Genomic DNA, 144,179 nt, shown 5'->3' with positions numbered 1-144,179 from the left:
TATTATATTATATTATAATAATATTGTTAGATGGAACCGTAACGAAAAGCACAGTGTGGCATATTACGTATTTTATACGATTCCTCCCCTCACATTAATTCTGTTAAATCGTTTCAATCTATTTTGTATGACTGTTAGATCATCAATTGTTTAAGTTCATTAAATAAATATTCTTCACCAAATGGTAAGTTAGATGAACGAGAGTAACCCGTATATAATCTACAAAACACATTTAACTGTTTAATATTAACCGTCCATAATATACATGATAACCTTTAGAAATATTTTAGATGATGTCAGCGTAACAGGTATATTTTGTTTTCTCTGGGTCTACCACGCATAACATGGATAAGAAGTATACACTTTATGATTTTAGAGTAATCTTTGAGTAAAATAACCTATTAACCTACTACAAAAATTAAAATAGATAATATTTAACATATTAGTTTTATATTTTATTAATATTTGACTTTATATTAAACTTTAAAATTAAATAATATTTTTGTAAATTGAAATGGATATTTAATATTAAATTATTTTGAAACAATATTTAGACAAATCAATATGTCTAAAAACCATGATTCTTTATAATTTTTGTAATGGATAATTTTACTCTAAGATTACTCCAAAACATAAAAAATAAACTATTATACATGAATGCATTTTGTTTGTGTTTCATGTGGGTCAGATAGCGAAAACAAACATCATGTATGAAATGTATATTCCCCAAAAGTTTGATGCACCTAAACATTTGATATACTAGAAATATGATATTAAATTAAAACCACTCCCATATTATATGAAAGTATATAAGCTAAAAATGTTTACTTTGGGGCTAAACTCTGTGGAACAGTTAGACGTTAGTTCATTTGTAATATCGATAATTAAACAATAAAATCTAATTCATATTATAAAAAAAAAAAACCTTTTTAAAAAATTAAACTTACTTTATAGAAAAACAGGATATTATATAATAATATGCAAGAGGTTCGTTATATATTTGCCTCCTCCCAAATGAACAAATACAATATTAAATAATATAAATATATATAAATAAATAAAATAAAAATATATAATCGCAAAATAAATATTCCAAAAATATTGTAATCATTTTTAATTACAATCGAAAATAAAAAACGGGTAATCTATAAGGGGGGGGGAGTCAATCCATAGATCAATATATATATATATATATATTTCGTTAAAATAGATGTCAAGTTGTTTTCTATCTTAATATTGTATAGTATTATTTATACAATAGCGTATTTTATGTAATTTTATATGGTTTTGTTTTAACTATTTAATAAACAAAAGGATGAGTTTTGATAAAATTTAAAACAAATATGGTACATATTAATTAAGCTATTAATATAAATGCTCCAAAAAGGACATAAACACCATATTATAATCTTAATTTGTTACTTTATTCCTCTGTCCTCAATTAAAAATGTTCAAAATGCAATAGCTGGTACATTTATATTTTTGTCAGTAAAATATGCAATCTTAGAATTCCTAACAGAAATTGTATATTCTGAATAAATGGAGGAATGTTATTATTTTACAGGGATTTTTCTGTATAGATATACTTTACTAAAATGTGCTGTAAATAAAAAAGGCTTTATACAAGAACTTTTTAAAATAAAATCTCATCTTGTGGGTCCTTAAAAATAGGTCTCATTTTGATTCTGGGCGTAAACTATCAACAAAATTTAAAAAATATGGTTATTATTATTACATACTTTATTTTAAGAATAACATGTTTAGTTTCTTTTTGTCAGTGTGTCACTGTCGGTGTAACTATCAAAAAAAAAAAAAGATTAAATATTAATATATTATACAACTGCACATAAATTTCAATATTGGTTAACCATTTTTTTAATACCTAAAAAGTAAAATATTAACACCGCCCATTGTAAACTGAGCTCTGTGCAGAACAATCTTCGAGCAAAATGTATTATCTATCATTTTCATATTTTAAATTTAATTTTATCGATGTAAATCATATAAAAATTAAGTGTTATTTTAATTTTATATTTTACCAACAATAACTTCAAATAATAATTATGTTATGTATAATATATTTTTTCAAACATGTTCTTAAAAAGTATAATTTTACGCCTGTAAACTGAAAAATTCATAGACTTGAATGTTGATATCTTAAGTATTTACTTATACAAATACTATATAACTGTCCATATATTACACTCTTTACAAAATAAAAATTAATTAATTTGTATTATTTTCGTTAATTCCAAAGTACAAACAAGGTTCGTTAGCATTCACGATAAAAAACAGTATAACAATATATTGTTCATTATAAGTGTTCTAATATTAATATTTTAATAAAAATTCTTGCATTTTTGGTTATAAAACGTCATAAGATATTAAGATGTGTACAAGTGAGATGAATATTATGATATAAATTAGTGTACTTTATAATAATATGCTCATGATACTAATTATTGCAAACGTATATAATATTATGACAACCCAAGATATTTATACAATCACCGGGCTTATTAAATCTAGGATTTTTTTTTAGGAATTGTTCGTGGTATTGTACAAAAAGTAAAATGTAGACGTCTCATAGTGTTAACATTCGTTGTTTTGTATTTGTCGTTTTTCATCGTTATAAATTATAATATTATATTAAGAACCTATTCACCTTATACGCACGTTGACAGACATATCGATCAATAATCTATCGAACATGATACTACGTCCTAATAACAATTGAGAGGAGTTTAATCGAATTATTTTTAAGATATTATAATATAGTTTTTTTTATTATTATTATTAACTAACCCGTGGCAACTTAGGCCATAGGGTGGTTTTTAACTGTGGGGAAGGGTACTGTAGGTTTTTGTAAACACGTGTGTTTTTAGTTTGGAAGAATTTTCAAGTGGGCACCCGTATAGGTATCTGCCATGCCCGGGTGGGAGATGTCGGCCTCTTTCTTCAGATACCGTGACTGCCCGAAGAGAAGTGCCGCGCGAGACTGAGGTTCGAACCGACGATGGTGGCCTTAGTCCACTCGACCACGCCGTCCCCCTAATATAGTTATTACTTACGTGAATGGCATAAAAAACAAATAATTGAAAAATAAGCGTGCTTTCGCGTCGCGTATTTATATTTCACCCTGTTATTGTGAAAACACATCTCAGGTAACATTAAGAAGTTTTAACTACTAATACTAAAGAACAGCAACTTGCGTTCAAATATGATAAACTGAGCGAAAATATAATACATAATGGTATGTAGGTACACTTGTACCCATTTCGTCAGCAAACATTTTAATATGGTTTCCACGATGCAAGAAAAAATAATTGATTTTAGATTGCACCGATGTTGGTGAATTATAAATGTACTTATATTTGAGAGTACAGTAGAATATTTTGCTCAGTGTGTGCAACAAACTACAATACGGTTTTGAATATGAAACGTTATACGCAGTGCTTGACACAAACATTTAACATTTCAACATGCATCACAATTGAGAATTACATATGTTGTCATACATTATAATATTATCAAATAGGTACCTAAAGGTCAGTCATAGGCGCTAAAACAAAGGCACAACTAATAGGTATTAATAAAAATGAATGTTATTATACTCTCGTTAGTTATATCACCCGTCATTCGCCAATTGCGATATTACCTATGCGTGAAGTTATCCGTCTGGGTATTTAATTTATAACATAATTATTATTTATAGACTTATAGAACAAGTCAGTATATAAACCTCATTATATAAAATATTAAAATGTATAATATAATCATGATTTAATTTTAGAACTAGATTTTATACGATAAACTCTTTATTTAAAGTTAAATTTACTTTTCAAGAGCCCAATGTTTTAACAGGATTATTTGCTTTTTAATCCTTTGATGATATAAAATAGTTTACAATTTTAGTTATCCTAAAAATGCCCGAAGGAAAATCGGTGTTTATAATAATTTCAAAATATTAATTAATTTTTCCAATGCGTAACTATCTAATTTTTATACTCAAACACAAACATAAGATTCTTTGTCTTGAACAAAAATTTAAACCATAAATATTTAATACCGAAAACGTAATTTTAAAAATCTATTTTAAGTTTCTAACATTTGAAAAAACTTTGATTTTTCAGTTAGGTACTATAACTTTAAAAAAAATCACTGTATCGTGTATTTCCTAATAATTCAATGAAAATGAAAAATTAAACTTTTTGTAAATTATGTCTGAAATAAAAAAAAAACTGTAAAATTCGTAAACATTATTTCATATTATCTCATAACCAATAATTTATCAATAAGTCAATAGGTGAACAATCAATTTAAATAAACTGCATGTCGCATGTATTTCCAAGATATTATAATACCTATACTGTTTGATTATTTTTAATAGTTAGTAATTTAGTAAGAATAGTATAGTTTAATATAGTTAGTATAGTTAATTGGTAAGTGTTTATATAGTAGTTACCTCCAAACCCAAGCGTGTACAATATCGTTTTATAATAATTATTTTTACAACTAAAATAATATCTATCAAACGAATCCCGGACGTTTCGCTCTCGCCGTTTCAGCCCTGTAAAAAAATAAGCCCACGGACGTTTCTTCCTCTTCTATTATTAAGATAAGACATTTAGCCCTCGGGAGTTAATATTTGTCGTCTTTGTCGCCGAACAACTAAAACAAAATTGGTAACTTCACATGTTAGGAAATTCCCAAAAATAATATTTTGAATAAAGTTATTAGTATTAATAATAATAATAATATAATATTTAGAAATAAATAAATAAATAAATATATGTATGTAAGACCCCAAAGGGTAAGAGTACAGTATTGAAAGACTAAAATTATCGTTAATTTAACACACGAAGACAATAGTTGAAATAAATGTGAATAAATTAAACATCAATATTCAAATTATAAATACAAGTTTTTAGCTTAGAGCAGGAATCGAAAAAAAAAATCAAAATTAGGAATTTTATTACAAGTTGTTGGTTAGGTAGGCCATCCCCACATATCAATATAAATTATATAGAAATTGTAAATTTTTTAAAAATAATTGAAATTTTAAATTAAGAAAAGCAATTTAATTGTAGTGATTTAAAATACCGGAGACCAAACGTCCTATGGGTAGGTAAATAACATCACATAACTCCTGGGGGCCAAATGTCCTATCTTAATTATAGACCGGGACGAAACGTCCGTGAACTCGCTTTTTGACGGGGTGAAACGTCCTTTTACCCTAACAAACACCGTAAAAACGATCGCCCGATTGTAGTCCTGAAATAATGAATAATCTATTTGGTGCCTATACATTTTATGATTTTATTTATTCGTATAATAAAATACTGAGTAGTGTATAGGTATTAGGTCATTAGGTAAACCACGCGATTGCATATTAAAATAATATTTTACTATTTATACTTACTTAAAAGGGGAAAATAATTGTCTGCTTGAATCCGGCAGCCAAAGGAAATCGAAGCGCTTGGTGGTCTCAGCACTTCCAAATTATTACAATCACTCTAAAAAAAAATACTAATAATGAATAGCAAAGATTTTTTTATAGTTTAAATATCTATAAAATATATTATATTATGTCATAAAATGTATATAATTTGGTTAGTAGATTTACACAAATATATCAATAGCAATTTACATTTTACAAATACATAATTTACGTTGATTAATCATTGACAACAAACGAATTTATCTAACTTAATTTAATATTTAATAAACAAACATTGTTATAGTTAATTAATAAAGGTGTGTGAAAAAAATATGTGGATATATTATATTGCAGAACTATGATAAGTAGGTACTTTAAATAAATAAAAATCAGGAGACTTGATTCCTATTCCAGGGCGTTTTTCTTGTTTGTACCCTGGCTGGGAAAATAATATATTATGTTATTATATAATGAGGACTTTAAGACATTACAATATATATATATTATAAAAACATCGTGTTTTACTAATTTTAACAGCGCCTCAGCTCAAACGATTAGAATGACTGTGTGGGGAGCGAATCCAGTGGCATCTCAACGTATCAGTAGGCAGGATTATGAAAATCAAGTAATGCGGCAAATTCAATACCAGCGGTACTTTGAGCGGCAACGTCTGCTTAGGTATCCGACTTCAGTGATTTCCGCGGTGAGTCCACAAACTCCGGGAACCCAGAGAATCCGGCATGCCGTGATACCTAACCGATGGTACCCATCTGACCCAGTTGGAGCTCAAATTCCTGAACGACAATAGGTGGTCGAAAACTGTTTCGGTCCCACTCATCGCATTATGCCGTCGTCGGACCGTGTCGCGTGTTAAATCCATAATTAAATCTCATAAACTTCACAGATATATACATGTATGTGATTAAGTCCGAGTTTTTATTAAATGTGTAAACTGATTATAATAAATTATGTTTGTTCACATAATATTGCTAAATAAATCATGTGGGTACAATTATGAAAATTCAATTACTAATCTCAAATAGTAAATGACCATCGTCCCCCTGTCAATTTTCGGTGTAACAGGACATCCTCCCATATTTTTAATTTATTCTGTCTGAAGACAAAATTATACATTACACAAAAAAAAATGTTATATTCATATAAATGTTTAAAAAATATGGGGAAGAAATGGCCGAGTTATAAAATATATCCATGGAAAATGTCCTACTACACCGAAAATAATTAGGGGGAAATCTCTAAGGGGAAATTGTCCACGATTCATATAATTTACCTACATTTTACACAGTTTATCGTAATACTGTATATTTGTAAGTATTTAAAAAAAAAGCCCAATCTAATCTACCCATGCATTTGTTGTCTCCGTCTTACACACGTATGATATAGCAAATAATTTTTGTTCACTAGTTGCAATAGTGTGCTGTTAGTTATGTCGTACGTTTGTGACGCATGGGTAGCATTCTCTTAATATTTCAAGATTATGATTTATTAAAATAATATTATTCACGATAAGTTATTGATTTGATCACAGATTTTAATTGTTATAAATACTTTTTAAACTTAGATATATTTGTGTGTTTGTTTCTTTACATTATTTACAAAATATTATTATTTATACATACTTATACAACATTTTTATAATGTCCATATTTATAAGCCAATTGTGTGTTCAAATGTGGCTCAAAAAAACTTTGGGTTTATAGTTTTAAAATAAAGTTATTAATTTTAATCTAGAACAATATATAATCTGAATGCTATTGCTGGTTGACTTCTCTCATCACGTCTCCACATCTTGTATGTATATTTATTTTTCTCACACATATGCTTATTGTAAATACTAAATACCATTACAGATTGTATATAATCCAATAAATTAACATTTATATACATACTTTTGTTTTGTTTAACTTTCAGAATGTTGTTAACATAATATCAATATTCCATTATTTACGTATTTAATTAACCAGACGAGTGCAGAGGACGCAAATAGATTATTTAAAAATGAAAAGAGAAAACTGTGTTATTTAATTTGTTATTACTTTAAACCTATTTTCTTTGTTTTTGTGCTGTACATAGGCGCAACTAGGGAGTGCTTAGAAGTGATTTAGCTTTAGCACCCTCAATTCAGCACTTCCTAGCCACTGTTATAAAACACCACAAATAATGAGATAAAAGAGCAATTTCCTTGTTTTAAATAAATACAATTCAAAAAGAGTGTCATTTCCTAACATAATTAAGTTATTTCAAATTTCAGTTCCAATTCAAATAAGTTCTGTTTTCTGTAACATGTGAACGTAGTACTTCGAGTATGCAATGAATTAAAAATTGGTTAAGGACAAGTATTTTACAGCAATGGTATACCATTACCACCTTGTCCATTTTAAATATTCAGCGGGATCTTTCAAAAAATATAAAAACAGAATCAGTTTTTACAGATTACTTACAGCACAAAAACAAAGAAAATAGGTTTAAAGTAATACATTACCTATATTCTTATAAACCAATATCAAAGTCTGTTATTTGGTTTCGTTATATGGTTGTAACTTGTAAAATATTATATTGTTAATTGTTATAATAACTATAAACAAGACAATATTATTTACTTTGTAAGTGTAATATACAATTAAATAGGTAATTATGTTAAAGTTAGTGCCCAGTGGCGTAGACATGATTTCTGATAGGGGGTATCAAAAAAAGAAAACGACATAGCTAAATGGAGGGGAAAATTGGAAAATCCCCAACCCCCTCAAGTTCTATATAAAATATTTAACAAGACGAAACAATGAATATAATTTGAATTGATTCAAAATTCGCATCAAACACAATTTGAAAGATTACCCACTCCAAAGCCTCGGAGGGGGGATCTGGCCCCCATGTCACTCCTTGAACACGCCACCGGTTAAAATTATGATAAGACTTAATTATTAATGATTTTGAAATTTATGATGGGCAAAGCCCCAACACATGAGTTTTTGAGTAAGTATTCATAATTCCACCCTTATTTCACCCCTTAAAATGTAACTCTAGTTGCGCCTATACGTGTTAAGTACCTATTAATATTTATTTTTTAAACGAATCTTAATAACTAATAAGAAATATAAAGATATTTGATGCGTACAGAAACAGAAAACAAATAATTTATAATAAAATTGCTTGGAATGATTACTTATTACTTATACTTACCTGTAATAAGAAACCATTGATTTATAAATAAATATTACGCGGATATAAATCATAAAGGTATAATATTATATTATTGTGTATAATATAATATATAGACAGGCCTTGGATAATAATATAGAAATGGACTAGTCAGTACTGCTTATCAACAGTATCCTTCACCTATACTTTATAAGTCATAATAAATTGGGACATGGGAGTAGGTCCGATTTCCGAACACGCAAAAACAGATGGGGTGTGTTCCGGTTAGGTATTTTCAGCTTTATTATTTTTACACACGTTTTTCAATAATTGGAGTGGCTGCGATAATATTTCTATAATATTATATTATTATCTAAGTAATTGGCTACAGTGCTACAACTATACCATGCAGTTGGACACAGTTATATAGTTCCATACTACCGCACTTTTCTCACTTAGTATAACTATGGTAGTTCCCCGCTGTTGATTGCGTCAAAAAAAATATTATACAATTACCAATTTTTGCGAGGTTACGAAGGTTACTCTGAAATCGATACACATCACAATACCATTTCCACATTACTCTTTTTATCAAACTAATAAGTAAATGGTATAAAATATGAAAAATAATTTCAATAAGAAATATTATTTTTATGGAAGTTATAAAATTGCGATATTGTGTTATTATCATCATATTTTTGTTATACCTACATAATATACGCTAACACAAACAGACGGTAGCGAAAAATCAATATAAATGATTGAATTATCTTACCAATAATTATATTGGACCCTATTTAGATTCGGAACGGAGCAAATAATGTATTAATCTTATAGGTGGTTTTATACATTGCCCCCCCCCCCCTCCCAACCGTCTGTATATGGTCTAATAGGACATTCCCTCCCCCATCTGTATTTGGTCTAGTAGGATATTTCCTCCCCGATATATTTTTGATGCGGACATTTTTACTCCATTTTTTAATCCAAGTTTATTATTGACTAATAATATTGAATTTAATAACATTATATTATTTAATATAAAATTATTTTTTTTTAATAAAATATATACTTAAATTTGTTTTTATTTTCATAAATATAATAGTTTATAAATGTATATGGATATGGTTGATCAACTGAAGTACTAGAAACAATAAAAATTAAAAAAAAATAAGTACAAAATAAAAGATAATTAGGTAATAATTAATAAAAATGGCTAAAAATTCAGACATAAAAATGATACATTTTGTAAAAAACATTCGATTTCTGATTCTTTTGTTATTTCTATACACATATTTATTACCCTTTGTTCGTATTTATTTTAATTTTTTTTAAAAGTGTACCAATTTTGATATTTAACAATTTTATAATTGCTTGTGAATTTGATTCAAGTAGCTCAGATGATCAAATACATACATCTATAATTTATTATGTTTATGAAAATATTTGAAAATATTAGACAGACAAACAAATAATTTCTTATTAAATAATAATATAATATTAATAAATAGTTAACTTTAAAAAAATGGGGGGGGGTGTTCGCATCAAAAATATATCGGGATGGAAATGTGCTACTACACTAAAAACATTCGGGGGGAAATGTCCGCTATTCCTTATAGATAATATCCAAAATCTTATCCAAAATTTCAACTTTTTTTGTGTTATTTAAAGACATTTATATTTTTAAATTTTTTTCAAGTTATGAATTATAACGTTTTTGTTTGAAAGTAAAAGTCTTGAAAATGTAATACAATATTCCTCACAAGTTGTTTTTACAACAATTAAAAAATTTCAAAAATACTTAGTCATGTCTTTTTTAAAAATATGTTTTTAGTTAAAGTGTTCACAAAATCACAAAAATATGTAAGTAGTTTCGTAGTTATAAATGCATACAATTTTTTTTCAACTTAAGTTTGAAGTTTAAATAAAAAGTTCCTCAGTGTGTTATACTGGAATCAGAAAAAAATTTAACGTAAAGCCACAATCATTTGTTATGAGTGATTGATTTTAAAATTTTGATGATATTTGAACGTAAAATATCTAGGTAACTAATTCTACTCAAACAGTTCTTAATAAATTGTCGTAGGTAATTCAAAAAATATTAATTGTAGAAATATGAAACATTCCACTATTAAATTCATATCTAGAATATTTTTTTTTTGTAACATAATTTTTTTAGGCAATCTGTAACAAAAGTTGAACAATAAGCTTAATTGATAATTTTTTTTTTGTACACACAGGAAACAGAGTGAAGAGACCTACCAGTGGTGGAGGTACTTCGTAATATCTAAAATATAGAGTAATATTTTTCATTTAAAGAATAAGTTGTCGTATTTTTTTTTATCTTAGGTACCTGTATACATAAATTATTATTTATTATTCCACGTCAATTTCGAATCTTATTTGTTTCTCGTGTCTTCCTTAATTTAGTATATTTTAGAATTCTTCTATTCAGATTTTAATAAAATTCTACATTAAATATTATGTTAGATTATAGTATATTACTAAAAATAATTAATTCTTATCTTCTGTTATTTGTTTATTGAGTAATATATAACTAACTATAATAAATAATACTGAAATGTCTTGATGAATTTATTTATTAACATAAGTATTAAAGGGTAAACGTTTCGAATTATCTGTAGTATAAAATAGGTCTGATGTTCCGTAATCTACAGAATACCTAGTGGAAGAATTTTTGAAGGTGACCTTCGCACATGAAAATACACATGTATGTAACGAGAAACACTTAGGTAGACGTTAAGAAACGTTGAAGTTCTATCTAAATGTAAAATCGAAAATAATATTATATAGTACAATAAACACACCCAAAAATACATAAATAACACAATGGGGATCTTTTGAAAGAGAAACATCTGCTTGATTGAATTAACTAACCGTACAAACAAGAATATAATATAAGGTTTATATATACCTACTATTATGTTGTCAAAGTAATTTATAATTATTAGAATGAATATTTTCCAGGTAAAAAGGTCATGGCGACTCTTTCAAAAACTGTCTGCCTACCTACCTGACAAAATAGGTATGTGAATACAATTTACAGCACATATAAAAATATCAGATAAATATTACTAAATATATTACTGTGCGGTCCCTTCAACAATTAAAGTACTCAGGTTTAACTGGGTGCATTCATCAACCACATGTTAAGCAGGACCCGGGGATTAACGCGTCTTAAGTGCTAAAATGTGTAGTAAACTCATATAACTACGAATTCCATTATAGAATAGATCCCATGTCATTTAGATAAATTACAACCAGAAAAATGATATCTATATATCAGACTATTTAATATTATGGTACATGAAATATTGACACGAGGTCCGATACACACGTGTGGTTTTTCGCCGCTGCTACACCACAATTCGGCGTAGGTAATAAACTAAATAATATTATGTGATCAAATCGTGCAGGGCACATGTCTTGCGCTCTCTCGGCACTGCACTCATCGTTTGCTATCAACCACTTGCAGCACAGCTGTAGTGGCAAAAACCGGACGTGTGCACCGGGCCTTTAGTATAACGTTATGATGATAATTCCTGAGAAATAATGACCATTAAACATAATAATGGAATGACATTTTATCATTACCTAACGATATCAAGCAATTGTACACATTACACAGTAAAATTATATATTTAGGGAAAGCAAGTAAATTATTTAAATATAATATGAAAAAAGCGGGCCAGTGGGTGTTGCTCTGCTGTACAGTAGGTTACAAGGGTGTGGCTGTTGATGGATGATGTTACATTTGAATTTTAATGATATGGCCAATTTTTTGGTTACAAAATAACCAATTTACGTGGAACCTTGTTTTATATTTTCAATCCTTAACTATAAAAGTTGAACATTTTATACATTTTTAACTACAAAATCATTCTTAAATTTTAAATTTGATAAATATTGTCAAATTTGAACTTTAAATGCTTATCAAAAAACTTGATTTTTAATACTTTTTAACTGATATTAAAACTATATATTAGGCCTTAGGGGTCTTGAATTCAATTTTCACGCTTTTTGTGCCAAAAAAAAAAATTTTAAAATTTAAAATGTCAAAATTCGTTTTGAATTTCAACGAAATAAGAAAATCACTACCTTTATAAGAAATCAAGCGAATATCCAATGTTGTAAACATTTGAACTTCAAATGCTTATAAAAATATAATTTTCCGGTGGACATTTTATTTTTTATATAGGTAGACAAATTTACTACATTGTTACTTGCAGAGTGATCTTTATTTGTATTGATTATTTTTGTAAAAGCTGCTTATGATATTTGTAATAGCCAAAAAGTTTATATTTTTTCATATACATTTATTTTTGAACTTACTTTTATATTGACCATTATTTAAAATTTTTATATGAAACTATAATATTAATTGTAAACTGTAGGTAAGTATAATTTGAAAAGTAAGCAAATATAATATTTATTAATATTGTATAAGAAAATTAATTAAATATTTTTAAAAATCATAAACATTTTATGTTGGTACCTACATAATATATTATATTATTGTTAAAATATTTCGCGGGACTATAGATAATAATTCCATAATATTATCATTGTCCAATGTCCATATATTATATATATAGTTTGTAGGTACCTACAATTATGTCAATAGTCATCAGTCAGTTGTCACTATTTTCTAATACATGTATAATTATATAGGTCTGAAATGGTAATCGCAATATTTTAACGTCAGCTGAAATCAATTAAAACAAATTCCGAATTTATCTCGTGTTCATTCGAATGGTTATTTCACTTATTAGGTTTAATGATATTTTGAAATTCATTAAGGCCCGACAGCTTATCTCACTCGAATACCATTTTATATATAGGTACAACACATTTTCTCAGTTTCACCCCGGTACAGACGTACAGTGGATATTAATTTCTGGAAACGCACACTGCACGTCTTTAAAGACTATCTAACTTGAATAAGCCAGACGGAAGTAAACAAGTCCTAAGGGAAAGTACAGTCGTGACTGACCACCGACCACCGACCACCAACGTCGTCGTCGTGGTGCATTGTAGTTTTAGATCACAGAGTGACCTTTATGAGCTATTGGTCGCCTGATCCCAAAATAAATAAACATGTAAAATGTATAAACGAAGAGATTAGGGTATTTTTGTATTACAGCGTATATAATATAGGTACGATAAAATGGTAATCGGTCAAAAAGTCCGGTATGAAAAAAGTTTGACAAAAAGTCCGGGTTCATTTTTTGATTGCCGGACAAAAAGTCAGAGTACATTTTTATTGTCGGACAAAATGTCCAAAAATACAAAATTGTCTATTAAATTTGCATTTATAATTATAATATACCTAATTTATTATTATATATAGTCAGTATATGTATTTTATAATTTCTTACTATTTCTTATACCTAACAAAAATGGTAAAAGGACGTTTCGTCCCAGTCTATTATTAAGATAGGACATTTGGCCATCGAGATTTATGTGATGTTATTTACCTACCCATAGGACGTTTTGTCCCCGGTATTTTAAATCACTACATTTAAATGGCGTTTTTAATTTAAAATTTTAATTATTTTTAAAAAACGTACAATTTTTATATAATTTATATTAATATGTGGGGATGGCCTATCAACAACTTGTAATAAAATTCCTAATTTAGATTTTTTTTTTCGATTCCTGCTCTAAGCTAAAAACTTATTATAACGTATTTATAATTTGAATATTGATGTTTAATTTATTCTCATTTATTTCAATTATTGTCTTCATTATTAATAATAATTTTACATACATTACGTTTTCCTAAGAAATGATTGTCGATGTCAATACAATATTAATATTTTTAAAAAAAGTTATTCGTTTTAAAAAATCTAGTCTACAGTTATAATAACAATAATAATTTGATATACCTACATTACGTTTTCCTAAGAAATGATTGTCGATGTCAATACAAAAATAATATTTTTAAAAAAAATTACGTTTTCTTAAGCAATGACCTATCTTATTTAATAATTCTAACTAAAATACATTTAATAGACAATTTTGTATTTTCAGACTTTTTGTCCGGCAATCAAAAAATGAATCCGGACTTTTTGTCCAGCTTTTGTCATTTTGGACTTTTTGTCCCCGGACTTTTCGTCCGGGATTCCGATAAAATGACTATAATATATGTGAAATTGTGATAATCAAACAACGGCGCAACGATGATACCCGCCTACACGACGCCATGACCTGTTATATGCCGTCTATATAGAGACAATAACCGCAGGAGGCCAAGAAGATCCCTTTATAGATATTGGGTGAAGGTCGATACCAGTCCTGGTGACAATTTATACTTCATTATATTGCTCTTCGTCCCCTGTCTGTATATAATAAAATACAATAATATATAATATATACTGATGTGATCTGACACACCGGTTTTGCGCCCCGACCCTCTTACACGGTTTAACTACACACCGTATACCACCATAAATTACTACCTATTCGTACCCCGTGTATTGTTATATACTTGGTCCTTGAAAAACACCGAAACGAATTGCCATGAAGAATACAAATGTACATTTCAACCGAGGGGTGTTTTTTTCTAACGAAGATATTGTATATAGATAGGAAATATTAAGAAAAAAAATAAAATTAAGTGAAGGCTGAAGAGTTTTAAAATATGGTTTAGAATTTATATGAACGGACACCACACGTGGTTAAGATGGGGATAAAAGACACTATTTTCTTATAATAATCCCTTATTGTATCTTACGGTATTATACATCTACATTCTACCTACAAGGCTACATCGTATAGTATTATTTTTGGTGTTGAAATGTGGCCATCATTTGTATATTATTTTCTGGATTAGGAGAAAAGATCAATGTACATCTAAACCTAGTATAAGAAAAAATTGCGTGACAAGGTGCCTATTGGTTTTTAGTTACTGTGTAGGTAAAGATACATTTTTTTATTTAGAACAAACAATCAGTGAACTATGGGCACCCAATATAAAATATTCCTATAATATGACCATCATCATATAGAATGCCGTATAGTGTAGTCTGAGAAACATATTTCGTTAATTATTCAATAATATAATATACTAATGTTGTATATGAGCTATATGACACCAAGTACATATAGGTTATTAGGTTAATATATACAATCAGAGGCAGAGGCCAGAGAGACTGCACTGTGCTATTGCATATTGGACCGATGTTACATTATGGTCCCAGGCCTGGTACAAAATAATCTACTTGTATAATATTATTATTTTTGACGATTTTTTAAAACATTTATTCAGAACATTATATTTTGGGTTCAAATCCCGTACCATATGTATTTTTTCATTTAAGGGGGCTGGAGTGTGATTCGTTTTCGGTCGAAAACATAGTTATCAATAGTTATACAATTTGTTTAACTCGTTTAAGTTACTATATAATAAGTAAGTTAAGTTAAAAGTAAACTTCTATTTAGGTATATTTAAAACTTCATTAAGTTAAAAATGTATGTATAAAAATTAACTATGTAAGGTAATATACTTAAGGGGGCTGGAGCGTGATTTATTTTCGGTCGAAAACATAGCTCACGACTTCAATCACTACGCCCAATATAATGTTCTGATATTAATTTTTAAAGCAGATTTGAATTCATTACTAAATTATCTATGCTTTGACAATTTCATTTATCTAATTTTTATTTTTTTTTTACTTCGAAATTTACTAACAAAAAGAGTAAAAATAGATCATATTCATATAATTTTAATTTAAATACATTGATATAGAATATGAAAAATGTACGACAATTAAAGCATAGTAAATTTAGAGGAGAATTCAAGTCTGCTTTCAAAGTCACTGGCAGTATTTTTTGAAAAAAATGTTTGTAATTTTATAAACCAATATAATATGGTGACTTGTGCATGCGCATAGGTAAAATGACAGACGTACATACTGATCACTATGATGCCCCTGTAAAAGGTGATCGGTACTACGAATTACACACACTAATGTTCATTAATTACTTTCAACACATTCACAAGACACGTATAAACTGAAATATAAAATGCCTAGTTTTTACTCCTTAAAAATGATAACGCTCCAGCCCCCTTAACTCTCGATATCTCTCCTAAGACCGGCTTCAGCACTTGTGGCCGCTTCAAGTTATAGCCCAAGAATGGGGGAGGGGAGATTGGTTTAACTGAATAACTGAAGTAAGATTTGGTTTTCTTCCATGGGAGCAGTTGGATGTAGTGAGAGCTTCGACAAAAGGTTATAGGAGTCATTTTTATGTTTACGAATTGTAAATCGTACATGGCAGCGCTATCTAGCTACGAAATTAACCAGCTGTGAGGGCCTGCAGTTCTTCACGCACGCGTTACAATTTAGCGGCAATAGACGGCGCTGCCAATATTGAATTAATTTAATAGTATATATATATATATATATATATATATAGCCCTTAAAGCCGCCCCCATTTTGCGCTTTTGTATACCTATCTATAGTATGTTAACACGTCTTATATTAAGCAACTAGCAAGTAGATACTGCACCGAATATTTTATTTTATTCTCTAGTAATTTCAATTAACAATTTGTAATTTAATTTCAATTGTTTGCAATTATTTTAAATAATTACCTACCGCATGGTATTCAATACTTTTTGTAGGATCCATTAGTCTTAAGACTAATATAATTAAAAATGTGTAGATTTTTTGTTAGATTTCTCTGTTGAGGGGATCGGGGCAGACAGTTTTTAAGGAGTTTAAAACAGGTAATTTTCAAATTGTAAATGTCTGAGTAGTAAGTGAGCATTAGTGTGTGTGACTGCGTATAAAATAAATAGCGAAGCGCTCGACGTTGCACGGGTGGATGGTAAACAATTTATGCTTAAATTGTATGCACTTTTGTCCCACCCTACAAATCGACCTAATAATGCAATAATATTTGAGAAAATTGATCTGAATTTTTATAATGTCTACCGGTTAGTCCACATTTTAAGATTTCTGATTTAAATTTCAATTTATCAACGTTTAAAAATTCCGAAATTTCCAAATATTCAAAATAAATTTATAGTTGTTTGGAGGAGGGAGGGGTAAAATTGGGGAAAGTGGACCGGCTGATCTCAAGTAGACATAATAAATCAGTTTTAAAAACTATTATCGCATTACTATTTCGATCAGTATAATGGAAGAAATATTGGTATGTTTTGGCTAAAATAAATGTCCACCACCTATCTCCTTAAGTAGGTCATCGCCGCGTCGGAGCCGATTCGTTTTTAGTACAAAAACATGTCAAGTACAAAAACTCTCACCCCTTGCAGAATAGTGAAATATCGTTAATTTTTTTTTATTTAAAACAAAAGGACATTTTGCATGTTGGATCAAACCCGATTTTCAAATTTATAATTATTGAAGCTAAAATATGCATTTTAATAATGCACAATATCTGTTATTTTTCAAACGTATTTTTCTAGTACTATTTCAAGTAAAATGAAAGTATGGTCTAAACTCTAAAGTCTTTGATCTAACCTAAACAAAGTTCTCATATTTCAGATGAAAAAAAAATTATAAAAATTCGACATACTTATCAATGAAGCGTGAGAGTGGTTCCTGTGAAGTCATTTTTGTTGATTTAATACACCGTATCAACTGCCTCTCCTAAATAGGTATCGTGAAGTAGATTAGTAAAAAAGTATTATAACTAAGGTAGCAACTAAAATATAAGATATAATAGTTTTCAAATTGTATAGAATTTCGGAAAAATGGAAAACCCGGCCTCCCGTGGATCCCCCTCCTTAAATACGCCTCTGAATAATATTAGGTAAGTATGCTCAGATACATATTTTATTTGCATTGATAATATATTAGGTACGCCCTGCAAGAGTTGACTACAATTCAATATTAGGCAACGATTTATATCGTCTGTGCGCCTGCAAGCTGTCGAGATCACAACAGATTCCAAGGCTTTTGGGCAATTTGTCCAGTGATCGACAAAAACCGGGATCATATTAATTTCGGTCGCGAACATCGACATCTTGACGTAGATCGAATTTTTTAGTACTGCGATATTCGACGTAATATTGATCTGATATAGGTACAAAAAATATGTAGGTATACGATATTATAATTTGTGTACACTGCAAATATTATAAATATCCGTTGTAACAATTAACAGGTGTTGACAACTGACCACTGAATAATGTGATACAGATACAAATTATACATATTTAAGACACAAAATAATACGACAACAAGATTTTTATAGTTTTTGTATATCGGGAATTTATATATTTTTTACTCTAAACTCGCCTTCTACTATACGTTGCGTTTACATAGGCTCATAACTGCCAACCGTAACGAGAAGCTGTGCCAAATGTTTTATTGTATGATGTTGATTCTTTTTATTTTTTTTGTGTGTTAAGTAAATTCATATTTTAGTGATTTCAATACAATACGTGGTTATTTGGATTCCTATTTTATATTCTGTTGATCTCACCAATCTTCTTTTATGAGGTTGCCAACGACTCGTTGGTATAAAGTCATGTATTTTGTATTTTGTATTATATGCGTGGCTTATGTGAATAGAAATTGTTTTCTATTTTTATTATTGGTGCAACGACTTTTAAACATTTGAATAATTTTCTACTCGATTGCATTGATTTATTGACACATTGGTCATATATAGGTTATATACAAGCATGAAGAATCTAGAACAAAATATTCAAGTCAAAATACCCAACAGATATCCAGGAATAAAATAACCAATGTATATGAAAAAATATCAAAATACATTTTTTTTTTTTAAATAACCAGCTGTTTAAAAAGGAAAAACTAATAAAAAATTAATAATTTTTTTTATTTTTTGGTACATATTGTTCATATATTTAAATCACATTTTAAAAACATTTAATAATAACACTTAGGTTATGTTTCCCACGAATAATATTTTTAAATTACAATAAAATAACTAAAATCGCTATTCTTAATTATTTACCTATAGTATGTAATTTAGTCCAAATTTGAACTTAAAAAAACTATAAAAAATATTATTTTGTATATTTTTTAGATTTTTGGTTATAGAATTAACTAGGTACTTACGTGGAACCTTGTTATACATTTTTAGCAACTAAATAACTTGTATATTTTCAATTTGATAAATTTCGTCAGCATTTGGAATTTAAGCTTCTTACAACATAATATATTTATTATAGCTAAGATAATTATAGAATGTACCTACTTGTTACATAATATTAATAACAATACAAGCGAATGAACGCCACTGAGCAAGATTGACGAGAACTTAAATGAAAAAGTTATATTCTAAAATAGAACAAACTAGATAAAAATATAAATTTAATAATTTATTATTAAGCAATTTAGAGAAATGCAAATCCACGAAGATCGATATCACACATATCATTCTTTCCATGAAATCGCGGGGTTTTTAGTTTTTTTCGATGTAGGTACCCTACTGATAAAATTTTTTCCTTTAGTCAGAAAGCTTGATAATTTAATACAAAGTTTCTCGTGAGATTTTACACAAGTTAAAAAAACCCGTAAGTATATACCTGAACAAAATACATAGAATTTCCACAAGCCACATTAATTAATTTTACACAATAGCGTGTTGACATATATATTTATTAAAAAAAAAAATATGAACCTTCAAAAATGTAAAAGCTATAAAGCATTATTAAGAAATTACTAAAATATTTAGAATAGGACGAATGGGTAAATAGGTATACAAAAATAAACACTATTTGTAAAAAAAATAGGTTTTTTTTTTTTTTATTAGAACTTCCAGTATATAACTATTATAGTTCGACAATTATTACAAAATATAATGTTAAAAAGCTTAAATGCATTTAAAAAGGGCCTATGTATTTTTAACTGCTGTTATAATAATATATCAGGAGCCTTATATTAAGTTTTCAAGCTTTTTGACCAAACAAATAATATTTTATTGACATTTACACAAAAAAAAAAAAATAATAAAAAAATGTAAAAATTAATACGTTCGTAAACATGAAATGAGCATTATAAAATGTTTTGAACATTTCATCAAGTATAAGAAATGATAAAATAAACGTTTGCTGTAAATTTCAAGTATCTACTGTTATTAGTTTTTGAATAACAACAAAATAAGAAAATCTTTGTCTGCAAAATCGAGTGAATATCGTTGTAAAAATATGAACTTCAAACGCTCATAAAAATATAATTTGATTTGCTTGTAGACTTTTTTTTTTTTTTATAAAGGAAGACATACTTATGAAGAATCTTGTATTATACATTTTCAAATCTTACATTTAAATAGAAACATTTTTATGAATTACTAACTAAAAATTTTTTGCTAATTTTCGTGATTTTCCGTATTTTGTGAAGATTTAAACTTTAAATGCTTATAAAAAAAAATGTGCCAATGTATTTTTAATATTTTTTAAATATCATTGTACTAATATATAGTAGGAGCCTTGTAATAATTTTTCAAGCTGTTTTACTAACATTTTACCTAACAAATAAAGTTTTATTGACATCCATAGAAAAAAAACTAATAAAATTGGAAACTGAAAATGTCCCTAAACAGTTCAAAACAAATCAAAATATTTTGAAAATTTGATCGTGTATAGAAAATGTGAATAAAAAACAACCAGTTAGGTTAATTTACGCGTGAGTAGGTATTCAATGTATAACTTCAAACACTCGTAAAAATTTTATTTGACATCGTGTAAAGTCAACATCAAATGTTTCTTGTATTACAGTTTCAAAGCTTAAATATAAATAGATGTTTTTATGAATTTCTAACTCCAAATAATACATTAACAGCAACTTATGAGAAACATTGTATTACATTTTCAAGTCATTTGACCAAGCATAAAATATTTTATCGACAGTAATTTAAAAAAACTAATAAAACTCGAAATTGTCTTATGCACCTATAGATAACTAGCTCAAACAGAGACTCAATGTTTTGAAAATGCTATGGTGCATAGGAATTTCTAATATAATCAATCAGTGAAAACTACTATGATTGATCGTTGGATTTTAATTCATCACTTATTACAGTGACCTATTAATGAGGAGGTGACATGTGCACAAGGTGCACTTTCTATACAGCAGAATAGGACATCTGCTTTTCCTTGCGAGGCCCAGAGGAAAAATAATTATGAAGCATAATGTCAATTTTTAATTACAAGTGTCTTTAAAATACTCACTTTTTTACTGTTTATAGTAATTGTTTCAAAGTTAACAAACAGAAATCAGAACGATTGTTCTGTCTTTTGGTTTAAGCAGAAAAAATAATATAGTTTTTAAATTACACAAAAAAAGTCATAACAACTGGTATGGTCGATACCATATCTCCAAGAAACAAATTATAGTATGAGCAGGGAATGGTGGTGCAATGGGTGTAACCCTAGGGCCACCGTTGAATCATAACAACAAACAACAGTTATACATTTTTTTCTGAATTATTATGTTTAATATCTAATACACAATATTGAATACAGCATCTCGTTTGAATGAAAAATAAATATAATCGTTCCTTTTAAGCCATAGCAGCATTAACTATTATTCAATAAAGCTGCTTAATAAAGATCAATAATAAATCTAAACATTAAGAAATTAACTTATATATTTTTATTTAAAAATAGAAGGTTTTTGACTTTTATATATATATATTATTCCGTGATATGAAAGGGGCTGGACCGTAATGCACATTGCACATGTCACCACTTACTTTATAAAATTACAAACATTTTTTTTTCAAAAAATACTGCCAGTGACTTCAATCACTACGCTTAGTAGGATGTTCCGATTTTAATTTTGAAAGCAAATTTGAATTCTTCTCTAAATTGGCTAGCTTTAACAAACATAAATTTTTCATATTCTATATCAATGTATTTAAATTTGAATTATGAATATGATCTATTTTTACTTTTTTCGTTAGTAAATTTCTAAGTAAAAAAAAATAAAAATGAAAGAAATGAAATGGTCAAAGCATAGATAATTTAGTGACAAATTCAAATCTGCTTTCAAAATTAATATCAGAACATGATATTAGGCGTAGTGGTTGAAGTCGTGATCTATGTTTTTGACCGAAAATGAATCACGCTCCAGCCCCCTTGGTATAGGTAGTAGGTACTCTTTTATGTTTATCGCACCACGTAATCCGCACGCCAACATCGACACTATAGTAATAACTAATAAGTAATAAAACCTACTAATAACTAATAAGTTGTCTAATAGAATAGATTCTAAACGGAGGAATGAATGTATTGATTTTACAATGATGTGTTTTTTTGTGTCTGAAGTCTGGTATCACATTTTGGGTTAATTAAAATGTTTCAAATTTCAACTGTCTAGTATCTTCTATGGTGAATCTAGTTCATGTATTCGAGAGGTAAAAAATTAAAATTCCCAGTAATGATCAAAAGCATCGGTAATAGCAAAAAAAAAAATTTAAGGAAAAATGAGAATCGTAACGCGAATCCAATTTTTGACAAAATCGATTTTTTTTGTTGCTATAATAGGTGTAACTCAAAGACAAATATCCATATGCGATACTTGACATTTTTATCGTATGTTTATAATAGCATAAAAAACATTTTTCAAAATAATTTAGCACATTTTGAAAAAATTAATAAAAAAGGTTAAAATCAGTCTTTAAAAATTTAATACAAAATTCCTCAATAAGTTTTTCATATACCAATAAATTAACAAATATCGATAATAAACTGTCACAATATATTTTATAAGCGTTTAAAGTTAAAATGTTGACATATTTCATCAAAACCGTAAAATCAATCAATTTTGAAAATATTTTGACTCGTTTTGAGCTGTTTACGAACAATTTTTTAGTTTTTTTTTCTAATTATAATTTTCTGTAATTGTCAATAACATTTCATTTGTGGAGTAAAAATGCTTGAAAATGTAATGCAAGGCTCTTGATATATTGCTATAATAGCAGTTGAAAAATATTAAAAATACATAGACACAATTTTTTTTATAAGCATTTAAGATCGAATTTGGACAAAATGTATCAAATTTAAAATGTAATAACTATTTTGTAGTTAAAATTTATGAAATGTTTAACTTTTATACCTAAGGATTGAAAATTTAAAACAAGGTTCCACGTAAATAGGTTATAGGTTATAAGTTATATAAATTACTTTATTCACAATAATATTATCAAATATACTTAGTATTTAGTAATATCATAGGCTGACTGACCATCTTCGCTCAGAATCATTTGTCGTATACAATGATATTATATCATTGAATTCTAATTTAACACTATCCATTACAATGACCCACTTGTAACCTACTGTATAGCAGAGCCACACCCACTTGCTCACCTTTTAGTTATACTTTTATGGGAATTCAATGATCATAATAAATGTAATAAAAAGTTTTTATTGAAAATTATAGTCATTGTTTAAAGAAATGTAGATATTTAAATTTAGTAAACCTATAGTGTATTTTTTCTCCCTACTTATATTGTAGTTATATTTTTAATATTGAATGAACAGCTAGCTATGTATAATAATATTATGCATACCATACTTCTTAAAAACCAATATAATTAAAAAAATAAACAAGATAATACAAATGGTTTATTTTTGGATTATTCATTATAGATCAGTTGTATTAATTTGTCTGCCATAAACCAGAGACCCTTGTTTGAAGACCCCCTGTAATATAAGTACTGCTATGTTTGTGTTTTTTAGCAAGTAATGTTGAACATACAAAAATCTAATTCCATAATGCAATCACAAGTAATAGTGTTTTCATTTTCACTTTTTAGTCATGATTACATGAATATCAATGTAAAATAAATTATATTTAACATTTTAAATGTCAATTTTGACATCAAACAGAAATATTTTATACCTATTTAAATATAATGCATCACACAAGACAATTCATTGTTATTGTTTTGAATAGATTCAAAGGAATCTAAAAAGATTAAGGTTTATTAGGGAGATAATATCCTATAAGGGATAGTTATAGCATTGATTATAAATAGTATTTATAATCAATGGTTATAGTTTACATTTTCAAATGATATTTAAACTGGTAAGATTAGTCAATATTATTTGAATCCATAAACATGATATAACATTTTTAAATAAAAATTTATTTTATTAATACATATTCAGAAAATAAAAATTAAATATTAAATATTTGAACAAAATATTAAAATTTTACATTTATTAACATTATTTGTGAAATTGATTTATTTATTTTAATACATAATTATTAAAACCACAACAAATTATACTTAATTATCACATTATTGCGTTGTTTGAGAATCATTTGCATTTTTAAGTCTTCTGAATGGCACTATATGAGGTTCTGCAACAAAATAATAAGGTCATATAAAATATGCATATACCTAGTAATAATATTTAATTTTTGTAAAACATGGTCAACATCAGTAATCTTGCAAAGTCTATTAGATATTTAAATGTAGGTAGGTAATAAAATAAACAAACATATTGTAAGTATTTTTCATTCAATATTTGGATTTTTTGGAGTCCAGATTTTATTGTTTAAAACGACGTTGTACCCGCATGTGTTGTCACTGTCTTACACATGTACGACATAAAAAATGTTCGTTCACTAGTTCCAATAATGTGCTGTTAGTTTAGATATTAGACTAAATATTGACCTATTATTAAACTTTTAGGTAAGATAATTATCTGTGTTCTCACTTAGGTTTTTTATGATAATTTAATTTTAAGTGAAGTATGAGTATTTTCAAATATTACATTCTACAAATTCATAATTCACTTAAAAATTTAAATATCGTAAAAATCTATGCAAAAACACAGATTATGTTCAAACCAAATGTTAAAAGTTTGATAATAGGTTCACTCTAATATCAAAACTAACAACACAACATTGAAACTGGTGAACAAAAATTGTCTATGTCGTACACTCGTAAGTATGTAAGACGGATACAATACATGTAGGTGTGACTTCCTCTTAAGAGTAAACTATGTAGTTTGATGGTAGTAAGAAATGTCCACAATTTGTTTAACTGAGAAAACATAAAGGAAAATTTAAATAACATAATGCATAATAGGTATTATTTTAGTGGTAAAGTCATATTAGAAGAGATTTTTTTTTTATTCCACTTCGATTTTTTTACCAAAAAAATTTAAACTTGTTTTTTAATATTTCAAAATGAAAGACTGATTTAACATAAATATAATTAATATAATTATTATATTTTAATATTAATTAACATATCAAAATAATTAGGCTTACTTTTTGAATATTTATAAAAAAAACAATAACCAGTTGATGATATCAATTCACCAAAGAAATTTAGTACAATACATGATAATATATTTATTTTAATTTGTTAAATAAATAATGCTATTTTTTTTGTTAACCAAGCAATTTATTTTTATTTTATTTAACTGAATTATGTTTTACAACGAAAAACTACTTTAACGTATATAAATGTATATTTTTTTAATTACACTTTAATTGTCGAGCTGATATCTATGATCAACAATTCAGTTTATCTCTTTAAATTATAACCAAAATGCAATGTTTTTAATATTAATCAAAGAATAGGTATGTGATATTAAGGATGAGAGCATATTATTACTTAATAATTTTAAGAGCATACGCCTTTATTAGATGTATACCAATTTCAAGGTTTTTTTTTATACAAAATGCATATTATTATTTATATTTTTTGTAATCTTTTGAAATACATGAACAATTATTTAATTTATTTTCAACGATTCTGTAGGATTCTAAACCTTTTTTTTTAGGGGTAAAAATTAGAAAGTATAATATATATCTAGTTATATATTTTAGTAAGCCTATTAGGTAATTATTTTAAAAGAGTTCATACTACATACAATTTTTTTTTTAAAAAAAGATGAAAATAAAATATATTTGGTACCTATATTGTTATCATATTATATACAATTTTGAATTATATTATTGTACATTTATGTCTTATTTATTAAAAACAAATAAAATCAATAATCATGCATACCTGGATCATATCTCATGTAATGCATCCAGCCAGATGTCATTTGAATTCCAAGATTTCGCCACTCAGTTTCAGTCATTAAATGAGTCTTAGGTACGTGTTTGGCCATGTCTTCTGGTAAGATTACGTGCCTATCATAAATGTTGTCAAAGTCAATGGTTATTCAAACACGAATTGATACAAAAATAGTTAAAGATTATGTTACATTAATTGCACATACCTGTAAATATACATATTGTCTTCATATTTTGTTGAATATTGTATGTCTCCTCTAGACATGTTGACTGACAATTATTGAAATGTAGTTGAGACTTGAGAGTCACAAAGGCGTTGAGAAATTAGAATATATTTTATATTATGATAACTCCTATATAAATATATAATAGATCAGAATACATTTAAAAAAAAAAAAAATTTTAATGCAACCTGTTATTGAGTATTATGGCACTAAAAAAACTATCACAACAATTATTTTAAGTATACAACATAACAAACATTTTGGCGGCAAAATCAATAATGAAAAATTAAACACACCCCCGGAACTGATAATAACTGAACACGTGTTGTTATTATGGTATCACACATATAAAAATTGATAGTATTATCAGGTATTTGAAAAATGGACAATTTATTTATTTATGGATTAAGATTTATGATCTAAGAATTAAGATTATGTTGAAGGTATGAAGCTGAAGTTCAAACTTCAACCTTACCACAGAACAATTTGACCTTACTAATATTATATTAATTATTAAAAATCAAGGTGTCGTTTAGGTTGGTTAATTTTTAATCTCTATCAATAATATTGTCATGTTACGTTTATTTTGTACTAAACCGATCAATTTGTCAACACTACGTTCCTTCATTACTAGGTAAGTAAGTTACAATTTGAAAGTTTCAACAAGAGTTGGGGTTTATATCTATACAATATTAATAAATAATTGAGTCAATTGTTTTACTAATAAAAATGTGTTCATTAAAGACGTTTTTACAAAATTAATATTAACTATTAAGTCTATTATATAAGTAGTACTAATAAGTAATAAATTAAATACTGATAGATAATTAAATTAATCTTGTATTATTAATTTACAAATTACAATTTATACTAAAATTGTTGGCCAAACTAATTGTACATTTTATGTTTTGGTTCAGGTAAAATAAGACACACATCATGTATAAAATATTGGGACTTATCCTGTAACTGAACAAATTACTAATCCATCGCTTCAAAGCCAATCAACTGTTAATTATTTTTTAATTTAATAAGTTCTTAAATTTAATTTTATTTGACTTGGCATTCTAATATTACAAGGGTATTCTCGGTATATAATTACTTAATTTATTAAAATATTTAATTTTATGTTATGTTGTGTCATAGACAACCAACTAGGAGTTATTCATCCCTCACCAAAAATGCAGCAAGTAAAAAACCAATTCCAGTATCGTCAATCAATCTAAATAAATTGAACCCAAAATGGATGCTTGTTGGATCTGTAGGATATATTGGATGTAGATATTTACTTAACGGAAGTAACATAGTCCATTGTCAACATATAGAACTAGAATCAAAATCTGACAACCACTTTGATTGGAATAAGTTATTGTCTTATTTGTCACCAGATGTATTTAATTTAATAGCGGCTATTGCTGTAAGTATATTAATTAGTTAGTAATTACCATGGCTATTTAATAAAAGAGACTGTTGCAACATTTGTATGCTTAGTTATATTTCTTGTATAAAGTGTTATAAATTATAATAGCCACGTACTTAAGGATCCTTAAGTTTTTTAATGATTTATTCATTTTCAGACTGCATTTATTGTAGCTCTGTGCAATTTAAGTATTCCAATCAACTTACAACATATTATAAATACTATACTTCAGTTTGCTAGAGATGGAGTACCATTTGATTTTAAAAAACTTAGCGACCCATTATTCAAACTGTTAGCGCTTTACATAATGCAGGTAAATTTTTAGCTGAATATTTTAGTTTAAAACTAGTCATTAACAATCTTTTTCCTAGGGTCTATCAACATTTATATGTATAAGCATGCTGTCAAAAGTTGGAGAAAATGTTGCTATACGTATGAAATATAATCTTTTTTCATCTATACTTCAACAGGAGCTAGAATTTTTTGATAAAACTCGTACAGGAGATATTTTGCAAAGGTAAATTAAACTACTTGATGAAAATAATTACATAGTGTGTTGAATTTAAACATTTTTTGTTCACCGATAAAAAAAAACCAAAATATTTTTTTTCACAATGGGTAAGTTACTTTATTAAATTGGTTAGAGAATTCATGATAGTATTGTATTATTAAAATATATTTTGAATTTTTTAAGATATTTTGAACTCAATCTTAATATTTATGGTGAACAGATTTTGTATTTATTATTAATTCTAAACTAGTATTATAGGTAAATGTTTTAAATATTTTTTCATAGGTTAACAACTGATGTACAAGATTTTAAAAGTTCATTTAAACTTGTAATAATACAAGGTCTTAAAAATGCTACCCAAGTACGTAGGTTAGAAACAAGTTTCTTTCAAAGATTTTTTTTTTAAATGTTTTTGTTATATAGTCAATATATTTTTGGATATTAATTATTGTTTGTAATTTAGTTAATTGGCGGAGTATATGCGCTATACAACACATCACCAGAAATGACTGGAGCTGTAGCTATTATTTTACCAACTATTATTGTTATAGGCACATTTCTTGGCTCTATTTTGAGAAAACTTAGCAAACTGGCTCAAGAACAAGTATTTAAATTTAATTAAAACTAAATTATATAGGTAATATGTATATTATGTTTATTTATTATGTACACAGGGTACTAAATCAACAATTATAGCTGAAGAAGTGATTGGAAATATGAGAACTGTTCGTGCCTTTGCATCTGAATCTACAGAATGTGAAAGATTTTTGACAGAAATTGAAAATAACGGATTATTGCATAGGAAATTAGGTTATGGTATTGGGCTCTTTCAAGTATGTACATCTATTTAATAAACTCTTAAAACATTTAAACTGTTGTTCAAAAATACTATTTTTATTTTTAGGCTAGTAGTAATGTGTTCCTAAATGGCATTGTTTTGGGAACAATATTCCTCGGCGGACAACTTATGACGACCAGCAGTCTTGATCCTGGACAGCTTATGTCTTTTCTCATGGTTACCCAAATGCTTCAACATTCTTTAGGACAATTTTCATTATTATTTGGTCATTATGTAAAAGGTGTTGCTGCAGGGTCCAGAATATTTGAAGTAAACTATAGACATTTTTCATTTTTTTGCTATTAAACATCATAATCTATACTCTATTCAGGATAAAAATGCCCATTTAACTGGAAAAAACCTGTAATGTCCATGCATGTCTATTGCCACAATATGCACTATTAGCACCACTGTCCATTAGCCCACCAACAACCAGCGCCCCTAAATCTTGCAAAACAATCAATCTTGCTCTGTATGCTTGCCCGAATTTAGGTATAATTAAACTAAATAGAGTATAACTATCAGTTGAAATTTTTAAAACTATGTATAATATTTTTTTTTTTCAAACTGGATTAATTGTATGTATTTATTTTTTTCAGTATATTAACAAGAGTCCTAAAACACTGATTAATGAGGGTATTCAGATTCCACATCATTCTTTTAAACCAGAAATTGAATTTAAAGATATTACATTTTCATATCCAACCAGACCTGAACAAGTAATGTTGACATTGTTGTAAACAGAATAATGAATATTAATATTTTGACATGAATAGGGTCCACTATGTATGTTATAAAAATGTATTGAAAGTTAAAGAATAAAAATACATGATTTATAGCTGGAGTGGCCACTAATCTTAATTTTGTGAGTCACAAATTTATGAAGCTAATTAGAAGCGAGCCACATTTTTAAGAGATGGAGACACATTTTTAATTTTATAACAAATGAAGGAACATTTATCTAACATTTATTTATTTATTTATTTAAAGAAATATCTTAGAGACTCGTTGTGGCCACTTCTGATTATAGGATTTGATTCCATCATTCTGAACGCCAAACATGATCATTGAGCCGCCCAGGCACAAATAGCACACATTTTTTGAGGGAACTAAGTCGTAATATTATCTAAAAATGATTGCTTAGTACTAAGAATTAAATTTTTAATCGAGGGACCAAGTTCATTCCATCCAGCCCTATCCCCCTATTTGTGCCAATGGAGCCACCTAATTCTTATTATCTCAACTTCAATACACTCTTATCTCAAGGCACAGTTCAATTTAGAAGATAACTTATATTGTTTAAATATGATTTTGATAGGTTATATTAAAAGATTTCAATCTTACTCTCCCTCCTGGTAAAGTGGTTGCTGTTGTTGGATCTTCTGGCAATGGTAAATCTACTATTGCTGCGCTTCTCATGAGGTACATATTTTTGTTGTTTTTAATTTTTTCTTTTTAATGAATTATCACTATTTTTTCCTGTATTGTTCATAGATTTTATGATGTTAATTCAGGAAGTATAATAATAGATGGTGTAGACATTAAAAAGCTTGATCAGACTTGGTTACGTAAGAGAGTAATTGGATTAATTAATCAAGAACCAATACTGTTTGCTATGTCTATCTTAGAAAACATACGTTATGGAAAGCCTGAGGCAACAGACATTGAGGTGAAAAAAAAATATATTGATTAAGTTGACTATTTAAGTCTGAATTGCAATTTGAAAAATTATAGGTTATTGAAGCTGCAAAAATAGCCAATGCTGATTCTTTTATCACTTCTTTTCCCAATGGCTATAATACAATAGTTGGAGAACGAGGTGTAACAGTTTCGGGAGGACAAAAACAAAGAATTGCCATTGCAAGAGCTATTTTGAAAAACCCAGCAATACTTATATTAGATGAAGCCACAAGGTCTGTTAAGAGGACGTAACACCGGTATTTGTTGTCTCCGTCTTACCAGTGTGCAACATAGCAAATTTACGCTCAGCAGAACACTCACAGCCTTGTTAGTTTAAACATTAGAGGAATTGACCTATTATGAAACTTGATGATAAGAACATTATCTGTGTTTGCACGTTGGTTTTTAAGGGACATATGAGTATTTTAATTTACAGTATAATATTATATACGCATAACTTGCTAAAAAATTGAACTATCGTAAATAATCAACATATAAACACAGATAACATTCTTACCATCAAGTTTCATAATAGATCAATTTACTCTAATTTTTAAACTAACGAAGCTACACGTGTTCTGCTGAGCGTAAATTTGCTATGTTACGCACTTGTAATACGAAGACAACAAATACCAGTATTACGTCCTCTTAAAATACCAGTTCTCTATTTCTGTATGTCATATAAATATGAAATGTAAAATTCACAAACTTTTAGTCTGGTCAAAATGAGATCGGTCTTCTCTGTCAATCATTGTGTAGTGGTCAGGCCGCAACTGGTTAGAGTCTGCACTATTGCTGGCAATACTGTACATTTTGAATTTAAACTTTTGTGTAATTAGACATATAATTAAATGCTCCCATTGATAGTGGCAAATGCCAAATACTCCATATGTGATTGTATGGTCATAACATCAGCCAATACATACTATGTGCTATCAAAGATCAACCTGATTTTGAACAGACTAATTTACTAAGAGTACTTTTATTCATATTAGGTAACTATTAATTACTGATTCAACACAAAACAACTAACTACAGGTTACAAAAGTAATTAATATTATTAGTATAAATATAAATCTAAATGAAAATGATAAAAATGAATTGTACAATATTTTTACTAGTGATAGTAAAGAGTTTCCTATTAAACTTTAAACTTTCCTATTATATTAATGCTCTTAGTTAAATGTTATGAATTTGAAACTTCATTTTTATATTTTATATTATTAGAGTAGTAGTTCTCACCTACTATATTTCAAAACAAATACATTATAATTATTACAAATATTTATATTTTTACTTATAGTGCACTTGATACAGAGTCTGAAATGCATGTGCAATCAGCATTAGAGTCTGTATCAAATGGAAAAACAGTTTTAGTAATTGCTCATCGATTGAGCACTGTAAAGAATGCAGATGTAATTGTAGTTTTGAATAAAGGTGAAATTGTTGAAGTAAGTAGTTCAAATTTATAAATATGGCAAATTATTTTAATGATAATCCGCTAGGTTAATTACATAAAATTAAATTTTATTTGTTGCTGAAACAAATGCAGTTACTAATTTAATGACAGCTTTGATTTCTATTAATTTTCTATTAATCTGTATTATATAATTTGCTTTAATGTTGTTTCCTGTTTTAAAGATATAACCAATTATAACTTCATGTTAGATGTTGAGTAATATATATTTGATAAAAACTTATATTTATCAAAAAATTATTATAAATAAAAATCGGTACTGGTTTAGTTGACACTCACCCAGAATGTATTCCCTTGTGACTCAGATTTAGTTGACACCCGCCACTCAATTGTCTCATATTTTTTATGTTTTATCATATATTTTTATTTTGTTCGTATTAAGCACATACTATAACATAGGTAGGCAAATAATTTAAAAGGGGTGAAATAAAAATGAAAATAAAGGTGCAACCTACATAATTTTTCATTATGTATTATTAAATTTATGCTATGTGTGTACCACTGGTAAAAGAGGTGCAAAATACTTGAATCATGGTTGCATAGTATAATTTATGCTATATAAATTTAAAACTCATTTGGTTAATTCCTTGTATTTTACATGATGAATGCTATAAATAGATTATTTCAGTATTTTTTTGATTGCAAAATCACCAATAAGAAGAAGATTTAAAAAAAGATTCTAAACATAAGTCAATTTTCAGCACAATTAAATGTTACTATCAAATTCTAGAACTTGATTGTATTATGAAGATTATTAGAGGAAACCAAAATTTTATTTCATACAGATATTTACACCTTTAATAATTTAATTTTCTAAAAAAAAAAGCTAAAAACCTAGTTGTTCTCTATTGTATTTATATTTTATTATTTTACTAAACTTATTCCTTGATAAATAAATGTTTTTGTTAAACTAATTTATAATAATATTCATATTTTTAGGTTGGGGATCATAATACCTTATTGAAAAAGAAAGGTTTTTATTGGAATCTGATGAATCAGCAGACATCTGACAAAGCAAATGCTGCATAAATTATTTTACACATCAAAGTGAAACTATTGAAAAGAAACTTTGTTTAGGTAATATTGTTAGTTAATAATGGTTGTTCTAAATATTTTACTAAATTTAAATAACCTAACCTAAATTTGTTATAGTGTTATACAACTTGAAGTATATAGAATCTCAAATTATAATTATAGCATAGTAAATAGTTTAAGAATAACTGTTAGCAGAGGCTGTTTGACTGTACAATTTTTGGTGCCGGAATATTAGGACGGTGGGTGGTATATTGGACATTTGCAGACAGCAATGTATAATTTTAATTTATAATAAAGTAATCAATGATAATTGTAGTTAAAAATCATTAAATTATCAGTTAATAGTTACTTTTATAACACTTAACTACTCAAAAGATTTGGTGGATACATCGATAATTATAATACTTTCAAACCTTCTCTGTTTATTATTTCCTATAAATCGTTGTTTTTAATTTTAACCACTGCTCTACATTTTAAAGAAACAAACAAAAGTTATAATTTATGTAAAATTTCAATTATTTTAAAAACAGTTGATAATCTATTTACTGTGCATCACTCTACCATTCTATGAACTTGTGGCCGGCCATAGAGATGTATTGACATTTGAAGACGGTTTTTATAGTAAATTAAGAAAAAGTAACACATTATTTATATTTTTATATTTTTATCTCGATAATCTTTATAATAATCTAAATTAAAATATTAAATATATTTTTCTCCACTTTTTTGATAATTCAAGTATTCCAGTACTTATTCTGAGTTCTGGGGTAATTTCAATATGCCAATAATAACTTAAAAGCACTAATCCATTTAAACGATCCTATTTAGAGAAGAGTTTACTTAAAAAAAATTAAATAATTATAATATACTTCTTTCGTGCTATTTCTGAGATAGATCTTTACTCTTTTTAAACTTGAAAAAGTTCTTTCCGGCATGGCATTGTGCACAACATTTTTAAGAAAATAAATATATTTGGAAAAATTATAGGGTCACAATGCTTAATAACATCTAATGCATTTGATTTCAACACTTCATCAGTACCAACTGCTACACACTTGCCCTTTTGTTTCCAAATTTGTAGCTCGCAGATTATCATAGTAATATCAATTTTTTGTAGATAAAAACAAACCAGTCTCAAAATCTGTATCATCTGAATTTGTGTCATCAGTTACATCAGTTGTCAAAAAAATAGTTTGATTAAATTATTACATTTCTAACTAAAAAATTTTTGAAAATAGTTGACAACTATATTTTGTTCCGTGTGCTCTGGTGTCATTTGTACAACGGTCAGTTAAAATGTTTTTATATGTGCTAATTTATATTATTTACGCCACTGCAACAAAAAATATCGAACATCTACAAAAAATAATCGATATATTCTCTAACATTCTTTATTATACAAAATATTCTTTTATCTTGAAATATTCCCAAATGTGCAAAAACAAACTTTTGCCATAACTCACCTGTTTCATGATTTGTAAAGATTTCAAACCCTCATTTGACTGCATAGACTCAAAAAAAATATGCAAAAGAATATAATTCCCCTACATATCACACACTCTATTATTGTTATATTACCTAAATTTATTACACGACTGTTAATGAGCTGCAATTTCTTATTTTAGGTAGGAAATATTGTTAATTATAAAACCAATGATCTAATTGAAAAGGTAAAAAGTTAATATTAATAAATAATATTTAAAAAACTATGTTAATAATATTTTTTATTGTTTATTTACTTATTAGTTATTAGGTACTTAAAATTATATTAAACTGATTTTGTTTTATACATTTGTATTTATTGTTAAATAACTATGCTGTACTATTTGGGTACTATGGTTGATAAATGCATAAAAAAATTCATTCAACAATTTCATGTCATACCTACTTTATAGACGAATCAATATATTAATATAATATTGTTAATTTAATATATAAATTATATATTTTTGTTAATAAACCTTACAACTTATACAGCAATTTTTTACCACAGAAACCTACCTGAAGTCCTGTAATGTATTATAGGTATATAAAATAATTTGACGTGAACAAATATTAAAATATCATAATTCATAGTAATACCCAAGGCTGGGCAAGTTAACGATTTTTTTTAACTTGTCAACTTAGTGTAAAGTTAAAATTTGCTAATTTGTAAAATTAAAAAATTCCAGAAACATAATATGGTTTATTAGATAGTTTTTCTTTACGCTCGAAAAAATTACTGGGGAAATTTAAAATGATACATCAAAGCAAAAACCCATTTAAAAATTTGCATTATTCTTCGGACGAAAATTAACTTAATTTAGATACTTTTAAAATAGAATTAACTTGAAGTTAACACGTTAATCTTGAAAAAAAAGTAACGATTTAATTAACTTAATTTTAACTTTTAACTCGTTAATGCCCAGCCTTACCAAATACCTATGTTTTGTTTTACAAAATTATTTGTTGATGTTAATTGTATTTTTGTACTGATAAGCATAATACCTATAGGACGTATTCCGTGTTCGTGTGATGTGATGTGAAGAAGTTTTTTCAAAGAACTTGAACTTTGTTACGGTCAAAAGGTCAAAATGAGACAGCATTATACTAAGAATATTATTCAGTATTCTCATCAAATTAAACAGCGAATTTTTTCATTTTTAACAATTAAAATATTATTTATTCCCATATATTTAGATAACATATTACAATATAGCGTACTATATTATGTTTAATGTTGTTTGCATTTAAATATCACTATCGGAGTATGAAAATGGGTAGGTATAGGTAGGTATTGTAAATTCATAATATTAAAGTAATTTTCAGTCGTAATATTTGTTTTTTATTTAAAAAAACGACACGATGAATTCAGACTAACATTAACAAATATGAAAAGTTGTGACAGTACAAAACATTAACAAGTAGACAAGTAGTATACATATATTATATAATATATAAAACGAAGTATTCAATTATTACGAACAACTAACTAGTGCAGTTCCGTGCGACATGACGCAAATCGATGGTAGTAATCGATTCAATATTTCTTGTATTCGCTGCTGCCTGAATAGCTTGACGACGGTGGTCCATACGAGGAACTGATGCCGGATGACGAGCTGTATCCGCTACCGGACTGGACACCGGAGTAATCGGACGAACTCAGGGAAGCCGAAGAGTATGATTGAGCGGGTGCGCTGTAAGACGCGGAAGAGTAAGATGGTGCGGGCGCGCTGTACGATGCGGAAGAGTAAGATGGTGCGGGCGCGCTGTACGAAGCTGAAGAGTAAGATGGTGCGGGTGCGCTGTACGATGCAGAAGAGTAAGATGGTGCGGGTGCGCTGTACGAAGCTGAAGAGTAAGATGGTGCGGCGGCGCTGTACGATGCGGAAGAGTAAGATGGTGCGGCGGCGCTGTACGATGCGGAGGAGTAAGATGGTGCGGCGGCGCTGTACGATGCTGAAGCGTAAGATGGTGCGGCATAAGATTCCGACGCGTAAGCTGGTGCGGATGCGTAGCTGACGGCTGGGGCTGGAGCGGCGACGGCATACGAGACAGGTGCTGGAGCGGCGACGGCATACGAGACAGGGGCTGGAGCGGCGACGGCATACGAGACAGGAGCTGGAGCGACGACTGGGGTCGGGACGGAGTATGGGACAGCTTGTTGGATTTCTACTGGGTACGGCTGTGGCACTGGGTATGGCACTGGTCTGCTAACGGAGACTGGAACTGGGTGGGGCACGCTGACTGGGACAGCCCTGGGAACATCGACTGGGTATGGCCTGTTCACAGTGACGGGCACTGGGTGAGGTACGCTGACTGGGACGGCTCTGGGTACGGACACCGGCACGGGTTGTGCGACTGGTACGGGGACGTGACGGGTCACTGGAACGGCATATGGCTGTGGTACGGACACGGACACGATCTGGTTGGAAGTGCTGACTCTAGTTGGCACGGCAGACGCAGCTGAGATACCATAACCGTAAGACGGTGCAGCTACTCCATAACCGGAAGAGGCGGCGTAACCAAGACCAGCCAAGGAAGAGTATCCGAGTCCAGCGGAGGAAGCGTACCCGAGTCCAGCTGAGGAAGCGTACCCGAGACCGATCGGGGCGGAGTAACCGTGACCAGCGAAGGAAGAGTAACCAAGACTAGCCGGGGCGGCGTATCCGTAACTTGAGGGAGCGGCGTATGCGTGACTGATGGGGGCGGCGAGGCCGATGCCCGGTGAGTATGAAGGCAGGCCGGAGCCGTATCCGTATGATGACGAGCCGGAGTATCCGGACAGGCCGGAGAGTCCGTACGACGATCCTGAAAGGCCTACGCTTCTCTTGTCGGTCTGTTTGTTATCGGTCTTTGCATCCTCAGCGGCGACACAGTGAGCTATTAAAGCCAAACCGACAACACAAGCCTGGAAAAAAAATTTTGTTTAATGAATTTGTAGGCGATACCTAGCGATGATTCACAAAAACCAAACGTATTACGAATCGATATCAAAAACAAATTATATTAAACTAGTTATCAACTGCGAAATATTTGTAATTGTAAATGTAATACGATTCTATTTTACTAAGTTATTTTGCGTGGTGCACAACTTACCTTGAAGAATTTCATGATGATGATGGTTATGATGGTATCGGTATGATTGTCACTGATACAACTGATGCCAAACACTTGCTCGCTGGGCTTTTTATAATCCTGCCAAGATACCGGTATTGTTTTTTTTTTGCTTTACACTCCCCTCTGACTTAGTTATCGACCGTAATCATCCAAATGACACTTTCTCCGCGACAAGAATTATACGCGCTCTTAGTTACGTCATGGCGGGGTGGTCAGTTTAGAACAGGACCAGTTTTCGCGTTTATAGTCATCGCATCTCGAAGATGTCACCCGGCTGTATCCGAAATTGTGTAACCGATTTATTTCAATGTAGATATTCGTATAATGTATACGTACTCAGTACGTTGTCCGACGAGTTTGGCAACAATTTCACATTTTTTTTTCAAACCTAAATCGGAAATCCGTTTATATTTATATTATCTTAACTTGAATATGAAATTACTATGATCACTGTTCAGACGTTTTAATGTTATAAGCCGAGTAAAACATTATATGTTATTATTGATACAATACAATGATTTTAGAAACAAATAACTAAATTCGAATCACCTAATAAATGCCTATACAAAGATTTTAGTTTTATTTTTAACACTACCAAATGGCAAATTCGTATATATTCACCTATATTAACACTTTTTGAGAAATGAGTGTTGAGCTTTAAAAGAATCACTCTTTATATATACTAAATAAGACAATTATAATATTTTTTTGAACTTGTATTCGCTATTCATAAACAGTAATTAAACTAAAGTATATTATTTATCATTGAATAAAAAGACAATCTAATCATATTTTCGATTAATCGATTTTCTTATGGATTTAAAGTTTTAAAAAAATAGTTTTGTTCATAATATATAAACTAAAATTAAATGTTAATTAAAACAAAATGTTCTTTAGAATTCTTTTGAGGTTGACTAGCATATTGTACAGCTCATTTTATATAATTATTATAAATTATAATATGCCTATATAATATTTAATAAAAAACTCATAAACTCCTTTAATTTTTTTAAGATATGTAGTATATTAATACGTATTATAATAATACTTCAAATAAATGTACATAGGTACTAAATACATCAGCGTATAAACATATCAATGTTATAGATATAAAATTAAATATGGTATAATATATTATAGAGATATACCTTCTTAGTTGAAAGATTAATCTACAGTATATCTTAAGGCGATTGGAGCACACCGTATTTTTTGTAGTTTTAGACCAATAAGCGGAAGATTATTTTATGTACTAACCGATATCCGATTATTATTTTAAAAATACTTATCAACTCATCATCCCCTTTTCTAGGTTATGTAGAAAAAAGATTTTTGATTTTTGTATTCAATAAGGCTTAAAAAATATGTTAACTTTCTAAAAAATTATGAAAGTACTTTTATTTTATATAGGTATATACACTTACATTCAGTTTTAAAACATCAATATTATTTTTCCTATATAACCTAGTAAAAAATTTATCGAATATAGACATATTTTCAAAATTTACATCGAGTCATAGGAAGTAACTAAATAAATCTTTGTCTTATAGCTATTTTGTACCGATTTTAAAAACGGAAAAATGTAAAAACTTAATTTGGTGACCTGTGCATGCGTGTGCTTGTGTGGGACTGTTCTTAGAATCGTAGACGACATGCTACCATTGTCATTATGCATTATAGCCTAATGATCGATAAGGACACACCAATGTTCATTCCCTACTCACACAATGACACCGTTCAAATATACATGTAATATAAACTGCCTAAATATTACTCCTTAAAATATGCTATGCTAAAATTAATTTATTTTATGGCGAAAAATCTGAAAAGAAAATTCTGTAATTAAAATAACACATTCCAAATAGGTACACCTACTTCTAAGTTGAATCTTTTAAATATTAAGTCCTTATAGTTAAAAATATGAATAGCCGATAGGTAGGTATATATTATAATTTATAACTTAGGTAACATTTTAATATCGTACTTAATTATTTAACATTTATGTAAGCACGAAAATAAAATAAAAATTTCTTATTATAATATATATATTAAATATATCATAATTTACATAATTTATATAATACTTACGACATCTACTCATCTCATATACCTCACTATATATATAGATGTAACTATGTAAGAACATATCACATAGGTTATTTGTCTACAAATAATTGTCCAGGAACTAGGTACGTAAAATATAAAATTGTCACACAAGACGTCAAGACGTACTTATGCAACTTGTATGAATTGAAACACAATTTCAAATTTATTCTACTGTATAAATTGTAATAACTTCATAATTATTAATAATTATGATACAATAATGCATAAACTTCATTTTAAGTATTCACCAAATATATTGATGGATAATTTATTATTAGGCATGTACCTACATATTATACGGTTTTAATACAAGTATTTTATACCTAAATTTTAACCTATTTTGTACCTATGTGTTAGTACCTATACGTATCCAAAACATTTATATAACCATAGTTCCTAATTCAATCATTTGAATTGTTATTATTGTTATTACTTTTTAGTATAATATATTATTATTTTATTACACATAATATATATCGTAATAGTCGACGATTTCTATGGCATTGCTATAGTCGAAACAATCAAGTTCTAGTGATTCCAGTCAGAAAGATCCAGTAGGTATACAAACAGCAAAAGTATTTTTAATTTGTATTTCCTGTCTGTTGACTTAGACATAAAATAATATTTTATAAAAACTAGAGAGTGGACTCGCATAAACTGATACGACGTGATATAAGTTATAATGATATACATGCGCACAACTATTTACAAATATGTAGCAAAATTAACACAAGTTCAACAGATTGTAACCAAAAAAATCTGAAAAAAATACTCATAACATTTGTTTTATAGATGTTATAAATTAATATTGGACGCAATTAGATATTTTAAAGAAAAATAACGATTACCTATTGCGTTACTATAATAGCATTGAGTAGGGCTGACGGTATTGAAGATAATTTTCGGTATTACGGTATTGATTTCAATACTGGTTTGAAACGGTATACCGAAAAACCGAAATGATTCGGTATACCTAAATACCGATATGTTACGGTATACCGAAATAATAAATAAAATCTAACTAGTATCGATATTTTTTACATTTATCGTTTCACATTATGTACTTTATTATATACTATAATATATAATATTATAATCTATATAATCATTGCCATTGAAAACAGCACTAAAACCGTTCATTCGGTTTTTACGGTATAGGTACCGTTTACCAAAATAATTTTACCGGTATACCGAAAATACTATCAGCCCTAGCATTGAGTATATATCGTACAATATAGCTAATAGTAAAATAAATTACTTTTATAGCAATATCAAAATTATACAATTATAAACTTAGTGATATATGTTATAGCCTATATATATATTATGACCTAAATGCTGCACATTGGCCGTCTTCGTTCAGAATTGTTTTTCGTATGCAATGATTTATCATTGAACTCAAATTTAATACATACCTTACACTATTACAGTGACTTACTTCTCAATGATGAGGTACACTCGACACCTACTGTATAGCAGAACGATTACCTACTTTCCCCCATTTTAAAATGTAATATATATGTTTTAATCTTAAGGTCGGTAGGTAGGTATAGCTAGGTTGTTTTTACTTTTCTTCCAATGCCTGAATGCTGTTACAGTTGCCATGTTCGATGGATGTATATAAAGTGCCTACTTAGCGTACTTAATATATTTTAATATTTTTTTTAATTGGACGCGTATAATCCCGCGGGCATGCAAGCTGTTACGACTTATTTTGGCTAATATTATTCCTAAGCTGGTGAGGCACGCAAAACTTATAAATATACTTATACTTAGTCCATAATATGCCACCATATTCCTCATTAGGAACACCGAGTGAAATAGAGTTAGTAACAAAATATCTACGTTTTCGATTTGTAACAAGACCTTATGTATATCAATATTTTTTAGTCAGAAGTAGTAGTTATACTCCAACTGAGTAGATTCATGTTTCGTCAGAAACTCATAACTGCAGTCTTTGCCAAATGCCTCGCCACCTAGGTATACCTATATATTAGTATATTATATCAGCTTATACTTACCTAAATAAATATTGCAAATTATAATTTATTACATATATTTATGTTATATGCAATCTTATTCAAAATATGATAATTTTTATTTATAGAAAGATATAATACAGATGGGTTATTGTATATTTTCTTCATGAAAGAAACACATATTTTTTTTTCAAATTGTATTAATAAATTGCTTCAATAAATATTAATAGGTGTAAGTCACTGACCACTGTCGTGTATATGAATGGGTATTTCGTATATACTGTATGCTATATCCCATCTCTTAAAAAAATCTAGATATAGGTAATCAAACGTATTTGTAGATTAAACAATATATTTTTAGCATTATTTATTCATATTTTCTCATATCTATACCGTATTCAACATGTTTAGGAAGTTATACACCAGTATGGTATCACAGCTCAAATAATTTTTCAAGTGTAATAATTTATCTTTGATTTTGTATTTTTAAAAAACTTCGTTCATGCTGTAACCCATTGGGCATTCACGAGTCGTATATCTTTTTAAAATACAAAACAAAACAAAATATACAATATATAATATTATGATGTTTATGATCTAAAGAAGAACTGTGCCTAAAGCCCTAAAACCACTTCATACCTAGTTGTTTCATTTGCACTGACAGCATTCGGAGTGTTTCATAATAGTATTTCGTTTTACATTATGTGATAAAGCAGTTTATATGAAATTCCTACCTAATGTTCGAATATTGGCGAGTCTTAAAAAAATTATCAATACGGTGGACACTGAACGATGGTATTCACATTACACATAGCCACATAGGTGCCTACCTATTATAACTTAAAAGCTATCGATAGTCCACATTATATTATTTCATTTTATAGGCACCTACCTAATCCTATAATGTGCTCATCAGTCATCATTAAGCACTATATATACGACTGTCGGAGCGTCCATAACTGTCGTTATCGTAATACCTATGTATTGGGTTTTAGCATTATAGTTTATTACAATTTATAATATTGGTATTTACTATTTAATATCATCAATGTTATGAGGTGTTTGCAGGTAGTACCGAATGGGCAATGGTGAATTTATTATATTTTAGCATTTTACAATCATACTAGTTTGCGGTGCAGGTTGTCGTCTTATGCGCTTCTGCTCGGTACGGATGTCGGCGAAGTTGTTTCCACATTATGATGTAATCTCAAGGATTCCCAAGAATATGTTACATATGATATTAGATTTTGCTTCTATTTTAGCACTGTATTTTAATTTATAATAAATTATGTAATATTATATCGATTCGTTCTGTTGTAATTTCTAAAACCACTCTAACTCAATTCCATTTCATCTCCAAACACGTGACTACTGGGACCCGTCACGTTTTTTGTCTAACCGCAGTGAATCGTATATAAACACAGTTTTATTTTGAAAGTTTCGTGTTTGTTATTAATTCCCAGAAAATATTGATTTTTCATAAAAAATAAATAAATAAACAAAATCAAGTAAAAATAATTTTTTGTAGTTAAATTATTTCATACTTTTTAAAACCATTCAAATTAATTAAATTATTTTTTTTTAATAACGTTGGTGGAAACTTAATTACTTATTACTTTATTAAAATATACTATTTTCAAAGAATTTTTAAATAACTGATATGTGCGATGCGCCTCGCTGTGTCAGCTATTTTGCCTGTCTACATAATGCACTACTGTTTTTCTTAGTAATTAATTACATCTAATACAAATCTTATACAAATATATTATGTGAAATTAAAATGTAAACTAAATAATTATTCAATATTTTCCGTCTTACGAGGGACGAGAAACAAAATCTGGATACATTTTGTGTGTATGTCATACATTATATTGTATAGTCTGATTTCCCTTTAATATTTAATTTATTAAAATTCTGATTTATGGAATTTTTAAATTAATTAAATTACCATATTTTCAATTATTTAGATTTTTATATCACTTAAGGATTGTACTACCGTCCTGTGGTGATACAATTATACAAACTTCTTTTTTTCTAATGAGAACCAACATTATAAACTGTAAATTGCTAAGTAAATGATTTCTTTTAAACATTTGATGTTTTCATGTGATGTTACTAAAGTCTAAAACTAAATTCGAACTAGTAGTTTCTGATTTATTTAAATCTACCTATATAAGTACTATAAATAACAGTCCAAAAATGGGTTTATACAAATATAAAAAAGATTTAATCTTAGATCTATTTCTTAATTATTCATGAACAATTTTCACTAATTTATTGTAAAATATACAAACCATTATATAGCCCTAATATCTTCCTAAATCATTACCATAGACATATTAAAAAGTAAAAACTAAGAAACTACTAGTTCGAATTAAATTTAGATAGACACGTCAACATTTTCAAAAAAGCCATTCTGGTTAAAAATATAAAGTAAAAATGAGAAATTCTCATTTGAAACACACCTTGGTTTAAAAAATCTATTTATTTTTAAGTAGATTTAGAATTTAAAAATCAGAATTTGAATAAATTCATTATTCAAATTTAAAGGAAAGTTTTAAAATATAGGGGTGAGCATGCTTGGTTAATCATGCATTGGTTAATCGTCCTGTATATCAATATAATATAATTTTCAAACAAAGTTTATAAACTTCTTGAATATTAAACATTTAAAGCAACGATACACCATACACCTATACAACTATACACGTCTATGCATTGTGTAAAAAATAATTTATAGAAAATGATTTGGGTAATAAATTAGTTCGATACTATTTTTGACAAATTTATTTTGTACATCAATCAATTCATAAATTCATCTGGTTATAATTTTCTTATCCTTTATATGTTGAGTATTATAATATTTTAAGGTAAATAATAGTCATTAGTAAATAAATTTGATAATTCAGACGACTTTTTTACTATTGCCACAGAGGCATTATCGTTTTAAAGTATGCGTTTAGTGAAAGCGTAACTGTTAATGAGATGTATTGAAAAAATTCACAGAATTAAAGTAGCAAAAAGTGATGCCCTTCACAATTTATTATATTTTAAGATTATTAATATAATAATAGTTTACAGTGTATTACAACTTATTTTCTTCTTAACTTTAAAGGTAATAATAAGTGTAGGTACCTACCTACTTGGATATAATAGGTACCTATATTTTATTATTATATACTGAAATTAACGTCTAAGTAAATTTAAATATCACTTTCTATATTATTAAAAAAGAAAGATTTTTGTTTATTTATGAAAACCTAATTTGATTATACATATATTAACAGAACTGAATTCAAATATTCAATATACCTAGATATGCTCAATATGTGTGTACACTGTTCGATAATATATTATAATATTAATATTGCTACCTATACCATAAGAACATCGTATTAAAAATAAATTTATTAAAACAATTTTCTATTTATAAGTTAATATTTTAGATATATATTTTAATACATAGAATACATAAAATATAAATTAGATATTGCAGTATTGAAATAAAAACGATTAACTAAATAATTTATCAATATTTAAATCTGGAAAGTAAAGACTAATAATTCTACTTAATATTAATCTGCAATAGCGGCTGTGAAATTAGTCATTTTGAATACCGATCGATTTTACTAAAAAATAAGTGAAATCAAGCTATGGATTTACATATACCAAATAATTGAATAATTTATTATATTTTATTTTGAAAATTTTTAGGTAGGTATCTATTTTTTAGACATTATAGTTTTGTGTTTATTATTTCATGCGTTGGTATAGGTATATAATATATATTATGTGCGTATATCATAATTATAATATTATATGCATGTTTTTCAAATAGACATTTTAAATAAACTATGCAATAATGTTCTGTTTAATATTAAATTATATCAATAATAGGTAAACTACGATTGATATTTACCTGATATTTATTATTTTTGCACATATGTACATTTTTTTAAGTACCTACTCGTTAATTTTTTTTTTAATAGGTATATATGAATATTAAAGGGATTGTATATTTATATAATTTTAAAATTCTATTACATTTTGAGTAAATCATTATTTTATCTATTTATTTATAAACGCCAATTTTATGATCACATTTGAAATTTAATATATTAATATGTAGTAAATGTTTATAACACACGGTAAAACAGAACATAATATAGAAAATACAACTCAATATAAACATAATAGTAACATAGTGATATAGTACAGCAAACTTATAAGTTATAACTAATACATTTATTAAATATTAAAATTAAAATTAACATTGTTTAGTTTACGGAGCATTCTATATGTAAGGGGTGATTGTATCCATAGAATGTGACGGATGTGTTGTGGGTTGGTATTATATTCATATATTAATTATAAACATTAAAATAAGCGGTGGAATCCAGTATTTATATAGATTACAGGTATACTTACAATGTAATTGTATTTAGTCAGAAAAGAACCTACCTATTTCTACAAACAATGTTGGATACCAATGAAATTGATATTTTGTATGTTAAATACTTAAATGTCTTGTGTATCAAGACGTATTATCAACCGAAAGTATAGTTTACACAGCCTGATAGAAGATTATCATTTATAATATTATTATACTTACTTTCATCGCATCATAATTATACTTATAGATAATATTAATATTAAATATTTGCGTAAGAATAAACAGTTAACATATCTCAGAAATAAAATATCTGACAGTAGTCCTTGTATTCCGGTCGTTGGCTGCTTCTATGTAGGTACTAATTTCCAAGGCTGGGCAAGTTAATGGGGTTTTTTAACTTAGTTAAGTTAAGTTAATATGCACCAATAACAAAAAGTTAAAAGTTAAAAGTTAATTTAACTATAGGTTAACTCAGTTAAGTTAAAAGTTAGTACACACTTTTTGTTAAATTTTTATTAAGTTAAAAAAAAGTTAATTTGTTTATACAACGCTAGCGGACTTAATTTTTTTCCAACCCAAGACTAAATTATAGGATATAATGTTAATACTTCATACAGTATTTCCATATTTCCAAGTTAGATTCAAATGATATACATTTTGAACTTTAAACAGTTTACGATACATATTTTTGACATGAAAACGAAATAGACTGAAATAGTGAAATATTATAAAATTAAAAACAAAATAAATTAACTTGACTTACTTCTTAAAATGAAAAATTAACTCGTTAATTTCACGTTAATTAAGAAAGAAATTTAGTAAGTTAACAGTTAAGTTAATGAAAAGCCAAAAGTACTGTTACGTCTGTTGTAACGTCTGTTCACCGTGAGTCAATTTATCACAAGTCAATTCATTGTTTAGGCCAATAAATAAATATTCACAACGTTATTTATATTAAATTTGGTACAAATTCGTCGATTTATCACGTATTATCGTGATATTATATTATTGTCTTAGACTATAAATTATAGGTCGTATAGGAACAATCGGGGTTGAATGTATGGGGACCTAGAATTATGTCTACTGAAGTGGCCCGTGTAAGGCTTTTCCCATTCAAGTTTCTGGAAGCAGAATTAAAAGGATTCAAAGATGCTATTCGTATCTAAACTGTTAAACAAGCACAAAAAATAGATAAACTGCGTATACATTGTACTAAAGTTATAAATACCGTATACTTAAGCGCTAAAATAATACATGCATTTTTACAGTAAATTTGTAAGTTTGACTCGTGTGTCTTTTTTATTTTGTGCGTGCGTAAACGACAAGTACCTACTTATTTGAAATAATCCTTTGATTTTCAACGTCAGTAACTTTTCTGGTGGGAAAGTGAATCTATAGTTGGTTAGGTTAGGTTAGGTAGAGGTCAAATATGAAAATTCCCAGTAGTTTTTAAAAACATCGTGGAAAACAAAAAAAAAAACGAGGAAAACCGAGAATTTTTATGCAATACTATGTGAGCCACACATACTATTTTTTGTCACGCATCCGCGTTTATTGATCACGCCATCACGGCAAAGGTAATATTCGGGCTAGGATCTATGCAACAACCAGACTATTCTACGTAAACAATATTTCATGAAAGAAACGACTTGGTTTTATTTATTTAAAGCGTCGTGCATGTAGGTTATAATATGCAGTAATCTGGGATCTATGCAACAACCAAATTATTATATGAAAACAATTTCACGAAAGAAAAATGTTTACGCGTCGTGCAAGGAGGTTATAATAATATTATGAATATAAGATATAACCAAAAGTGTATGTTTTATGAGGACCGTAGTTTAGATTTTAGTGTCTGTTTGTTCAGAGAATACGCGTGATACAGAGCTCAGTACTCTTGGGGAATTCCACTTTACCGCCCGGTACTTTTGGGGATTCCCACTAAACCGCCCGCTGGACGGAAAAACGTCGCTTTTCAACGCTTCAACCGTCATCGAAAACTGAACTTTCGGTGCAGGCGTGACAAAAAATTAGCTTTATACAAAATATATTTTTGTTTTTAGTGTGTTATATTTCCAAATATAAATGTCCACCGGATGTTTATATTAGCATTTTCTGTACAATATAAAATGTTTAACATATTTTGACTCGTTTTGAGCTATTTATAGGTTTGTATAAGTTTTTTTTTTTAATTATGTTCGATAAAAATTTTTTCCCTCAGTCAAAAAATTGAAAATTCAATACAAGGTTCCACAAGTTTTTGCTAGTGGAAATTAAAAAAAATTGATCGTAAATTTTTTTGAGCGTCAGAAGTTCAAATTTTTACAACATTGGATATTGCTTAGATTTCTCATCCAACAATTTTCTTATTTTCTTATAACTCAAAAACGAATGACCACCATATAGTAACTTGAAATTTCCACCGTATATTATTACCACCGTCCACCGTATACTAGCATTTTTTATACACAGTCTAATTTTCAAAATATTTTCACTAATTTTGAGCTATTTATATAGACATAAAAAATTAATAAAATTAAAAAAAAATTTTTCTGTAAATATTAATGCATTTTTTTCTATTCAGATCTAAGTTTTGAAAATTTAATACAAGATTTCATATAATTTTTTATAATAGTGGTTAAAAAATATTTAGGAGATGCATAACCATTATTTTTTTTATAAGCATTTTAAGTTAAAATGTTGACAAAATTCATCAGTCACGAGAATTCGTCAATTTTTTAGTAGAGACAATCTGAAAACACCGAAAGATATTACAGGGATGGTTCAAAGAAAATATTAATATCCACAATATTTTTCTTTCTGGCGAAAACTTTATTCAAATTTTACAAATAAAAATCAATCTTTCTGAAGCCATTCGTGGTGTTTATAAAATAACATTATAGTATTAAAATTATAATTTATTACTTATAATGTATTATATTATAATATAAGATATAACCTATATACATATTAAAATTGGTATAAAAGGCGATTAATTACAAACGGTTATTGATACACGACGACGGAGAGTCGTGGATGGTTGAACTTATATAATATAAAATATAAATTATAATAATAATATTGTGCAGCGTACAAAAACGCTATCAATGGTGGATTGCGTAGCTGCTGCTGTAACCGAAACCATGGTCGTGACCGAAGTCGTATGTACCGTATCCATGCCCGTGGTGTTCTTTGACGTAGACGGGCACGTGCTGTTGCACGTACACTGGGTAGGGCACATGGTGAGCGACCGGGATCTTGACCGGCACCTTGACCGGGTATGGCACTGGGCGGTCGACGGGCACCGGGACGTGTTTCTCGATGTGCACGGGGTATGGCACTGGTTTCTCAACGGTCACTGGGTACGGCACGTGTTTCTCGACCGGAACGATGATCGGCCGGTCAACGATGACCGGCACCTCTTTGGTGACGTGCACAGCACTGACGTGTCCGTAGCTGTGGTCGGCGCCCAGCAGACCGTAGTTGGACAGACCGTCCCACTCACTGTGTCCACCGTATCCATAGCCCAAGCCCCAGAGGCCTCGTTTGCCCTGCTTCTTTTCCGCAGGCTTCTCATCGGCGGCGGGGGCGGTGGCCTTCACGGCGTCGGCGCAGACTAAGGCCGCGCCAACACTCACCAACAACAACATCGACATCTGTGACAGAATAATCAACACAAACAATCCATCACAACATTTTTCACGAATTTATACAATATAATAATATATTAATATTATTCGCATAGTTATACCACCCCACTGCAGTATAAAATACTAACATTGTCTAACCTATATGAGGCACAGTAGTTCATACCCCGCCTCCCCCCCCCAAAATACAAACAACTTTATGATAAAATTGAACTATTAAAGTTGAGGCTGTTATGGAATTCGATAAAAAAAAAAAATGTGGGCAAGTGGGTACCGCACTGTTGTACAGTATATAATATATGTGCCTAAAGAGGGTCACTATAATGGATGTGCCAAATTTGAATTCAATGATAGGTAATATAAAATCATTGTATACGATAAAAACGATTCTGAGCGAAGACGGAATATTATGTAAGCCTATATAACTGAGTACATTTTATGATATTGTTATTCAAGTAGATTATTTTACTATTAGACATCATTAGTCATACAGTAGGTTGAATTAATTTTTAACAAAACAATTGCATTTGAAAATGTTATTGTGTGTATATAATATAATGATATAATTTAAAAATGTCAAGTAAGTATACCGACAAATAACATTTTTAAATTATACCAAAATAACTAATCCATTGTTCTTGTTAAATATCTGATTTCATCTAAATTTGAAATTGAAAAAAAATGTGAAAAAATAATATGCATAATAATATGTATCTTTAATATTTTTCAACTACTGCTATTATAACAATTTACACAAAATAAAATTTCAAACTTTTTGACGCAATAAAAACATTTTTTTGACAGACAAAAAACTAAAAAGATTTCAAATGCCTATAAATAGCTCAAAAACAGTGAAAGTATATTTAAAATTATACCATGTATAGAAAAATCTAAAATAAATATTTTGTGAAAATTTAAATTATCTATGGTTATTTGTTTATGAATTAAAACAAAATAAGAAAATCGTTCGATTTAATTTAATTTAAATTACGGGTTAATATCCAGTATCGAACAAATTTGGATTTCAAATGCTCATCAAAATTAATTTAACTTTCGGTAAACTTTATTTTTTTCTTGTTAAATGTATAGGAAATCTTGTGAGAAATATTTTATTCAATTTTAAAATAATATAAAATATATGGTAAATTTACGCTCAACTTTTTCTTACATTACACTAAGAACAAGTTATAAAGAACCTTGCATTCGATTTCCAAGTATTTTAACCGAGTGAAATAATTTTAAAAAAACTAATAAAAATCTTAATTTTTATGCCTATATAAATAGTTCAAAAAGAATCAAAATATATTGAAAATTTTTGAAAATTTTATAACGTTTAGAAAATAATAAAATAAACATTCGAAGAAACTTTCAAGCATAGAAACGATATAATTATACAAAAATATATCTCACGAATATTTTGTACAGTATACAGAATTATTGACATTTTTGTCTAAGTGCGTGTTTGGTATTATTTACGAAGTTCCTGAGCCTACGGTTATGATATTATCACATTGTAACAGCTCTAGTCTTAACTCGTACATTTTTTTTTTACGTATAATGTAACGTATTCTGTTTTTCTTGGTTAAAAAAAAAAAAAAAAACTTATAATAATATAACACGAGCAACCGCGGTAAAGCAGGAGACGCGTATATAGATACTCACCCAGAACTGCTGCATGTTCGCGCCTTGTGGGTCTACACACGAAACCACCGTGGACACAATTATTGCAATGTCGTGTGCTTCAGGTGTACCTCGCACTGGCCGCGGTCGGACTTGTGTGGTCCAGATCGGTCGGGCAATATCCATTTTATACGGACACGCCGAGGCCTCGAAAACGGCAAACGGCGCGGCCGGGTGGGGGGGGATGCGACGTGGTGCGCATGATATTATACACCGTGCTCCGTGTGCCCACGACATGTTGTGTACACCTCCGGCCGTGGCGGTGCTGCGCACAGTCCAAGGGACATTTCCCAACACGCGCGCGGGGCCGTTCACCGCCCGCTCCCGCGGGTTGACCTCTGCCGCGGCGCTTCGGTCTCTTCCAGCGCGCGGCCCCGGCTGTGTTACTAATTCACGGTTCGCCCGGATTGCATCACCGCCCTCAGACGCACACGATATCACGCCCGTGCTATTATTGTCGTTACCGTCCTATTATACGTTATCATAATATATATATATAGGTATATAGGTGGGTTACACACTGCAAGCTGCAACACGTTACTATATGGAAAAATATACATGCGCACGCATTCCAGTATATGGTCCGACACCGCTGCTGCATGTACCTACATTATGAATGTATAGAGATACCCGTATACGGCGATCAGACATTGAGCGTGGCTGGTAGTAACATCATTTTTCTTAGCGGCGATATCGACTGTTCGGCGTTGGCCCGCGGTGCATCCGTCGACGGAAAATTAATACTGACCGAAACAAAACACTGCAATGGTTTTGGCCACGTCTTCGGGACTCCATGTTTTGATGGTATTTTCGAAACCTACGACCATTTTTATTAAGACGTTATCATGATATTATACACGTCTCGTGTGCGTCATAATAAATAACAATGCATAAGTACCTATATCGTGACACATATTACATTGTATTCAGCCAAATCCCCACAATTATACCCGCGTGTCCATAGACATCTTGACCACGATTTCTGCACGGTGCACGATATGAAAAATATCAAACATTTAGAAAAACTGTAATTTAAAATTGACTCAATTGTTCGTCGACAAGTAGTGTGACATGATATTACGTACCTATTTCATAAAACCCATTAAAACAGCACACGCATGCGCAAAACGCAATCATATAGATGTTAAACATATCATATTACAATTTTTTTTTTTGTATAAACACTATGCTAAAAGAATATATATATGTTATTTAACTTCCTCTCATACTGGTAAATCTGATAATAGTCAATTGACTTAATAATTGCCAGATCGCCACGATCAGATACTATAAGTCATCAGCTTATTGCAGTTATTATCTGGGCTATATTATGCGCAACTATACCAATATTTTTGAGGGTATACAAATCGTAAAGAATTCCTAAATCCCCAAACGCTTTACATTGTATATATATTAACAATAATTTCAAATGTATATTTATGTAATGTATTTTAATATGAGTGAAACAGTTTAGTACAGCTTTATAAGAATATATATTAATTAATATAATATTATTTTAACATGATTTTTCTGTCTATTAAATTACATTAATTTAAATTAGATACTGCTAGTTCAGGACGACGTGGTTAGATCACCCAAATCAATAATGCCATTACAATTATTTTGTAATCAGTTGAAGGACTTTTTAAATCGAGCTGTTTTGAACTAGAAACAGAACAACTTTAAACTGGAAGACCTAGATCGTCAATTTCTGAAGTATTTTTTTGTTTTTAAAAATACTATACCTAGGTACTGTACTACTGTATAGGACATAGGTTTTATTATTTGTTTAATACTATCAATTACTATAAAATATATAGGTAATAGATGATATTGGTAGTACCTATCTAATATAAACGCGGAAATATTACATTTTCATTAAAAACTATTACAATATTTTTGAGCTGCACAATTAACTGTTTACTTGTGTTATAATAAATTGTATTATATAAATTGTAAGAACAAGGAAACAATGTTAACTCGCTTGCCTGTCAAAGTTATTTCGTCAATATATAATACAATATTATTATGGTTATTTTGCCACAAATAACTACGCATCTGTGACAGTGTGAGTTTGACCTGTTCTATACAACATTAAATAAGCTAAAGATTATTTCATAATAATATGTTATAGCTGGGTTCATATAATTACTATAGCGAGGTATACCTATTATATTCCTTAATATACAGTATACAGATATAGTGATATGATTTATTTCAAAACATAATTGAAAAAGGCTTTAATTTTTAGGGGTGAACGTTTTAAACTTGGGCGTAACAAGTCCTCTGTGCAACCCCCTATTCGCACCAATAATTATCACGCATATACATTATACATAACAATGTATCGATTATCAATCGATGTTCGTCTATCTTCAATCACAAATATCCATCGATCGCCATTGGGCACCACCTGCTGGCTGCTCGCATACCGCAGTTTACCATCTATGGATCGATATTTGATATTATAGTCGCATACACACCATCCCGTATTCCCGTATACTGTTGACGAACCTATGCACCGTGGGAGACATTGTCATGACTCTCGATTATAATAACGACCGCCGATGCCCGACGACAACGGCTAATACGAATTGTGTACCTATATGCATTAAATTAATATATTGGCACGATATGCATACTCGTCCGTCAACCATATTTGACAGGCATACACTATGCCTACACTATAATATTGTGCCTAAAACCATATTTGTATTTTAGGATCAGTGTATACCAATGGCGCTTCTTATATTATTTTACCAATTATTGCGCTCACCCTTTAGTCTTACCTTCAGTTATAAAAATATATATTTTGTCCTATCGAATTCCATGAACATTAAATAAAATTTAAATAATTAAAAACTCACATACTATTGATAAACTGATAATGAATGACTGGTTAAATATGTTTTGTTTTTGAAAAAAAGTAATATACTTGCGTTTAAAATAGGTGAATACCTATAGCTGATTTGCAACCAATGTCCAAAAAAGCTATAAAACAGTATCGGGGCTCTAATGAAACGTCATTACATTGATTGAGTATACTTAATGATGGTCATCATTACCTATTCATTATATTCAACATACACAAGTATTAATTTGACTATTTGAGTGATATAAATGCTCTGTAAACAAAAATATCAATTGTTCACTATCGTTATCTATCCATATATTTATCGGCATAATGGATTCGTTGCACTTTTTGCACTCCTCAATACTGTTTGATATGATAATATGGTTAAATGGTTTATGGGGTAACAGTGTAATACAATAATGATACTATTAAGATACTTTTATACTATGTACAATATTCTCATTTATTTTTGTTAAATTAAATATATTTAATAATTTAATACTTATTTTATAATAAGTTTTCATAATAAATTGTATGTTGGTTTTTTAAAATTTTATTTCAATAAAGTAACTAAAGTTGGTATACTTAGATAACATAATATAAAAGATGACCAACTGAAATCTCTGTTGTCTGTCTTCAGAAGTTCAAACCATATACGGACGATATGGTACCTATAACTTATTATTATTTTAATATTTCATAATATATTATTTCTGTATTATATTATTAAAATTTATTAGCCTATACTAAAATTTATCATAGATAATAATAGCATGTTAATCATGAATTGAACCACTGGGCCTTATCTATAGTGACTGGTGTAGTCCGTCTTTGTTACTTCTATATTGAAACCAATATATCGCCTACTGTGTTGAGAGTCCAGAGGATTTAGTTGTACCGAATATGATAAATGTTATTTTTACATATTTGAAATTTGTTTTTTGGTTGTTATTTAGCGCAATTAGTCAATCAACCCAGAAAATGATCAAGTGCAACAACCCCTTAGATGTTTTGAGCACAAGTGCCAAGTGGTATATGATAACGTAATTTTAACGCGATTGACAAACTCCCTATTGAGCGACTAAATGGTAGTAAGAAAATCATCAAACTTTCAGTTTTTGTTCGAAAAAATCATTCTCAATACCTGTGAACGCGCAACCCAAAGAATACCTACAGGTAGGTACATATTATTATAGCCAACGCTAAACTACTAAAAATATCGGAGATGTTCGTCAATTACCAAAATATTTTTTAAATCAAACCATGTACATTAAATGTAATATAAACATTTGGTGAACATTTCAAGTATCTACGGCTATTCGTTATTGAATTACACACAAAAAAAAAAAACAAAACAGATTATGTAAAAAACTGAGTTTGCGTGAAAATTGCAGTGTTTTTTATTTATTTTCTTATTGTTTTTATCGATAATTTTAAAAAGTATTATTAGAATATTAGGTACTACGTACGTAGCTCTATGTATGTATGTTGTTTTTTCGTTATGATAAACAAACATGGTGCACCATATTTATAAGCAATACATTATACATAAGTAGTTATTAATTATTACATTACTAACTAAAATAAGTTTTATATTAATATTGCTATAAGTTAGCTAAAGATAATGTTGACATTGGTATATGTGTGGTAATGTGATAATGTGACGTGGCGTCTAAAACGTGCCAATCTAATTAAACGTCAAAAAGAGAGTCTATGAAATAATAATAATAAAAAAAAATACCAAAGTACTTTAGCGAATTATTGATATTTGTCACTACAGTTTTAACCTACATAATTCATATTATTTATTTAATATTGAATTAATCGAAACAATAAAAAGTTATTTCGACCATTTTAATTTGCATTTAAAAATATTTTATTACCGTGTGTATTTGCTACCGTCTAATATTAAAACGCTTAAAGCAGCGGCACACAGTTCGTTTAACCTTCATTGTCTACACGACAGTGGAGTAATGATTGCAGCTCACATGGAAACCCAACGGAATTTTCTGGGCAAATGATTAGGTACCGTGTTGCTAAATCAATGTGTGTTTGTGTGAATTATCGTGGACCAATTTCCCACAGCACGCGATGGGAAAAATATTGCAATTGTGATTGTACGCAGATACGCAAAAAGTAACCGACGATGTATAATATTATAGGTCGTGTACAGTTGGGCAATACGGTAGGTAGTAGGCACATATGTGTGTGTGTGGTGTGTGTGTGTGTGTGTGGCGTGTGCGTGTATTAAAATTCCATTCGGAACGATCGTATACGATATAGGTATGAAGGTGATGCACCATAGTTTTTATTAAATAATGATAGACTTCAAGTTTGACAAAAGTGTGAAGAAACTGTTGATTGTTGAAAACCTCCAAAGCCCCGTACGCAAATATATTATATACTGTATTGTATGGGTAAATATAGTTGATGTTTTACCGCCGCTAGAAGTATAATGAGTAAATTAATTATAGATACGTTTTATTTTGATATTATTATTACGTTGAAACCAGAGTCGTATTAAAATATATACCTCGTCTAACTAATATTACATTTTACCATTCCCGATACATGATCTGTATGGTCCAGGATTTTACCATACTTATATTATACCTACTATACTCGAGTAGGTACACGCCATTATTGTCTAGGAAAAATGCATTTTGTATGTACGCACCGTATATATTACGATTTTCTAGCTAAAAATGTTTGTATTTTTAAACGCTACAAGAAAAATATATAATACATGTACACGCACCCAACTCGAAATAGTGTCAGTCATCGCATATAATAATGCACCAAATAGGTAGATTCGTTTCGTTCAAGTGCGACAAACAATGGATATTTCGAGTGGTCCGCTTACACGTGCAGCGGTTAACCGCGTAGGCCTAAACAGGTCGTCTCTCGTTTTATCTTCGCGCGTGGTACCTACCGAGGAATGTGCATTAATGCGATTAAAAAAATGTTAAGTGTACAAAAATCGTGATGCCGTATAATACTGTAGAGCCGTGAAGGCACTCATGACCGCCGAATTCGAGAGTGATTTTTAAAACGCACCGTGATACAGCAATAGTTATTATGTAACGAGTATAATAATACTACCTATATAATATGATATTATAATACCTATGGGCTATGACCCCCGTAAGCGCGAGCAGATCGATCGACGAATGCCACGAATCGTATCGATATTCTGAGGTCTCCGACCACGCATATATTTTAAATGCACCGACCATGCGGTGAAGGACGTACGGTTTTTGTGCGATATATCATGCGCGTGGATTGTCGATTGATAAATGTATTTTCAATATAATGTGTAACATTATATGTACCGATATCGTATACCTACTTGGGGAAAAAGGAGAAATACAAAATAATCAAAAATGTCTGTGTATTGTTTTATTTCATAATACTATAATAAATTGGTATTGAAATAGAGCAACGGGGAGACGTAGTATGCACCACCTCGTCCTTGTGCCACTCGTTTTCTATACATCCGGTGCGTATTGTTCATTTGCTGATGACGGTCGTGAATCCTGTGGTCTTGGGACCCAGATAGTCGTTGTGTCCGGTCGCGTAACCAGTGATGCTGCCACCAGGCGACATCAACCCCTGCATCACGTTGTACGCCGCCCCTAACAGACTGCCTGCCGCTCCACTGATGACGCCGGTCGTGCCTATTCCGCCTGTTCCACCTGTCCCGTCTGTGCCGCCTGTGCCGCCTGACCCACCCAGGCCCCGACCGCCCACGCCAAGCCCGATAAGAGCGTGGTTCACGCCGATACTATAGCCGGATGGGTACTGACCACGCTGGTAACCGGGCTGGTTACCTCCATTGTACACGGGCATGCCGATGTAGTTTTTGCTGTTGTCCACGCTTGAGTAATAAGAAGGCTGCTTCTGCCACTGCATCGGCGGCTGGTTCGTCGAGTATACCGGGTATGGCTGTGGCACCGAAACCTTCTGCCAGAGAACGGGTTGCTGTTGCACCATCACCGCAGCGGGCTGCTGCACCAGTACGGGATAAGGCCGGGACACCTCGACTGGTACCTGCTGCACCACCGGAACCTTGACGGCCACCTGCACGGGATACGGAACCGGCCTGTCGACCGGGTACGGCGTGGGCACTTTCACCGGGTATGGCCGGTCCACCGGTACAGACACTTTATAGGGAACGTGCACTGGATATGGCACCGGCCGGTCCACGTGCACTGGGTACGGTTGAGGTCTGTCCACCTGCACAGGATACGGAACTGGCCGATCCACCGGATACGGCAGCGGCTTCTCTACCTGCACTGGATATGGAACCGGACGGTCCACGTGCACTGGGTAAGGGAGTGGTTTCTCCACCTGCACCGGGTACGGCAGCGGCCTGTCAACTTGTACTGGATATGGGTACGGCCGGTCCACCTGCACAGGGTACGGTACAGGCCGATCGTATGACACCGGATACGGAACTGGTCGGTCATACGTCACCGGATACGGAACCGGGTACGGTACTGGCCGTTCAGATTGCTGCACCACCGCGTATCCCTGCACCGGCATAGCAGACACTCCATATCCTTGCACCGGCGTCATAGATACTCCGTATCCCTGCACTGGCGTGGTAGGCACTCCATACGAACCAACTCCGTGGGCACCCCATCCCATCGGGTTGTAATGACCGACACCCCGTTTTCTCGTGTTTGATTCTCTGGTTGTGGTGGTGTGGTTACCATTTTTAACGTGAACTTCGTTGTGGCACCAAACGTTGCTGGCAAATGCCAACAGGCACATATACAATATCTGTTAAAAAATTATGTTTTTGTTTTATATAATATTTTAAAGATAAGTTCTAAAGTAAATATTTGTTTATTTAGTTATTACCTATTAGGTACCTATTATTAGGTACGTTATATACAGGGTTGGGCAGTATCAAAAATACAATTGTATCAAGTATCATGTATCATGATACATTTTAAACTAGTATTATGAATCTTTTTTTGCTAAAAGATACAAGATACTATATTATTGTAAAAATTTGTACTGAATAGTACCAAAACATTTCGATTTTCGATATTAGATAATTTCGTCGCGGATTGTATTTTTACGAAAAATTGTCCAAGTGCAATCGAGCCAAAATTAACAATAACGAAAAAATGTACCATACAATCTTATAATTTTTGTAAACTTTTGATAAACATAAAATTAAATTAAGGTGCCCGTATGGCTGTACACGGTATGCGTATCTACACGCAGTCAACAGTCATACAGAAAAGCACTAAACCGAAATTTCCGTTCTCGTAAAATATGAATATATGTGATGTATTAGTTGAATGTATGATGTGTACCTAATGACTTATTCTATTATTTAATAATATAATTATGACTTTATAAGTATTTATAAATACTATTATTATGTATAGTAATAATATTATGGGGGACGGAGTGGCCGAGCGGACTAAGGCAACTAAGCCGACCCGGGTTCGATCCTCGGCCATGGACGGCATTTTTCTTCGGGCAAGTCACGGTGTCAAGCGCCGCCATCCCCCACACAGGCATAGAAGATACCTACGGGTGCCCAAATCAAAAATTCTGCCAAAAAAAACACACACGTGTTCCTCCCCTACCAACAAAAAACCTACAAACAATAAACAAAAATAGCTAATGGCCTTAGTTGCCGGGCTCAAGCTGAATTAAAAAAAAATAATAATAATAATATTATGTATAGACAGTATAGTGAATTGTGTATAGACGTCTTACGTTCAATAGTTATTAAAATTCGGTTGGAAATATAAAAGTATCATGTATCTTGTATCTTGTATCTTTTCTACATTCACAATGTATCTTGTATCAGTTATCTTGATACACTAAATGCGCATGTACCATGTACAATGATACTTTTTTTTGAGTATCTTGCCCAACCCTGGTCATATAATTTAATATAAATTTGTATTATAAACATTATACGTATATAAATTATTAACACGATAGGTAATTGGTAAAGTGTTACACTGGTACTTAGGTACCTACCCTATTGTGATATTTTTATTGTGTTCTTTCTTAATAGTTGAAAATTGCTTGCAATTGAACGTAGTTACAATAGGTAAACATGAGTATTGAACATTGAATTTCTTGTATCTGTCTGAATTAAAAACAATATCTGTTTGACGGTTCCGTTTCAAGTATAAACAACTGCCGTATATCGGTTTATTTTTTATTTGTATATATCAGGACAATAATATTGATTTGTATTTACATTTTTATCGTGAGGCATTCAACGTAATATACACTTCAATTTTATTCAATGCCATCGGTATATTAAAGTTGCAGGCATCCGGTCAGACAATTTTTTACTGGTAGTTTTACGTTTGCCGTTGATCTACAACCGTTTTCGTACGCTCAAAACGAATTGTGGCTGTTTAGTGTTTATGTAATGACAGGTACGGTATTGAACACGAGGAAGAACAATTAATAAAAGTGGGTAAATAAAAAATCGAAGGTCAATCGATAATCTGGGTGACTCTAGTAATTTTTATTCACTTATTCACTGACAGTATTACACGCCTAATAATATTATACTTAACGGATTAATTGACCACGCGCAGCAAAGCTAATCATTCAAACGAAAACAAAAACCATTATACCATATTTTCAAAATGTATTACTTTATATACTTAATTTACTGTTTCTGTTATTAAGCCAAACATAAGCTGCACACCACCGTTATAAAATATAAATTTTATGTTAACATTAAATTTTGAAACAAATATAAAAACTTCTATAATCCTTAAATTGATTACACAAATTAATAACTGAGGATTTTTTTTTCAAAACTATTACATTTAAAAAATATATATATTTTCTTTATTTTCAAAACAATAGTATAGTATACATACATATTTGGTAAAAATTGCATTATTCGCTGTTTTTATCGTTATCATATTATAAGTTTTTACTTTTTTTTAATGACAATATATATTATACATATATTTTAGATTCTTAGCGGAGCGATGAATGTATTTATATTACAATGATATGTGTTTTTGTTATTTTCATTTTTTTATTATTTGTGTACACGATTAGTTGTCAAAATAATGATTCGATTTTAAAATTCAGTATCTTGTTCGATGGGAAGTGAATCTAATTGGTGCATTTGGTAGGTAAAAATGATAACTATTATTATGAAGTACTTTTCAAAAGCGCCGGGAAAACAAAAAAAAATTAAAGAAAAACGGGAATTTTTACGAAAACCCGAATTTTGCTCGGATTTTTGGAAAAATCGATAATATATAACTCTAGAACAAATGACTGTAGATACATGACATTTTCACTAAATGTAGATATTAGCATAAACTATACACCATAAAATGCTGAGCTGTTTACGGACATTTTCAATTTTCAATTTTTTTAGTTTTTTCTATAAATTTCAATAAAATGTTATTCGTTGGGTCAAAAAGCTTGAAAATATAATACAAGGCTTCTAATATATTGTTACAATGACAGTTGAAATATATTCAAATATATGGTCACAATATATTTTATAAGCATTTAAAGTTCAAATTTTAACAAAAGGCGTAAAAATCACGAAATGTGTAAATTATTTTGAGTAATTTTGATTTGATTTTTAAATGTGAGGTTCGAAAATTCAATACAAGATTCCTCATAAGTTTTTCTACCTTTACTTAAAAAACAATGTCTACCGGAAAGTCATATTAAATTGAGCGTTCAGAGTTAAAATTGTCTTATGTTGTTGTAAATCGCACACAAATAACTGTAGGTACTTGAAATTTACACCATATGTTTATTTTATCAATTTCCATACTTTATAATATATTCAAAATATTTTTACTCGTTTTGAACTGTTTACGGACATTTTCAATTTTCAATTTTTTACATGGATCTGTAAGATATTGGGACTATAGTATCACCCTGTGGCATGTATAAATAATAAAACAAATTGTCCATATTCCTTAATTTTTTTAAATAAAAAATATGTTTAACATAGATTATCGGAATGCTGTGGCACATTCGTTCCTTGTAAAATATTGGTCCACTACTTCGCCCATTAAAAACTTTAAATACTTATAATGTTATAAGTTATAACTAATGAACTACTCGCCAAAATTAAATTTTTTTATATTGAAATACTCCAAATATTATTATGCTTCAGAATATGAAATTAATAATACATGTTGTTATTCAAAAATTATAACGAAAAAAAAATTGTAAAATGTTTGTAGTTTTTAAAAATAGGGAGGGTTTTATGTTAGTTGAATCAGTTGTTAATTGGTAAGCATACTCAAGAAAAGTTTTAATTTTAAAATTATATTAGATTAACTAAAATGACTTATTTCTCGATATTTTTTAACCATTAAAATCATAATTATTGGATAAATTATACATGTGTCATGTGAATTTTCCATTAAATTAATCAAAAAAAATTATAATGAACGTTATAGTATTTATTGCAATTTTAACAGTACAAAATTAATTTTACTAAGTACGACGAAATTCGTTATAAATACTACAAAATAAAAAAAATCGTTTACTTACCTGTAACTTCATAGTGTACCTTCCCCGATGATGTCTATCGGAAAACTACAGTTCTGTGGTTTTTACCGTGGGCATTATAAACAGACACGGAATAAAGCTTTATGAAACCGTGGAAATTTCGATTTCCCGGCGGTTATGTCACCACGAGGTCCTTTTTTGTTCTTATCGGATTACACTTGAAGGGTAAACGAATTGTGTTCTAATGCAAACAAGACGTCTATAGCCATTCAGTTTTAAGTGTCACCAAGGGTACCTATAATCCCACAAAAGTATCCCGCTTGATTCGTTACTGATGATCTAATATATGAATTTAATATATTTAATTTTATAACTTTTTATTCATCAAACATTTAAGATACATATACCTATAGTTTGATTTATCGTATGGATCAATGAACGTCACTGTTAATTTACAAGACTCGAGTAAACATTAAAATATTGAGAATTATATAAAATGATTAAGAATAAGTGAATACCTAACTATATTATCAAGGTGGGTTTTGTTTTTTTCTAAAATATTAATATAGTATTCAATAATACATTCAACGATGTTTTATTATTTTAGATTCTGAGCGAAGCAATGAATGTATTGATTTTACAATGATGTGAGTTTTTTATTTTTTATTTTTTTTTTTTTGTGTCTGTCATCACCTTTTAGGACAGTAAAAGTGCTTGGATTTTCTTCAACAGTAACTATTCTGATAGGAAAGTGAATATAGTTGGTACTTTGGGGGGTCAATAGTAAAAATTTCTCAGTAGTCTTCAAAAGCGACGTGAAAAACAAAAGAAAAATTAAGGAAAAACGGGAATTTTTACGCAAAATCTGTTTTTGAGAAAATCGATTTTGGTTTTTGGTGTAACTCTAAAACAAATGACTGTAGGGACATGAAATTTTGACTGAATGTTCATATTAGAATTTTCTATACACCATAAAATTTTGAAAATATTTTGACTCTTTTTGAGCTGTTTACGGACATTGTCAGTTTTCAATATTTTTAGTTTTTTTTTCTATAAATATCAATAAAATTTTATCTGTTGAGTAAAAAAGCTTGAAAATTTAATAAAAGGCTCCTAGGTTATTGTTTCAAAGGCAGATGAAAAAAATTAAAAATCCTTAGTCACAGTTTTTATTAAAAAGCATTTAAAGTTCAAATTTTGACAAAATACGGAAAAATCACGAACATTAGCAAATTATTTTGAGTTGAGAATTCACAAAAATTTTTCTTTTTAAATCTAAGATTTAAAATGTAATATAAGATTACTCATAAGTTTGTCTACCTTTATCAAAAAAAAAATGTCTACAAGAAACTTAAATTAAATTTTTATGAGCGTCTGAAATTAATATTTTTACAACATTTGATATTCACTCGATTTCTCATGTAACAATTTTCTTATTTTATTGTAATTAAAAAACGAATGACTGTAGATACTTGAAAATTTCACTGAATGTTTATATTAGCATTTTCTATACACCATAAAATGTTGAAAATATTTTGACTCTTTTTGAGCGGTTTACGGACATTGTCAGTTTTCAATTTTTTTAGTTTTTTTTTCTATAAATATCAATAAATTTTTATTTGTTGGGTAAAAAAGCGTGAAAATTTAATATAAGGCTCCTGATATATCGTTCTAATAGCAGTTGAAAAATATTAAAAATACATAGGCACAATTTTTTTATATAAGCATTTAAAGTTCAAATTTTGACAACATTTATCAAATTTATAATTTATTAATTATTTTGTAGTTAAAAATGTATAAAATGTTTAACTTTTATGGCTAAGGATTGAAAATTTAAAACAAGGCTCCACATAAATAGGTTATATATAAATTACTTTATTCACAATAATATCATCAAATATACTTGGTAATATCATAGGCTGACTGACCGTTTTCGCTCAGAATCGTTTTTCTTATACAATGATATTATATCATTGAATTCAAATTTAACACCATCCATTACAGTGACCCACTTGTAACCTACTGTACAGCAGAGCGACATCCACTTATCCACCTTTTTTTATTCTGGCTTTGCTAAATGGGTATGTTATAACTTATAAGTTGATAAGACTTGTCCTAAAAATGATGGTATTTATAACTGCATAATTAATTATTATTTATTACTTATAATTAAATTTATATATCAATAGGTATATATATATATAGTTTATTTTTGAACTTTCTATGTATAAAGAATGGTGTGTAAAAAACGTAATATGAGTTATGTGACAATGTGACATATTATTGTATCTAAAAGTTGACGTTCATTATATAGTATGTTCCGGTTTGTAAGCCTTATAAGCCGCTATTATAAGATTCAAGTTTTGAACTACTTTTACGAATTAAATCCTGCTATCTTTTGATAGTGTAAGAAGTAGGAACATGTAATAGATAAAAAAAAATTGTACAAACTATATGCCTGGTATAGAGAACTTACATATCCAGATATCCTTATATATGATTTCTGCCCAAAGTATTATTAATTTAAAATATAAATTCACCTAAATTTTACTAAGTAGCTAGAAATTGATATACTTTGTATATTTTTATTAACTTTTATAGAGAAATTATATACAAACATTTTTAAATATGGGTTTTTTCAGTTTTTTGTATTAATACCCACACGTAAGTTGAAGCGCTCTTATACGGTTTTTTATTTTTCTTAAAGTGATTTTCCTAAACATAAGGAAAACTCACGAAGTTGTGAAGATATTTTGAAGAAATATGCTCAGAGTAATTTTTTGAACGAGATAATTTATTATTAGATACTTTAAAAGTAAAATAATTAAATTACACTATATTAAACCGAACGAGAATGGATGATTGTATACTATCTTGCTGTTTTGATTTTATTATTACCTAGTTTATGATTAACATATCATTTAAAACCGTAAAGGGCAGGATACGCATAATAAATATTGAATAGTACCACCAATACGCAAATTAATATCCTATATTATTTTAACATTATTTATTATTTAAAATATATTGACATTTAACAAATATCAAAATCTAACATTAAAAAAAAAAAAGTGATTTTTATGGGCTGTGTAAATATTAAAATATTTAATACTATAACATTTTAATTCCATGTAAATAATATACAAAGATTATCTTTATTATGTGTAGGTATATTATTTTATGATTATAAAAAAAGCCTCAACCTAATTATTCAATGTCAAAATAATTTCATAGTTAATTATCAAGATTTTAATTAATTAGCTTAAGACAAAGAAAAAAACGGACTATGCAACGGATTTTTACCTATTGTACCTATATCTTTTACCTTTTTTATACTTAGTAACAATAGTATACAATTACTGTTATTTTGGTATAATTGGTACAATATTTAAAATTGTTATTAGATACTGAGCGGAGCTATAAGAGTACACTAAGAGTTTACTAATTATACCTATACAATGTATATTTTTTTTGTGTTTGAACTCTGGAGACACTTTTTAGTAGGTAGAAAAAATGTTTCAATTTTCAACTTTGATTTTTATGATATCCAAATATAACACAATGTTTATATTAGCATTTTGTATACATGGGTAAAAAAAGTTGTCTCTTTTTGAAATATCTATAGGCATATACCTACATATTTTTATTTTTTTTTATCGACAGTAAGTAGTTTTGTTTTCCCTGTTTGAAAATATTAAACATACATAAATACGATTTTTTTTTTACAAACATTTCAAGTTCAACATTTTAAAATTATTACTATTATTACAATATATAAATATATCATAAATTATATACTATTAGTGATAATACGCTGATTGCTGACATACCGTCTTCGAACTGTTTTCGTATACAATGAATTTTTATCATTGAATTAAATTTTAACACATGCATTACCATGACTTACTCAATGATGAGGTACCTGCTCGACACCAGCTACACAGCAGCGCGGTTACCTACTTTTTCTTTTTTATATCAAAGTACATCAAGTTTTAATTTATTTTTAACAAAATGAATATTATGATTAATGATTTTAAATGGAGTTTGTTTTAATCTTATATGTATAATATTATATAGTCTTAATAATTTATTATTCCAAGTATAATTTATAATTTATAAATAATTTTATTATCAAATAAGAAAAGCTTTGAATTTATTTAAGTTCCTATTCTGGCTATACAGTTTTTTTAATTTTTTTTTATTCGTTTAGTCAATTATTCAATCCATAATATTTAAATATTTTGCATTCAAATTTCTCTGCGTAATTTGCATCTATAATATTATTTTCTATTTATTGGAACCTTAAAGTTATGTAGGATGTGTGTTGTATACTTTGTTTCATAGAATTGTTTCTCTTTTGAATTATACACAGTAACTCCATTAAACAGGTTCCTGGTTCAGACATCGGCGTTAAATAACTGTAAGGTCTACAGTTGTAGTGGTACCTATTATGATGGATTAAATTTACTCGTAGCTTATACAAAAAGAATCGGATCTAAACCTGATTATTAATAACTTTTATTTTAATGTACCTGTGATGACTGATGAGTAATGATAATCATATAGTAATTATAATCATAGATATACTTGTATATAATTAATTTTAACTAAACATTTTATTATTTGATATTAAAATCCATAACAATAATAATAATACATTAATATAATGCCACTAATGAAGTATGTAACTGCACTTTAAAAGGATGCTACACCAGCATATTAATATGTTAACTCTGTCTTACAAAGGTAAACATGAAAAATGTTATGCTCACAATAATCTATTTTATTCTGTTATTTTAAATAGTATAGAGTGAATTTATATATACCTATCATAAAAATGTAAAGGTAAGATATATTATCGAAGTTATCTTAATAATATATGAAGGCTTTTATTGATATTTTGATTTTGAACCAAGTTATGATCATTTTAATATTTACAAAAAATTTATAATTTTTAAATACCCAAAATTTGATCCAAAATAAAATATCAATAAAAGCCTCCAAGATGAACGTAAAATTTGCTCTGTTGTAGGTACGATTAAAACGGAGACAACACAATATGCGGGTGTTTGCCAAAACAAATTTATATGCTAACGGAATACGCGTAGCTTACATTAAAAATGTAAATAATATTTTAATTCAATCCTATCACCGGGCTATACTTACACCGGGCTACACAAATACACACACACACACACATACATACATATTAACATATAAATTATTATCTAGTGCATTTTTATAATAAAATCAATCGGAACATAGTAACAAAAGTACATTAACCAATAGTCAAAACAATTTAAGCTACAATAAAATACAATAAATAATTAAATATTTAAATTAATAATACCTATACCTATAGAATATATATTTAGCAAACCATATAGGTACCTACTCGTTTTTTAGTAGGCTTAACCGAAGGAGTAGAAGAGTGGAACATTTATAAAATGTTCAACTTTTATAGTTAAGGAGTGAAAACTTACAACAAGGTTCCACGTAAGTATAAGTTATTCTGTAACCAAAAAAGCTCAACAATATAAAAACACAGTTTTTTTTTTAGTTATTTTATGTTCAAATTTGGAGGAAATTACATATTAAATAACCAAGAATAACGATTTTAGTTATTTTGTTGTAGTTTTATAATATTAATTCAACTTAATGACTATTGCATTAATAATCATAAGTAATAACAATATAAATATCCACACTGACAAACCGTCACAGCTCACAATCGTTTTTCGTATACAATGATATAATTATTTCATTGAATTCAAATTTAATACCATCCATTATACAGTGACCCACTTGTAACCTATTACAAGTACAGCAGAGCGACAACCACTTACCCATCTTTTTTTACATTGAACTTCCATTTCATAATATAGGTACCGGATGAGTATAGTACAAGTTATAACACGCCGACTTATGAGTTCTATGAGCGCATATACCTACTTTATAATATACATTATGCAAACAAAAATATAATAACAATGTTTTTCTGCACATTAGGTATACATTGTACATGATGACATAATGTAGTATAGTGGTGATGTGTATATCATAGAATTTTAATTCACTTTTACGTCAAGGTCTTTTTGGTGCTGAATATCTAGGCAAAATCAAAAATAAATTACTCACAGCTATGTGTCGCAATGGAGAAAAGGCTAACAAGCTGGCCCAATTTTTCCTTGCATTCTGACCAATCAGAAGTTATTAGCACGTAATACTAAGTTAGGCTTCGTTATTTAACTTCATTTGAGCATGAACGCTGACCCGGGCGGATGTCCCACAAGGACTGTATACAATTATTACGTGTTATTATTATTAGGTACTTGCATTAATTTCAGACAAACACATGGAATTTATTTTTTAACAAAACATTTTATTCGAACTGCATTGTACAATTGACATTTATTTTTTCAAGTATAAAAACGTTAATCTAAGTATAAAAACATAATAATAATCAACTATAATATAGTAACTTGACAAGTTCTGACTTGAGAGTTGAGCAATGCCAGGACTCGGGAGAGTAGTCTCTTAATTAATTAGAGTTACGTTTTACGATTGGAGTCCATCCACCGCTTTCGTATTTTGAGTGGCTTTCGTGTCCGTACGAGGATAGATCTGATCCGTAAGATCCATATGAAGAAGAAGCCTGAGCTGGTCCATAAGAACCGTGTGAGGAAGATGAAAGTGCTGGCCCGTAAGATCCGTACGAAGAAGAAGATAGAGCTGGTCCATAAGATCCGTATGAAGAAGAAGGCAGGGCTGATCCGTAAGATCCATACGAGGAAGCGGACAGTGCTGGTCCATAAGAGCCATATGAGGAAACGGATGGTGCTGATCCGTAAGATCCGTACGAAGACAGAGAAGCGGATCCGTAGCTGGCGTCGTAAGCTGAAGCTCCTAGACCATATCCTCCGTATGCAGGTGCTGAGACAGCAACAGCGATTGGCTGTGGTGCTTGGACAACGACTGGTGTGGCAACCGGCACTGGAACTCTCCTGACAACCGGAACTGGTACTGGACGGGAAACTGGTACAGGTACGTTCTGGACGACTGGGACTGGGTAGGGAGCGGGCACTGCATGTGGCACTGGTCTGTCTACTGGGTATGGAACAGGCCTCTCAACTGGCACTGGGTACGGGGCGGCAACACGGACCGGATATGGACGTTCTACCGGGTAAGGGACAGGGTGTGGCACTGGGATGGCGACGGTCCTCTGCACTGGCACTGGGTACGGGGCAGAAACTTGTTGGGCATGACGGTTGATGATGTGTATATCCTTGGAGATCGGGATCAATGGGCCGACGGTCGGTGCTGGGGCGGCGGAGTATGAGGCTCCGCTGTATGCAGGTGCGGCTGCGATTGCGACTCCGCTGTATGCAGGTGCGGCTGCGACTGCGACCCCACTGTATGCGGGTGCGGGTGCGACTGCGACCCCACTGTATGCGGGTGCGGCTGCGACTGCGACCCCACTGTATGCGGGTGCGGCGGCAATTGCGACACCACCGTAAGCTGGAGCGTATGAGGACCCATAAGCTGATCCACCGTGAGCGGCGTAACCAGAAGCTAATCCGGTCGATAAGCCAATGCTGGAGCCCAATCCCAGACCGGAACCGTAGCTCAGACTGGAACTGTGTCCCAACCCGCTTTCGTAATCGTGTTCAGCGACGATACCGCGTTTTTCCGGTTTGTGCGTCTTGCTGTCTGCGCTGTCCGCCCTGACGAGGGCTACGGCCACCAAAACGACGACTAAAGCTGATGTCTGCAAAAAAAAAACAAAATAAAAAAATAACTTTTAGACAGGTGTTTACATTTCTCAACAGCTAGTGCACTCCACCGCCGGCGTCATTCCGACCGAGTGACGGCTCCACGGTGTATATATTTTATACTTGTGAGCTGAGCTGATCGTATATTATAATATGTATATAGCAGTAAATATCGGTATAAAATACAAATGTATGATTACAGGTAAATATGGTACTGTTTGATTTTTGTTATCCAAATACTTACGAATTTCATGTTGACTGTTCTACGTTGCTCGGTTGAATGATGATGTTTTGAAAACCAAATTGGCTATATATAGGTAAAGTCGCCGATGGGCGATGGTGCTCGTTATGACGTACGGGACTCGGTAACACGAGCATTTGGCTGTTACAATATAGGTATGGGTGGTAGGATACGTTGCGTTTGTGGGTATAGGAAAAAAAATATCGCGAAAATAACCAGTTTTTAAGTGTCAATAGGCGTAATAACTGCAAAACTACTTCCTCTGTATATAGGTAGCGCCGGTGTGTTGTGTCATCGTCGTCTCGGCCGTAGACGACAAAAAAAAATGTGGAACTATAAATATTAGGTATGATAATATAATGTTGTGGGTACTCTCGCTAAGTGAATCATCTTGACGATCACGTAACATCTGCGACACGGTATTAGATATTATACGGGAACTTGCTCCTAAAGTATTTACGCGATGCAGACGTGTTACGTAAGTACGTAACAAAATGCATGTGACTTACTCTTCGAATAATAGAATTATTATTAATAGTAAAAATATTATTGTAGTTTTGTGAATAACGTATTGATTTCGACAGTTGCATAGTTGTGCAAGGTTTTCTTTGCTATAAAGCTAATAATATGCGATAAAAAAAACGTGTCGCGCTATACTTGATATTTTCTCCGCTACATAGAAAAAAATCAATCAATTATAGTGAATCATAGATATATTATTTTCTGTTTTTATTGTTTTAGTAAGGGCCAAGGGGTAAGGGTAACGTAATAATATTATATTTATCGGTTGCTAAAGGCGACCTGGGTGGGTATACTGGGTATACGCAAAATTATAAAATTTTAACGAAAAATTCATCATGATTACGAAAAAAATGCTGTATCCAGCCCAAAAATATCTATGTTTAAATAAATAATTTTCGATCATATTCGTATTAGATTTATACTTTTATCACGTGTCATAAAATAAAATAAATGTTTTCAAATTACAAAGTGATTTACAATAGCTGAAATAGGACAAGCAATAAGGATTTGAGTATTGAAAAAAATATAAGAAAAAATTGTATTATTATTAAATTACACAATATGTATTAAGCTTACAATAAGTGTAAGTGAAGTGCGTTGCGGTGAAATAATTAGTGCCTATTGATGACGAATACATCCATCCACTGTTAGAACTTCAGGCAGTGGAAACTGGGAAGTTAAATTTGTATTCAACTAATAAATCACGACGACAACAATATTGCGATTTATACTCATTAGAAGTGCTCAGATGATTTCGATGATTTAGTAGACTGGAGTGAAATCGTTTAAAAAGCACTTTATGTAATATAGGATAATGATATAGTATTTTCATAGTTGGTCTCTGTGGACTGTGATTCAATCAGAAAATAATATTATATAGTTTGAATATTATACCAATACACTTACTTGTCAATATATCTAATAATGTGACATTTAAGTTAAATTATTAACTATACAGTATCTGAAACAATTTTTTTTTTTATGGATTATAATTTCTTCTTATATTGTTAACAATATGAAAAAATATGTATATCATCGCCAAACTCCAAACACAGAGTACGCATACGACACAAAATCAAATCAATTTTAAGAATATACCTAATATAAATTTAAAATATCATTTTTATAAACACATAATTATTACATAGTTCATTATTGCTTGTATTCTGTTATTCTACATTTGTCTTCCTTTCTTTTCTTTTCTATTCTTTCTACGCACAAATTTAATTCCATGGCTCAGTGAGTCACGCTTATATCCTGTGTCAATATGATATACGTTTATACGAATGCGGAATGAGGGAAGCTGATGAATATCTAAAAAGCGTAAAAACTGGTCTATGGACTCCAACCTTTGTATATTATATTGTAATCCAACATTTTTCTATTTATATTATTAGTAAATAATATTATTAGGTACTAATATATTTTGTAAGAATATACTTGTCTTCTAACCATATAGGCATAACCTATTTTGTTTAATTATGATCCAAAACACACGAGTTTAACTACTTTTATACCAATATTACATAATCTACGAGATGGTGATGAAATATACCAAATAGTATATTATTAGTGATTTATAAGTCATAAACTCTGTTCAATATAATTTGTCATTATATAAATAATATATAGATAATACGATAATAACGTATACCGTATATATTATTATGTCTATTATAAACACACAAAGAATCAGTATTGTTATGGTAATTATCATTATCATTTAAACATATACCTTGATTTATATTATATTAATATATTTTAATTTGATTAGATAAAAATGAGTTGTGTTTATTTTTTTATATCATTTTAAAAATCCCAAAGATTTTCTTAAGATCGTGCGTTTTGTAGACGAATTCAATGTTTACAATAAATTACGCATTATTGTTACTCGTTTTAATATCTATTTATTTTAACCTGAACCGTTTCAATCAGATAATAATATAATATGTCTGTTGAGACTGCAATCTCATCGCTAAACCGATATTAGTACATTACCAGTGACCCCTGCTGAGGCTTTGATTATATTATCAGTATATCCTAACACATAAAATATTTATAACAGTGTTTATCAACCTTTTTAACGTCGCTACCCCCGAAATAGGTGAAAAATTAAATCAGTCACTTCACGACTCCCCCCCCCCCCTTTATTCCATCTTATAATAAGAACTATTGAGTATAAACCAATATCAAATATCACATTAATTTATACTATTTACTTAATTATTCATAGTTTATTATACTTATAATGATATGGCCCTTGGACAATAAATTTGAATATTGGCAATTCGTTATACATGAAATGTGGTATGTGTGAAATACAGTGTTGGAAATTATCTAGATAAGATTTTTTTAAATAAATTATCTTTTAAGTATCTAGATAATTATATTACGATTTTTCTAATGTTTAGCTTAGATAAAAAATGGACTTATCTAGATAAATATTATAGTGCCCCTACAAAATTATAAAACCAATGTTACTAAAATTCTAATATAATATAAATTACTTATAAAATTAGAAGAGTATATTTCTTGTTATTATTACCAACGACAATATTACGACAATACGAGAACCTGCATGCGGACTTGCGCTATACATCGTTTTTTACTATAGCCATAATTAGCATATCAAAATTAGTTAGGTATAGGTTTATTTCCCCATCCATTATAAAAATAAATTAAAATTAACTTCATAGAACTGTATTCCAAAGGATCAATTCGTTGTTATTATAAATATTATTTATATAAATCTAATATTACAAAAATACTAAAAAACAATAAAAATAAGTGTAAAAAAATGATATTTATCTAGATATTTATATAGATAAATGTATTGTTGTATTTATCTTTATCTAGATAAATGTATTGTTGTATTTATCTTTATCTAGATAAATTACATTTATGTTATCTTTATTTTTATCTAGAAAATATTTGGTTAAAATTATCTTATCTTATCTAGATAATTTTTTAGTTATCTATTCCCAACACTGGTGAAATGTCTACGTTGTACATTAATACGTTAATACTAAACGTTGGTATGAGTGTGCTCATCCTTAAAATTCTCAAAAATTTTAGACTGTGTCATCCTATCATACTTGTATAAATAATCTAATTTAATCGTTTAAAGAAAAATTAATAAAAATCAAAAATGTCTCATAGCTATAACTAGCGTAACTTGTTAGTTGTTAACATTTTTTTTGTTTGTTAAAGGTAGAAAAATGTTTGGGGAATATTTTATTAAAATTTCTTATGATAGCTATAAAAAATTTTTTTTATTAATTTCTATCTGAAAAATAATTTACAAGTTATCATAAATTTCAAAAAAGGTAGGATTTTCAATTTTTAATTCCCGACTTATGCACCAACTGCATTCATTTTCCTATTAGAAAAGATGCTGAAGTCGTAAATCGGAGCAATTTTACTACCACAAAATTTGATGAAATGGACAGAAAAAAAATACAGTAGCCGTTCAGAGTTTGATGAATCTGTCTCCAGTTTTTTTTGTTTTTATCAAAAATAATATTTCCAGAATATTAAGAAGTGGAAATCATAAAACTAATCATTGTGATTGTATTTGTATTATATACTTAAACTGAAGCCAAACGGAAAACGATAAATTGATTTATTTTAACCCACGTTAAGTTGGATAAAACAGCTATAATTAATTAATAATAATTTTTTTTATCAACATTAAAAAACGTTATGGTCATTGAAAAAGCTTGAAAATATTAAACATATTTTCTCATAAGTTGTACTTAAAGCAATTTAAAAGTTTCAAAAATACATTAGCACTAGGTATTTTTTTTTATGAGCGATTATGGTTCAAACTTTAACAAAATTCGTTAGAATAACAAAAATTAGCATATTATTTAGTAGCTAAAAATTATGCGATTATTGTTTTTGACAAAAATTAGTTCACCCTATACGGCACGTATAAAAATAAATAACAAAAAGACTGCAAATAGCATTATAAATATATAATAAAATATCCTAAGAAATATAGACTGACTCCACTCACAATTCTTTTCGTATGATTTGTCATTGAATTTAATTTAACATATCCATTATACAGTGACCAGTGACCACTACAGCAGAGCGACTCCAGTGTTTTGTTATAGTAGATCAGAAATTTCAAAAAATGTCGGAGATGCTTTTTTTTATTAATAGGTATATCAGTAGGTACGCATAAGCTTATGTCCGTGATCAATTATTAATTTATAAGTAATAAATAAATTATAAAACGGGTAATATTTTATAAAACAAGTTGAACTGTTGAAGAGCTATTTATTTTATTTATTCATATTTGGATTTAGGTACTCCATTAACATATACATTCTTTAACATACTTTCGTTTTTCTAAGACTACGCGTTACAATTTGCCTTAATACATTAAAGTGTAGATATGGATGGTGTATTTCATTGTATAATATTGTATGCGTTATTCAAATTTGGTTACTATACGAATTTAATTTAAATTTTTTATTTTCACTTTATATTATGGTTTAAATTTTAAAAAAACGTTATTTAAATTACTATACTTAAACAGCCATATTATAGCTATTAGGTATATCGTATTAAATTTAAATAAGAAAAAACATTACCTTTATTTGGCACACTATTACACTAATGAGTAGTGACTAATCAGTATTCAGTAATCAATAATCATACATTAATTATTTGGCAGTAGCCATTTTCCTCCAAAAACGAGATACCGTTTTCCTCCAATAAATAATAAATAAAATAATAAAATAGTTAATACAAATAATTTACGCATGGTAAAAAAAAAATTTTTGTCAGGTTATTATGTTTAATACAAATAAAATAATAAACTAGTTAATACCTGTAAATAATTAATACATAGCAAAAAAATAAATAAATTGACTATAATATTATATTTTTTTATAATTATTTGACATTTCAGCAACGAGTGAATACCTGTTTAAAGAAATGTATGTTATATGACCGTATCTTTATTAGGCTTAATCGATAGCTGATATAGATAGCCGATACCTGAATGTAATCATCAATCGATAAGCGCAAAATGTGACCCTAGCTTTATAAAACGGAACGTAATACTACAAAAATATTTCCTAAAATAGATATAACTTTAGTCGAAAATAATTTGGAGGAAAATGGACAGTGGAGGAAAACGATATCTGGTTTTTGGAGGAAAATGGAACCGCCCAATTATTTAATTTCATAAAATTAATTATTACAAGAATACAATTTGACCGACCGAAGTTTATATTAACATGGACAATGAACATACCAATCAAATACATTCCAATTGGCAATTAGTGCTGAAAAAGTAATTGATGAATTGTTTATAAAAAAATTTAATTTAATTTTCTACCTACTATATAATTCTCTGTGGATTTGAAAAAAAATTTAAATATTTATGTTTTGTCATTTATCATTTTAATGTTCCTTTACATTTTAATGTAAACTTTTTTTTTAATTGTTAGGTTCTTATTAAATGTATTTAATTTATAAGTATAATATTTTGTAATTTACATATAAAAAAAATACTTTGTTGCATTTATTAATTTCATAAAAACTTTACGCGTTGCTCAAAAAAAATCGTAAAGAAATTATTTTACTTTTGTATCTACATAATAGTACCTATGTTATTTCAACATACCACAAAAAAAGATGACGGATATTTTTTAATTTTTTGAACAATCTGCATCGTCCGACATACCATCAACGTATAACGCAACATAATTTAGTTTGAAAAATTGAAAAACTAATAAATAGTTAATATACATAACGATAACAAACACTATTAAAATAGATTTGTGTTATTAAACAAGTAACAAATAAGTGTAACAGCACCAGTCCACGTGATCTATATATTCATAGAAAACGTACTGTGTATTTCGAGAAGAGTTAATTAAATAAGTTATTTGATTATTTTTTCTCGTAATTTACATGACATGTGTGACATGTGTCAAACCATTATAAGAACTGGATTATGATGATTTAAAATTAAATATATTTTTATATTAATTTTACCCAATAAATGCATTATAAACATTTACAACTATAATGGTGCAGCATATATTTGCGGATTCAATTATTTTATTTTTTAATTCGCAATACTCGGTCTAAGTGGAGATGGTAAATAATAAATATCAAGTTAACTACGAAACGAGTTATATAATTGGAATTACTTCTCAACATTAATTTCTATTACATTTTCACTACTTATATAGAAACAATTCCAACACGCATTACCTATGTATATTATGTTGTATGGTGCCTTTTATTTTCACAGTAAGTTAATATGTAAATGTTGAGTACATTTTGTAGGTATATTCCAGTGATTATTGTTATATTAAGTGGACGAAATAGAAAATTAGAATTAAGATTTATTAAAATTAAAATTAGATATTTTCATTAGTGTGCCGTTAGAGTGAATTTATTGATAATAATCAAACTTTTAGGTAAGAGAACGGACAAGGGCGCATAGTCATTATAACATAATATTATTATAATTTACAATGTTTGAATATTTTCGTCGGATTCTGCATATTAAGTATTTCTTTTTTCTTTTCCTAGAGAAATCGTTAAATTAATTGTATAATATTATATAATATATTATTGTGATATTGCAAGCGGATGGACTGTAACTCGTTGACATTTGGTCAGACATAAACTATTAGCAAAATACCCGGCAGGCGCTTATCTTGCGCGCGCGTAGACATAATAATATTATAATTTTTAAATGTCACACGGTACAGAACATATAGGTAGGTACAACCGATGCACCTGACATAGGCTAACATTCGAATATTCGACTGCTGATTATGATTATTATTATTAATAGGAATAATAGAATACTTCAACATCGTACCCCCCCGTCTCCCGAGATTTACTTCGTCGTCCAGCGCGAAACATATTATATTATATAGGTAATATAATATTCAATATTTCAGAGATAAATTTATTTACATACTTTTGTCCGTTAATGTTACCGGTTTGTGGCGTCCTTTCGTTTCGTCATCACCGCCGTCGCGCGTCGTAGGTATATAGGTACGAATATATTTTATTTTTTTTAAATTTTTTTTTATTGATCAAATCGCTTAACAACAAACGTTATTAGCGTGAATATTTATTTATATTTCGTAATATTGCATAACAAACGCACGTCCGCCTCTTGTAGGGCACCAGCCAGTGTTGATGATCTTTTTAGATATTCGAGTCTAGACTGAGTCGTGTGTGTACCTAACCTACAGAAGGACGGGGAAAAATCTACAGACGGTCAAGCACTCAAGCATGCAAAATTGTCATACAAACACACAGTTTGACACACAGCAAAAGCAAAAATAACCGATGAGCTCCACTCGAATCGCTTTATCATTGCTTTCAAATCTAAAACCCCAGTATACGGCTGCACACCACCATCCTACGTCGATATCGTTATATTCTGTTCGGCTTTTTTTATTTTTGAAATACAGGACACGAATTATAGATTCTGAGCAGATCAATAAATGTATACTGGTATTGCAGTCATGCATATTTTATTTTTTATTTTTATAAAGTTTTCCTGACAAAGTCGTCTAAACTAAGTGTTGCATTTTTAACAATTGATAATATAATAAAATTATTTACAACAATTTACAAAGAGTAATGATACGTCATAGACTAACACATCACCGCAACGCCTGTATAAATTGTAGTATTGTACTATTGAGTGCCTAAAGCAACGAATCGAGACAACATCTATATATGTACAGTCACTATTGACGAGTGTTCAACGCCAAATATCTGTATTTAACGAACATTTTATTCTTAATTATATAATTTAGGTAGGTATAACGGCTGATACAATATACAAAATATTAAGAATTATATCATCACAGCTATAAAGGTTATCAAGTAAATATACCATATTAAAACGTAAATAGTAGTAATGCCGTAATTATGTCACGTATATTATGTTTATAATTTGTGCCTATTTTGATGTTTATCACTAGGTTGGAATTTATCAGATTAGGTAGCTGGTCTATGTATGCAGAATTTCCACAACACGTTTTATATTATTTTCTAACGAAAAATAACGTTCAAGAAGTTATACACTCACATGCCACAATATTATACAATATAATATATTAATACATGAATGTATAATATATATGAGTGTGGACACTGGCCAGCTAGTGGACGCTCATCTAATAAATATAAATATAATAGGTATAGATATCAGGTATACATACTAATATATAAGAACGTCGGATTCGAGAAAGTTTGACAGGTGAATATTATAATGTGCAGGACAAAACAGTGTGCGACATTAAATCGTAGCGCATTACATAACGTTTTCAATTTTAAAATATTATATATAACTATATATATGTATGATGATATTATTATCATTTATCGTTTACGCACATAATATAATATAATATATATCAATATATGGTTGTATAAATATTGTGCGTATTTCGCAGGTACGGCGATGATGCTGAATGCGATACACAGTAATAAAATATAATGGCATGTATACTGTAATACTGTATACATAAATATGATAATACATTGGTCCACGCATGCACACATAATAATATAGAAATAATCCGTAACAGGTGGTCTGAGTCGGCGACAGACGGTTGCATAATAATTTATCATAAAACGCGTGCCTTACCTAAACCGTAAAAAACGTTCGTATTATTATAATGTATTAATGTATAGTTTAACATAATAAGTAGGTAGGGCTCTGATTTAAATGTTCTAAAAACTATAAACATAAAATGTGCAAAGAATATCAAAAAATAACTTTTTACTGCAATAATGGCCTTAAAATAATAACCCAATAATAGTTTTTAATTTCAATTTTTATTTTATTACAAAAAATCAGTTACCTAAATGCATATTTTAATACTCAAGAAAGTTTATAATAATTCTAATATAAAAAAAGTGGATAAGTGGATGTCGTTCTGCTGTACAGTAGGTTACAAGTGGGTCACTGTAATGGATGGTGTTAAATTTGAATTCAATGATATAATATCATTGTATAAGAAAAACGATTCTGAGCGCAAACGGTCAGTCAGCCTATGATTTTACCAAGTATATTTGATGATATTATTGTGAATAAAGTAATTTATATATAACCTATTTACGTGGAGCCTTGTTTTAAATTTTCAATCCTTAGCCATAAAAGTTAAAAATTTATAAATTTTTAACTACAAAATAATTAATAAATTATAAATTTGATAAATGTTGTCAAAATTTGAACTTTAAATGCTTATAAATAAAAACTGTGACTAAGGATATTTAATTTTTTTCATCTGCCTTTGAAACAATAACCTAGGAGCCTTCTATTAAACTTTCAAGCTTTTTTACTCAACAGATAAAATTTTATTGATATTTATAGAAAAAAAAACTAAAAAAATTGAAAACTGACAATAGCCGTAAACAGCTCAAAAAGAGTCAAAATATTTTGTAAATTTTATGGTGTATAGAAAATGCTAATATAAACATTCAGTGAAATTTTCAAGTATCTACAGTCATTCGTTTTTTAATAACAATAAAATAAGAAAATTGTTACATGAGAAATCGAGTAAATATCAAATGTTGTAAAAATATAAATTTCAGACGCTCATAAAAATTTAATTTAAGTTTCTTCTAGACATTTTTTTTTTGATAAAGGTAGACAAACTTATGAGTAATCTTATATTACATTTTCAAATCTTAGATTTAAAAAGAAAAATTTTTATGAATTCTCATCAAAATAATTTGCTATTTTTCGTGATTTTTCCGTATTTTGTCAAAATTTGAACTTTAAATGCTTATAAATAAAAACTGTGACTAAGGATATTTAATTTTTTTCATCTGCCTTTGAAACAATAACCTAGGAGCCTTCTATTAAACTTTCAAGCTTTTTTACTCAACAGATAAAATTTTATTGATATTTATAGAAAAAAAAACTAAAAAAATTGAAAACTGACAATAGCCGTAAACAGCTCAAAAAGAGTCAAAATATTTTGTAAATTTTATGGTGTATAGAAAATGCTAATATAAACATTCAGTCAAAATTTCATGTCCCTACCGTCATTTTTTTTAGAGTTACACCAAAAACCAAAATCGATTTTCTCAAAAACAGATTTTGCGTAAAAATTCCCGTTTTTCCTTAATTTTTCTTTTGTTTTTCACGTCGCTTGTGAAAACTACTGGGAAATTTTTACTTTTGACCCCCCAAAGTACCAACTAGATTCAATTTCCTATCAGAAAAGTTACTGTTGAAGAAACCCAAGCACTTTTACTGTCCTAAAAGGTAATGACAGACACAAAAATAAAAAAAGTAAAAATAAACAAAAAAATAAAAAAAAAACAAAAAAAAAAACACACATCATTGTAAAATCAATACATTCATCGCTTCGCTCAGAATCTAAAAAATCTGAAAATAAATTTGAATTGTTACAGGTTTATTTCTTGATAATAAGCATCTTGAGGTATTTCCTATTTAGGTATTTAGAATTATAATTAGTCATTAGTCATTAATCATTATATAGTGATTAGTGATTACCTACTTAATTGTACACTAAAAACTTGCATGCAATAAAAATTAATAAAATAACCAAAATATGCCTACAAATTCATAATAAAAGTTTTGCTTTTTTAAGTAATTATTTTTTACATAGATCGAATTAAGGGGATTCGAAACCATGATTTTTTGTTTTTGTCTAACAGATGCACAACAAAATATTTTAGACGTGTTTTATGCCAAACATTTCAATTGGTCTATTGAAACGATTTAAAAGATTTCTGAAAACAAATTTGAAGTCTAACTGCTTAAAATTGACTTTCCTACATTTTTGATTTTTTGGTTTTAACTTCTCCAAAAATTGAAATACCAGAATTTTGAATAATCTTTTTGAATAGGTATGACATTTTTAAGAATTTGGGGGATAATATAAAAAATGTGGGAAAGTCGATTTCAAGTAAACGACAAATTTTAAATCTGTTTTCAGAATTCTTATTGTTTATTAGATCAATTGCATACCAATTCTGGTATTTCAATTTTTGGAGAAGTTAAAACCAAAATATCAAAAATGTAGGAAAGTCAATTTTAATTAGTTAGACTTTAAATTTGTTTTCAGAAATCTTATCGCTTCATTAGACCAATTGAAATGTTTGGCAAAAAAACACGTCTAAAATATTATGTTGCGCGTGCGTTAGACAAAAACAGAAAACCACGGTGTCGAATTTCCTTAACTCGATCCTTGTAAAAAATAATTACTTAAAAAAGCGAAACTTTTATTATGAATTTGTAGTCATATTTTGGTTATTATATTAATTGTTATTGCATGCAAGTTTTTAGTGTACAATTAAGTAGGTAATCACTAATCACTATATAATGATTAGGCACTGACTAATAATAATTCTAAATACTTAAATAGGAAATAAATGCTTATTATCAAGAAATAAACCTTTAACATTTCAAATTTATTTGGAATTTTTTTATATTAGTATTATTATAAACTTTCTTGAGTATTAAAATATGTAATATATGTAACTGACTTTTGTAATAATTTAAGTAGCTCCTAAAGATTACACTAAAAATTAAAATTCTCCTTGAAATCCAGCCCCTGAAATATTACAGAACGGAGTTTAACGTAAACCATAATATTGTATTATATATGTAAGTCTAATAAATATGTGTACCCTGACGGACGAGTGGGGGTAACGGAATCACAACTAACACAATCTGACAAAATATTACATAGGTACCTGCCCAAGTACCTATTCATACAATCATACATACAACGTGGTCAGCATAATATATATTATTGTACATCAGTACATGAGTATATGAGGTTATATATAATAATTAATAACGAAAGTGTATTGCCGAGAAAGATTTCAGAGAAAACCCAGTCTCTCTAGTCAAGTCTACTAATTAAATTGCAGTATAATAACAAATATAATACAAGATAGGTACCTAGATAATATTAATATTGTCTATACGCTACGAAATGTCCTAGACCCGCAACGGCTAGTCAGAAACTACTAACCAGTAACCACTAACCAGCCTATAGGCTACATAGCCATATAGGTATCTTGTAATAATATAATAGGTAACGGAAGTTTCTCAGCCAGACACGTTTCCGTAAGCGTAAAACAATATAAATACAATTAGGTATGAATTATTATTATAATTCTTATTTATTATTAAACGATATTTTGAAGGACGTACGTGCGTTACAACTTTAAAATTATTAATTAGGTACCAGTTTTCTAAATAATCTGTGTTATGCTTCTTTAGGTTTTATGCAATTTATTAAGTCTGAATGAGAGTAATTGAGTGCAACGTAGTACTAAAACAAGTAACGAAAAATAATAATTATATTGTTACTCTACTAGCTACAATGAAGTATTAAAGGTGGGTGTATTCACCTACAAATGTTTGATTGGGGAGGGGGGAGGGTTCAACCACTATTCTAAGCTTCCCTTAAATTTGGCAGGTGGGTTGGTAAAAAAAAATCCTATTTTCAGAGTTCATACATATAGGCTATAACATCGTCACTCTGTAGTACCTACCAGCGGTACCATGTCTTTAATAGGTACTCACCTGTTTTTTCTTACAAAAACAGAACATAACATGCGGGATGTACGTTAGGTTGCTGGTAAGTGGTAAGTATATATTACATCCACTAATATGATAATTGATAATATAATATGTAATAAACTCCCTGCGAGTATTAGGTGCAGCTGTTAAGTGTTATTTTTTATAAACCAGAAATTCTTGATCAAGATTAATTAATTTCACATTAAATATTTAAATACTAATATTCTATAATATGAGGTTATCCTGATATAATATTCTGTCATCGACAACTTTTTGTTTGTTTTGTTAAAACATTATAAAAAAAATTAGAGTAGGACTTACTATTGTTGGTATTTATAAGGGGTCCAACCAGATGTAATACCGATTCCACTTACTACAAGCAAATTACCATTCTACATTTCTATGGTCGAAGAATCGGTTCCAATCGAGAATTCGTTATTACTTGTAACATTGTGGCATCGTGTATTGATCTTTTAATATTGACCGGAAAGTCATGCCAAGGCTCTGTAAACTAGGTGGAATCCCACTCAGCTGCAATTTGATTTTTGATAATCATACATTAATTTTATTTAGAATAATATTAATATTTCTGCACTGAATAAGGTAACTGATGCAGTTTGAATTATATCAGATTTCTGGAAGAGCTATACACGCCTATAATTCTTTAAAAAATAATAACGCACCCATGTCGCATATGCAGATAAATCACAAACTTTCAAATATAATTAAATAGATCCGGTTAATAGACCGCAGGAACAAAAACTCAAAATATTGAACGTTATTACATTAATGAATTAGTTTAAAAAAAAAAAAAAAAAACATTAAGAAAATAGGAACTTATTTACTTATTGGCTAGGTACCTATGTTACATTCCTACAAAAAATGTGAATTTCTTAGGCTATAAAAAAACAAAAGTAAATAGGTAGTTATTTACTCATAATAAATTACATTGTTTTAATCATGCCTCATTTATAAATAAATGTGTAGGTACATACAAGTTTTATATTCATATATAAAACTTTTATATAATTTTGCCCTTTTTAATAGAATTTCATTTAACAGTAATTCTGATTTCTTATTTGATCCACCAAGCAAATTGAAAACTTATTGTATATTTCATACAATAAAGTTATAATAATTATTATATTTCATTTTTAGATTCTAAGATTTATTAGAGTGTTACTTACTAATTGGTTTTACTATGGTGCTTATCTCTTGTTTTGATCTGTGAACAACTTTTAAAACAGAAGACTCAATCTAATATGAACCATGTGTTCTCATTTTCCAGTATTACATTTTAAAGGAACTTTATCTAATATTAATTTTATTGTAAGGAAATATTGTAAATACAATACAAATTAAAAATTTAGTATAAGTATAACTTGAAAATTGTTACCATTTAAATAAAAACAAAGTTAGTTTAGGGTTATATTATAGTTTTTAATGTTTATAATGTATATTATATAATGATAATGTGTTTAACATAAAACAAATCTTATAATGATAATTTTGTCATGAAATAGTTTTTTGATTTAGATAACTATTAAAAATATATCGGTTAGGTAGCTAGATACTAACATTCACATTCACATTCAAATTCACCGTCTTCATCATCATCGGCACATTCAAATATATCTTCTTTATCAAAGGGATAAGGAGGTGGAAATGCATTAAAAAATATAGATGATTTGTTTAGCTGGAAAAAAATTAAATATGGTTAACAGCACACAATTTGATAATTATCTACTTTTATTAAAATACTAATTAAGTAGGTACTAGGTATTTATTAATTTGTTGATGATCCAAAATTAAAATAGTAAATGTTGATGTCTAAATATTATTAGTATCACTAGTATGACATAGTACCTATTTAATTGAATAAGATGGATACATTTTATAATATTTATATCATAATTAAATTAAAATTGAACAAACCTTACATGCCTTCAAAAAGAAACTTGGATAACCTACCTACCCCTAACAAACCTAATATTTTATAAGGCTCTACCACGGGATCTACCAATGTAAAAAGAAAGTATGGTCAAAAGTATTCGCTTTCCTCTTAGAATCTAATAATATAGTATTAGGATAGTACCTAGTGAATAAATGTTGCAATAGATTTTGTAATATGATATTTGCATATTATAGATCATATAAGTAGGTAGGTGAACTAGGTCAGGTAAAAATAGGGCTCATAGCATACGCAGACGATATTGCTCTCTTAGGAGATAATATTGAGGTGATAAAAAGTCAGGGAAAGAGACTGCGGAGAAAGTAGGCTTAACTATTAATGATGATAAGACAGAATATTTGGTTGTCAGTCGAAGTAACAGAAATTATAGACTAGAACAACATATTGAGCTAGAAGGACATAAATTTAAGAAAGTATCACAATTCAAATATCTAGGATCGATTATCACCCAAGATAATGAACTTAAGACAGAGGTGTCGTCAAGAATACAATTAGCTAACAAGGGATATTATGGATTAGAAAAAATACTAAAATCGAGGACACTCTCTAAAAATTTAAAAATAAGAATGTATATGACATTATTACGACCTATTGTCCTGTATGGCTCTGAGACGTGGGCATTGAGGAAAGCTGAAGAACAGAGACTAGGGGTTTTCGAGAGGAAAGTTTTAAGAAAAATTTATGGACCGGTCTTTGACAGTGGAACAAATGAATGGAGAAAGTTACATAATGATGAACTCAATAGACAGTTTCAGAGACCTGACATAGTTAAGGAGATCACAAAAAGAAGACTCAGTTGGGGGGGCCATGCCTGGCGTAAACAAGGATCCCTAGTTAGACAGGTAATAGAGAATGAACCAATAGGTAAAAGACCTCTAGGAAGACCCAGACTGAGGTGGGAAGACTGTGTTAAAAAGGACTTAAAAATGATAGATCCAGGAATCAGATGGAGAGAAACTGCAGAGGATAGGGACAGATGGCAAGATTTGTATTTAGCGGTATGGTCTTAAAGGCCGAAACCAGGAAAAAAGATAAGTAGGTAGGTTAGTGAAATTATAATGCCTTTGTGTATTGCATAACATCTTCAAAAACAAAAATCATCTAAATTTTAGTTTCTTATTTTAGTAGGCTTCATTGTTTGTAATAGCTGTGATGATCTTTTTATCAATAACATTTAAAAATATATTTATATTTATTAAAGTACTTTTAATAATAATAATATGTATACAGTACTGCAACTAGAATTTTAAGGTCCCAGGCAACAGATTACAATTCTTAAATCATGACCAAAGTTAGTAAGCTACAAGTATTAGTGCTAATTGTTATGTATATTTTATAGCGTTCATTTGGCAGGGTTTCACTCTATTTAACCAACTTCCTGATAATTATGATTTGTGGCATTGCATATTGGTAGGTAATACATATTATATATAGGTATAATTTACTAAATAGTTTTTTGGTACTATATTATAGTAATATAGTCTGTAATCTGTACTATAGTCTATATGTGTCTTATTATTGTCTTTGTCCTACTTCTATTGTTATAAGGTATCAATAAATAAAACACTTCAGCACCAATAAACCATGTTTTAAAGTTTTGAACCTATTAGGTAACCATATAGCCGATTAAGAAGAAGAATTCGTCTAAATTATTGAAGTTTGACTTACAACTATAATAGAACCAATCAATGAAATCAAACCAAACAAGAATATTGTATTGTATTTTCTGTTTCTCTTTTGATATTGGTCTTTCCAATTACCATACGGCAATTGCATATCGTCCATAGTAAGTATTTTGTAATGTGGAGGGCATATACAAGGGCACTCTGGTTTTTTCTGTTTTGATTTGTCTTGTTTTCCATCCTTTTTACCACGTATATGCAGAACTGTGTAAACGAAAAACATCATTATGAATATAAATTATAATATAATATTAATGACTATCTTTTCTTATTATACCTATCTGTACCACGGATAAAAAGTTCTTTTTATCCGTGATCTGTACATAATATTTTAATAATATATTTGCTTATAGATGATGAATCACAGAATTTTTTTTCTATCCAAATCTAAAAGATTAATCCCTTACCTTGATTCTGTAACATACTTGGACGGAATTTGCGGAACATGATTTAAAATGTTGTACTTAAACAGAGGTACCTACTATTTTATTGGAAATAAAGTGGCCGTTGAGTGTTGACGCGTTAAAAACACAGAAATTATGGTAGGTACGTAAAAATATACAAAATGATTCTATTGGCCCTCTTGTAATGACAGTACGATTAATGACTTTGCAAATAAAATTGACAGGGATATTACTAAAATAGATATCTGGTATAGTTGTATCTACCACGGTTAAAAATATATATCGTGCATACTCTATGGTATCGTGGTATAAGCATAGAACAATATTACAGTATAAGGGCTATGCTAACGCGGAACAGGCGCTACCTTGTGGAAGTCATCAGAACTATTATAACGTGGAAGATCCGAAGATGTGTATAGTACTATAGTACAGTACTACAGGTCTTCACTCTTCAGTACCATGACTAAATTTAGTTGTGAGGATCCTTATTGTGAAACATTTTTAAGCTTTTTGACTGTACGAATAAATTTTGATTTTAGAAAAAAAAACTAAAATTATTCAAATACAGTCCAAGCGAAGACGATCCAAAAACCAAGGTTACCAAACAATTTTATTAATTTTAACTAGTTTTCATTTATTTATTTTTGGTTTTCCCGATTATTTTAAAAAGTAGGTACTGAGAATTTTCAATTTTGACCTCCCAAAAGTACCAATTAGATCAAATTTACTTCCAAAAATCTCCATCAAAGTTTATGATCAGAGTATATTTTCTACTAGGAAAGTTGAGAAGTCGAAGAAAACAAATAGTCAATAGTGCGCTGACATCGACCTCTTAAGCTTAACTCTAGACTTCATATCCTTAGACAGTAAGACCACTCTTAAAATCCAAACTTTCCCTATCCAATAAACTTATTATATATAATAAATTATTATTATAAATTATTATATACATACAAATAAATAATTCGACCAGTTTAGACATACGGTATCCAGTTATGGGGCACTGCAAAGCCATCCAATACCAAAAACGCTTCAGGGCGCTTTTCAATCCATCTACCTACGAGTGATAAGTGATAACATCCTCTCCTTGGTACTTCACAAACAATAATCTTCACAAAGACCTAAAAATTCCTACACTCAATCAATTAGCAAAATTATATGACTTTAAATTTCACGCCAACTTAACCTCTCACAGTAACCCATTGATAAAACAACTTTCTTCCACCAGCTCACTTCCTGGTAATGTATGTAGAAGACTCAAAAGACAGTGGCCTAGAGACCTACTAAATTAAAATAAAATAAAAAACCCTTGATACTTAATATTATGTACCAGCTGCTAAGTGCCTGCCCACAAATTTTGAGTTTTCCTGTCACCATTAAATATCAAATTTGCTTATTGTACCTACTTAACGTTGTATAGATTGTATAAATTATTTCAAACATAAAAAAATAAAAAAAAAAGTTGCAACTTGTAATAGAAGATACTTACCTATATCCTATAAATATAGACATATATTTCTAGTACCGACCTGTCACCTATGTGAATGTCAGCCAATGGCGTTATTTGGTGGGTGGCAAGGTGGGCATTTCCCCCGCCCGTCTGATTTTAAAAGCATCCCGATGGGCCGGTGCCCGGTTGATTCCGTTTAACCATTATTATATTTTATTAGAGCACTATTAATTATTATTATAATATTTTGAGAAAATATTATATTGTGTACCAAGACATTATAATGTCACAATACTTATAAGGAACAATGATAAATTGGTAATTAGGTACCATGAACTAAGAAGATAAACTAAGGTCTTCTTAAATTAATCATAGAGTAATAACTAATAATATAGTAGGTAATTAATAGTTTGAATAAGTATATTTATATTGGTGTATTATTCTTTATTGTGTTAAATTAAGTTTAGTAGTGTGTTAAATGTAGTCTAGTTATAGTATTAAATTTAGTTTAGTTAAAATGTAATTTTTTCGGCGGGTTTTCATTAATAGTTTATTTGTTTAATTATATGGACAAATGTCTTTAAAAAAAATGATTTGGGTGGTGCCAACAGATGTGTAAAAAAAATTAAATTTGTGCAAATAGCACAAATGCAAGGGGGTAAAAAATTTTTAAATAGGTATGAGTTTACGACTCTGACAACCTGTGGGTACCAATTATTCAGATAAATCAGATAGCTATTGGGCAAAACATATGTGAAATCATGTACTAAAGGTAGTGTAAATGTTACTTATAACTTATGAGTTATGGTTTTCTTTTTTTTTTAATAAAATCAAATAGTTACCTAATTGATTTACGCATCTGAACTATTGTTCCGTGGACCGTGGTACCTACTTGCAAATAGGAATATTAAAGTACGATACCTTCTACGCATCTACGGCCTATATGGTTATATTTATATCTAATTAACATTTTTTTATTGATATCAGACGTGGCCTCCGTGGCGCAATGGCTAGCGCGTTCGGCTGTTAACCGAAAGGTTGGTGGTTCGAGCCCACCCGGGGGCGAAAAAATTTTTTTGTACGTATTTATAAAAAAATTGTTATGAAAAATCGTAAAGATAAACGTAATATAATAACGAAATCCTCTGCTTTATCGTCTATAGTAGTTTCTGAGTGTATAAAATAGTGTACATTGGGTCATTGGGTAACTGTAATGGGTGATGTGCTCATGTGCATGTGTTAAATTAATTGAATTCAATGATAGGTACTTTAATTTATTGATAAACCATTGCATACCTACGAAAAACGATATTATGCGGAGAGTTTATCAGCCATTCAGCGTCTATGACTAAGAATGTTATAAATAGAAATTAGTGGTAAAATATACTAAAATTAATATTTTTATTTTAGGTATTAATTATTAGTTAGGTATTACTAAATAGGTTGAACGTTGAAATGTTGAATTAATTATTAATATTTTGAATTTTCCCAAAACATCGCATATATGTATTAGGTATTATATTTATATAATAATAATTACTATTTAGTATTTACTATAAATTAATTATATAGACATAACACCAAAACTGATTGGTCAAACAAGTTGGTTTCCGTTATCTGGACCACGCGCAATATAGACAACCACATTTACGCAGAATCATTTTTTTTTGTTTTGGAGTAAACTCAAGATTAAAATCACCCATTACAAAAATTATAGAAAATAATAATTTTTAAATTAGGACATATGTATTTGTCTAAATATTGTCTCAAAACAGTTTAAACATCATATCAATTTACTAAAAAACACCCTCCCCCCTCTAGAACCGCGCCTGTGTATTAATTAAAATTACCACTCATAATTACTTTAAAATTAAATATTTATACTTTATATTAGTTAATAGTACTTATTTACAATTTAAATGTTAGAATAATTAAATTTAAAACAGTCATGCATATTATACAGTATGGCATTGATTTTGTAGATTTATGTAGTCAGTCTATCCGATACTATATTATAATAACAGTCATAATTTCATAGGTTAACCAATGTGGTTAAAATTAAAAACTCATATCTTTACATAGTATATATTTTTGAGTATTGATCATTATTGAGCAAAATTCAGAATTTTAACCAGATTTATCACATTTTTAGTGCAATGGATATTTCTGACAAACAATTTCTACAGAAAATATAGTATTTGTTTAATGAATGTTTTAAACTTTATTATTTTAACATTTATATTGTGATTAGATATTAATGAAATAATTAACCTTTTAAATTAAATTTAAAGTACTGGCAATCGACAAGTGGACATTTCAGTGTAATTCTGTATAAAATATAGTAAATAATACTAAATACTAAATGCATGTTCAATTGAAAAAACATACTATAAGGACATTAGAGGTAATCTATTGATAATTTTTCTATTTACCAAATCAAAACCTTACAAATGTAATACCTTCTCAAAAAAATGATTTTACTGTTTATCAGTATTACCAAATACATTATATTAATTTCTTTTAATTTTACTAATAATAATTCTATTGAACTTCACCATATTAAACATTTGAAAAGAATAACTTTATATGATGAAAAACTTGTCTAAACTGTTGAGAATTAGACAATAGACAGAATTGCATATTTAAACATGTTTGTAGACAATAGGAAATTCATAATTCATAGAAATTCTATAATACATAATATTATGTTATATAATGGCCAACTTATATGTATAACTGGGGACATATATAATATATTAGAATAAGCTTGTTCTTTGTATAGCATTAAAAAAATATACATAATAAAATAGAATAAACATATTTTTAATAAAACAATTTCACAAATAAATAATACCAGACATATAGCTGGCCAATAACCACTTAAAACAATATTTTAACTGTGTAGATACTACTTAACATTAAAAATCATTATACAATATATTTAAAAAATTTTCTTTAATTTACATACAAAAAAAGAAAACAACTAATTATAACTCAAATATTTTCATATTATCTATCTTTAAAACTCAATAAAGGAAAATAACAAGTAATTGATGGATTAAACAAAATACAAATTTAACTTATTAAATTATCTTATACACATATCATTATCTTCAAATAAATATTTATAAGAGAATAAAAAAAACATTTAGTAGGTGTATATTAGGCATTGACTTTTTATTTCAATTATTTTTAATAATACTCCATTATCGAACTTGCTGACTGAGCCGTTGTAAGAATTCATAATAAGATAATGATGATTCAAATTTATCTTCGATAAGTCGACTGTAAAAACGTAATTTATGTGGTCCATTGTCCCTAAAAGAAATAAAAAAAACTTTAATGGGAGAGTTAAAAAATATTTGTATCAGTAAGGGTAAAATACCCATTTTTTTCCTGCAAAATATTCTCCAATCTAAAATGTATTATTAATTATTAGTTTTCCTAATACATTTAAGTATACATAGATATAAATGATATTATATCCAACATTTTACCATAAGAATGAACAAAATAAAACTGATTATTAAGTATATTGACCGGAAAAAATAAATGTCTAACAAAGATATGTCCATTAATCAACTGAAATGATATTGAAAACATTTCACATCTTATTTTGAAGAAAATTATAAATAGGAATGTTTCTTTTGGAATCAACTCAAATGATTAATTAATTTCATGATTCATTTCTATATAATATGTTAGTTAACGTTACTACTGTAAAACCTCCATACAACAGAATCGCTCGGTACCAAATTATTTTTCCGTTATAGGGAGACTAAAATAGACAGAATATAAGTTATATGGGACTGTTGTTATTTTCTGTTGTAAAGAGATTTCCGTCTCATACTAGAGATTATAATTAACATGTTTCAAACCTTTGTTAATTACTAAAAAATATTTACAAAATAACTACTTACTTAATTATTTCTATTGGTAATGGATATGGCTTAAAATGTTGAAGATAAGAAATAAAACTACGTAACAAATATGATGGTTTGGAGTCCACTTCTGCGAGTGTAGTCTGTGAAAAAAATAGTTAAATACAATACAATTACTGTACAGAACTAGACATAAATATATTTTATTTATCAATTATCAGTTATATATTTTATTTAGTATTAGTTATTCATAATTCAAATGTATTAGCTAATACAATTGAATAATTTGAATAATATTGTGTCAATGTACCTACCATCGGTTTTTTACCAAAGAGGCGAGGATTAAGGGACTTGACTTTCTACCCTCTCAGGGTAGAATTTTTTTTTTGTTATTTTTATATACTTTTATTGAAATGTTTTGTTAATAGAATATACTATTGAATTGTGTATACATTTTACGAAAACTAACTTATTTTTTTGACAAAATTAAAGTTAGTTAAGATGATCAGTGGCAGCCAGTTTTTAAGAAGTTAGTAATAGGCCACTTTTAAATTACATGCATGCAAGTCTTGTAAATGTGTGCGTAGTAGGTGACTATTAGTGTGTGTGATTGTGTGTAAAAGAAATAGCGCAGCGTTCCCGAACGAGCTTGTACAAGTCACCGCGTCAGCCTCAGCGTTAGGTGCGTAAATTATAAATCTCAAGTAGACATTATAACAAATCCAAATCAGTTTTAAAAACTATTGTTGCATGACTAGGTCAATCAGTATGATGGAAGGAAGATTGGAATATTTTGGCTAAAATAACTGTCTACCAAGGGATCTTAACATTGTCTGATTTTGATTCTGAAAGAATGAATTCAGCAGGAAAATTTCTGTAGATTGTACGAAACACTTTCCGTTTTTAATTTTAATTAAGATTTGAAAAATTCATGTTTTCAAGTTTTTAATTACAGTTTACAATAATATAAGATTTAATTCTTCAAAGTTTCTATACAATCTATAGACAATTTTCTGTCATGTTCAAATTTTTATCAGAATCAAAACCAAACAATGTAAACAAACTTTAATTTTGTCAAAACTTAAGGTCTTTTGAGCTAAAACTGACGGCCTTTTAAAGTCGTATATTCAATAATATAATTTGAACATGCTAAGATTATATAGATAAAGAGTATTTATTATTTATTTATTCTTATTTCTATTGTACACTCTAGTTACTTTGTAAAATAAAATTTGTTAAGTGTTGTGTATTACTTACAATTAGTTCTGGCATTGAATTGACATTCACATAACCAAATAATTGTTGTATAAGTTGATCTGAACACCTATGCCCAATAAATATAGTTAATGTTTCACTGTCATCCATTAAATAGACTCCGTTGGATTCAACACGCTCTGCAGATAGTTGTATAACTGGTGGAAGGGGAATTTCTGTCAACTTTTCATAATCTATTTTTGGCTGAAAAAAAGATTATATTACTCCAAAATAAATAAATAATACTTAGTTCTACATTATTAAATTAATTTAACTATAAATTAATAATATATTAAGATTCAAATTCATTTTTACCTGTTCTTCTAAAGCATAAATGGGATATAAATCAGGATATATGTACTGAATAAGATTGTTTACTGGTAAACTTTTCATTTGACACATACTAAACATTCTTTCATCAAGTCGAGTTGGTTGATTAGTTCTAAATGCAGCCTATGAATAAATAAAAAAAAATGAGTATAAATATATTATATATACTATAATAAATATACAGTCAAAACTCAAAAACCTTGAAACCTCAATTTTTTTTCTTGCCCTTTTGTTAATAAGTTATATTTTAGGAATAATACAACTCAAAAAATGCATAGTCAAATTAAATTGTATCCCCCTTGAGATTATCCTATTCAAGTTATTGAGAATAGACTGTATTTATATATAATAAATGAACCATTTTTTTAACTTTTAAATTAAAACACTCACATGTTTTAATGTGGCTAGAATATATAACGGGAACACTTTTAATGACAAAGGAGACAACATAGTTCCAGGGCCATTGTAGGATGAGCAACCAAGTTTGAACGCAGAGAGTGAATCTGAGATAGCATTGAAAAAGGCTTCACGCGCATCAGATAATGATTTTTCTGTACTTCGGTCAACAGCTTAACAATACACAGTTTATAATTATTATAACTTTTCAATTTATAAAAATTATTTTTTCTTTCTTGATGTCCCTTACCCATTTTGGCTATCAAACATGTTATCGCTTGTTGATCAGCATTGTGAAAAACATCATCTAAATTTTCGGTAACAGGTATGCAAAGTGTATGAACTCGAATACGTCGTTCCGCTGTAACATACAAATTCGTATTAAATTAAAAAGTTTAATTAACTATAGAATAGTAAATTTTACCATTGCTAGAAGTGTAAAGTAATGCAGCCTGGAAACAAACTACAGAAACACCATCCAAACTGTCCTCAATAGATAATTGCATACCATATGCATTGTCGGGATTAACATTGGGCAACATGAGCAAATCAGAAGAGCGAACAAAGAAATTTCCATGGAAAGAGTGTATTGCTACACCTCGTGTGCATCGTAGTCTCAACAGAGCTTCAAAACCAATCTTACGAGTCAGATATCGATCAAAACAATTTATAAAGCGTGTTACTATAGTTGGAGATTTAACATCAAATTGAGGGAAATTATGTATACATCCAGATGAGTATTTTGATATTCCAGCTAAAAGTAACAATATCCAAATTAGAATTAATTATTAATTTAATATTGTATTTACTTACAAATGGTAGCAACATCTAAATATTGTGAGGACACGAAAAACATATCAACAGCTATCTGTTCACCGCTACATTCAAGAGCTAGTTTTTTATAGAAATCGGTAGATGGAGCCATATGCTGAACACGGTCACCAGTGTGAGGGTTTCCATCATCTCTTGATTCTAAACTACCTGGCCCACAATTTGGTAAACTAGCTTGGAACACTGTAACACGACCTCCACGTGGAGCCAATATTTTAAAAGCTGCTTGAAGTGCAGCTCCTAAGGCACAACCAGTGTTGTAAGACTCTCTATAATTATTTGGTAAACTAGTCAACAAATCTTTTATAGCTGTCTTATTTTCTTCCAAATTCACCATAAGACCATCAGGCAATGGTAAAAATATTTCTAAAAATTAGAAATATAATTAGTTATAAAAATATAAATCCTAGAAAAATATATATTTCAATGCTTACCAGATATATCACTAACGATAAGCTGTTTTGGCTGTCCTCCATCACTATTTGCTATTTGATAAAAATGAACAGATGAATCAAATGTAATGAAACCTATGTTAGTTCTGGAATCTCCAGGTATGTCATCTGCCATAATTTTATTCAGAATTCGATCACATACAATTTCTAAATATCCAGTCAAAGTTGCAGTACGTGATACGTCTAAAAGGAATAAATATAATGCTGGCTGTGGAGGTCTAACCTAAAGTTAATAAGTAGAATGAAAAATTAATACTTTGTAAAATGTTGCATTAGTAAGTACACTCACTAACCATATAATCTTGTGAAGCTATGTACTCAATAGTAGCATTTTGTATTTCTGGCCTCCTAGATGGGTCACCAAGTGTTTTAGTATATGGATCAATTTGAAACTCACCAGGTACTATAAATAACATATGAAATATTGTATAGTTTTTGTATAATTTAGATAGGTTTATTATATCAGATTTTAAAATTATACACACATTCATTAACTCTGTAACATAAGTTACATTTCCAATGGGCATTATCGATAAATTGAACAAATGGATTTATATATGAACGGCAATTACGACATCTTGTAATAGTTTCACATTGTATCACAGTTAAACGCTAAAATAAATCAATTATAATAAGACAACAATTAGTTTTAGATAAACAAGAAATAAAGTTTACTTACTGAAAGATCTTTATAAGGATGTATTAAAATCCCTAATGGCAATCGACTCTTGTCTAGCAAATTCTTTGAAGATGGAAACTTATTTAATGTACATCGGAAAATACTAAATTAAATAAATACAAATAGTAAATAAATTATGTTTAATTTTAATTTATATCTAAAACCATACTCTGGAGAACAGTTATCACAATTAGCATATCCTTGAGGCAGTTTTATCTCTGGTGGTTGAACTCCGTCACCTGGCAGCACATCTCTTGATTTTAATAAGTCTAGATTGTCATAGCCCTTTTAAATACATACAATTATTGTAGTTCCATTGTTTAATTTTAACTTTATTATAATTTACAATCACTGCATACATAAGTTGATAATAAGCAATGGTCTATGTATCTAAATGTCTTTAAATTTGTAATAAAAAAAAAATATATTACCTACACTAATTTAAAAATGTGGTTTTTCGAAAGTGTTAACATATTTAATAATTAAATTATCTAAATGATGATGGTTAAAGAAACAAATGCAGTGAGTGTTCTACACATAAATTAACTTACCCATGTCTTGGCAAAACCTTGTTGCACAACTGAAGGATTCTGTTCTGATTTATACTGGTCTTGCTGTTGATTATGAAATCCTTGTTGTCCATGAAGTGCATTAGGTTGCTGGTAATTTATTTGACTAGAAAAGCCCATGTTACTTTGTGGTAGATACCCTTTTGGTGCTAACTGTACATTCTGACTTGAAGACTGAGGCTGTTGGACATTTACATTTCCTCCAACTTGATTAGGGTAATTATTAATAGAGAAGGAATTTGGTGGCAACATATGAGTTCCGAGCCTTTGACTTTGTTGATTAACATTGGGTGGTAAAGTAGACATATTAGAAGCTGAGTTCATAGTTATTGGCTGCGAAGACATTAGGTTAGGTTGGCTTGAAAAATTAGCTGGCGGCCACTGATTTTGGCCTGGTTGAACTGCACTTGATTGATTATAAAACTGATTACTCGAAGACTGTTGAAGATTTTGTTTTGGTAATACTTGTTGACCATGTTGTTCATTAAATGGTTGTGAAGGATATTGATTTTTCACTGTTTGAGAAGGTGGAAAATTGCTTGGTTTGGGTTGATGATTAAACGGCTGTGATGGATACTGATTAGTTGCTTGTTGAATTGGTGGAACACCTGGTATAGATTGATTAATCAATGGTTGAGACTGATATTGACTGGCTGTGAGTTTATTCGATGAACCGGGATCTAATCTAGGTTGATTAGTGAGCATTTGAGGAGGAAACTGATTTACAGCAGTTGAAACCAGTGGAATAAAATTTGGTGTTTGTTGGTTATTGGGTGCTTGTAAATTATACTGATTTGATGTTGTTTGAAGAGGAGGGACAGCATTTGGTTTAGGTTGATTACTGAATAGCTGTGGTGGTAACTGGTTAACAGCTGATGGTTTAGGTTGATTACTGAATAGCTGTGGTGGTAACTGGTTAACAGCTGATGAAACAGTAGTTGGTGTATGTTGATTATTAAATGGTTGGAATGGATACTGACCAGTTGTTGATTGAATAAGAGCAATATTTGATTTAGGTTGATTATTTATTAGCTGTGAAGGTAGCTGACTTGCTGCTGAAGGAACATGCGGAATCATATTAGATGTCTTGTTATTGAATGGTTGTGATGCATACTGATTAGACAATGTTTGAGGAGGATAGACGTCTGATTTAACTTGACTATTAAAAGTCTGTTGTTGAAATTGATTAGCAGCTGATGAAACAGACCATGCTGTACTCGGTGTGGATTGATTTATAAACGACTTTGCTGCAGTTTGATTATGTGGTATAGCCATTGATTTTGGTTGATTGGTTAAAATTTGCGGAGAAAACTGGTTAATTAATGATGGTTGATTAGGTGGAACCGTGACTGGTTTTGATTGATTACTAAACACTTGTGTTGAATGCATATTTGATGCAGGTTGAAGAGGTGGTACAGTATCTGCGGTTGTTTGATTACTAAACGTTGATGGTGGCAATTGATTAGTGGCCGTTGAAACAATTGGTGTTGAACAAGAACTTGATGCAAATTGAGTAGGTAATACAGTATTAGATGATGTTTGATTACTGAACATTTGTGGTGGCAATTGATTTGACACTGATGGAATTGTAGTTGGGAATAGTTTATTATCAAATGGTTGTGTTGTACACGGATTTGATGAAGGCTGTAGATGCTGTATAGTATCTGGTATTGGCTGATGACTGAATATTTGTGTTGGTAACTGATTACTTGCCATTGAAATAGATGGATTTGTTGATGGTATTGGTTGATTCGGAATTGTGGCTGTTTGTAAAGGCTGTATAGTTTCTGATTTTAGTTGATTACCAAACATTTTTGGTGGAAATTGATTAGATGTAAATGAAACAGCATTTGATGTTGGTTGATTATTAAATGGTTGTGTTGTATACAGATTTGACGCAGATTGAAGAGACTGTATAGTATTTGATTTTGGTTGGTTATCGAACATTTGAGGTGGCAACTGATTAGATGTCGATGAAATATCATTTGATGTTACTTTATTACTAAAATGTTGCGGAGGAAATCGGTTAGCTTCTAATTGACCAACCGGTTTATTATCTGGTACAATTTGATTACTTATTGACAGTGGTGAAACATTATTTATTGGTAGATCTGAATTTAAAGATGGCAAATTTGTTTGTTTACTTGGTAATGATTGAGTCTTGTTATTGATTTCTGACAATTTAGGTTCTAAACTATTATTATCCTGCAATGTAGTAGAAAAGTTTTGAAATGCAATAGAATGTTCTTCTTTATCAAGAGATACATCTTTTGAAAAAGAAGTAGGTGTTGATTTCTCCTGTATTTCACTATCAGATATACTGTGTTGCTTATCAATGGTCATTTTGGAAAATTGATTATTAGGTGTCAACAATTTTGCATTTTCTAATGACTCAAAATTAAAATTATTTGATTGAGTTAGAACAGGTTCTGAAGAAAGTAAAATTCCCTCTGATAACACATCAGAATCTAATTTTAAACTTTCTTCTATTTCTAATTCATTTTTCATCAACGATGGTTGCTGATTTGAAGACAATGATTTTACTGAGGTATTTTGTGCATTAGAAAATGTCATACAATTGTTTGATTTGTCTGAAGTAGGATCAATTGAAACATTGGGTTTATCCTGGGTTTGCGTGTTTTGTAGTTGATTATTAGATTGTAAATTACATGACTGTTGATTAAACATAAATGTATTATTTACATTTGATGAATCAAAATAATTACTAAAACTGTGGCCTGTAGTTGGTGTAGATTGTTGTACAGTCACATTTTGGTTATTTATTGATTGGGATACAATATTGATGGGTTTATTAGAAAATTGATCACTTGAAGTTTTTAAATTATCATCAATTATAGATTGTTTTGGTGTTAGTTGATTTCTTGAAAGTTGCTGATTATTTAACTCTAGTTGAGAAGTCATACTATTAGGATTAAAGAAATCATTAGACTGAGTAACATTTTTAAAAGATGGAGGAGACAATACATTTTCTTCATTGTGTTGGTCTTCATTAAATTGCATTTGTATGGGTTTAGATTGATTAACTGTTGTTTCTGGTTGATATTCAAGTATGTTATTAATTGGAGACTGTGAAAGTTTAATATCAAACTCAGATATTACATTATTTGAAGAGTCTTGATTAAATGAATCAATTGGACTATTTTTAGCAGCACTAGATAAATTTAATATATTACTAGCCTGGTCATCTTCTGATTTTTGATTCTGTGTATGTTGGTTATCTTGAACTACTGTTTCAGACACAGAAAATGAACTTCTTGAAGGAGCTGCAACGATAGCTGAAGTCACCGGACCAAGAGACTGAGTAGATATTAATGATGAATTGCGAGCTATAAACTCTTGGCTAGCTATAGTTTTACCATCATTCAACAATTCAGATATAGGTGGTTTTGAAGAATTATATATTGATTGCTGGCTAATAGATTCAATACCTTGTTCGTTTTGGTGATTATAAAAATTGGTAGCACAAGAATTCATAGACTGACTATTCTGGTAATTTAATACTTGAACTGGTGACGTTGTCTGTTTAAGAACTATTGTATCTTGTATATTACTATTAATATTGGATTGTAATTTAGAATCAGTTGGGGGCACATTTGAGTTTTGAATATCGGGTTGAATGTGTTTGTTTTGTTGGTTAAAATGTTCTGACTTAAGATCGTCATTATAATTTTGAACATTTAATGATGCTTGATGATGATTAAACAGTTCAGTATTGCCATAAGGGAATAATGGTTTACTCTGTGAATGTTGTAAAATTGAACTATTTGATGAACTAGACTGAGTCGAAGTGTTTGTTTGACTAAAATATAAACCTTTATTAAACTGAGAAGCATTTTGAATGTTTGACGATTTATGAGTATCATTAGACAAATAGTTAGTTATGCTGTTATAAATAGAAGAAGATGAACTTTGTTTATTCTCATAGTTAAATTGTGTCTGCTCAAAATCTTTTTTGGTAGTGTAAGAATCAAATGTTTGAGCTCTCGGCATGTTTACGCTTTGTTCATCACAACGAGATTCAAGATTCTCTTGATTTTCTAAGCTTGGTTCATTCTGGTTAATATTGTCAAATAAAGGAATGTCTTCAATAATATCATCATCATCTTGATTATAAGCACTATGTAAAATAGAATGTTGGTGATCATCAACACTATCATTTTTCTTAAGACTCAAATCAGCAAATTGGCTAGGTACGGGAAACTCATGATTTGAAGTTGTAATTGTTTTTGATTCCTTTGTTACATGACACTCAGTACTTTTATTTATCGTATGCCGTAGAAAAACATTACTCGGATGTGTACTTTCTGAATCCTGATCTGTACTTTCAGAGTATAATGAAGAAGTATGTTGTGGTGAACTTTCAGTAGATGTTTCTTCCATATCATACTCAATAATTTTAGGTTCAGGATAAGGTTTGTTTGAAGAAAAATAGTTTGTATTCATATTTTCTGCTATGGATCCTTTACTATTATTGTATTTAGCTACTGGATAAAGTTCTGGAACTCTTTTAGATTGTTGCGGTAACAAAGCAGTAAGATGAGGTTGTAGCTGAAAGTCTGGATTTATTGTATAGTTTTCAGCATTATTAGTTTGAGCAAGGCTTAGAGCATTCTGAAAAAAAAAAATTATTATAGGCAACTAACAAAAATTTCATAAGTTTATGTTCAGTATCATTCATTTAATTTTAGCTGTATAATTAAATAAGACAAATAGTTAAACATAGTTATTTTCAAATTATGAAACTTAATGTCAACACAATTTGACAAATGTATGATCAAATAAATTGTATCTAATTATAATTATATATCAACTAATAATCTTAGAGCTGAAATAAAAATACTTTGGAATATCTAGGGAATACCTTAGTAATATGCCGATTGAGTGTTTATTAATTAATAAATATATAGAAGTAGCCAGGGCCGTGAGGCACATAATTCTGTTCCGCTATTCATGGAGATTACCTAGTATGTAAAACCACTTCAGAGCAGGTACTGGTTTCAAAATGAATTAATAATAAAAGCGCTTTGTGTAGCTTATGACACAAAATACAAGATAATATTACCTGATGATAAAAATTAATTAAAATGTATTTATTAAAAAAAATAATTGGCAAGATATATTATAAATAATAAATAATATTAATATATATCTAAAATATAATAATTATATTTTAAATGTACTCACTGGAATTGATGATTGAGAATTTTCATAAATTCCTTTAGCATTAGTCCTAGGTGGCCCAGACGAGCGTGGTGCTTGATTAGCAGAATCCATTTGGTATAAATGATTATTCATTAATGGAACTGCATTAGGATTTGAATGTATTTTCTCATGAAACGGTGATTGATCTGAGGGAGACGTGGATGGTATGCTTCCTAGAACGATAACAATCAATGTAGGTTATTAAAAAAATAAAAAACTCACAGAACAAATAAAAATGATTTATGGTCAACTAAATAGGTAATTGTTATCTAAGTTAAAAATTCTATTAAGTATTAATAAAATATAGTTGATAGGTTTTTTAAATATAACACATAGGACCTAGGTAATATTTTTATTTAATACTTGTAAACATTAATTAAACTATTACAATCAGGGGTCATGGAGATATACAGTTATTAAAATATGTGTATACAGGTGTGTACACGAGCTCTGCATAACTACACAGACTTAAAATATATTAAAATTTAAAAGGCAAGTACCTAGGTATATTAATTTTTTTATAAAGTTATAATTAAATAGATACTTATACCACTACTGGACAATTTACTTAATTTCTAGTTAAAAATGGGCAATTACCTCAAATAAATACCTACAAAGGTATTAGTGCACGGGTATATTATGGCCATGTAGGTATAGTATCAGGGTTTAAAATAATGGGTTGGGCCTAGTTTTAAAATCTAGTAAAAACCCCAGTAAAATCACCCGGCAAAAAAAAAAACCCAACAAACTTTAAACTGCATATTTATTTTTTAACCTATGGGTATTAATCAAAACAACTAGGCATGTTTATAATTATAAATATGTAAAGGTACCTAGGTATTCATTTTTAAATAATAAAATTGTCATTCAATAAAATTCTAGCATCTACATAATGAATCTTTTGGACATTATTGTTTTTGTACTGTTATTCGCTTCTTTTCAATAGGAAAATTAGAAAGTAGGTACCTAAGTAAAAACAATTTCAAGTACCATGTACAAAATAGTTTAAGGATATTTTTCTATGACTTTGATATGAGATAAGAATAAGTTGAACGAATATTTCTGGTATCCAAACCGGTGAGAAGTGAGATACTTAACATGATCTCATCATCATATATTTAATGACCAGACCACAAGTAGAAAGACCACATTTACCTAGTATTATTTAATTATTAATAATTATTATAATAATATATTGTAGGTAATTTGTAAATTGTAATACAATTAGAATTAAAAAAAAATTATTTAGTGACAAAAATTACCAGAGTAATTATTGGTCGACTGAATCCCATCGGTAGACGGTCGGTTGAACGCAGACTGTCCATTAACAAAGGAATTGGCTGTGGGGAAAAAAAAGAAAACGTTTTGATCCGAACAAGCTCGACGTCAAACGGCGGGTACCATTATGGTACTACTACTATTGAAATGCGTTGCGTCATATTTTTACAGGAGGTACACTTACGGTTTTGCTGGAAATAGTTGTATCTATGTTCCATGGTGCGTCCGAGATTCTAGTCGGAAACCTGAATGACGTCCAGGGCATGCGAACTTGACACGGTTTGACGATACGGTTTGTGGCTCAAGGTTTTTCTGGTGTGTCTGGTCGCGAGGAGGGAGAGAAAAGTCGGTGAACAGAAAAAAAAATCTAATCACGTAAGCAAAACACAGTACCTATCCGTCCACCAACCACTCGAAATCACAACTATATCACAACGTCATGCCTCTACCAGAAATCCACACGTACCGCGCGCTGCCCAAATCGTACTATCACCGTTTCGTCACGCTGATAATGATCAAGGGCCAAATGTGCCAAATGGCAAATTTCTTTTCAGCGGTTTGTACGAAAACTCGGGGTCTGCGGGTGTCAACCTCAGCTGCACTGGCCGTACGTGTACGCGGGGCGCGAACGGCGACGGTACGCAATAAGACGACGGCGGACGGAGGTTTGCGCGACGACGAGCAAGTGGCGACGGACGACGACAACGACGACTTCGGTGACCGGACAGGTGTCCAAGATCGCAGTGATTAATACAATAACGATAGTGCTATTTCACGCGACGACGACATTAAACAGTAAATACTACCTATTGTCACGTTAACAAATCGTCGTCTCCGTTCGTCGCAATAACAAATTATTGTTGCAACTCGCGACGGCCGATTAGGATTCCGTTTTGCGCTATCTATTTATTCGCATGTGTGTGCGTGACGTGCGTGTGCGTACACCATAGAGCGCACATAGTATTGCTTCTTTATCATAGACACGTCACGTTCACGAATCACGGGTTAGCTGCAGGCTGTAGTTGTTGTTGGCCACTGGTGATAACAGTGGCGTTTACTGAACGCGCCCACAATCCACAGATGTTGATTACGTGGAACCTTAGGCGTAATATTGAAATATTTTCAATAATATTCATTTCTTTAATGATGTAGAAACCATATTATGAATTATAAATAAAAAAATAATACACACATTTTTATAATATTGTGCATGGTGGATGACATCCATACATTGTACTATTGCATGTATGTCCCGCGGTTTAACATTTACTTACAGTCTTAGCGGATTGAGTTAGGGGCGCGGAATCGCGGAAAAAGAGCCAATAATATGATATATTGTGTTATAACTTATAAGTTATGAGTCAAAAAACATAAGTCTTAGGTATCTGGTATACCTACATACTAAAATGTTTACAACAATAATTATAATAATTGTGTAATTGTAATTATTACACAACTATATAATAATATATAAATAATAATATAATAAGTTAATACAAAACAGGTGGTAGTATAATAATATATTTAGATAACAGACAATATTTTAGTATACACCTAAGACTTATGTTTTTTGACTTAAAAGTTATAACAGAATACATCATATTATGACCATGATATAATCATATAACTAACAGTTATATCATGATTATCACATGTACATAATATTTTATTCATATTTATATGTAGGTACCGCAAAATTGTCTTTAGAAATGACTTTAAAAATACCATATTAATTTTTTGATAATTTTTTTTGGGGGGCATTATTTAACACAATATTTATCCCTATTAAAATTACGAACATGAAATAAAAACATACGAAATACGACCGTGATGTAACACGAACTCACTAATTATTTGGTATTTATCTGAGCACGGGTGACATATTGAACAAATATGCATTAAAACCAACAAAAATGACCCAATAATGCTAAAAATGCAAAATAAAATGTTTAGCTTTGAATCACTCGTTCCATGAAACGAATTATGTACTTGGGAACAATTGTCTAATTTGGTATGTCGTGCGTGTGTAAGACGGAGACAACAAATGTATGGGTAGGCGGGTAGCGTCCTCTTTACTACATAGGTACGTTAAAATTAAAAAATTGAAAAAAAAGGTGTCTGGTATAAAACATAAATATACCGTAGATGTCAGTATATCACCATCATTCTTAACTCGTTAAAGTACGTAAAAAGATCAAAATTCGTTATAGGTGACGCGCTCGACAGTGTTGTGCGTATGCGTGTAAACGTAAAATTGCAAACTTTGGAAAGATATTAATTCTAAAATAATGATTTCCGTAATTTGTTTTTTGCACCATCATTCTTAACTCGTTTAAATACGTATGTTCCAAAAAAAAAAAAAAAATTAAAAAAATGCTGGGTAGCTAAAGTGAATTTATGCATTATATGTACAGCCGTACTGCGGGTAGTAAATTGTGTAAAATGTAAAACAAAATGTAATAATTATGTGTAAATATTAGTTTTATAGGATTGTTGATAATTAAAAACGGTCAAATTAAAAATCATAAAATAATGATATTTTATTATTATATTAATTAATTAGTAATACATAAATATAAAATAATACAGCCAATACAGGATTACATTTAATAATCTCAAGATCAGCCAAATAAATTACCAGAAAAAAAATGTATAAATACACATACCTTTTTTTTTTTTTTTTTTCCAGTTTGTAACCGACGACGCCGCGGGAACTGCTCTCGCATTGCTGCCGCGACGCGCCGACGCCGCCATCGTTTATTGAAACAATATTAACATACATACGGGAGGGGTAGACGGGACAACTCCCCGACTTACCCCCCCTTTTACATGACATTTATTTTTTAAAGCATAACCTGTGTGTTGACCTAACTCTTCTTCTCAGGCCGACCGGAGTCCGGCTCCCTGGATGACTCGTTCTGGTCCGTGTTCGCGAGCCGACCGGAGTCCGCCGCTCTGTTGACTCGTTCGTCCTCTCCCGGTGTCCTGCGATGCCGTGATCGCCTTCCCTCCCGTGGTGTCACAGGTGGGGGGATGAAGAACGGTGGTCGGTGACACCTCCGACGTGTCACTGTTGCGACTTCGAAGATTGTCGGCCGTCCGTTCTCCATCGTCCGCTGACTTCAGTGGAGCAGCTGCTCCTCTCTTTCGTCAATGAATACACATACCTATATAAGTATATTACAGCAATATGTCAATATTATTCAAAACGTTTATAATATTATTTTATAATTTAAAATTTTTATTTAATTTAGAAAAAAACTTGTAGTAATACACTTTTTGTATTTTGTATATCACTTAAAAAATTTAAAAAAATGTATCTTGTCTGTTATTAGATATAGGTATTCATAACTCATATCTTACATAAATACATAATATAAATAATCGTCTTGGTAGGTCACATACTAAACTTAATTTACTCGGTAGATCACAAACTAAACGAATACCGGTTAAATTTTGAATGAATGAAAAAAACTTATATTTTCAAAAATACAGCATAATATTGCATAATGGTGATACAATCGTTATTGGTGGATATATTATTATGTATTTTAGAATGCTGAAAAATATTCAGGCAGCCAGAATTTGTCAGTTAGATGAACTTTTCCCATTTTTTTGATGTTAGACTTAAATTTGCAATAATTTGTAAATTCCAAAAAAAATATCCAATATGAAAAGGCTTCCTTTAATCTAAAAGTATATAATATAATTTCAACGATGGATTAGCCCAAAGTGCATCAATACACCTTGGATCAGCTATATTTGTTATTTAATGTTTTCATACAATTTTAACGATCAGTAAACATCACGGTTAAGAAATACCTACTTTATCACTTTACTTTTTTTGGTAACACATTGCCCAATTGTACCTAAGCGACTACCATCCCTACCTATATAATTGATAAGAACACAGTCGGCTAAATAGTTATTATACATTTATGTACTGTAGTTAATAGTTATCTATGTGTGCAACACGAATAATATTATTTTTAGATTCTGAGCGGAGCGAGGAATGTAATGGTTTTACAATGATGTTTATTTCTTTTTTATTCTATAAACACTTTTTCTCCCTCTAAACTTGCTCAAAAGTATCAAGTATATCATCTTTTCTGAAAGGTAATGTTCTTCAGATGGTACTTTAGAGAGGTCATTTTTCGATTTTCGAAACGCTACTCGAAATAAAAGCGGTTAAAGGAGAAAAAACGTACGATTTCACGATTTTATAATATTAAATAATTACGGACGACGTTTTCTACCAGAAATATTGCTTCAAATGAAAAATGAGAAGAGATATTTTTTGTTGTATTTTGGATTTTGTTCCTTAAACTTTACAGTTTAAAGTTTGGAAAATTTTAGCTACTTTTGAGCTATTTATAGACATTTTAATTTTGGGAGTTTTTTTGTTGTTTATTAGCCTAGACATGGTAACATTTTTAAAACATCTGAGCGACTTATGAGCTTTTTCTTTTCTTTTCTTTTATATTTTTTTTCATTTTTATGATATTTCCTAATTATAAATTATAATTATAATTATATAAATTACCTATTTATATAAATCATTCTTAAGCTGTTCTTAAAACGCTTTGTTTATCACCATAGAAACGAATAAAATTAAATAAAAAAGATTCCCTCGTCCGCTCAGAATCGTTTTTTATCGAATGCAATCATTGCATTCAAATCGAATACAGTAAAATTACACTATCTTGTCGGAGGCCCGAAGGGACGATGGACAAACATCCACCACCGAAATGCGCTGACCTACTTTTTTTATTCTGTTATAATATGTGGTTGTATTTGTAGGTTTAATACATAATTCAACTAACGGTGTTATGAACGCAGTATAGAATATAAAATATACCAAGACATTTTTGTTCACTTAAACATGTGAGGGCATAGGCCAACTCACCACATATAGAATGTTAATTACATTTTAACAAAATGTATCAGAACAGACATATAGTTTGTTTGTCAAAAAAGTTAATTGAAACTAATGTATTTGTAATGCGTAATGTGTAATGTGTTCATGTAATAGATGTGCTAAAATTGAATTCGATTAATACAATATACATTCGTCTAAATACATTACGCATTACAAATTCATCCATCAGCGTTTATCCTATACACTTACTATACAATTTTATCTGAATTTAACTTGAGTTGGATTATGCGCAACCACTTTATCTTGGTGAATGGAGTAAATTTGCGTAAATGTAATTAATAATTATTGTGGACAATATTGATCACTTCAGTAATGTACCTATTTTGCCTATACAATACGCCGGGAAACACATAATTATTATGTGTGTGCAAAAAAAGTAAAACCATTTATTTTTTGTTATTTTTTGTCAATGCCCGGGAATAAATTAAATCGATATGGAAAATCTTCCTGCGGTGAATAGTAATAACTAATAATTAACTTTTAGATTCTGAGCGGAGCGATGACTGCGATGTTGTATTGATTTTACAATTTGGATTTACATTGGATGATGTGTGTGCACATAATATGTGTTTTAGATTTCGAGTGGAACGATGAATGTATTGATTTTACAATGATATGTGTTTTTTTTATTTTTGTGTCTGTCATCACCGTTTAGGACAGTAAAAATGCTTGGATTTTCTTCAACAGTAAGTAACTTTTCTGATAAGAAAGTGAATCTAGTTGTTATTTTTTTTTGGGGGGGGGGGGGGTGGGAGGGGGAAGTAAAAATTTCCCAGAAGTTTGCCCGGGGCGACTTAATTCTAAATGCAGCCCTGATTATATGTCGAATTGTTGGTGTAATATACATCAAAATACATTCACATTGCAAGACTGATTTTCCTAGCCGTTTTAGATTCTAAGCGAAGCAATGAATGTATTGATTTTACAATGATGTGTGTTTTTTTTTTTATTTTTGTGTCTGTCATCACTTTTTAGGACAGTAAAAGTGCTTGGATTTTCTTCAACAGTAACTTTTCTGATAGGAAAGTGTATCTAATTGGTACTTTGGGGGTTCAAAAGTAAAAATTTCTCAGTAGTTTTCAAACGCGACGTGAAAAACAAAAGAAAAATTAAGTAAAAATGGGAATTTTTACGCAAAATCTGTTTTCGAGAAAATCGATTTTGGTTTTTGGTGCAACTCTAAAACAAATGACCGTAGATACATAAAATTTGACTGAATGTTTATATTAGCCTTTTCTATACACCATAACATTTTTCAAATATTTTGACTTATTTTGAGCTGTTTACGGACATTTTCAGTTTCCATTTTTTTTAGTTTTTTTTTGCTACAAATATCAATAAAATTTTATCTGTTGGGTAAAAAAGCTTGAAAATTTAATTGAAGGCTCCTAGGTTATTGTTTCAAAGGCAGCTGAAAAAAATTAAAAATCCTTATTCACAGTTTTTATTTATAAGCATTTAAAGTTCAAATATTGACAAAATACGGAAAAATCGCGAAAATTAACAAATTATTTTGAGTTGAGAATTCATAAAAATTTGTCTTTTTAAATCTAAGATTTGAAAATGTAATACAAGATTATCCATAAGTTTGTCTACCTTTATCAAAAAAAAAAAAAATGTCTACAAGAAAGTCAAATTAAATTTTTATGAGCGTTTGAAATTCATATTTTTACTACAACATTTGATATTCACTCGATATCTCATGTAACGATTTTCTTATTTTGTTGTAATTAAAAAACGTATGACTGTAGATACTTGAAAATTTCACTGAATGTTTGTATTAGCATTTTCTATACACGATACAATTTTAAAAATAATTTGACTCTTTTTGAGCTGTTTACGGACATTGTCAGTTTTCAATTTTTTGAGTTTTTTTTTCTATAAATATCAATAACATTTTATTTGTTGGGTAAAAAAGCGTGAAAAATTAATATAAGGCCCCTGATATATCGTTCTAATAGCGCTTGAAAAAAATTAAAAACACATAGGCACAATTTTTTTTTATAAGCATTTAAAGTTCAAATTTCGACAACATTTATCAAATTTATAATTTAATAATTATTTTTTAGTTCAAAATTTATAAAATGTTCAACTTTTAAAGCTAAGGATTGAAAATTGAAAACAAGGCTCCACGTAAATAGGTTATATATAAATTACTTTATATACAATAATTATATCATCAAATATACTTGGTAATATCATAGGCGCTGACTGACCGTTTTCGCTCATAATCGTTTTTCTTATACAATGATATTATATCATTGAATTCGAATTTAACACCATCCATTACAGTGACCCACTTGTAACCTACTGTACAGCAGAGCGACATCCACTTATCCACCTTTTTTTTTCTTAAGGCATATTTGGTACCTATGTGTCTGTATGTTGGCTTATTATTATATCGTTAATAACATTCATGGCTTAAATATACAAGGTTATTGCACATAGCCTATATTGTTATCAAATGAAAATAAAATATCAACGTAAGGGTACAGTCCATATCTTAGTATATAATATCATACATAGTAAAGCCAGTATAGGTCGTCCCCTAATGCTGTCATTTTAATTCCTTAACGTGATAAAATTAAATAGTGAGGGTACTATTGCAATAAACTTGTATATTTAAGCCATGGTACGACCATAATATATTAATTACTTTACTATATGTATCATTGTTTTTATAATTATTTGTATATATAATTCATTAGTAGAGCAAAATCATTATCTACCCCTTAAATATCGTGGATTGATTCTCTTTGATGGCTTACGTGTTTGTAGTCAAATGCTATTTTTTTGTTTATTGTAAATTCTACTAGATAATATGTATTTTATTATATTATTTTAATTATTTGATAAGTTCCAACACATCTATTGAAATTTACTATTTTATATATGGAGTTTTAATACTACCTTTAATCTTTATTTCCTTTTTCAGATATTTAAAACTTTTGTTTTCAAAATGTTAGATAGTACGTAACAATTAGTAATTCTTCTAGCTCATATGGTATCTGATATGGAATATGTAAGAACTACATAAAAATCAACTATTTGGTATAGACGTATAGACCTCAACTTGAGGGACATTTAAAAGTCTAAAGTCTCATTTGGCTTAGTAACTTAGAGCATATGGTTTGAAATTTAAGTAATTTATAAAGCCAAGACACATAATTAAACCTTCTCTTCATTCAAGCGATTCAATATATATACATATTTTTGTTTTTTAATTTTCGGAAGTGAAGATAAGTAGAAATAGTGATTTTATACCTGTTGAAATAAAATATAATATACAATAAGTTGTCAAAAAATTAACCAATATAATTAAATTTAACAATATCACTTTAATTGCATGTTTAAATGTAAACTATACATAAAAAAAATATATTTATAGTGTTATATTAATAATAAAAAACAGTTATTTTATTTTGATACCATCAAATCTAAATAATAAATACATTACAAATATAAAGTATATAGCTATAATAACAACAACACACCAATGTTTTATCATAATGAGAATGTTATATAAGATGAATTACATTCCATTATAACACAGAACATCCTAACTGACTAATAATAGATGGTGTGAAAAAAATATAGGCAAAAGTATAAAATAATATGTTTTGCAATGTTAATAAGTGATTCACAATTATAAATATATTGGGCCCTTTTAAGAATTTTAGAAACACCAAAAAGTTTCTTAAGGAACATTGTTGAAATACTAATAAAAAAATCTTACGAGTATACCTTAATAATAGACAAAATCCGTTAATTTGATAAATAAAATACATATTTTTGGACTTAACAGGAACTATAAAAATATATTTTCTTTTTGTCTATGAAATAAAAAATATACAAATAGAATAAAAACAATAATTTTCTTCCACATTTGGGCTAGTAGAGCGCTCAAATGAATTTTGTTTTTAGGTAATAAATACATAAATATTAAATAAATTCAACTATTACAAAAATAGTAAATACTGTTTACAAAAAATAGCAAACTTTAATTTTGTTATTATTATCCTTTAGCGTTAGCCGCTACAGGTCTAGATCTCTGTACCAGTCTTTTACGTAAGGATTCGGTGGGTGCATGCTGGGTAGGCCTTAATAGTTGTCGGAAGTCAAACCCTTCTGGCAGTCTATTAATGTCCGGAGGAGTTAACCTTTGAGGTACAAATAAGAAAAAAAAGATTTATAAATATTATAAACATAGTGTTTTCTTGTTATCACACACAGCTAACTTACCTTAATGGAGAAACCCATTTTGGTTTATTCACTGGTTGGATGTTATTTGTTTTTGAATTTATTGGGTTCAACCTAAAATATGATGGAATTGAAGTAAAAAAGTCGACAAATTTAGTTTTTTATAATGATAATTTTACCTGTTTTCAGAGTCGTGTTTACAACAATTTTCACTCACAAGCTTTTTAATGGCATTGTGCACCAAACCCTTCTGTAAAATAAGAAAAACAATTGTTTAATTAAAATACAAATAACATAAGATGTGGCAATGTATTATAGTAGATAAAAATCTACTTAATGAATATTTTATTTATTTATTATATATCATACAGTAAAAAATGGGCGGGTAAATAATTAAATGTGTAGAATAAAAAATAAAATCATTATCAAAAATCACATTATGGAAATTGTATAAAAAAAGAAATATTTAATTAAACGGAAATACAGTCAGGTGTTCAAGATGCTCTTGTAGTACTTCTACAAGGTAATAAATAATAATAAATTATTCAACAAAATATTTTAGAAATTTGTGTAGGTTCTACTGTACTAGATAGGTATACAAGTTACAAGATAATATAATACAAAAATTTAAACTAAATTAAATTACAAGGAAATTGAAAAGTTTCAATTCAATATAGGAATTAAAAATATTAGAACTTGTAGTCAATGTATGAGCAATTGAATATTGCCAATATTAATCTACATTAGACTTAAAAATGAATAGTGAAATATAGAATGATATAGAGTTTTGTGTTAAATAAGTTTGTTCAAACATAAAAACCATTGTATGACACCCTTCTAAAGTCTCCAACTTTCTATCCAAATGCAAAAGACTAGCAAAAAAAAAATACTGGTTTTATAATTAGTAATATCAATCAGTATCAAAAACCAGATGTAATTAGCATTCTATTACAGTATTATTCATATTTTGTTTCCAATTTGAATGAATAAATAATACTTAAAACATCATTTTTGAAACTAAAATTCACATAGTTAAGAAAATTAAACATGATAATATACTGAGTGATTCACCAAGCATGCTCAACCCCATTTTTTCCTTCAATAATACATTTATTCAGATTTTGATTTTTGGAATTTTTAGTTATACTTATTATTAAGACCAAATTTTAAAATTCTTAAGATTTGTCGTACAACTTAAATCTTAAGTATTAGGTGAAGGAAAAGTGTTTGCCATAGTGACATTTTATTGAACTAAAAAATTAAGTTTAAAAAATATACTCAAAATATAGTAATCAGAATTATTCTTAATATTATATTAGACCGATAAATATTAAATTCACATCGGACTGTAACCATTAATTCAATAGTTTAAGAATTCCAAAAATTGAGATTTTTAATAACTGTATTAGTGAAGAAAAAAGGTGGTGCGCTTATTGAATCATCCTGCATAGAAATACAATTTTTTTGGTTTATTAGTATTGTAATATTATCATTGATTTTTAACATCCGGATATGGCATTCCTATTTTCATTGAACAGTTAACATTTAAACCAAGTTAACAAAGAGAGAAACAATGGTTCTCATTCGCACAAAAACTTCTGAGCAATAAAGAAACTAACATTCAAACAAGAGTATAATTGTAACAATGTTGCGGTTAACAATATTAATTGTGTTATCATACAGATTACAGATATTTATATAATGCCACATCCATAAGTTCAATATAATAATATTAATGCATTTTATATAGACTTATATGTCTTATATTATATATTTAACATTTAAACCTCCCTTTCAAATATACATTTATACAAATCTTTTATATTATTACCTTAATTATCATATTATTCTAAGTCCTACACAAATAGCCAATACAATTATTATTTGTTTGTTATGAATGACTTGAAGTCTACTTTTCTAATTGCGCACATACTACATGCATCAAATGCATCTAATTGAATTATCAAATTGTACAAGTGCGTACCTGACCAGTTGTATTTAAGTCTTTCAAATTGTTCAAACAAACAGAAATGTTTGTTTTCTTAATGAACTTGAAGAATTCTTTGTTGCGAGCGTGAACCTTTTATTAGTCACGACATATATTATTATGTATAAAAATAATAAATGATAACCATAATAGATTTAACAACAAATACTTACATTTTTTGAGAAGTCAATTAAATGCTTTTCTCTTTCCACTTTTTGTTGTACTTTACACGGCAATACCTTAACACCATTTTGCTGAAAACACATTATGAATAGCATAACAACTAACTAAATTTACAATATTCTTACTACTCACTTGGATATAGGTTTTTTTATTTTCTGCTACAATAACTGGGCTAACTTTATTTTGATTTTTAATTGGATGATCGTTTTCTTTGGGTTCCTGCCTGTATATTGGGGCCACTTCACCAACAGGTATTTCTCCTTTTGACTTTTTTTTCTTTTGTCTGGCAAGCCATCCTCTAGTGTGTTTCTGTAATGTTAATGCTCCCCATGACATTTGTTTAGCCAACATAGCTTCCTTATAATGCTTCATTGCTAGCCATCGTCGAACACAACTCTGTACAAATATTATGTGACGTAGCTAAGGACAATAAACAATAAGTTATTAAGTTGCATCAGTGTATCAGGAAAACGGAAGATACCGAAAATGTATTAAGCCTTACTTGTTTTTCATGTAATTTTGTCAAGTGTTCAATATGGTAATACTTTAAGAATACTTTTGTTTTTCCAATTGCCCAGCCATCTAATTTTAGCTTAACCAATAAATGTCTACAATTATCTCTAGTTGGTGGAACTTTCTCATACAACCGGAATCCTAAAATTGAATACCTATAAATTGAAAATAAATTACAAATATATTATTTTTATTATTTACAATAATTACAGTGTAATGATTAAAATTGATTCAAGGAGCATTATTTACCTGCTTATAAAATCTTTAAATAGTAGTCTATGCGAGTATCCATTTCGTCTTATTCTAATTGTTTCCATAACTCCACTGCAGCGCAATTGTGCAACGACTTTAAGAGGATCAAATTGTTTTGGTTGTCGTTGATCGTTTGGCTTGATACAACGAACAAACCTAGGCAAACTTATACCTGAATTGTTACAGCCCATACGATGTAACAGTTCAGCTAATGAATGTCTAAAATACGTTGCTGCAGTCTGTTGGCCTCGAGATTGTGAAGCGAGTCCAACTAACCCTGTAGACGAGTCCTAAAATTAGATGAATATTATTAATCTTTCACATTGTTACAAATTATGAAAGTAAAATATAAATATTATTACTTGAGAATAAAGATTGCCAGTTTTTGTAACCGGACTTTGGAATAATGCTCGAACAGTTTTATTGCTGGATTTTCTTAAGACCTGAATAGCCTCTATAGCTAACAGGTGCCTATTCTTTTCAAGCATCCCTGATGCTTGGTAAGTAACATTGCCAGCAAAATGTTTCACTTCAAATTGTAAAGCATTTGATTTTGGCCGTACATAATAATTACATTTGATGTTGCAATGGAATTTTTCTATAGGTTAAAAACAATATAAGACATTATATTTATAGAAATCTATAGAAATTCGACAAATTAAAACTTACCGACTAGTGATCGATCTGTTGCTCTAGGAAAACGACTTTCCTCGTCAAGTAATGCCAGTAAGCCCATTGGTCTACTCACAAGCATATCTAATACAGGTCTGTTGTCACAAAACCCAACATGTTGAACAGGGACACCCTCTGATTCGTATTCCTAATAATATATACAATTACAGTGTTATTGTACTGGTAATTATAACTATATAGGTATTGGATTTATTTTACTTACAGCTTGTTCCAAAGCAAAAACATGCTGGTTAAAAAAATATTGAAGTTGCTCATTAGCAATATTTATACAAAGTTGTTCAAAGGAATTGTAAGTAAAATTTTCAAAACCGAAAATATCAAGTATTCCTATCACATTGTATTCTCCTCTGAAAAAAAAAATATATATATTTACCTACTTACTTATTATTTAATATTTCCTGATTAGTTCTATTACCTGGTATTATAAAAAGACAATAAACTATTGATCGAGTTAACCAACCAATCAAATAACCGACTGTACAAAGCCCGGGCAATTGCGTCTCTTGTAGCTACAGCTTCTGATACAGAATTATTCCTTTGAATAATCTCACCTCTTGTTACTACACTGTTAACACTCAAACATTCTAGTAGGTCTGAACTTTCAATGTCTAATAAACATGAGGCTAAAATAAAGGTACATAAGTATACAATGTGTTATTTTAAAGATTTTATTTCAAAAATGCATGATAAAATATAATAATTACTTCTATGGATTGGTGTTAAATCGATAACAGTACTCTTGTTGTCTGTATTGTTATCAGTGATGATTTCTCCAAATTCTATATCACCCAAGTGCAAGATGGCTGCTAAAATGCAGTATATAGAATTTACTTCCTCGTCCTTGAAACCAACTTGTTCGAAAGCATTTTTCAGTTGAGCGAATTTATCTACATTATTCTGAAATAAAACATACATAATAAATAAAATATATAAATACCCACCTATATACAGAAAAAGCTATAACGGGTAAATTAGTAAAAAGAAAAAAATCCTTACTTGTTTTGTTTTGTTGTCTTGACGGTCTGATGGAAGATAACTATGCATTTGTCGTAGCTCACGATCCAAATGAAACTCTTTAAGCCGTTTATCATGTTCCAACCCGTCGTAAATGTAGTAAAAAGCATGGAAATTACTCTCCCTACTGAAATCAAAATAACAACATGTTAAAAGGTATTACAATTACGATAAAAATAGAAAATTTACTTCGCTTGTTGAATGACTCTAGACTGTTCAAGTAGGTAAACTGACACTCTAGCTCCTTTCAATTGGCCGCTTTTGGTCATGCTCAGCTCTAAGAATTTTCCGAATCTTGAAGAATTATTATTAATACCAGTTCTTGCATTTCCGAACGCTTCCATAATCGGGTTCATCTGGAGTATTCTTTGTTCTAGATTTCTGTTTGGTGCCTGTAATAAATACATATTTAGTAACAAATAGTTTATGTTTTTTTGAGACTAAATTATTTATTTCAAAACCTAAGATAAGCTAAAGAGATTCCTAAAAAGTTATTAATTGTATAATAGTTAGAAAAAAGTACCTAGGTACAAGCAAATTACCAATTATATAGGTACCTACATTATATTGAAGTGCTCAAATAAACACAAATAAAAAAATAATTATGGAAATCTGTATACTTTATAAACTTTTTAATTTTCTTACATTACACTAAACATTTTTTATATCACACATTTGAGGGCATTAATAGTCTTCCCTCCCCCAACCCACTTATATTTGAAAAATATAATGTTGACTTCCTGGTTAGTAAAAATGTACTATTTTTTAAATCTCAAAAAATCTAGTGAGAAATAAACACTTACTATATTATAGTATTACACATGTGATCAGGCCCGGCTCAAGGGGTAGGCGACATAGGCCCATGCCTAGGGCGGCACTTAAGCTGCACATTAGTAAGAGGGCGGCATTTTTAAAATACTGATAATATTCTATTGTTAAGGGCGGCAAAATTTGATTTTGCCTAGTTCACTATTTTCCCTTGAGCCGGTCCTGCATGTGATTCAACAGCTATAGGAGATTTCGACTCACCTTGCCAAGGTACACGAGTTGTTTGAGCAACAGGTTACCGGATTCGGTTTTTCCGGCACCACTTTCTCCACTGATCACAATGGATTGGTTGGCTTTTTCATGGAGCATAAACTGGTACGCTGAATCGGCTATCGCAAATATGTGAGGTGGATACGCTGCTCTCATTTGGTTGCAGTATTTCTTTTGCTCCTGTACAGAACTCATATTATATACTTTTTCTATATTTATTATTTAATGATGTGTAAGATTATTTTGATAACTCACCGCTGACGTATATAACGGAAGTGGCGTAAATGGATTTATGGCCAACAGGATGTCCCCGATGTACGTATAGATTAAATTCATCTGATATCTTTTTTTCAGTTGATTGACTATTCTCTCCTATATGGACATATTATATAGGGAAAAACTTAATTAGTATTTATTAAAAAGAGTATAAGTATGGCAAATTAATGTATAGTGTTGTATACTATACAATGTAATGTACTATACCTCCGACAAACTGTCTAGGGCGGCTAAGTCGTCGACATAAATGGTAGTGGGAGGATTTTTGCGTTTACTTTTTAGTTTACCATGTTTAGTGGTCACATCCGGATGCTTTTGTACTCTACCGCTGACTTCTCTTTGATATCGTATTTCAGCTCTGAGTTCTTCGCGGACCTGTAAATAGATACTTTGATAAAAATTTTGAAATCAAAAAAAAAGGTGGGCAAGTGGATGTCGCTTTGCTGTACAGTAGGTTACAAGTGGGTCACTGTAATGGATGGAGTTAAATTTGAATTCAATGATATAATACCATTGTATAAGAACGGTCCGTCAGCCTATGATATTACTAAGTATATTTGATGATATTATTGTGAATAAAGTAATTTATACATAACCTATTTACGTGGAACCTTGTTTTAAATTTTTAATCCTTAGATATAAAAGTGGAACGTTTTATAAATTTTTAACATCAAAATAATTATTAAATTTTAAATTTGATACATTTTGTCAACATTCAAAAATGCTTATAAAAAAAAAAAATTGTGCCTACGTATTTTTAATATTTTTCAACTGCTATTGTAACAATATATCAGGTACCTTAAATTACATTTTCACGCATATCACATCGAATACAACTTTATTGACAATTATAGAAAAAAAATAAAAAATTGGAAACTGAAAATGTTTGTAAACAGCTCAAAATAAGTCGAAATATTTTGAAAATGTTATGGTGTATAGAAAATACTAATATAAACATTCAGTCAAAAATTTCATGCATCTACGGTAATTTGTTTTAGAGTTACACCAAAAACCAAAATCGATTTTACGTAAAAATTCCCGTTTTTCCTTAATTTTTCTATTGTTTTTCACGGTGCTTTTGAAAACTACTGGAATACTATTGGGCATTTTAACTAGATTCACTTTCCTATCAGAAAAGATACTATTAAAGAAAATCTAAGCACTTTAACTGTCCGCGAGGGCGAACAAGAAAAAACATTTTTTTCAAAAAACACATCATTGTAAAATCAATACATTTATCACTCCTCTCAGAATCTGAAATGTTGTACTTAATTAAAAAATTATATTTATTGATATGAATTACATATTAAAATGTGAAAATATTCGCAAAACATTGTGAAATTTGAGTGTCTGATTTTTGCAATTAATTAACATAATGTATAATATATAAATATAAATATCGGTAATAATATGTATTACACGGCACGTACCCTGTGAATGCACTTTGACCCGTGAACGACGAAAGGGTCGTGTATGAGTAGGGCGGTGGTCGGTCGCTGTTCGAAATCTTTGATCAGACATCTGGCCACGAAGTGCGTCAATTTGGGCGCATCCGGTCGAGCCGACAACGGCAAGACAGGTGGCGGTTCCCGCGGTATTTGAAATAAAGCCCTCATCGGATGCAATCCACTGAGCGGAGGATCTCCAGTAGCTAATTCTATAGCCGTTATGCCCAACGACCATACATCACATCTACTGTCGTATGACGAATCCCGTTGTTGTTCGCAAGCGATTACCTGGAAAATAAATCAAGCGATTAATTATTATTATTATTATTATTATTATTATATCCACGCTTCAACATTATTATTATTGGTACGTCAAAACCGATATAAGACCAACAGGATGGCTATATTTTGTTTGTAATTATTGTTCAGAACGCAAAATTTCGGAAAATATTTTTTTTATTAATTATTGTATTCGTCAGCATTTTTTTTTTCTTGTGGTATCGATTATCGACGACGTTGCCAAAACTTTTCGAGAATTACTCCGATAACGCCGCCATCGTTTATTAATTAATTAATGACATAAACAACAATTTACTCTCAGGAAGCCGGAGACTACTTTCCAGTTTCCATATAGCGATCGCTATTGTATATGTGAAGACTCCGGGAAATATCGATTTAGATCTGTAGGTACTTATTGATTTGAAAACGTACTTTGTTGGATTACCTAGTAAATTAATTCAGAAACGTATATTGTCAGAAAAGTATTTGTTTTGTGTAGTAAGTACTTCAGAACCATATACCGTACATACCTATACAGTAACTAAATAGTATACATTTTCCTCGAAAGTAAGTTTCTAAACAAAAACGCGATTCCGACAAAATTTTGTTGAGTATATTAAAGTTCCGCAAAAACATAATATATTCCCAACAGAATATTTGAAATTTTTTTATGATATTTTGGATAATGTTTGTTAAATAAAAAGGTTAAAAACCCACGGTGTTATGTATAATATGCAATTTTAAAGTATATACATTATACATGATCATATTTTATTCAATACAGTTATCTATACACCTATAATCATCTGATCAATTAAAAATTGATGATTACAGCATTAATAATTAATGGTAAACATGTGTACACTGCATAAGGAGACGGTGTACACAAAAGTGAAATTCGATTAAGAGTTATTATTTTGACATGATGATCTCTTCGAATTAAGTATATATTAAATATTATAATCTCCATGGTTGAATTTTCTAATAATTATAATATGACGGCGTCTAAATAAAACTGTTTATTTATATGCTGATTATTATTTTTGCCATCACAAATTGCCACTAAACTTTTATTAAAATTAAATTATAGGAAGTATAGACATAGTGTAGCGTATGGCTGTATCGTTATCGTCTTAATAAATATCGAAATAATCCGTGTACCTTCTAATACAAATGCTTTCTTATTTCTCTTTTCATCGTTAACTCACCCACCACGTGCAAATCAATAAATTTTTGATCTAAAGTCCAATCTAGGCGATATATTTAATAGGTACAAGTGACAAATACCCTCAACCGTTTACGGTTTGACGACGTAATTACAATAATAAGAGGATTTACATTTGTTGTCCTCGTCTTGCACTCTTACAAGTGCATAACATATTATCAAAGTAAATTTAAGTTCAGAAGTTCACGTTTAGTTTCGTTACAAATATTAAAGTGAACTATATAATATTATATTATATCATCAACATTGTCTGTGATTTGTTGGAGGTTCAATTGATTCAAAATGTTAATTTTTCGAGTACATAGATCTATGAATATATTTTATTTCAGTGGTCAATTGGAATCAATGTACTTAGATTATAGGTACTACAGTTTAATAACGACGTATAGAGGTTGTTCACCTACATTTCAGTCGCCGTTTTAATGATCAGCGACGTATGGTATTAATTAATTTTTAATTAATGAAAAAAAATTATATATCTTACACCTGTTACATATTTCAAAACCGGTCAGTACACCATTTTACGCGGCGTTTATAAGTACACGTGAGTTTCTCTAAACCATCATGAGGTATAGCGCGCACTAATGATGTATTGATGTCCACATTTGACGATAATGAGTTATCGACGAGAATACGTGAGCGCGTGTGTAGTTAAATAAATCATGACAAAATATAAACCTTTTTCTAAATTGTCAATATTTAATCTGCGACAAAAAAATGTATATATTTTAAACAACTGTGTTAAAATGTGGAATGAAAATAGTGTTAACTCCGTCCCCCTACAAATTAACAAATTATATAGGCATACTTACATACTATATATCGGCAGGCTTGTCGCTAGGGCACAAGCAAGTCACGCTTTGCTTAATGGCGACGTACAATTTTAAAGAAATTGAAGGCGGCGAAATTGAAAAAAATATCGATAAAGAAGAGCGGCATTAAAATGTTTGCTTTAGGGCGGAAAATATCTAACGAAGGGCGTGTTTATCGGTACTGTATAGTACAGCCGTACACTATAAGACTAGATACTATTAATAATTGTAAGAACTAACCAACTTATACCAACTTCAATCAAATTTCCAAATATCAAATAATTTCATCATTTTAATGTTTATTTATAGCAACAAGCAACATATAGTATATATTATAGCAATTTTTATGTACATTGCAATTTCATACATTTGTTAACTGTCTTAGTTTATGTATTGTAATATATCGATTTTATCGCAGCTTGCATAATTGTTATATAGGTATTTATATATCTTGTATATTTTATCTGATTTATCACTTTATCGGTTTACATTTCGACTATACCTATTTGGAAAAATGTTAACTTTGTCGCAGTTTACCATTTCCAGAACCAGAAGAGGGTAAGATACCAGAGGCGACAAAAGTAGGTTTTGCTTATGACAAATGTCAAAAGTAAATTAATATTTGAAGAATTTTTTAGTTAGTAGGTACTTAGCTGTGGGTGGGTATTTAAGCTTTAAGAATAATTATGTCATGGACGTTTTAAAAGACATCTTCGGCGATTTGTCGGAAATCGGAATACTATCGGATACAACTGGTAGGTACTCGTATGATATTTGCCCGAAAACATCATACCTACGAGTATGAGTATCAGTAATTTAGGGAATTTTGAAGACGCGTAAAAATAGCAAAGACTACGTGACGATAATTTAACACATTATTAAGAGTAATAATCTAAATAATCTGAAACTGTAAGGAAACAGATATGTCCGAATATATAGTAAAAATAAACAGGCATTATGCACATTATAAGTTGAAAATTGTTATACTTAATTGTGTACTTATTTTATTAAATTAATTGATTTCCATAACATTTTACTACAAAATCAAAATGTGTACGATTAGATCAGGTTATTCAGTGATTTTTTTTTTAACCAAACATCAGTATAATATACTGTACTACCGTTATACACTTATACCTAAGTATACACGGAAGAATTCAGCCACGGAGTAAGTAACACGTACAAGCAAATCGTAGTATTGCGCACACGACCTACCTATTTATAGAGGTACTTGCGGTAAATGGCCACGAATCTTTTCATTTCGAGGGAATCTTGGGTGCTGACAGTAGTTATTCACGGTCGATTATATACGGAGGACGCAATATATTGTTAATATTATTATATTTTATTGTGTACAACATACTATGCTGCCATATTATAATAATAATTTATAATATAGGTGTTCCTATCAGCCGGTCCGCGAAAGCGATGAGCAATTTTCACTCAATTATCCCATCAGACAGGTTCGAGAGAACTGCAATGTAGCCGATATTCAAATGGACGGCACGCACGCGATATGAATCATGGAAGATATGTATTTTGTTTTTACAGCGGGTCTTTGCGGCGGTAAAAAACAAAATAGGTACAAGTCTCTCGCCGCTGATGCAATTCTCAGTTCGCCTGCAAGTCATATATTTTGTCCGCATACATAATAATATACCGCCGTGAAACGTGTTAACGACGACCGTTGTCGAAAGTAGGAGCGAACGAAAACCGTAGAAAAAATTTTGTTTTTGAAAATTATGCATTATAATATTATTATTATGTATAATATGTAAATCGGATAGCCGCGGCTGTGTTGTGTGAGACGGTACAGTGCTGCTGCTGCTGCCGCTGCACCGGTCCCGTCCCCCGTAGGTATATTAATAATCGTCGGCCAAACTGGTCGTACCTATCAAAACAATATTCTACATGGGCACGCGGCGGATGATAAGATACGAATAACGGAATATTATATTACATTAATAATAATACATAATATTGTGGTATATACACACAGCTGTTATATAGGCGCTATATTATACTTGACGTCTCTGCTGCAGTCGGAACTCTCGACTATCGTGTTCATAACGATAATCGTTTAGTGCAAATTTGTATATATATATAGTTTGGCCGCGATTGACCCTCTCACCGACGGCCGCGTCTTAATAATATATTAGCAGCGAAACCCGAAAAATATAAGGAAACCAATTATACAGTAGGTATATTATAATACCTACGTGTTTGTGACGGACCGGCGGATTTCTTTTAATTCCCTCTGCGTCTCTCGAAAAGTTTTTTATATTTTGACTTATTATTTCTGTCTTTTCTCTACTTCGGACGCTATAACGACTTACGCAACGACTCGCCGCCGCGGCCCACTGTGCATTAGTATTATATACGACTGTGGGTTCGCGTGCAAATAATTCACCGGTGATAACCTATATTTTTTACTTGACGAATATTATATTATACTATAGATATTAGATAGGTACTGACGTACTGCATTGTGATTATTGTTATCCAAGGCACGGGGGAGTTAGTGAAAACGACGTCGACGACCCTGGCATAACGCATCGTACCAAATGGAATGGAAAACGAAACGGCCGAGCGCATAATATAGTGAATTATAGAACGGTTTCTTCAGCGCGCGGACTCGATCGCTAGTCGACCAAATACACGCAGGCCGCAGCGCGTTGGTGCACATTCAATCCCCCCTTGCATTATTGGTCATAAAATCGAAACTTTATATTATGTTATAGTGTATTAATGTTAATAATTCATTTTTATTTGAAAAGGTTGAACTCTTGGTACACCGTTTTAAAAACATTTTGAAAACAGACCAGTAAACTTAAAATGTATTGAAATATATTATATATATTTATTTTTTTTTTTTATTAACCCTTAAGCCCGGCATCTATGGCCATTAGCTGTTTGTAAGGTTGTATTGTGGTGGTGGTAGGGTTTGGAACGGTGAGTTTTTTCACGTGAGTGTTTGTGTTTGGCAGAATTTTTAAGTGGGCACCCGTAGAGGCATCTGCCATGTCCGGGTGGGAGATGGCGGCTTTTCTCTACGGACACCGTGATTGCCCGAAGAAAAATGCCGCCCGTAGCCGGGATCGAATACCGGCGTCGGTGCGCGTTGCAACCGACGCCTTAGTCCGCTCGGCTACTCCGTCCCCCAATATATTATATTGTTATGTGAGCAAGTCGACGAATTTGAATATTTAGGAGTCAATTAGTCAACATAAACACCAAAAATAAAATGCATAATGAAATCCAGTTAAGAATAAGTAATGCAAACAAAGCCTAATTGGCCATGAATAAGATGCACAGCTTTAGACTACTCTCTAAAGCTACAACATATAAACCGTAATGGTAAACCTCCTATTTACGACCAATAGTAATGCACACATGGTCCACAACACAGGGAGTCGAATAGAAGCTACTCACATAGAAAGAAAAATTTTACGGAAAATTCACGGTCCTGTTCAAAACCAAAATGGAGAGTATGAGACGAAAAAAATATGATCTTGAGAGGTTATATAAAAATCCAAATTTATAATTGATGCAGAAGTTTGGTAGAAGCGTGCAATACGCTTGAAAGACTATGTAGCACTAAAAAAAAAGAGAGAAAAAGAAATATTGTTTAGTTAATTTTTTAATAAAAACAAAACGCAGAGAAACAAGTTTGTATTTGTATATGCTGTTTGTCTATAGTATACACTGTACAAGTGTGCAATTAAATTATATTTCTAATATAGGTACTGATTTTTTTTTTATCATAAGTCATAACTCATATGAAATATAAAGAAAACAATGAATGACATTATTTTCAAGACGATTTTTTTCATATTGTTAACGTTTATATGAATATATATGGTATGAAACACGTCAAACACTCTAGGAATGTACAAAGAAAGATGACTTCATCGAAGTAAACTATTTGAACCCCGAATAGAAAATTGACGATTTCTGTTTTTTTTTTTTTTTTTGAAGGGTCATTCAACTTTCACTATTTAAGTAAATTCCAAGAAATCACCGTTCCTTTTTGTGAACGTTCAGTGCTTATTATTGATTGACAATATTAAATACAACTTATAAGTCAGAAGATTACACGTTTAAAAGATTATCATTAGGTAATACAAATATATGAACAAGGGACGTTTATTTATTATTCATTATATTTTTTAATTACAGAGAAAGCATTAAAAAATCACCCTAACCAGTAACCTAGAATCGTCGATTTAATCGTGTTTTACAGAAACACAAACATTCACAAGGCATTAAATATAATAAATAATCATAGTTTCATGATTCGCCGAAATAAGGACGATCGTTAAAATAATTTGTTTTTACTCTTTAACATCGCCCATAGATACTAGGTAAGAATATTATTCGACGATCAAATTTGATACACATGAAATCGTTTATTGTTGTATTTTTAAAAAAATCTTACGGACCATAAAATTAGTTATTTTTGGGAAGGAATTGGCTGATGTCAGTTTACAATAATATACATATATTATTTTATTTATGTTAAGTGTGAGATTATCATCATATTCATCAAATCAATAGAAATTCGACATGATTTTTGAATCACGTAGTTTGCGAAGTGATAAAATCGGTAATGAATATAGTATTTAATATTACATATCATGTACAATTAAGTACCTACTAAATAACGATGGTTGATGAATTTATTATTTTTAAATTTTGTACCGATATTATAAGGATGTATACACTTTCTTTATGATTAATTTATCAACACGATGCAATATGATAGTATTATAATATTATAATATTATGTATAATATGAATAAACATATTAATGAAATTACAAACGGATTCAAATGATTTCTACAAACATAATTACTTCAAAAGAAAACGATAATACTTATGTTTTAATAACGAATTTTTTAAATAGCTATACTCAGAAAAAGGATTGTTTAATAAAAATAATATAATAAAATAATTTGATTTTTCAAACTTTAATTAACTATTATGTTTTTATTATGAATAATTTTTTTTAACAAATAATAGTCCTAATAATGTACCTAAATAATGAATACTTATATTTTCAAATGTTATGATGAATTTATTGAACTTTTCTAATCTCATACTTAGTTAAAAAGAAACAATATTATAAGTAGGTAATAATTACCCTTCTTAAATAAATCTTAACTCATAAATAGTATAAATTAGATCGCACGCAAACCCAATAATATAAAATTTAACTATATACCTAGTATAAGCCGTGAGTTAATTTAAAAACTAATTAAAAAAATAAAGGTGGGTCCAAGAAGGAAAATTATAAAACTTGTTGTGCCTACTATCTTTAAGTAATACAAAATTTGCTATTTCGTTTATTCTAAATAAATTTTTCTTCCAGAAAATAATTTATTTAATAAAAGTGAAAACATTCTATATGGTTTAAAAATAAATTATTCTACAAAAAGTATAGGTCAAAAATGCATTGATTATACAGGACCTAAATCGTTTTGTTCGCTAAATATTAACGTGAACAAATATTTAAGAGCAAATATCACATTTAATATTAATAAATACATGTCATTCGTTATTATGTGAGCTATTATCTATTTTATAAAATGTTTTAAGTAGTATATAAATTATAGATTTTTGTATGTACAGTTATTATACTTAGGAAATCTATTTTTATTATATTTATTTATCTACTGTAATTATAATGAAAATATATTAACTATATGATGTAACGCTACCTTAAACTCAAGCTTTACTCGACCTTAATATATTATACCTGACGTAAATATTTGTATGATATTTTAATAAATGGTTTTACTAAATAAACAATTTTAATTTTAGTCGTTTAAAAACCATCTAAAAAAAAAATCAGGTTTTCAATCATATTTAGTTATAAGTCTTGATGTAATATTATAATAACTAGTTGGTAAAACATGTATCTACAAACACTATTTACTGATTTACTCTATGAAATAACTTTTCAGAACTATATAATAGTTCATAGGTAAGTAATTAATTTGTAACAGAAAATTATAAATTTTTTTTTTGACACTCATAAGTTCGAACGTCTGGAAGTGAGTAAATTATATTTGATACATTTTATAGTTAATAATAATAATAATAATTTATAAACAGACCGACTACAATGATTAAAATTAAAGTATTATAATGTTTATGTTGATAACTAAATTCGTATATTATTAACTTAGTTCTGGATTCAAATACAGTAACCAGAGAAAGTTTTAATGCTTAGTTCATATTTTCCGGTGTATTTTAGCATACTTTTAAATTAAATGGTCCGTCACCGCACGGACATAATTTTATTATTCTAGTAACCTAAATAACGTTTTTTAAATGTATATATCTACAAAACAATAACAAAAGATAGAACTTAACAATAACCAACGGTTAATAAACCTTAGTCATGAATTATAACATAAATGTAATATATTATAATATGGTTACAACTTATTGTGTTCTAAACCACAACGTGATACATAAACACATATAATATACGATTCGATAAATTACGCTCTCCAACTATATTTTAAAGGCTTAAGAAAACGTAAAAAACTAAAAAGAAATGAGTATTAAATAGTAAGGTTTCTTAAATGAAAATTTACTAGAACAATGATACCTATATAATTTACAATATACATTATACATATTATATGCATTATAATTGCAAGTACAAAATTAAATACACAGAACAAATTGATATATATTTTTTTAATTTGGAAATATAATAGTAGTCAGAAAGTAATTGGTGAGAATTTGTTTATTTAAATATTAATTGATTTACCATCAAACATTAACAATGAATTTAGTATAAAAACTATTAATTAATTAAATTAACGTTATTAAAAAAAATTTAATAGCATAGTATTTTTATAGTTTATAAATATTTATTAATGATTCCTAATTGATAATTATTTATAAGATAGTATACAATTTCATAAATAATTAGGTATTGTTCTATGTTTAATGATTATGGAATAGTATTGTTTTTGTATTAACTTTCTTTAGTCCATAATTTGCATGAATTATAAGAAAGTCTAATTTTTGGGTTAAGCCGGTCAAATATATACAATTACGCAAAAATTATCAAACCATAAAGCATAAAAACTGTCCATATTATCCAAAAATTAATCTTATCTGATGAATTATTAAAATAATTGGTGGACCTTATCTTAATTATCTAGACTTAAGGCTAAAATAAGGCTACTGCAGTAGGTATAGTATCTAGACCAGATATTTTGAAAACTATGTTAAAAACATTTAAAGAAAATAACATTGAATATCAGTGTTCAACGATAATTATATGCAATATGAATATTTCTTGGTTAGGCTAAAATGCGATTTAATAATATATTATCTGTATGGATAATATTGTTGATACGATAACCATATCAAAATAATTCAAGTTTAAAAAAAAAAAATGCATAATAATTGTGATTGTAAATTTTCAATTTGAGTTTTGAATTTTAAATTATTAATGATTATTTATTTATAAAAATATGGTAATTATAGGCGTTAGTCAAGATAACGGAAAAGTACATACAAAATATAATAACATAGACATGAAGTCAATTATAAAAACGTGTTATTGCATGTGGTACATACTACATACTACAATTTATTTATTAGTGGCGTTGAATATTGGATCTTGAGAGGAATATTGAGAGGTGGTCATCTCTCAGATTTTAAGAAACAAGCGGGCGGATCTGAATCAATTATTCGAAGTTTTGCAGCATGGATGTATTCATTCGTCCATGGTCCATCATTACAAATATTGTAATCGAATAAATATTTTAATCTAACTTTAGGGTGTCCATTACAGTTATTATTCCGGTTAATACTTAATACGGTTAATTCGGATGTTTTGAAAACATAATTCTGGTTATATAGATTTCGGGTGCTGGAATTTTTAATGTATTTTAAGGGTGTTACAGGGTCAGATTAATTCAGGGGGCAGGCGGTATCCGTTTCTACCAAAATAGTTTCTATATTATACAAAGACGTAATACAAAAAGTTTATTAAAAATATTGATGTACCTATTATAAATTGTAATAAAATAATTTTTATATAAATATAATTCAAGAATAATAATAATAACTCATAACTCCGTACAGTTACCGAAGTCGTGAGTTGTTTAGTATTGGATTTTACAAAAACATTAATAATTATGCAAAGTAAATATAGTCAATATATATATACATAATAAACCATAAAATATCATGATGTGTAATAATTTTTAATATGTAAATAATATATATGTATTATGTATAAAGTATATTGATGAGTAAGTATCCGATAAATTCATGAGTTAGTGACCGGTACAGAACTACAGAGTTATATTATTATTGCTATAAAAATGTAACTGTTTTTCAATATTTTAAAGTATATTAATGAAAAATTCTACAACCGTTTAGTAGTATAGAAATTGTTTTTGTGGAAACGAGCATTGGTCGGAAAAAAGGGTACATGTACCTTACAAGTGTACTTTTGAAGGAAACGTGTCACGACCCTTAGATAAATAGAAATGGTATAGAAAGGTATTATATTGATATGAAATTGCGTGCAGAGAATACAATCGACGGCTGATTACTTTTTAATGGATGGTGTTGATTTGCGATAGCTGATAAGGAGCTGAGTTAGGTATTGGATAAAAATTCTAATGGTTACCCTTCTGGCCACTCTTTACTTAAGTTCACCACGTTACTGTACAGAACACAACACAAAACATACACACATACACAAACTAATGTACCTATACGATGTACTATACATTATAATATGTATACTGTACAGTGTAGACGGCCACATGGTTAACCTTAACGAGTCAAATACCTAATTGTCATTGGGGAAAACTATAACTATGAGCGGAGGGTGAACACTTCACAGACCGATGCCAGTTTAGGTAAGGAGTTTGTTAAAATCATTTAGATTTAATGTTTTGTTATGAAAATATTTCAACGTAAATGTAACATAAATTAAATATTTGCGCCAATGATGTTCAGTTTTCATAAAATTATTTTTAACTTTACTTTCAATTTAAATTGTTGATTAAAGTTTATAAACAATACAGTCAAATCCGCTTATTACGATGTCAATATTATACATACATAAAAAAATTTTCTTTATAGGCATTTTAAAGCACAATATGGTAAAATTCTCTAACGTGCATATTTTGGTATGTCTAATTACAATATATATTTATAGGACGTGGATAATTAGCAATTCGTAATTATGTATATTATAAGAAATAATGTATAATAGTGTTGTTTAAAATCATCATAGTATTACTAACCTAGTAGGTAATAAATATTTTTTTTTTAAAAATCGTTTTTTTAAAAGTATTTGTTACATAAAAATTAATTTAATTACGAATTACGGACTACAGATGATAAAAAAAAAAATACAATAACATATATTATTTTATGGTTAGAAGATGCTTTTTACCCCTTGGAACTTTGAAGTTTTTCGAAACAGGCAGGCGACGATGATATTGGTAATATATTAATCCACAGATACACAGCACGCAATAAAACACATTCACACAAACACAACCATAATATTATTATAACACGACGGATAAAATATTAAAAACAACAAAGATATTTTATATAGAAAAAAAATATATAATAAACAATATATTTTATACAGAGATATTGTTTATTGAAACGTGCCAACAGACGAAGCGAAAGACTTCAGTCGCAAAGACAACTGTACGCAGTGGATGACTGTGTGATAATAATAATATCATTGACTGCGGTCGGCATCGAAGAAAAAGAAACGCGTGGCGGTAGCGAAAACCAGTCGTCCGGAGGCGATGATGTTCTATACCGATTTCTCAGCAAAATGGAATAACGTAAGCACGCGAATATTATTTTATTTCCTCTTATAATTTTCCGCCATCGAACAGACAGGAGGAGACTCGATGACCTGTTTCGATCACAGTCGACGCTCGCGCGGCATTTCCGTTCGCCACCACCACGCAAAATTTTCGTAATTAGTACCTGGCAGTTAGCGTTACCTAACCCTACCTCTAATTTAACAGTCTTCCTTTAGTAATTTATTGTTATTGACTATTGTATATATATACATATACCTATACATATTATATAAATTGATGTTTGTTTCAATAAAAGTTTGTTATTTGCTCTGCTCTCACAAAAATTAACATTTGGCTAACGAAATTCGAATATTTTTTTGTTTAATTAAATGGTTATCATTGCCCATTGGTTACAGATATTACTATAATAATAGTAAAAATATGGCATCCATAAAATTTTTTTTTAATGTAATATATTATATAAAAATAAAACAAAAATTAAAATCAAATAGGTACATATGAACACAATTACAATTTGCTTAAACAGTTTTTGCTATGTTGTACGCATTTGTAAGACGGAGACAACACATGCGGGTGTGACATCCTCTTAGCGATATTGGATTTAAGTCAGCTTTTAGGTAAGTATTTGTTCGTGTTTACATCAAACAATGTCCAGAATTAAGAAGTGGAAAATCATAAGATTAATCAGTTATTTAGTTTACATTATTATATATTCAACTGAATCAAAACGGAAAACGATAGATTAATTTTAACCTGGACGAAGTCAGCTAATACAGCTAGTATTACATACATTGATATTATAGTATTTAGGTATATAATCCATTAATCAATGATATTACTGATTACTTATTATATACCTATAATACCTATAATTCTTGCGTATTGTTAATAGAGCGAAAATTAGAACAACCGTAATTTACGGATACGGCCAAGTCTATTCGTGTGTGATTAGTGTCTTAAGCCATCTTCAGGTTTTATCGAACGGATGACGCGTATAATAAATATAATTAATAATAACTCGGTGCCATATGTACGGAGACTTTCTTGACAGAAGTCAATAACAATTATTTTTCTGTTCAATTTCACTCGTGTTATTCTATTATGTGTATATAATATATATACACACAGTAATAGAAGAATCTTGACAATTCCGACAACAGAGTGAAATTTAACAGATATATAGTGTAGCCAGTGTAGGTATCGTAAATTATATATAATGGGGGTGGGGACTGGGGGCTATGGAAGATTACTTAGCCTTCTTTAAAAACCTAGAATACCTACTAGAGAAATTTAGTTTGTTGTGGAAATGTCCACCAAGCTACATAACTTGTACAGTACAGTCCTCATAATGTATGATTAAAATTAAAATTAATACAATATTTAGAATGAGTACGACTTTTAAAAAACTGCCACATTTGTTTGATCAACATTATTTGATGAAATATGTACTGAAAAACAATTTTTTAGCTTTCTTTCAATTTTTTAACTTAACTTTACTCTTACTTTTGAATTAACATCATAACTTTGATTATAATACGGCATTTATGTAGTACACAGTCAATTATATTGTGTACAATAACTGTTATAGGTACAACTGAAAAATACTTAACAATTACTCGGTGACATCATAATATACAATCAAAGCACTCATTGATAAGAAGTAAAAGAATAATTGATTTGGCGTTATGCAAAGTATATTATAATAATATCTATTTTAAGTAAATAATGAATGTATATTTGATATGCTTTATAACAAAAACACGTACTTCGTAAAATCCAAACGTAAGTCATTAATATTTGTCGTTTAATATTAATCAATATGAGAAATACGGAAATTTAGGTATTTTAAACGTTGTATTTTTAACTGGCGGAATAAATAACATGATTTTTTTCAGTGGCAAATTAATTAAGTTTTAACATGTTAATAAAATAGTGACCTATTAATTATATAAAAATAATACAACAATACGAATTTACAGTAATGTAGGCATGTAATTCATAAAGAGCAGAAGTGCAGAACACTTCCGTTTATAGTCATTTTACAATAACTTAGCGTATGTGTACCTACTAAATATATAAAATACAGGTCATCTGCTAATTAATAAAAAAATATATATATATTATATATACATTTATTACCCATATAATCATTAATTGAAAATTTAGACACTATAAAATAAATATGCGTAAATTGAAAACCAAATAGGTAATATATTATTCACACACCAATAATTATAACACTGTTTTTAATTCGTAACGTGATTAGATAGGTAAGTGTTATCAATGTATTTTTGTGCCATAAGAATTGCAAATGTTAGATTCTAAAAGCGATTTGAAATAGAAAATAAAAAGATAATGAAATAGTTGTTTCAGTTTTTGATATTTTTTTTTTCGATAGTCATGTTTCGAATTGAGTAATTTAAACATGCACAAAGCATCATCAGCGGTACCTATACAAATTTCAATTGATGTTTAATATGTAACTTTTAGAGTACTGTTTTCATAGGTATATCAATATCACTAATAATTGATTTAGACGAAAACAAAAAATTCAAACGTTATAGTAAATTGTTTGATTCCCAGAAGCATAATTGTTTAGACTATTTTAATATAGATTCTATTCTTAATTCTAGAATTAATTGTACCTGGCATTAGACACAGCATTAAGGGGGGCCAAAGAGGGCTTTAGCCTCCTTAAAATGGTCCAGCCTCCCACTGAAAAATTTAGCAGATTACAGAATGTAACATGTTATTTTAATAAGAGCTAAATTATTAAGCATCAATTATTATCTTTAAATGTCGATAATTTGAATGAATACCCCTTTGAGTATTTTGATAATAGTTTTAAATGTTTTTTCCATACCGAGATGATAATATACTATATAGCACCAACATTCAGAGGTTTTTAAATAGCCAATATGTAATAATATTATTGTACTAGGTTAGTTTATTACATTTAGATTTTAGATATTCCATGGTTATATAATATTATGTTACTATTTATCAATGCCTTTTATTTTTATAGCATTTAAGACGCTTTCTCTCTCTGGCCCACACGCAACATAGACAAAGCGCATTTACGCAGAGTAATTTTTTCTATGTTTTTAAGTAATCTTAGAATAAAATCACCCATTACAAAAAAGATAGAGAATAATATTTTTGAGGGAATGACATATTATTCTCTATCTTTTTTGTAATGGGTGAAATGACTCTATGATTACTTAAAAGCATAGAAAAAATGATTCTGCGTTAATGCGTTTAGTCTATGTTGAGCGTGGGAAAGAGAGAGAAAGCAAATAGTGTGCTGACATGTTTTTTATGTTGCTGAAGTTATTGTTTATAATACGCCTACTCAATATCATATGGTTATACCGTCTATCAGACATCAGTGTATGCAAGTGTTGTACTATTATACAAGCAGTATTTTTATAACATTGTTAATTACTTTAAGTATTTTAAAAATTAGTATTATTGAGCCCTCATATTATAATACATTTCAAGTTAATAAATTTCAAATAGACAACATATTTATGAAATAATGAGATGTTTTAAATTACTTATTTGATTTTCATAATTGTATAGCATCCAGAGAAAAAAAAATTCATTTAATTTATGGCACGCAACTTTTGAACAATTTTTTGTAAAGAAGTAATGCAGGTAGTTTGTTTAATTTGTTTATAAATGTAATGTAAAAATACTACGTTCATATAAAATTGATATTTGTAATTGAAATACTGATTATAGGCTAAAATACATTATAAAATATATCAATATAAATACAATACACTTCGGTCAACAACAACAACAACCAATAATGACAATAACGCTTTCGGTATCACGTTTAAAAATAACTCGAAAACCTTAAGCAGTCATTTACTCGTGTTATCGTTTTTTGTTACTTATTTGTGTGGGAATAAACCTATTTGTAGGTAGTTGTATTTCTAAGCTAAAAATTATAAAAATTATCTCGGCAATAGGATCAGCCGAGAAAAGCTTTCTGGGTTGTCTAATATATCTATTGAAAAGCCAATATCGGATACAATAAATTATGATAACATTATAAAATAACTCAGCTGCAGCAAAATCTAGAAAACATGATGTTAATTATCTTGTTAATATGTACACATTTTATATATTTTATTATAATTTAATTTAAACACATTGACACATGAATATATAAATATATATTTTTTTATGTACCTAACTATTTCATTTTAATATTATAACTTTAAATACCTAGTAAACCACACAAAGTTGTCTTTATGTAATATAATATGTCGACTGACATTGATATTAAAAATAAAATAATTAGATGTGAAGTGTTGAAAATAAATTTGTTATGTTAGGTTTAATATATGTGAATATTACATCATCTTACTGGTAAAAAAGATCAATTTAAAATAATAAGGAATATGTTTTATTTGTTATTCATAAATTCACTAGGTATCTAGACACCAATTATAAATCAGGTAGAGAAATCGGTAAAAAACAACAAATAATTTTAAAGATATAAGTAGGTAGTAGGTAGGTACTCAAGGACATGATGATACATAATAATGTTATGTGCTGATCTGGTATCAATAACAACCACCATAATATTAGGTGAAGACTGTAGTAGATCATAGTTGTAATTGATTTGAGGTTTATATCAAATTTCAATATAAAAGTAATAATGTATTCAGATGCTTTGGATATACCTATTTACTATAAGAGATTTAAATTTTATGGTTTTAAAATATATATTTATTGCCAATAATAGAATTATTTTTACACATAAGATCAAGTTAACATCAAATTATATGGACTATTAGCAATAGCAATCATCATGGGCCAAACGCTATCCTGATTCTGATGTGTTATATAGCCGTATTTTAGTAAATATTTATAACTTTTTATGTGAAAAATATGGGAGTTGTTATATACCTAAACTATAAATTATTTATGAATTTTAATTAACAAAAAAAAATTAATATAATTATTACATATTTTTATTGATTTAAGTAATTTATCAACTATTAAATATTCTTTTTAATTCAACAGAAATTAATATTTAGATATAGGTACATGTGTTACTTTTTTACACTTTAATATTGTGAATAAAAAAATAATAACAATACTAATAATATAATATTTATAAATTTAATAAAAAAATTAACATTAAATATTTTTAAATGATTATATTTAAGAAAGTCATTGTCGGTATGTAAGATTTTGTTCAATGTTAAATTTAATAAAATATATAAAATAAATTAATTTTAACTAAAGAAATTAGGCTTAAATTATATTTTTTAGTAGAACTTATAATATGGTGCTACAAAGTAGTACAAACATTTAGAAGTTTAAGATACAATTGACAATTTTTATTTAGGTACTACTAACCTCTGGTGCCATCCAATAAGGTGTTCCTACTGATGTGTCACGTCGTCCCATTGTAGCTCCTAAATGTGAAGAAACTCCAAAGTCGACTAATTTCACTTGTCCATCTTCAGTCAAAAGAATATTATGTCCTTTTACATCACGATGCATACAATGATTACGATGTAAGAATGCTAGAGCCTTATGAAACAAAATAAACATAATCAATAACTATATTATAGATTATACAAATTAGGTAATATTTAATTAGTGAATGAACTATAAAAAAGATCTCGAATCAAACAAATTTACCTGTAAAGTTTCATGTAAAATATACGCAATTTGATCTTCGGTTAATTGTTTTCCTTGGGCTTTAAGCCCATGTACCAAATCGGTCACCGATCCTCCTTGACATAGCTAAAACCAAGTTTAAAAATAATATAATTGCTTTTGAAAAATTAGTTAAATGTATTAAATTAAAGTACATCCAAATTTTTGCATTAAAAAGTTGTAGTATAATATCTTGATTATAACTTATAAATATACTTATTTTACCTTAGATTATGTTTACCTACAGAAATATGTTGAAATAGATACATATACATATCTAATGTTTTGTTTTTATCATAATAAATTAATGGTGATAAATCAATCAGGTACAACCTTTGGATTGTTACATTTAACATCATTATTATAAATTGTCAATTAACTTTAACCCACTAAACTGAAATAATAGAATGATATATCTCATGTAAGATCAAATTAATTTTTTTAAATCAGTAGTTATAAAGTGATATAATACATATTTGAAATATCTAATTGTAAAACTAAATAAGGAGGTATCTGAACCTAACAAAATAGATAACATTCCTGAAATATGCTTATATTTCAATTAGTTTTAAATTGTAATATTAACTAAAATATTTAAATTTGCTATTGATTACTATTTAGTAAATATCATAATATAATATATATGTAATTAGGGACTAAACAAATTATAATTTAGTTACCTAATTTAATTATAAGTTCAATAAAACTTAATAATAAAAGTAATAGTATAATATGATATTGATACATATGTTTATATATGCATGCCAAAATAGATAGGTATGTCACCATGTTAGCAAATTTGTGATACACATCTGGATCATGCACCACCGCATGCCCTATCTATCATAGTTGCTTCCATATAACGATAATGACGATCAATGAAATGTGGAGAATTATGAGTACAGAGATGGTATCAAAAATAGTTGGATGTACTAACCGGACAAAAACTGGGATTTTGCTAACATAGCTACCATACATATCTATTTTATCACGGGCATATAGTAGAAGGTTATTTAATATTCCAAATTAAGCCCCTTATTATTACCTATATCACATATTAACACATTACTTTAGTCATAAGTCAAACTGACAAAATTAATATAACTGTTTTACTGAATATAGATATAGATTTGTATTTTAGTTTCTAAAAACTATATTTGATAGGGTTAGGTAATGTGTAAAAAAATAAAAATGTACACCCATTTTTAACTAATAATGAAATTGTTACCTTCCTAATTTTATACTTACATATAAAAGCTTATTCGACACTAACCACTAACATTTTTTTATATATTATTATGGTAGGTACCTATATAGGCTATTCTATACTTTATTCCCCATAAGTTTATCCACTTTTTTTGCGCGCGCAAAGTATGGTGTAAACGATGTGACAATACATTTCACTATGTATACACCATGGTGTTTCAAGAAGTGAAACTGTAGAACTACAGTGAACTGTACTGTCACAACGTTTTCACCCTACTCTGTGTGTGCAAAAAAAAGTGGGTAAGCTTGCGGGGAATATACATAGCTAAAATCAAGTGTGTAGGTACTCAAAATAAGCCTTACCTCCATAACAAACCATAATTGATCATTGAGTTGTTTAGAACCTTTAACAAAATAGATTCCATGAAATGAAGGAATGTTTGGATGCAGACTGAGGTCTCTCAATGCCAAGTATTCATCTTCAATTTCTTCTTCATTGCCTGTGATATCTTCTAATATTTTAATGGCGACAAACTCTCCTATAAAAAAAAAAATCAATTCAGTACATTAATGTTTCTAAATTGGATATTTTGTTTGTTTGAAAGTAAGGTACCTACAGTAAGGTTAAATATTGCATACACCCTATGGTATGATATTTTGTAAATACTATTATACTGTGGTGTGCAGTGAATACAGGACAGATGAGAATGATGTGTATGCTTTGCTACCCTCAGAATTTTGTTACATTACTTCTGTTGTTATGAATAAGATGAAAAGTTTTTGTAAAATAGATAGGTATGAGATAAAAAAAAATTTAATAATACAATAATTGTTCTGTGTTACCTACCTATTATTGAATCTAAATATTATATGGGTATAATGTGACTTACGTACCTTTAAGTACCTACAGTATGTACTTTACATATTATATAATACATGTAAAATCGATCGTGTATAAACAGTGAAATACCATGACCAGCATGACCCAAAACTATTTGGAATCATTTAGGTACCCTACCTATTTATTCTATTTACAAAACAATAACTTAAAATGTTGGTTTAGATTTAGTAGTTTAACTAATAGGTGTCTGCCATTATACATTTTTATGTTATATTATTGTTATTATTAGGTAATTACAGAGTCAGCCGTAAGGCGGAGCGAGGCCTCAAAATATAATTTTTTATAACGTGAAGCCCAAATTGTCATACAAATGCCAGAGGCAACGCTGGCCCTTACTTAAGGCCAGGTCTGATTAAGTATGTATTAATATAATAAATTGTATAAATATAAATTTAACATTGTAGGCATCACGTCTTGAAATTCGGGTTGGCGCATTCCTGACTACCTACCTATATTCTATCATTATTTATTGATTTAAATAAACAATTACCGGTGGTTGTGTCTTTGGCTCGGAACACTTCGCCGTAGGTGCCTTCGCCGATGAGCTCATCAATAGTGAACCGGCCATCGGGACTGGGCACCGAGTTCAAGCCAAACCGCTGACACATTCTGTAATAGTCCATCACGGTATCCGCTGCAACGGACGACAATCATTTAGTACGACGGATCGGCGTAAGCTACGAGGACGGCGGAATACAATGACGACTACAAATGGCGATTTAAACGACGATGGCCGTTGACAGTAAAAACACTAACGATACATTAAAATAAATAATATAAATATTTTAGCAAGCAGCTACAACTGGTGTTATTGGTGATTTGCAGCCGGAGGCCGAAGAGTCGCAGCGGTTCACTTATCACGAGCGTCACTAACAACTAAAACGCTTTCGCTTGAAACAATATTTGCATTAGGAAAATGAATATTGAATATAATATCATAATTATTATCAGACGAACATGGATTAGTGATTACCCACGACATTATTATTATTATTATTATTATTAATGTAACTGTTAGCGCGTATGTGTGCGTACGACGGTCCCGCGTGTTTGATATTATTGTATCAACAGGAGGTTTTGAGGGGATATTGTAAACAAAAATCACCTGGCCACCGCGGCCGCTGGTCTGACTGGTGTGTGTGCGTGCGCGCCGTGTGCCCGTGCGCGTATGCCGTGTGTTTTAAGTGCGTACGACACTCGGCACGTCGGTACGGGTGTTTGTACGATCTCGCGCAGACCCGCAGTCGCGCGCCCGCGATGCACATCGCAGAAATCGCCGGCGCGGAACGCATTACAGTGATGCCATTGCGCCGCGAGCGCCGGAAGTGCATTGTACGCGTTTTGGTTTTGTATTTGTTTTTATAGCCATAGGTATATTATTGTTTATTACAATACCAGCAGGCTGTACGTGCGTTTATTTTTTTTATGCAGAACGTGATTTTTGTTTTTCAACAGGAATCGGGCAATATAATATCGCACGATTGTTGTCTCCGTAAACATGTTATGTGGTTTTTTTTTTTTTTTTTAATTTTTCGAACGTTTTTAACTAGATACGGTCTTCAATATTCTACATTTCTGATATTACATTGTCCCTAATACAATAATATTATACAGTGTCGACTTCAAGTAACTTTGAGTTGCCCATCCTCGATATAGATTATAGGTTTCCGACGCACATTAAAATTGAAAGTTGTTGATAATTGTTTTACTGTTTAAATCAAAATATAAAGGAGCCTGGAAGTGGGAACATAATATTTATGAATAAAATATTATAAGTCAATATAGGTGTACCAACCTATACTCAATAGAATATATAATTATACCTAAGTGTTTTAAAGTCATCAAAAAAATATAAAATGTCTAGTTCCAGGGATATTATTCCGCCCGAAATTCGAATTAGCTATATAATATTCATAAGTATGAATCATAACATTAAATTTTATTATAATAGTAGATATAAGTCACTATCACCATTCATCTTACGACACCAGTGCAGCGTTGTTTTACCTACGCAAACTACCAAAATTCTCACGGCATGGTTTCGTTTTGACGAACCCTTGTCCTTAATGAATCGACGGTGATTTTTTTTTTGTTCTGAATTCCAATTAAGAACAAACCGTTTTTTTCTGACATTATATACGTTAGATGCATAAATAATATATTAGATAATGTTGCCAAACGAGGGTACCTAATAATTAATATACCTAGTTGTGGCGTACACATATATTTTAAATGGTTATTGGGATGGGGTGTTCATTAAAAATTATATATGTATAATAAAAAATAAATATTTGTAAACAACATATTTTATGAAATAAAAAATAAATAAAATATATATTTTTAATGCGCACAATTAATGAATTAAATACGTTGGTCAATTTTTAAAATACTTTTTACTCACAACTCTGAAGCACATCGACGTATGCCATGACACTGGATATTCATTGATTTTGCAGAAGTATATTATAATAATCTTAGTTCATCAGAATATTATCATTATTCGTTTATAATTAGGTACCTAGAAAGTTAAATAACACTCGTATAAATGTATAATACCTACAGAAGTTCGTGTGAATTATTAAAATAAAACGCGTAAAAAAAATGCATTTTATAAGTAAAATAAAATTCAAATATAACTATAT

At 29.4% G+C, this 144,179-nt stretch overlaps 9 protein-coding genes, 1 long non-coding RNA gene and 1 other non-coding gene across 11 annotated transcripts in view; 3 read left to right on the top strand and 8 right to left on the bottom strand.

Moving 5' to 3' along the window:
- Positions 1–7,286, top strand: part of LOC132951456 (uncharacterized) — a 12,711-nt gene extending 5,425 nt beyond the window's left edge. Inside the window, exon 3 of the long non-coding RNA XR_009665327.1 lies at positions 5,978–7,286. This is a non-coding gene — a long non-coding RNA (uncharacterized LOC132951456). The remainder of the gene's footprint in view (positions 1–5,977) is intronic.
- A 17,408-nt stretch (positions 7,287–24,694) lies between these two features.
- Positions 24,695–27,097, bottom strand: LOC132950763 (cyclin-dependent kinases regulatory subunit-like). The gene is made up of 3 exons (XM_061022318.1): positions 26,817–27,097; positions 26,600–26,727; positions 24,695–24,933 (listed from the first exon to the last, which is right to left on the bottom strand). Exons 1-3 carry the CDS (start codon positions 26,873–26,875, stop codon positions 24,872–24,874), a joined length of 249 nt encoding a protein of 82 aa, XP_060878301.1. The 5' UTR covers positions 26,876–27,097; the 3' UTR covers positions 24,695–24,871.
- Positions 27,098–27,223: 126 nt separating this feature from the next.
- Positions 27,224–35,764, top strand: LOC132950762 (mitochondrial potassium channel ATP-binding subunit). Its single transcript, XM_061022317.1, has 14 exons — positions 27,224–27,468; positions 27,978–28,248; positions 28,409–28,564; positions 28,623–28,768; positions 29,048–29,123; positions 29,226–29,366; positions 29,437–29,595; positions 29,667–29,870; positions 30,200–30,319; positions 30,919–31,022; positions 31,095–31,269; positions 31,335–31,513; positions 32,584–32,731; positions 33,697–35,764. Exons 1-14 carry the CDS (start codon positions 27,407–27,409, stop codon positions 33,784–33,786), a joined length of 2,031 nt encoding a protein of 676 aa, XP_060878300.1. The 5' UTR covers positions 27,224–27,406; the 3' UTR covers positions 33,787–35,764.
- An 829-nt stretch (positions 35,765–36,593) lies between these two features.
- On the bottom strand, positions 36,594–38,527 carry LOC132950882 (nematocyst expressed protein 3-like). Its single transcript, XM_061022484.1, has 2 exons — positions 38,371–38,527; positions 36,594–38,182 (listed from the first exon to the last, which is right to left on the bottom strand). Exons 1-2 carry the CDS (start codon positions 38,383–38,385, stop codon positions 36,812–36,814), a joined length of 1,386 nt encoding a protein of 461 aa, XP_060878467.1. The 5' UTR covers positions 38,386–38,527; the 3' UTR covers positions 36,594–36,811.
- Positions 38,528–49,677: 11,150 nt separating this feature from the next.
- On the bottom strand, positions 49,678–52,334 carry LOC132950425 (uncharacterized). The gene is made up of 2 exons (XM_061021878.1): positions 52,176–52,334; positions 49,678–50,522 (listed from the first exon to the last, which is right to left on the bottom strand). Exons 1-2 carry the CDS (start codon positions 52,317–52,319, stop codon positions 49,971–49,973), a joined length of 696 nt encoding a protein of 231 aa, XP_060877861.1. The 5' UTR covers positions 52,320–52,334; the 3' UTR covers positions 49,678–49,970.
- Positions 52,335–58,439: 6,105 nt separating this feature from the next.
- Positions 58,440–63,638, bottom strand: LOC132950423 (skin secretory protein xP2-like). The gene is made up of 2 exons (XM_061021876.1): positions 63,583–63,638; positions 58,440–59,832 (listed from the first exon to the last, which is right to left on the bottom strand). Exons 1-2 carry the CDS (start codon positions 63,592–63,594, stop codon positions 58,558–58,560), a joined length of 1,287 nt encoding a protein of 428 aa, XP_060877859.1. The 5' UTR covers positions 63,595–63,638; the 3' UTR covers positions 58,440–58,557.
- A 6,263-nt stretch (positions 63,639–69,901) lies between these two features.
- LOC132950424 (skin secretory protein xP2-like) lies at positions 69,902–71,716 on the bottom strand. Its single transcript, XM_061021877.1, has 2 exons — positions 71,557–71,716; positions 69,902–71,308 (listed from the first exon to the last, which is right to left on the bottom strand). The coding sequence occupies exons 1-2, from the start codon at positions 71,563–71,565 to the stop codon at positions 70,082–70,084; spliced, it is 1,236 nt and encodes a 411-aa protein (XP_060877860.1). The 5' UTR covers positions 71,566–71,716; the 3' UTR covers positions 69,902–70,081.
- A 14,361-nt stretch (positions 71,717–86,077) lies between these two features.
- On the bottom strand, positions 86,078–88,973 carry LOC132951213 (uncharacterized). Its single transcript, XM_061022984.1, has 3 exons — positions 88,708–88,973; positions 88,287–88,504; positions 86,078–86,342 (listed from the first exon to the last, which is right to left on the bottom strand). Exons 1-3 carry the CDS (start codon positions 88,745–88,747, stop codon positions 86,220–86,222), a joined length of 381 nt encoding a protein of 126 aa, XP_060878967.1. The 5' UTR covers positions 88,748–88,973; the 3' UTR covers positions 86,078–86,219.
- A 2,173-nt stretch (positions 88,974–91,146) lies between these two features.
- Trnan-guu (transfer RNA asparagine (anticodon GUU)) lies at positions 91,147–91,219 on the top strand. Its single transcript has one exon. It is a non-coding gene; the product is annotated as a tRNA-Asn (tRNA).
- A 1,742-nt stretch (positions 91,220–92,961) lies between these two features.
- LOC132949951 (protein transport protein Sec24B) lies at positions 92,962–106,366 on the bottom strand. Its single transcript, XM_061021079.1, has 17 exons — positions 105,232–106,366; positions 105,032–105,109; positions 103,752–103,942; positions 98,529–103,178; positions 98,147–98,262; positions 97,978–98,080; positions 97,784–97,910; positions 97,592–97,701; positions 97,281–97,521; positions 96,829–97,212; positions 96,440–96,769; positions 96,266–96,376; positions 96,010–96,188; positions 95,605–95,742; positions 95,293–95,493; positions 94,075–94,178; positions 92,962–93,472 (listed from the first exon to the last, which is right to left on the bottom strand). Exons 1-17 carry the CDS (start codon positions 105,263–105,265, stop codon positions 93,361–93,363), a joined length of 7,209 nt encoding a protein of 2,402 aa, XP_060877062.1. The 5' UTR covers positions 105,266–106,366; the 3' UTR covers positions 92,962–93,360.
- A 6,988-nt stretch (positions 106,367–113,354) lies between these two features.
- On the bottom strand, positions 113,355–143,300 carry LOC132950487 (myosin-IIIb-like). The gene is made up of 23 exons (XM_061021978.1): positions 142,028–143,300; positions 141,000–141,175; positions 139,413–139,517; positions 139,125–139,301; positions 121,573–121,878; positions 120,350–120,517; positions 120,122–120,238; positions 119,858–120,046; positions 119,018–119,220; positions 118,811–118,955; positions 118,519–118,711; positions 118,230–118,437; positions 118,017–118,161; positions 117,791–117,941; positions 117,484–117,719; positions 117,119–117,411; positions 116,859–117,024; positions 116,489–116,776; positions 116,347–116,427; positions 116,171–116,266; positions 114,366–114,436; positions 114,229–114,300; positions 113,355–114,146 (listed from the first exon to the last, which is right to left on the bottom strand). The coding sequence occupies exons 1-23, from the start codon at positions 142,158–142,160 to the stop codon at positions 114,002–114,004; spliced, it is 3,864 nt and encodes a 1,287-aa protein (XP_060877961.1). The 5' UTR covers positions 142,161–143,300; the 3' UTR covers positions 113,355–114,001.
- Positions 143,301–144,179: the final 879 nt, after the last annotated feature.

This window comes from Metopolophium dirhodum, chromosome 8, assembly GCF_019925205.1.
Source record: "Metopolophium dirhodum isolate CAU chromosome 8, ASM1992520v1, whole genome shotgun sequence".
In the NCBI taxonomy this organism is placed as follows: domain Eukaryota; kingdom Metazoa; phylum Arthropoda; class Insecta; order Hemiptera; family Aphididae; genus Metopolophium; species Metopolophium dirhodum.
This window is presented reverse-complemented; position numbering and strand designations above follow the sequence as displayed.

What these genes read in the sequence shown, in the direction of transcription:
- LOC132949951 (XM_061021079.1), bottom strand. Translation starts at nt 105,265, where the DNA reads ATGGAACATAGATACAACTATTTCCAGCAAAACC. An exon ending in ACTTTACACTTCTAGCAATG is followed by an intron (nt 96,377 to 96,439) that starts GTAAAATTTACT and finishes TGTATGTTACAG; the next exon opens with CGGAACGACGTATTCGAGTT. An exon ending in ATGTTTGATAGCCAAAATGG is followed by an intron (nt 96,189 to 96,265) that starts GTAAGGGACATC and finishes TGTATTGTTAAG; the next exon opens with CTGTTGACCGAAGTACAGAA.
- LOC132950762 (XM_061022317.1), top strand. Translation starts at nt 27,407, where the DNA reads ATGTTACGTTTATTTTGTACTAAACCGATCAATTTGTCAACACTACGT. An exon ending in TAGCGCTTTACATAATGCAG is followed by an intron (nt 28,565 to 28,622) that starts GTAAATTTTTAG and finishes TCTTTTTCCTAG; the next exon opens with GGTCTATCAACATTTATATG. An exon ending in CTGAGGCAACAGACATTGAG is followed by an intron (nt 31,270 to 31,334) that starts GTGAAAAAAAAA and finishes GAAAAATTATAG; the next exon opens with GTTATTGAAGCTGCAAAAAT.
- LOC132950763 (XM_061022318.1), bottom strand. Translation starts at nt 26,875, where the DNA reads ATGTCTAGAGGAGACATACAATATTCAACAAAATATGAAGACAATATG. An exon ending in GACAATATGTATATTTACAG is followed by an intron (nt 26,728 to 26,816) that starts GTATGTGCAATT and finishes CATTTATGATAG; the next exon opens with GCACGTAATCTTACCAGAAG. An exon ending in TTACATGAGATATGATCCAG is followed by an intron (nt 24,934 to 26,599) that starts GTATGCATGATT and finishes ATTTTGTTGCAG; the next exon opens with AACCTCATATAGTGCCATTC.
- LOC132951213 (XM_061022984.1), bottom strand. Translation starts at nt 88,747, where the DNA reads ATGTTCCGCAAATTCCGTCCAAGTATGTTACAGAATCAAG. An exon ending in AAGTATGTTACAGAATCAAG is followed by an intron (nt 88,505 to 88,707) that starts GTAAGGGATTAA and finishes TCGTTTACACAG; the next exon opens with TTCTGCATATACGTGGTAAA. An exon ending in TGATTGGTTCTATTATAGTT is followed by an intron (nt 86,343 to 88,286) that starts GTAAGTCAAACT and finishes ATTTTTTTCCAG; the next exon opens with CTAAACAAATCATCTATATT.
- LOC132950425 (XM_061021878.1), bottom strand. Translation starts at nt 52,319, where the DNA reads ATGGATATTGCCCGACCGATCTGGACCACACAAGTCCGACCGCGGCCA. An exon ending in CGAACATGCAGCAGTTCTGG is followed by an intron (nt 50,523 to 52,175) that starts GTGAGTATCTAT and finishes ATTCTGTCACAG; the next exon opens with ATGTCGATGTTGTTGTTGGT.
- LOC132950487 (XM_061021978.1), bottom strand. Translation starts at nt 142,160, where the DNA reads ATGGACTATTACAGAATGTGTCAGCGGTTTGGCTTGAACTCGGTGCCC. An exon ending in AATTATGGTTTGTTATGGAG is followed by an intron (nt 139,518 to 140,999) that starts GTAAGGCTTATT and finishes ACTTGGTTTTAG; the next exon opens with CTATGTCAAGGAGGATCGGT. An exon ending in CTTATTGGATGGCACCAGAG is followed by an intron (nt 121,879 to 139,124) that starts GTTAGTAGTACC and finishes TTTATTTTCCAG; the next exon opens with GTAATCGCTTGCGAACAACA.